The sequence below is a fragment of the Thunnus thynnus genome, chromosome 14 (genome assembly GCF_963924715.1).
Source record: "Thunnus thynnus chromosome 14, fThuThy2.1, whole genome shotgun sequence".
Classification (NCBI taxonomy): domain Eukaryota; kingdom Metazoa; phylum Chordata; class Actinopteri; order Scombriformes; family Scombridae; genus Thunnus; species Thunnus thynnus.
The window spans coordinates 22,807,042-22,951,220 of NC_089530.1; the positions used below are offsets into that span (position 1 = coordinate 22,807,042).

Genomic DNA, 144,179 nt, shown 5'->3' on the forward strand with positions numbered 1-144,179 from the left:
AAGAACTTGATTTTCCATTGTTGACTCTGCAGAGAAATACCCACAAATGAGGCTGTGAAAGTGGTTCATAAATTGCACAAATATCGGCGGGTGAACCTGCATCAGGCTGACCAGGAGAAAGTGCTATACCGCCAAGGAGCGAGCAGCCTCGTTTTGGGATAATGAGTCTGGTGGACTCAGTAAACTGAGGCAGTGGTGTTTCTTCTTTCTCAACTCTTGCTTTTTTAAAATAACGCATTCAAAAAAAAGCTTTGTTTAGCCATCGTTGTAGGCTTAACATTACATCGTCCAAAAAGCAAGCTAACTATTTGGCTGAAGGCAGCTCAGAAAGGTCTGTGTGTCAGAAACCATAGCAACCAATTAGGTTACGACTTCCTATGACTTGTTTCAGTTCCATTTTAATCACTAGAAAAATTCAATTCATTCAAGTTTAAACCACTCATATTTCAGATCGGATTCAGACTCAAACATGTACGGATGTTTGAGTTTATAAGTTTATATTTCGAATAAAGAACAGGAAAAAGAAGTGAAAATTGACTACTGCTCTTTTTTTTACGAACCCTCCAGCAGCTGACCAATCAGAACAAAGGGGTCACGGGAGGTAACGGGTCACAGGAGTTAAACGGCCTTTTTTAGACAGAAGCTGAACTGAGTTGCTGCATAAAGGACAACTGTAAATCATGCCAAGATATTCCAGTACAGCCTCAGAATATAAATATAGACCTAGAAAATCATACATCCTCTTTCAAATTGAAGCAGCAGAGGCCGAGATATTCTGACTTTTAGTCCTTAGTATGGGTTAAGCTCCAAAGATGCTACAGTTCCAATACTGCATGTTTTTGTTAGGCCCTCCCTGTCTGGTAAATGCTGGATTACTTTCTAAGACTAGACAAAGCTCCTCCAGAACCACAGAGGACATTATACAACTGTTTTCACAGGCTGAACACTCTTCTGGCATGTAAACTGATCTCAAAGCTAGAAGCTTAGAGGCTAATTGACTGTAGTTGCACACAAACATGCAGTAAGTACTTAAGATGAAGGCTCATTTGATATATTGACATCAGTCTTTCATGCAAATATTCACTTCCTGCATTATCCTGAACACACAGTGGGATATATGTAAACCGCTGGACAATATTCAGCAACATTCAAAGCAGCCAGCTGAGCTCTGTGGTGATAAGGAGGCTCAGCAATAAATGGCTTCTTAGAAAGAACCATGTCACATACTGTTACACAAAGCCCTGACGCGCACACACACAAAACTCAAACTAAACATGTTCATTGATATTCAAACAGACGTGCTCTCTGTCTGCGATGGTCATCGCATAACCATTTGAGGGTTTTTCAGCAGTAAAGTCTTTTTTTTTTTTTTTTGGATCGCAACAAAGGTGCTTTTGTTGATGGATGGAAGTTGGCTCAGTGTTTGTCAGAGGTAAGTTGATAATTAATCAATTTGACATTGCTAAATATTAAGATGGGGTAATATTGGCTTCAGCAGACTGGGATATTAACAACTCTCTATCATGTTGAAGGAAGTCTTAAATTTGAATGAACCTGAATTTTTAACTCAAATGACTATGTGATGTAGCCTTGAACTCACAGATAATTCTTACCAACTCTGTAGCTATACAGAGCCTTTTAGCCTCTTTTAGTTCATAGTTTTGGTTTTATGGCAAATTTACTGTCTGGTACAGCGCCAGTGTTCTCATCAACCTTGTTTCCAGCATCAGCAGGCAACTGTTTTCAGTAAACAAGCTCAGATACATCTACGGTACACTACCTGCCCAGCACCAAACAGCGGACAAAAATAGCTGGTGTTGAAAGTAGAACATCTAGATTAGCTAAGAAAGACAGATATTTTTGTTAGGAGCTGGTGGAGACCAAACCAGAGCTAAAACAAGAGTGGATACTGGACTGAAATTCATCAGGTGCTCACAAATATGGCTTCAAATATGCTGCCTATTGACCTTACAAATTAAAACATTTGTAAGGTTATAATGATGTCAGGGTTTTGTCTGTCTGCTTGCTTTGATATTTCTATTGGCCCCAGTGGCCAAAAGTTAATTGAGCTTTAATGTGCTATATCTACCAAAATCTTTTATTTTTGTTCTCACAGTTTAAAAATAGTTGAACCAAAAACCACTCATGCAGAATAATTCACTTCTCTGCTGCCCATTTATATGCTCAGTATGTTCCACACAGTTTACGGAAATTATGTGTAACCTCCCCAAAGCTCTGCTAGAAGTATTTAGTATTAGTATTTTATAGTTTGAAGATAGCTGTTCTTGGTCAGTGACATTCACAACTAAATTTTTTAAGCAACCATCTACAGTATGCCATTAAACATAAATGTTTAATTTCCTTAGTCAGCCAAGACATTTGTAGGCATCATGTTATTTCTGAGAAAATGTGATGTCATACTAGATTGGACTGAGGCTCAGTGCTCAGTTTGGATAGAGCAGTCATGGGTGACACAGATGACAGAGCACTCTGTTATCTAGCCCGGCCTGTCAACCTTTAAAACAAATATACACTGAATCCTTTGTTTAAATGTTGACATTTGCAATGTTATGTGCTTCTTTTGGTCTTATAAAGGAATGACTTTGCTCTTGCTTTTGACTCAAACTAATCTGATTTTCTTCATTACAACCTGCTGCATCCACAACATCAGCTGAGCGACACCCTCTGAGGATCTCAATGCTTATCTGAACAGCTGAACACATAAATAGCCACTGCATGGCCTTCTATGGCTGACAGCAACACAGTGACAACTGTTCCCGTCCTCAACAACGTCACTGGCAACCTCAATGCCACCTTGCCCACCACTGTTCAGGTGGCCAAGATGATCAACTGGTTGACCTTTGCTATTGGGCTGCCTGCCATCGGACTGGCTATTTACATCCTCAAGAATTTGTCCAAAGGTTTGTCTTCACTCTGCTCTTAGGTCGGAAATTGTCCGATAAGTCATATTCCAATCATAGAGCAGATCACAAAAAAAAAAACACAACAACAAAACAATGAACAAAAATAATAAGAAAGTGAAGAATTTGTAAATTTCCCAATAAGCATTAATCTGGAGATTAGTGGGTCAATGTCTAGACGTTTAGGGTAAAATTCTGCTAATCTTGCTTGAAAAGTAAACCTTTTTTTCATCTTGGTTATATAACCATTGTTGTTTTGCATTTAAATTATGTAGTTTGATGTGAAGCAGTTCCTTAAACTACACATCTATTGAACTCCAAATTGGCAATTAAAAGCCTGCCTACTGGGTTATGTTTTTGCCTTTGAAGACTCTCTGTCATAGTCTCAGTCAATGGCAGTTGGGGTTTGAAGGGCTAGATAATACCCAAAGAAAAGGAGACAAACCATGCTTATGTTTTTTTACATTTAATATTACATTTTGTTTCTTCATGCATACGTTGCTGTTTTGTTGAGTTTGGAGTCTTGTATGGAGTATCAGAGGTATCTGTAGTACCAGTATCACTATCAGTAGTCCTAGTATCAATAGCAACATTGGTATCTGGAGAAACTGTAAGACGACTGTAAGACGACCCAACAAGAACTTAAGCTTGATTTATGGTCGCTCAGAGCCAGTTCTTATGATGTGTTGTCCGATCACGTTGGATATCAAATGTGTTAAAGTTGTTCTGAACAGCCACACTCTTAGCTGACCTTCATAGGGAGGGGGATGGGAGAGACACGATATTGTTTAAATACAGGAATAACGGTTCAATTTTATTATTTTCAATCAGTATCAGTACTGTAGTCAGTACTATTAATATAAAATTAGGCTAGTAGTAGCAGTAGTTGTTGCGCTAATCGACAAAGTAATAGGTTTAGAATCGGTAGCAGTAGTAGCGGTAGTAGTATGAAGTAGGTATCAGCAATAGTGTATTTGCATTAACAGGTTAGTGGTAATATTAGAAAAACCAGTAGCACTAATGGTTATAGTAGCAAAAGTCAGCATAGTATTGGCAGTAGCAGTATTAGCATTAGAATTAGTACTAATAAGAATTGTTGTATGTAGCCTAATACAAGTATCTTATGATCATTTGTAATTTCTGTATCTTTTTCTCTGTTCAGGTGAGAAAAAAATGCCCATGCATGTCGTGTTCCTCCTGATCTCTGACGTCGTCAGTTTCTTCAGTCGTCCCCATACGGGCCAACAAACGGGGAGCGAGGTCGTTACCTCCTCTAACCCCACTGACTTCATCTTCTACTTTGGTGTCATCTCCAATATCTCTCTCATGCTGTTCATAGCCCAGGAGCACCATGTCCTTGTGGCCTACCCACGGTGTGTTGGCTGTTGCGGCAACATCCGGCGGTCTGTGGTGGTCGCCCTAATAGCGTGGGCTGCCCCATTTGCTGTCCTGGCCCTTGCTGTGCTGCAGTACAACCTGTGGTTCGCAGTGGCTATGCTCACCCCTTTCCCTTTCCTCCTCTTCTTTGCCGTGGACTCCTGGAGGGCCTTGATCTGTTCCAGATCAAACCCTTCAACCCCAGAGAGAAGGAGGACAGTGTGGGGACTAGCTGCGATGTGGGCCAATTACACCTTTCTCTATTGCCCCTTCATCCTTAGTGTCCTCCTGGATGCTCTGTCGTTTCAAGAGACAGTGCAATACCTGGGGCTAGTGTCTCACCTGCTGCTCTTCCTCGGCCCTCTGGTGGACCCCTTCCTTTACGTATTAATGACCAAAGGGTTCAGAGAGGTGCTGCATGCGCTGCCCTGCTGTAAAAAGACACCTCAGACACAGGACATGAGGCCGACTGTGGACACGGTGGCCGAGACCGTAGAGACAAGACTTTGAGGAGAATATAGACTTTTAAGAAAGATTTCCAAATACATCCATCAGTCCAGCTTGGGAAAACTCACACTGGCTGGAGTTTGGGGGCAGATGCCAAAACCAATGTTTAGTCGGAGACACACCAAGGAATTGATCGCTTACAGCAAATAGTTATAGAGTTTGATTTGGCACAAAAGGCCCTGCTGTTCGAGAGCGCTCTCAAAGAATCCATGCAGCTATGAAGATTCTGCAGGGAGAACTAATCCCCCTTAATAAACAAATAGTAAAGTCAATAACCAAAGCTCATCACATAAAGAGAGCTGGGATGGTGGAGGGAGCTGTGGCAGCAATTGATGATGGCATGAGCTGATTTAGCACAGTAGTATTGAGAAGTATCAGGTTACACCTGCGTAAATATGATTGAACATTAGCTGATGATGATAATAACACAACAATCCCTCCAGCATATTTTTGTGATCATTGTAACCCAAAATGACTAAATTTGCAGCAGCTTTTCCAACATCTTGTGATAAAGTTTGCAATCATCAAACAAAATATTTGATAAGATCCAATGAAAGTAAATACGATTTTTGCAATTTCTTAGGTTCTCAGAAATACCCTGAAGGTCTATGTGGATATTCCTGCCAGTATAGCCATTAGCCTGGGCGGTTAGCTAGCCAGGAATGTGCAATAAATTGCAGAAAAGATGTGATTGTTAACAAGTCATTGGAAAACATAATATTTAAAAGATCCAGTGAGAGTAAACATGATTTTAGCAATTTCTTAGAATCTCAGAAATACCCTGTATGTGGGTATACTTGCCTGTATAGCCACCAGTGACCAGTTGTCCTGGTTTCAAGCTGGGTGTCCCAAGTCATGACAAACATCTGTAAAACTCTAAAATGTCCCAGTTTTCAACATTCATTACCAAATTGTCCTGGTTTTCACCACAATTAAAATAATAGGAGAACCATGCTAAATCGGTGGAGTTCTATAACTTTTCTCTGCCCTGAATCAGGTCTATAAGGTAACATTTATATTTCCGATAGAGGCGTGTAGGGCTGCCAACAAGATCCTTTAACCAAAGTTATTTTTAGGTTTAGGATTAGAGATGATTCAGGTTTGGCAACTTTAAAAAATGCTAAATTTGAGAGGCTTGTCAGGAGCAACATGTAGCATGCATTTTTATTCCTGAGATTGATAAATAGGCACTCTTTGTTTCATATTTTTATGATGGTATATGCACTTTATTATGTGAACATCTTTCACTCAGGTTTTCAAGCACTCATACACTTTAATGTTTACACCAATACACTTAATTAACTGTTTTCTGTACATTTGAAGTTTTATTGTATTGGTTCTTACTTTGTGCAAAAGGTTACTTTGAATGTGATCTAATCTAAATGACAAATAAACCGCAGGGGTTGGTTAAATCCATGCTAATTCCTATAATCAAAAGCAATAACCAATGACGAGTGTAATTTATTCAGTTTGCACTTTATGAATATTATCCTCAACGTTCAACTGTATTGATGGTTACAAACTACACAAAAAACACACTTTTATTTTTCCAAATTTTATTCATAATTTCTAAAAACAAACCTACATTCCCCACCCACCCACCAAACACAACCCTACCACAAGACCCCAACAAAACCATATAAAACCAAATGAAAGATTTAAAAAAAAATTTAAAAAAATTAAAAAGCAAGCATCTGAGGTACACATACATTTTGACCTGAGTTTTCTTCGACATTGCATTGATGAGATTACCTGTTCTCACTCTCACTGTTTACACTGACAGGAGGCAGTTACAGCTGATTGAGGTACTTCTGCATGATGTGTACGAGCACAGAAACAAAATCCTTGTTTCACAGAACTTATTTCTTCAAAACTGTTTGTTGTGTTCTTTGACTCCAGAGAAACTCATGAAGACTCCAAGGAGTGAGAGGAGACATGATTCCTTCTGTAATGAATCAAAACAGTAAAGTCATGAATTGGATGTTTCTATCATTAATACTCTTTTTTTTTAAATTGATTTATTCATTTATTTTGCATCCATCAGCTATGTAGCCATACTCCTTTTTAAAACTGTTTTAATTTCAAATTTCCCTAAAATTCTCTATATAAAGAAACTCAAATACAGGCATTTTATTTAATCTCATGAATCTAATTTAAGAGTGATTTTTCAAAATATTCGTAATCCTTTTTAAACTTTAAGTTGATAGTGGGCTGACAGTTTTTCATGATTTCATTTTATACAGCATCAGTGTAATTCTGGATAAGACCACAGGATGGCAGCAAAGTAAAACTAACTGAGATTCTATGTATAGTATGGCTTTAATATACTATTTTACAAACCTTGGCTTTTCTATATCATCAATGGTCTCTGGAAGCCTCACATTCAGAGTCTCTGGAAGCAGGAAAGACACCAGACCAGATATGATGGCCACAGTGCAGATGATGACTTGAGGAAGAAGAGTCCATACGTCCTCCAGCAGCAGGATGAGCGGAGCGACTGACACTCCCACACGACTTATGAAGCTGGTGTAACCCAGACCGTTTTGTCTGGTGAGACAGAAGGAATACACAGTACATTGAGAGAATCTGAGTGTGGCCTTACTGTAGGTAGGAAAGGAGCAGTGTTTTTGAGGTATTTCACTGGCTTTATAATCAGCATCATTTTTAGTTTTCTGATGAGTTTTTGTGGAAACTTAACACCAAGGTTGTGCCACTAAGATAAGATAACACTTTATGGATCCCCGGGGGGGAAATTTAGGTGTTATTCAGGTGACTGAATAAATGGTGAAAAGATGGTGGTAGGAGAGAGACAACAATAGCATTAAATGAAGTCCACTGGGTATTACTGTCTGTAAATTACAGTCCAAACTGTCCACCAATTACATCAAAACTGTTGGAAAAAAATATGGAAAGGGTTAGAAGTTAGATTAAATTATATTTATGGCAGCATATATAATAATAAAACAGCTTATCTTTAACACAGCTGGATTTAGTCCAACAAGAAATAACAACAGACAAATGTTAATGATAACTGGCAATAACTGGTGAGTTGGCCTGATGAAGTGATGTATATAAAACACAGGACAATATGCCAACAATTGAATTAAAATCTAAATGATACTATTAAAGGAAAATGCATTATTTTACAACATGGGTCTTATTCTAAAAAGTTGGCCATCTTCACCTAAAATGGAGTCCAGTAGGCCCAGTAACACAAGGACTTGAAGATCAAAATGTCATGACTGAGCAAAGTAATCACCAGAATTATGTATACATATATAAATAAAACCCTTTATATTTAAACTTTTTAATTAAACTGTAGAAACAGTGACTGACCTGACAACTGTGGGATAAAGCTCAGTCGTGTAGAGGAAGATAGTCGTGAAGGAGGCTTCTGATAGGCCTTTTCCAAGAATGGCCACAGTGGCACGCACATGCCACAGATCTACAGAGAACAAGTACATATATGTGTTAATTGTTTTTTTCTAGATGCTCTGACTGTGCATTCGAAGCCTGATATATCATTTTCCTCTTGCCATAGAGCTATTTTTGTCCTAAAACTATTAAAACACATCAATGAGTCACACTGCTGCACTGGGTGACATGTTCCTTCATCACCATGAACACACACACCATCCTGCTGCCAGAAATACTCACTAGAGCATCAAATGTGGATTCATCTGCCACTGAAAATAGTCCCCAACAAATGCACTATGTCATCCTGTTTAAGTAACGTTCGCTAAAAACTACAGTGCCCAGCTAAAGATGAAACTATATATTTGCGACCCATTTTTAAAGATTTACATCTTTAGTAGAGAAGTCAGAAAGAATTAACAGACAGAGTAACACATTGTTGATTTTGGGTCTTTTCATGAGATTTGGTTTGTTGAAAAAGAACAAGTGCAGCCTTACAGAAAAACCTGATAAAAATGGAACTGAAATTAATGGTTGAAAAATGGTGGTTGTAAAACCATGACCTTTTGGAACAAAGATGTTTATGGCAATGCAGGTTCCCGTCAGTAACAGCGTGCCAGCTTGGCACTTCTTCCGACCAATGATGTTGAGCAAGAAATAGACCATCAGCTTGGCAGGAACTTCAATGGCAGCATAGATGAAGTGTGTGAGGTACATGTTTAAACCAAATCCGCTGATATTCAGACTGATTCCATAATACGTCGAGGCAACTCCGTACCTGCAGAGTAGAAATGAAGAAGAGATCGCTGATTCATTTCTGTTAGTCCCCTTCCATGTATCTGCATATTGAAAGAGATTCAACCAAACATTCACGACTTAAACCACAAATATCTTATCAAGACTATGTAATGACTGATTTCACAATGATTTAATACATCTTTTTTTATATCTTTAGGTCATTTTTTGAGGCGACACCCACCACACAATCCCAGTCAGCAGAGTTAACTGTCTCATCTTTGGGGTCTTAAGTAGATCAAGGTAAGAATAGTTTTTGTCCTGATTCTCCAGTATTTGTATGTTGGAGAGTGTCTGTGCAGAGGAAGAGATGTAATGTTAAGTGACATGTACAAGCAGATCTGACATCTTTTAAATTTAAAAAGTTTTAGGTTTTGAAATTTTTTGACCATGTGGTTGTATAAAAAAGCAATTGACCTGTGGACACTGAGATAAATGAGTTAATGCAACACATAGACTGAACCAGTTTATATGATTGTTTCCTCTTTTTACTCACATCAGAATAATCTAAAAGATCACACAATCAAATAGGTTTAAGTGTTAAACAAACCATTCACCTTTAAGCTGTCACTTACTTCTAATTTTAATTTGGATGACAGTTTTTGTCTCTTGTTGAACTTAGCACATCTATCAAGGTAATACTGGGCCTTTTCCATTTTACCATTGGCTAAAAGCCATCGAGCAGATTCAGGAATCAACCTACAATTATATTCAAAATAATAAATAATGAGTGGACACATTAAATAGAACATTATTCAAATCACATGTTAAAACACTTCCAAGAGAAATTGTACTCTAGAACAAGGCTGATTTTTGAGAAATGTTACTGAGTCAAATTAGTCACTGAGTCAAAAACATATTTTTCTCCTTAAGTAGATGTAAAAAGAGGACTCATATCAACAAGGTGTCATCTATATTTTACCATTTTGATCAGGTTTAAACTGTAAAAGCTTTATTTGGAGCCAAAGCACTGAGCTTGAAGGAGCAATAGGAACTTGTTAATATCTTAAATGACAGTTTTTAATAGCCAAACATCCCAGTGCATGAAAATAAAAAAGATATTTCACTTACCACCAGGTCAAAACTGCAAACCCCAGCGGGGCTGTAACAGTCATGATCAGTGTCCGCCAGTCATTCACCAGGAAGGCAAACCCGGCCAGCAGCATGTTACCTGCAGACCAGGCCAGGCTGCCGATCACACCGATAAACGACCTATGACCTACGTCGACCCATTCGATGCCTACAGGGGGAGGCAAGAGACAGAAAAAATATTCTACCATATATTTTACTAAATAGATATTTGGCAATTTCTTTCTGTTTCATTTTGATTACACTGGGATTTTGGTTAAACGCTCGCAATCAGATTAGATATTGAAAATTCCCTGTATCTTGAACACCCAATTTAACTGCTCTCAGCAGTTGCCAGGCAACCAGCAGACACTCCGGGAAGTTACTGCTCCCTGCCAGGAAATAGTCTGACACACAAGCCCCCAGACAAGCATGAAATGCTCATTTTTACACTTTGATTTTTATAATCAAAGTTAATTAGTGAGCTTTAGAGGTGCTGGTGGACGGATTTTGTTACCTTTGGACAGAGTCAGGTTGGCTGTTTCCTCTAGTTTCCAGTCTTTGTACTAAGCTAAGCTGGCTGGTTCCAGTTTCATATTTACCATACAGATGGAGAGTTGCCAAGGTTTATGTATTTGTATTTGACAAGTACATGTACTTTCCAAAATGTGAAACTAATTCTGTCAGTGATTTCCAGAAAGATTCACATGACTGCTACAGAAACAACTCATGAGAGTGTTTTCTGATCTTCCACCTCTATGGTTTGATTTTTCAAGTCAAAACAGCAGTCAGGTGTCCATATGAACAGTGAAAGAGGTTTTCCTCGCTGTAATCATTCACTGTGTTCATACTGACTGTTAAAAGATCCCCTTCAAATGTGCTTTCAATGTGTAAGTGATGGAGGCCAAAATCAAACAGTGTGTCCACACAGTCATTTAAAAGTTGATGTGAAGCTTATATGTGGCTTCAGCAGTCTGAGTTAGTCATATCAAGTGGAACACTTTTACAGTCTTTTTAGCATCAAATTCCCTCTTTGTGTTTCCCTGTTGAGCTATGGTGGAGGTATGATAATAAAAAGAGGGACTTTGGCACTAAAAAGACTGTAACGTTGAAAGATATCTACTTGATTTGACACATTTGGATGACTGAAGCTTCATTAGTTTCCATTTATATGGTTTACTGTATGTGTTGATAATGTAGGCTTGTATGGCAAACCACTCACTCAGAACTATTGAGTTGATGGTGATTCCCGTCAGCCCGAACCCAGTGAGAAATCTCAGCACTGCAAACAGGATGTAGGAGTTCGCAAACGCACTAGAGAAGCCAAACACCATCGCCATGATGTACGAGGCCAAGAGAGTGTTTTTCCTCCCATACCTGGAAAAAGAAGTTAAATGGGATTCTAAATATTCTTAAATATATTAATTAGGAAATAAGTAACAAAAAAGCTGAATATTTGTCCAGAAAAAGAAATCGATTTTCTTACTTTCCACAGGTTTAATGAAAGTTTAGTAATAAAACATAATGCAACAAAAATCTGACAAAATATATGGGTACTGATAAATGTTACTGATATGATGAATGAATGTCTGAATAATCTCGTGTTTAAGTGAGTGAACAATAAGACAATCCACTATTAGAGCTGCCAGATTTTACTCTTCATCATCAGAATGTTACAGGTAGACATACTTGTTACACACATACTTATCGCAGAGAAACCCAAAAGCTATCGCGCCCATCATCACTCCGGAAAAGAAGATTGTGCCTGTGGTTTTGGTCAGGCTTTTTCTATCACAGACAAGGTCCCACTGGAAGAAGAGATCACAGGTAAAGAGAGAGTCATGTTGTTCATTATACAGTAAGTGTATATCGATGAAAAGAGATCTTATTTACAACAGTTTCTGCTAAATGTGCTGGAAAGCGCAAATTAGATACTGTTCAGGAGACAATGTACGTTTAAAGGTTTCTGTCACACTTAAAACTGCACTAGAAAAAGATTTTAATGAATATGTAATTGTCTCGTCAGCCTGAATTGGAGACTGAAGCTGAAACATATTAAAAAAAAAACTTGGTGCAAGTTAAGATCAGTGATACAAGAACTGCAAGATTTCGAAGATTTTATTATTTTTACACATTTGAGAAACCATGTGATGATTTTCTCATTTGTAACTGAATTTTTTCCACATCTCCTTTCCTTGCCTTTCCTTTTACTCATCAAAACTGAACTCATTCATTAAACAATTAATCATAAATTTATGTTATTGATTAACAATATATTGTACGGTGTGAATGCAATAAAACTATTTATTTTCTAACTGAAAAGTTTTAAAATGTGGAAAATTGCAAGGAAGGTGATGACTTACTTTTTTCTTTTTTTTTTTGGAATTTTTGAAAGTGTCATTTTTACAGTTAAAACAGTATGATTATATAATTATAATTATATACTAATAATCTATTAAATGTTACAAATTCCATCTTCCTACATGGTCTAAATACAGTTTAAAAAGTCCCACAATGCCAGAAACATACTGTAATTCTAGTGGAGAAACACCAAATCCCTTTTGTTTTATTGACTTTTTAGCCAAAATCTTTTTAAATTTAGAAAACACATTTGTTTGTAATTTTACTAAGTAAACTCTTTGTCATATCATTAAAACCCATAAACTAAACAGAGCACATGTCCCTGGTGTCCATTGTGGGTCTTTTTATGGCTTTAGGACTTTTGTAGTGTAAATATCTTTTAACTACTTACAATGTTTCCTACTTTGATACAAAAAAATCAGACTGGATGTACCTCTGTTGCCAAGGTGGAGGTGAAGGTGGAGTTGTCATAAACCCATCCACTCTGACACTGAACTGTCTGCAAGTCGTTGCTGTCGGAGCTGTTGGATAAGAGCTGAAACTGAGGCTCTGCAAACATCTCGCAGGATTTTGGATCCCCATTTTCTCGCACAGGAATGCTGACTGTCAGTCTCTGCGCCTGAGTTAAATTTCTGAAGTGTCCTCCATTATCCAGGGTGCTGATGTCACAGTGGTGAGGAGGCACTGCAGCGATGAAGTTATTCAGTAAGAAGTGACAGGGCAGAACTATTCGAGGGGTGCAGAGCAAGACGATGATGGCGATTTGGAAAGGCCCAAAACCGTCAATTTCCTCCAAGATGCTCTCAAACTTCATCTTCACTCTGCTTATGGCTGCAAGAAACAGATTCACACATTTTATGTTAACAGCAGTTAAAAATCTACAGTTTGATGAAAAACATGAAATTGCTCACCTGAATATGAAACTGATGGAAGGTTTTATATCTAATGAGAATCGCTGAAATGCTGCTCTCTGCAGCGTTGTCTGACTTTCTTTGTGAGCAGGACTGAGTTTAGGCTCAGCAGCCTTTTCTATCAAATCAACCTGATCATTAACTTCTATATCACCTTTGGACATTGTTAAGTTAAATATTACAAGACAGAAGTTGTCAAATAGTTTACTCATTGGACAAATTGATGTCCATCAGGTACAACTGCTCAATGAACTTAAATGAACTTTATTTAGATAGTACATTTCATGCACAGAATGCAGCTCAAAGTGCTTTACAATTCAACAGCAAAAACTAAAACACAAGTTTAAAACATGCACAAGGAGGAAAGAGGAAAATGAGTGTTACTATTTATAAATTAGTATTTACAGTTACACAGTTATTAAACAAATTAGAGAAAATCATATAAGATTAAAACAGACAGCTGCTAGTTATAGGCTATATTAAAAATGTGTGTTTTGACTTGTAGTTTAAAACTGTCCACTGAGTCAGCAAGTCAAATATTTAATGGAAGAGTGTTTTTCAGGACGTTGTGGCTAAAAGCAGCATCCCCAAAGGTTTTTGTGGTGACCTTGGGAACAGTTAAAAAAGCAGCTGTGGAAGATCTTAGGGGACATGAAGGATGATAAAACAATAGGGAGTCTGTGATATTTAAAGGGGATGACGTCATTTAGTGCCTTAAAAACTAAGAGAAAGACTTGAAAATAAATTCTAAAATATACAGGGAGCCAGTTTAAGTCGAATGAAACAGGAGTTATATGATCTCTCATTTTAGTTTTTGTTAAAACCCTGGCAGCAGCATTCTGAATAGTTTGCAGTTTTGTGATGGCTGCTCGGTAGGCCAGTATATAGAGCGTTGCAGTAGTCAAGACGAGTAGAAACAAAAGTAAGAACAAGCTTTTCAGCATCTTGCTGGCTCAGTAGAGGTCTCACCTTCTCTATACTGCACAAATGATAAAAGGCAGTTTTGGTCAATGAAAATGGGCTTTAAAATTGAGGTCAGAGTCTAAAATGACACCAAGGTTTCTTACTTGTGGTCATGTCTGCAATGCCAGATGTCCCAGTTTAGCAAGAACATGCTCCCTCTTATTTCCTGGGCCAACTAGGAGGATTTCAGTCTTATCTTCATTTAGCTTTAGGAAGTTCTTGCTCATTCATTCATTAATGGACAGAGTATTTGGGTCATCTGGCCTAATGGACACATAAAGTTGTGTGTCGTCAGCATATAGCTGTGGAAATTTACACCATGCTGATGGATTATGGATCCCAGTGGCAGCATGTAAATTGAGAACAGTAAAGGTCCCGGGACACTGCCTTGAGGCACGCCATAATCAGTGTTTTCTGTTTCCAATATGTGTTCCCCAATTCTGACATGGAATTTCCTTCCAGTGATATATGATTGAAACCAGTTTAGAACCGTACCAGAGAGACCAACCCATTTCTCAAGACAGCTAAGTGAAAGATTTATGTTTTCTCCATTTGTGCTCTTCAACATTCACTTTTCAATTTACAGATAGTACAAGGGATGGGTCTCACCATCAGTCTTTTCTGCTGTTCAGGGAAAAAAAATGTGTTGTTATCCCTTCAACGCTCATGAATATTGTTTGGATTTTTGCACAAAAAAACAAAACAAAAAAAAATCAAAACATTTATTTATATTTCACCATAAAAAACTTGTGATGATTGTATTTTTTTGTATTGGTCCAGTTCAGAAAAACTTGACAAAGCTGCAGATGGATGCTCACTTCATACAAAGATCAAACCCCTCAGATATGGAAGGAAGCAATCTGCAATATTTAGTAATGAGACACTCAAATGACTAAACTGTGGGAACAAAATAGTAGCACAGGAGTTATTAATTACAGAGGACAACCCATGGCAATTTAATATATTATTACATTAAAGAACATTTCCAGGATCCAGTAGCAGTCAGGTGATTAATAAGGAGTCAACATTTATTAACGTTACTTTATTTTACTTTCAGACCATGAACGTTTTTACCTTCACGTCAACAGAAGGAAGAAAAGACTAAACAAAATACCCAAATGCACATTTATGCATGTTTTTCCCCATTTATTGTGAAAGAAAAAGCTGTACAAGAGAAAGGTGTAACACATCCAATGAAAACAGTGATGACATGACACAACATGGTTAAAGTGAAATATTAACCAGGTGTGACTTTGTTCTTCTGATGTGTGGTTGAAATGCAGTAAAACATTAAAAGACTGAAGGTCTCTGCTTCAGGAAAGACGAAAAAGTGTCAGAAAACTCAGAATATTCTTGTGTTTTTTCAAAGGAAAGAATTGTAATTGCTAAACCAGACTATACATCTTATTTCATCTTTACAATCCAAGGGCTTGAACTTTCAACCCTCAGCTCTAGTGAACAATACCTTATCCATTAGGCCATCAGGTCACCTACTTTTATTGTTTCACATACATCCACACTCTAATCTAATGCCATTTACCCTCTGACACAAATATCAAAGTTCAGATTACTGGATCACAAATCAGGGTCAAATGTTAAACTTCAGAAAATCAGAAAAACAAAAAGGAAAGGTAAGCAAATAAAAACTTAATATAGTTTTATGCCTATATTTATAGTCTTTTTTATATTAACAAGACAACTGGTAAAAGCAGACTTCTTTTGAAAAGTCTTTAATTTTGGTAGATTAAGGAGTGTGCGGGAGGGGATTGGAGCAGTCAGCAGTGACGTCACTAATGAGACACACCTGGGAGAGATGTGACAGCGACGGTGGGAATGTTCAGGTGTGTCTTAATCGGTCTATGAAGGACGGATTTGATGATTTGTTTTTTGGAGCTCTGCCATTCTGTGTTGTTTTGATTTTTTTTTTTTTCTTCATCCGTGAAATAAAACCTGGAGCGCCGACATCAAGAAGAGAGAGGACTTTAAATTCAGAAGAGGGAAGACGACCACCAACAGGAAAGTACGGATGATACAGAGTCAGTCCTGCAGCAACATGTGAGTCAAAGCCGCATTTACAAATAGCGCCATTCCCAGATATTCTGCAGCCCAACGTTATATTCTTCTTCTTCTTTGTGTTTATTGTGTTCATACGCCACCTGCTGTCACCTACTGCGTCAGAGTCTAGATTCAGGACGTCGTGAGACTGCAAAAAAAGTTAAACATTACTAATCAGATAATTAAGGTGAATTAATGATGAATCGATTAGTCAGACAGAAAATTGGTGAGTAGCTATTTTAATAATCGAATAATCTTTTTTTTTAAGTACAAATGGATGGTTTTCTTTCTCATACATCATAGTGAATTGAATATCTTTTGGTTTGGGACTAAACAAGAAATTTGAGTCACCTTAAACTGTGGGAAATTGTAATGAGCATTTTTCTCTACTCTTTACATTTTATAGATAAAAATAATTGATTTTAATTGAAAAAATAATTTTCAGTTTATTCAATAATGAAAATAATCTTTAGTTGTAGCCTTAAAATCTTCACATTTGAGAAAATATAACTGGTGAATTTTTGGCATTTTTGCTTGAAAAATGACAAAAACTTTTAATGGATTATCCAAGTAATCGATTAGTCAACTAATCTTTGCAGCTCTGCAGTTAAAACTCTTCTGATCTCCCTTCACTCTTCGCATCTTTTTAAATGCTTCTCACCATCTTGAACATTATCTTTTAATATCTCCCTCTCTGACTTTCATTTATTACAGTGCATCACTACATCTTCAACATCTTCCACAATATTATTGTATTGTATTGACAAAGATCTGGTCTCCTCACAGTTATGGCGTAGAATTAAGACCTGCATGCCGAGTCTAAGACATAAATATATCACCTCCTCTCTCCGAGTCTGACATCCTCTGACAACTGATTCACATGAACAGATTTCTGGATTTTGTAATAATGTCTACTCTTGTTCATTTCCTTTAACACCCACATGTGCAGGGACGCAACAAACTGAACCTCTTAACTGTCTTCAGAGCATGATATGTAGTCATTGGGTCTCTTTATCGCTAACAAATTCTTCTCCGTTTGCATCAATGACAAACTCCTGAGAATGGCAGCTGACTTTGAGCAGAAAAACCAAAAATGATGCAGTTGTTCATGTATTGCAATAACCCAAAGTCACATAAAGCTGGTGTCAAAGCGTTTTTGTTTCTGATGTTGAATGGCAAACATTAAGACATTTTCATCATTACAGGACTCATTCATCAGAGATGACATGCTGGAGGCCACAGAGTGACATCATGCTCGAGCACGGCAAGTGAGCACTACTGCAGTAGGTGTTTTTGTCCACTAGATGGTGATGTAGCCTCACCCGAAAAAGACAAAATGACCCAAAGCATTTAGCAGCAACAGTAGCAAAGAGTTGGGATGCTTTTTTTTCCTACATCCAACATTTTACATAAGTAAAAGTACATTAAAAAAAACAAAAAAAAAAAACATTGCACTTGCATAGGTATCAAAATAAGTTAATCATTCTGAAAAATAGTCTCTTTCAGGGTGTTATTTTATTATTATGTAGCAATAGTGTGTAAGTATAATTTTTATGTTGAAGCTGGTAGAGATAAAATTACTTTACTTTACTTTACTGTTGGGTAATGCAACCTATCACATCTTAAAAACTGATAACAAGTTTTGGATGAAAATGTAAATGTACAAAGTGCAACTAGAATTATTAGATAAAGTGGAGTTTTGGGATTTTTGGAGATACATAGTCAGTGTCTCATGTTATTAACTTAACTTAAGTGAGCATATTTAATATATGGGTAAATTTAATAGAAAAGCCTTGTACTGTAAATAAAAACACATATGCTGCTGCCTGCTCAGAGGTCAACAGTGATGAGCTCTGTTTTACACACACACACACACATACATAGAGAGAGAGAGAGAGAGAGAAGAGGTCTGAGAAACGTTCTCATGAGAAAGCTGATGTTTACCCTCCGGAAGCTATACAGCCTGCTCTGTCTGTGGCTTTCACTTAAACACACACACACACACACACATTGAAGGATGAAACGGCATCTCTGCCATCTGTCTGTGTGTGTTCCTCCACACAGGAAGTGCTCTCAAGGTCGCCGAGAGGTTAGAAAGGCAGACAGACACAAGGTCAAAAGGTTCCTCAGAGATCAGAAAATGTAGCCCGCCTGGTGTGAGGCGAATCTGATGAGGTTAATCTGCTCGAACATTAGTTTGGTACAGAGAGAACATGAGGAGGACACAACAGCAGAATGATTTCAGTTGTCTTTTACTTTCAGTACATCTGAACATAAGGCAGAAAAGTAAGAAAGTCCAGCTTATCCCCATAGAAGCCATCACACTGTTCTTCACTGATTTCTCTTACTTAATCCTACATCAATCTCTGATCATATGCAGATGCAGAGATTAAGATTTGAGAAGCTTTTAGTTGATGGTTGTGAAAAATAAGATGCAATATAGAGGAAAAAAGAATAATAAAGCACATTTAGACGTATCTGACAGACAGACAGACTGACTAAAACAGGAAATATTAAAGGCAAAAGTGAATCTGCAGAGTCAGATAATAACTATTTACTATAATGTTTGAATCAATCATAGGACCTTTCTCAATTATTTGATTGTTGTTTGGTCAATAAAATATCAAAAAAAAGAGTGAAAAATGCTCATTATAGTTTCCCACAACCCAGTGAGATGTATTCAGATGTCTTGTTGTATTCCACCAGCAGCCCAAAACCCAAAGATATTCAGGTTATTATCATAAATGAGAAAGAAAAACATCAAATCCTTATATTTGAGATGCTGGAACCAGCAAATGTTTGGCATTTTTGCTTGAAAAGTGACAATAACAATGAATGAATATTGAAAATAGCTTTAATTTTCTGTCGATCAGTGAAGCTGCAACCATCAAATGTTTGGCATTTTTGCTAAAAAAAAAATGACCAGAATGATTATTCAGTTTTCAAAATAGTTGCAAATGTATATTCTGTCAATCAATTAATCGTTGAATCGTTGCAGCTCTAGTCTTGATGGATGTCAACTCGTCCTATTTTCCAGCATCAATGTGTGTTAAACAGCAGTTTTATCAGATGTGCTCCCCATTCGCTCGCTCATATTCACATATTCGCTTTTTACTTGTTTATCTGCTAAGAACACATTTTTGTGTTTTTAATATTTTGTTTTCTCTACATTTTTATAACGGATTACTAAAGAGTTTGAGTTACGTGTCAAATGTATTTGTTTATCCATAATAAACACCAGCACATGATATGAGAACATACAACATTCAAACTGCCTTATTTGGGATGCATCAGATGTGTAGATTTCGAGATGTCAACTTATCAGAAATGAAATGGGATCAATAAGTCAAAATGTATTCTAATTGCATCTTACTGTACATATAAATAAAAATGTCAACCACAACTCACTGCTAAAGTAGGGAGTAGAGAGTGATGGCAAGAGTCAAATTCAAACATATTTTCAGATAAATCTGAAATAATGAAAACTATAAATTAAAAAAGGAATAAAAATAAACCCTAAAGAGGATTAAACATACTAGAACAATGAAAAAGTTGTATTAGAAGAGGAGGAGTATTATGTTGTTGTTTGTGGGACACAAACGTTATGTAGAACTTCTACAGATTGCAATAGAGAAGTGACGTAAATATGTATTATATTGTACGTATCAGGTCTCGTCTTTATAGTTTGTAAACCACAACTCAGACCATTGCTCTCCCGCGCTTATTCAGCGCTTGCATAACTGAGGAGCAGGAACAGAAAAAATAAACTTTTTGCCTCTGTGTCTGAACATCCTGACCAGTAATTGAATTATTTGGAAATAATTTGTATCGTATTTACTCTCTGTGAAGGATGTCCTATCCGCTCCTTATGTGTCTTTCTATTTATTGATGGTGGAAAAATCGCTGACCTCCTCTCCACCTCGTCCCATCAAAAGGCTTATTTTTGTCTGTTTTCCTGATTAAAGTCAAACTGGGCTCAAAAGGGGTCAAGAAACAGGGAGTAATGATTGCATAAGCTCTTTGTCTTTCTGCTTCCCAGTTCAGAACAATTACTGAAAACACAATTCTGGGGCTGGAGTGGCTCGATTTGGCCAAGCATTGTATTTCTGACTGAATTCCCACCAAAAAACAAAGACCGAAAACATACACAAGACAATCGGTTTGTTAATACTTATGTGATGTAAGATACCATTGTGATGTTCTATAACAGCAGGGCCAGAGTAGCCTGGTTCTGATGTCGCCCACATCTCAGATTTTGTTGACTGACTCATAAACGTTTGGTGATGTTCTTGTGAATTCCTGTTTCCTCGGGTTGGAGAAACAACCAAAGATGGAACATGCATGACTGTGAAATGTGTACAGGTATCCTTTAGGAGACATTCACATGGCGGTTTTATTCTTTATTTCCAGTTCTGTGCTAACACTGTAACGTCTGGAAGAACATTTAGATGGTTGACTGATGAGTTTAACACTTATTCCTACCAAGAGAAAAAGATTGACGACTGAAAGTAACGTTGATGTCACATTCTCATCCATTGGCTTTATAGAGACAGGAGCTAAAACAGTCTATTTCAAACAGAGGCTGAACTGAGTTTTTTGAACTGTAAATCATGCAAAGATATTCCAGTATAGCCACACAATAAAAATATAGATTTGGAAATGTGCATGATATGTCTACTTTAAGCTTAAATGTCAACATGCTAGCCTGCATCTCTTGTAGTTTGTTTGTTTCTTTCTAATTGTCAGAGGGATTGTATCTGAATTAATCAGTTACTTTATTCTTTTAAAGAATGGGGTAAGTTAAGTACCAGCAGAGACGTAACATTACTGAATGCAAGATGAAATTAGTGCAACAGGTCAACCAGCTGAATCAACTTGAGAAAGATATTTTCAGATGTATAATTCCTGCATTAGACAGATTAGGACATCTTATATTGGGGTTGTTTACCGTGTTCAACAAAAGAGTTGATATTAATGATCTGCTGCTGATGTGGTAGGGGCCCCAGATATTAGCCTTATTGAACCCCTGTTGTTGTGCTGCTTGGTTTCCAATCTTTTCTGTCACCTGGAAGAAATGACTGTAACCCCGTAGCAAGTTCTGCCTTCATGAGGGTTATAATGTTCAGCTTTTGTTGAAGCTGTTTTAGAAAGGTGTTAATTCAACTTTATGGTCATTTTGTGTCATACAGAGGCATGTTTTAATATTTAGTCTTTTCTCACTGATATCAACAAGTCCTTCAGATTAAACGACCAAATACATCGTTGACCTTGTGACTCCAGAATGACACATAGACGGCAGTAATTGGCAGGAGAACATCATTTGTTTGTGCTTTCCAAAACCGTTACACATCAGTGTTAAAAATTATGTTTTATAATGTGAAAATGCTGTGGTTAAGGTCTGAGTTTGGGTTAAAATGATCACTTTGTTAAGGTTAGAGACACTTGTGGTGTGGGTTAAAGTTACAACTTAAAATTAGGCAACTTCCGTTGTCATGGCTACAGTAATAACCACAGGGTTAAGGTTAGCAGATGATCATAGTTATGGTTTTTAAAAAACTGTCCCAACTTGTGGTTGGAATTGGGAAATGAACAGCGGTCTCCTGTGGCAAAGTCCACTGTTTGCTGTGAATAAGGAAATTTGCCAACTTATATATAAACATCATCTGAACTGCGCCACTGCTCTGGGTCATAATTACTATGGCTGTTAGATGGAATCTGTCACTCAAACATAACTGTAGGTCATTTTTGGGCGACTGACATTACGACCTCTTTTGTGTCGTTTTTCCTTGGCTGGACAGTCTCTTTACTGGAGAATTTGCATTTTTCTTTTGAATATCCTCTGGGCAGTATAACTGTGCTCAATAAATTTCAATCTATCCACTACATTTTGACATTTCATGTGTGCCAGTGGAAAGTTGGCTTGTTGTAGCGCTACAGGAAAGGTCGGGGGTCACCAAAATCATTAGGATTTTTCTTCTGGGGATCATGTATATCTTCCTGTGGAACACAGTGTTGGACGGGTGGTTGGAAAATAGTTCTTGTCTACTTTTAGCATCTCTGAGAGAAATATTTAATTCTGTGACAAGAAATCTCTGACTGCCATCTTGACCTTACACTCATCATGCCATACGCCCATTATGCCAATCAGCTAAAAAAAACAGCATACTGTATACTAAGAATATACAAAATATCTCTCTTTTTTATCTCATATATTCAAATCCAAACATGAACAGTCTCAGATTCTAACATGGGAAGTTGGATGTTTGTTTACAATGAGATTTGAGCTGCGTCGGGGGAGTCAGTCCCAGTTGGAGCATCTTAGTGTCTTGGGATTGGACCAGAACACAAACAAACTGTCCCTGGATCAGCGTATTGGACAAATGTCGCAAAACATGCAGAGATCCCAAAGGACAGGCAGACATATGAGTGGACTGCAAGGCATAATGTTGGACAGAGAAGTGACTGGTTAGCTCACACTGTGACACTGCAGAGTATTTTTTTTTTTTCTGTTCTTGTCCTCAGCTGGCTGGATGGTATTTCTCAGTAGTCGCACAGCAGGGGTTTTATGGGTCGCATGGTGCAGAAATTAGCTTGCATGGCTTACTGCTTGGTGGCTGAGATATAGTTGCTTCTTGAGGCTTCCACTAACAGCATTTACAGTTGATGGGTAAACTGAGCAGGGTAGGAGTGTAACAGACTGACTAGAAAGACGACATCAAACTCACAACATCCTGGATCAAACTTTAGCCACGTGTGTCACTGCAGCAGTTGAACTAGAGATGCAATTTTCAAGCAATTTCTTTATTGGACGTGTGAACAATCAAAAAAAAAATACACAACATTTTTTGCAATGGCAGAAAGAGTTTTAAGAAGATAGCCTAAACATAAAATGGGTTACACCAATCTCTCCATAAATCACACCAGTCCTACTGGTTTTATTTGATATAATAAGCATAACTTAGCTGCACGATTGGCGCGAGTCGAACACTGCGTGTATACTGTCTACTGTAGTCCAGCTGCTGAAAACACCTACTCAGGTGGGATAGAGTGTGCATAAGAAAGCCGGAGTGGAAATGTAAGAAATTTGAAGAAACTTGAAATATTACAAAAAAGTTTTTAAGCTTGGTTGAGGTAGAAAAGTTGGTTAGCATGAGTTAGCATGTGACTTACAGGTCACTCAAGCTTCCACTGAAGAGATGAAAACATCAGTGATGCATTTTCTTTTGCCAATTTGTTGGAAATTCAGTAAAAATGTAGGGGAGAACGGGGTAGATAGAGCCAGTGGGTAAAATTAGCCACCCCCTTTATCTAGGTAACTATAAGCAAAAGTAATCATGTGATCACAAATTAAGAAAGTACAGTTCACATTACTCAATCCATCTTGGACTCAAGCACATGGAGAGAGTGGTCAGCAAAACAGAGCAAAAAAAAGATTTTTGTCATGCCAAGTGAATTCATCATGTTACTGAAGTTATCAGTCTTGTATCTTAATTAAAAAAGATAAGTTTTGGACATTATTACATGTTAATTTAAGTCAGTGTAAGCTACAAAACAAGGTCATAAACTTAGCATAACTGTGTAGCATAACTGAGCCACTGTGTGAAACAGTTTTGTCTAAATGGAGGTTGTGGGGTAAAATGTGCCAGTGATGTTGGAGCAAGTTTGGTTCAATTTACCACCAAAAATTATTTTCTGATATTCTAGAGACTAGACACACTGTTCATGTTAATGTTTGATCACTGTTACAAGTGTAACAATGTTGATGAATAAATACCTAATTGTTGACTGATGTGTGACTGATGGGTGGCAAATTAAAGGAAAAGCTGACATGAAGTGTCTTAGTAAGGTGTTGGACCACCAGCATCAATACACCTTGGCATTGATTCTACAAGTCTCTGAACTCTTCTGGAGGGATGAACACCATTCTAAAGGTATTCCCTCATTTGGTGTTTTGATGATGGTAGAGAGCGTTGTCTAACATGGGTGTTCAAATAGGTTGAGATCTGGTGACTGTGAAGGCCATAGCATATGATTCAGATCATTTTCATACTCATCAAACCATTCAGTGACCCCTCGTGCCCTGTGAATGGGGGCATTGTCATTGAAATGGAAACACATATACTTATGTTATTGTCTTAAGATTATGTTACACTGCCTTATAGTCAAAAGCTCATTGTAAGACTTTATGATCTCTGCTTCCCGTGTGAAAATGTTCCTAACAGTTACTATCAAAAGTGAGGTGTGGGAGTCGGTCACTGTAACTTAAGGCAGATAAAGGATTTGGCCTTCAATTCTTAATTCTTAGCAGAGACTGAAAGAAACTCCCTAGAGATACGGTGAATTAATTAAAAATAACTGTTAGGGTGATGAATATGCAAGTACCAACACTGAACTTCATTCAATATCTCTTCAGCTTAGCAAACTGGGAGATCTGGACTTGCAAATATGTATTCTGGATATTGCAATAAAACTCTGAAAGACAACTTGCTCTCTGTGAATTCATCTTAAATTTCCACTACAGTCGTCCTGGAAGAAACAACTCCCATCAAGGTAGAAATGTTTGATCACAGGATAAAGGTGATGACCCAGAACAACTTTGTATTGATTTGCAGTGACCCTTCCCTCGAAGGGGACAAGTGGACCCCACAGCATAACAGAGCCCTCAGATCCCCTCACTGTAGGGGTCAAGCATTCAGACCTGGACCAGTTTTCCCTTTAATTTGTCACCTTTTTTAAATTGATGGCATTAAGTTCAAAATTATCTCAGATTTGTTTGATTTTGTGTAATTTTTATATCGGTATTTAATGGTAGCACTATCTACCCCATCCCCATGCTCATTTTACCCCTACCTTGGGGTAAGTTGTGCCATTGGACCAACTTTTTTTGATGGCTCATTTTTCCAAAACCATAATAATTGGATAACTTGTTTTAATTTCCATGGGTACACAACAACCTGAGGTATATATAGTTACTATTATTTGAAACAAATACACTTTCATTTTGCAGTAAAATCATAAAATGTAAAAAAGTGGCTCATGTTACCCCTTTCTCCCCTATATGCTACATTTGGATGGAAAACTGACATGTGCAGACTGGTTACTTAGTCAGGGGAGTTAACTAGCTTGAGCCAGCTAACTAGCTAATATATCCTTGATTAACAGATTATCAAAACTGATTAAAAGATCATTGATATCCCTAACCTGACCCATTACTGTTAGTGTAAATACTTGCATTAAGAAATACAAAAATACATTAGATTTTCTCCATTTAGGACAACTTCTAAAAAAAAAAAAAAAAAGCCCCTGCAACTGTTGTAACTGTGTTAGGACAAGCACAGTATAATGAGGTGCACTAATTAGACTAATTATGTAGAGTCTATGAGACAATGTGTCTTTGAATAGTGATTCTCATTAGTCAAATGTTGCTGCCAGTTTTACACAATGTTCCTGCATGCAGCCGAAACTGAAGTTTGTGTGTGTGTGTTTGTGGATGAAGAAGTTGTTGCCATTATGTTGGATGATTAATCATAGACTGATAATGTCCATATTATAAATTATGAGATTAAATTATAAGATGATGTCTTTAATTAAACCAACTGTACAAAGGATCAAGAGGTGCAATCTTGTGTAACACATTTTATCTACTGAGGAGTATGATGTTGCCTCATGATGTTTGCAATTCAGAGGTCGGCACACTAGACGCCTTGAAAACCTGAAACGAGAGGAAACCGGTCGGCCTGAGTCGCCGGTTCCTCCCATTTTACCTCCACCTCGTTTTCCTGACTCCCCACCTGAAGGAGACAAAAGGCTCTCAATCAGCTGGAACAAAGGGGCCTCTGGATGTGAGACGTGTGTGTGTGCGTGCTTGTTGTTGCTGTTTACCTGTTTCTATCAGAACTTCCCACGTGCATGTTTTTTTTTTTCTGCTCAATAAGTTTGGGTTCCTGTCTTCCTGCAGAGGAAGGAAAAACGCACGCACACATAAACACACACACACACACACAGTATTGTGTGTTTCTTGTTATGTATTTCTGTAATTTGGCTGACAAACAGCTTAGTCAGGGTTAATCACACACAGTGGCCCCACTGTGTAAACCTGTTGACCTAAGGAGCCTCTGGTTCCTGAAAGGAGGTGAGGTTCAGGTGTACAATCCTCTCCTGACCAGCAGCACCACACTGAACATTTGTGTTTGATAGTTGTTCAAACGTGTCGAGAAAGTGTTGAAAGGACACAGCTCTTATGCTCATTGTGTTACCACTTCCACAAGATTCTACATAAACATAAAAGTTTCCAAATAATTTTCCAGCTTAGTGCTTTTATATTATAACTGTCCATAAATATCACAATCTCAAATGGAGCAGTCTGTATGCTGGCATTGATATATATACATGTTGTTACTTTGGTATAGCAGTACATCAGAGCCTTGAAACACCGGTCCCGCCATCATCCGTCTTTGTAACCATCATCCTTAGTTCTTAAGTGGTTTTTCCTCTCCTACTTACGCATGCAAAAAACCACAGGCTGACACAAAGCAAAACAAACCCAGAGTTTACAGTATCATATTCTCCATTCTCACTCTTCAACATACTTAACACGACTGACGACTTGTTTCCCCTCCTCAGGTTCAGATTATATTTTCATGCAGGCAGTCAGCCGCCCCTCAGCTGTAGTTTCAGCTACTTTTAACTGAAGTTACTTGTGCTGTTTTAGGGGTTTTTTTTATGTGCGTATGTGTTAGAGTGCTCAGTAGTGGCCTCCTGTAATGATGATGATTATCTACACCAACCTGAGATTTGGAAAAAAAACCTAATAAAACACAAATGTCTCTGTTTTTGTTTACTTCTGTAGATCATCTTCATATGAGGCCCAAAACCACCAATACCTGAGTGAGCAGACATGAGGTAAGGAGACACTAAGTCTATCTGTCTTTCTGTGCCAGTTTCGGTTTATTTGTGCCTATCTGTTGGTCTGTCTGTCCAAGTCAAGCAGTGGATGTGCGTCACAATCTGAAACAAAAGCATCAAGTGCAACAACAAAGGTGGAGTTAAAGCTTTGAAACATGTTTTCCATGCAGAAGGGGAAACAGACCAGACTCCCATCAAAAAGGGTTTTAATAACTGGAAGTTTTAGAGTGAAGGAAAATGAACGTCTTGTTGACTTGAGACCTGCTTTACCTTTTTAGTTTTCATGATTATGAAGTAGATGGACACCATCTTCTTTAAAGATCATTAATAGTGCCACAGAATAAGTTTCAGATCTTTCTAAATGATCAGTCAATACATTTATTTTGAAATCCATAAACATGTATCGGATGAAGTTGATGAAAAAGAATAAACCTACTGAAAGAGATTTTGTGCCCTGGTATATAGAAGAAATGTGCCGGTATCAGATGTTCATGCTATGATTCATGCATGAAATTTTTGGTATCTTAAAAAATATGATGGTAAATTGTACTATCATGATAATCATCAAACTTTCCTGAAGGTTTTCCAGGAGTTATACATTATTTAATACATTTATTTTGAAAAATTTGTGCCCTGGTATATAGAAGAAATGTGCTGGTATCAGATGTTCATGCTATGATTCACGCATGAAAATTTGGTATCTTTAAAAAATATCATGATAATCATCAAAAGTGACTGAAGGTTTTCCAGGAAAGCCACTAATTGATTTATTTCCTTCATCAAAACTCATTAAACATTGCTAAAAATTTAAATCAGAACATAAAACATCATGCAAACTGCATACAGTGACAATAAACCACACATGGAGCCAGTGAGGGAGGGTAAGATCAGTATGCTTTAATAATAAGATATCAGTGCAGAAACACAAACTTCTTATCGGGTTAAATTCCCCATATAGTAATAACAATGATAACAATATGATAATAATAAGATCATTATGAATTTTTAGCATATAAAATGCGGAATCAGCTAATATAACTGTACGTTATGACATTGACAAAAAAAAAAAAACAGAGTACAAGTAGCTGAACATGGATCCCATAAGGAAAAAAAACATAAACCCTGTCAAGACACGAGACAAAAAGCTGATACTCTCTTTAAGAGGAAGTGCAATGAATGAGTGGATTAATTCCTGAAACTTTTTTTTTCTTTTTTTTGTCGCTTTCGTTTTTGGGGGGGAAACCCTTCAAGCAGCACAGTATGTTAAGCTCTAGGACTGGTGATCAGCCTTCTAGGGTTCAAATGGAGAGTTGAAGCCCTGCCGGGGGGGGGGGAGAGATAAGCATCTGTTCCACTAGCTTCGCGTAGATGTTTTTTCTCAGAAATTGTTGTCTTTTATTCTGTCTTTCTAAGTAACTGACAACTGATCTTGTGGTTTTCTGTCCATAACACAGGATAGAAAACATTCTTTTCTTATTTTCTTAATTTTAGCAAAGATAAAACAATGTTGGTATTCAAAAAACAATTAGATTATCTGAGCTGTAGTTCTTGAACGCTAACAAACTTATTGGGTTTTTTTTACCAACACCAGTGACAGTGTTAAAATCTTATTTTAAACTATTGTACAGCCGAGGCTAGTGGAACATTTGCTAGCTTAAAGACAAGCGGCAGGGCTCCTCCTCCTAGATTTTTATTTTTTAAATCGACTTCCATCCAGCCAACTCTTTCCACGTACATTAACACAATTTACAATAGCTCAAATCTAAAAAGTCCATCTGAAATCCTTTTCTTCTTCTTCCATGTGCATGTTTCAGGACATTTAATGTAATTTTTAAAAGCCTTTTTTTTTGTCTCTGAAAATAAGTTTAGTTCTAGATTTTTCAGGGATTTTTTTCTATTTTACATCATAAATATGTCATGAAAATAATTTACATTCTGTAAAGTGCTTCTCTGGAAACCCAATGTAAACAATTTTTGGTTTCTGTGAGATCAGAGTACAGGATAAATAAGGTTTTTTCTTACTACACTTAATCTAACACAGATAACTCCATCTGAAGGCTTTTTTTCTTTTGAACAATGAGGAACTTCCTATCTGAGTAAGTGATTGCTGACATATCGGGAGAGAATGGAAAAAATACCCGGGTTTTCAATCTTCGTAAAGGAAAGTGAAGGAAGAGGGAGGGGGGAGTGAGAGGAGGAACAGACGAGTGATCTGTGGAGGAGGAGGAGGAGTAGAGAGATATGCATCAGTGGGCAGGCTGAGCAGGATGTATCTCTCTTCACGTGTCACTCAACTCGACATCACTTTTCTCTTTTCAAATCAAATCGGACTGTTTCTCCGCTCTCAGCCCCTCTCAGGATAACGTTCATCTCCAATCCTATTAAGCACCATGAGGCATAATTATATTGCGAAATTTGTTCAAAATTGTTTTTTTTACAACCCGGATTTCTTCTTCATAGATTTTATCTGTGTGTTCAGACAATTTAGTGAAACAACAGAATTGTTTAAAACCTTTTCTAAGCATCTAAATAATCGTGTTAGTTGCTCTAATCGACTACATAGTAAAGCTGTGACGTTCCTGTACTTCAGCAATTATGCTAGTGTTTAAAGTGTAATTAATTTTTTAGAATGGATTTTCACTCTGGGTTTCAACAAATTGAATAGTTTTCAGTGGTCAAATTAAACAATTAAAGGAAGTTATCTGCGCTTTGTTTAAATTAATCTGTGTAGCCGTCGACGCAATGTTACTCACAACAGGCAAATTCTGTTTCACTTGCAGAGTGACGGTAAATGCCTTGTGTCGGACACTACTGTTCACTCTGACACGTGAATTCCCTCCCCAGGAGCACTTCTTCAGTCCAGTCAAATCTTTTTTTTTTTCAACTAAACGTAAAAACCCACAAACCAAGCAGCTTCATCAACAAACAAACTGTCAGGTTGTTGGATGAGCTGGAGAATCCGTTTCCTTTTTAAAAGCCTTAAAAAAAAACCTTGCAAAATTTTGACTCGTCATCACCAGGGGGGGGGGGGTTTCTAAAATGGGCTCTAATGGGAATCTACTTGAATCTAACAGGCTTTTTTTACTGCATATTCCTTCACTAAACTGCAGTTCTATTGGGATCTAAATGAATGTATCAGAGGAGGCTATGAAGGAGCTGAGGACTTATGGTAAATATTATCCCAACTGTGACATTGTATTTCTATTTTTTGGGGGGGTATTTTCCAATTACTGCAAAAAAAAAAAAAACTAGAATTGCTACATTGGCAAAGCTTTTGTGTTTTCACATTAATTTCTGTCTCTGTCTGTTTAACTAAAAACATCATTAAGAGACAGTTTTTAAAATGTCACGTTAGGATTTAATTCACTAAAAGCCCCTACAATTGAAGGAAGTCATCTACAGGTTGCGGGGAACAAACTGTGCACTTGAAGGGCGAACTTCGTATGTGTTGAGACACCCATTAAGTCATGATAAGGCACATTATATGGATTAAAATAAACTTTAAAGAAAATTTCAGCATAACATAAAACAGATAACATCAAAATACAGTGTTAGTGGATCCAAGAGATGTAATAAAAGCTCTTAAAATGACAAATACATGGTCTATGAAGCACCATTGCTTTATATATGCAACTGGAAAACAATGTGATTAATTATATGGCAACTTCACCTCCTTTTACAATGTTCAAAATGCTACATATCTGAAAAGTGAAACTTAGAAAACTGATATTCATCTTTCATCTGAACTTTTTTTCTTGTTAATTTTTTAAAATTTTTTTGTTGTTTTTGTTTTTTTCTTCTTAAAGCGAGAACAAAAACAGTACTGGCCAGCCAACAGATTCAATATATTTTAGGATAAAACTCTGCAGAAAAAAAAAAAAAAAAAAGAACAAAAATGCCACAAACACAGAAACAGCACGAGAGGAAACAGCACTGCGAGGGATCTGATCCATCTGCATCTACTGGGGTAGATAAGGACAAAAGTACCAGGACACATAAACACTAAAAACACTATCTTCAACATTAGTTCTGTCTTTAAATACGTAACGTATATGTGTACAAAGCTCTACAGTTCATACTCAAAAGTGGTCACCACACAAAGAACAATTACCTCAAAAAATAGAGTGAGATTAAGAAAAAATACTTTGAGAGTACAGCAAAGGAGAGAACAGAAAAAATAAAAGGTGAGAATGTGATTCCATTTAACCTAAACTACTGACATAATTTGGGTGAAATTTACATTTTCTAGTCTGAAAATTAAAATTCTGACCCTACGACTAATGATATTCTGTATCAAAGCTTTCTGATAGTGGCAGCCACTCTGTATTGTGAATTGTAAGAAAAAACTGGCCTTGTCCTAATCATAAAGAAGTCACTATACAGAATGCTGTACTGCGCTGAAACAAGGCTGCTGCTGCTATGTACATATGTATAGTCTGAATAAGTAAGTCAGTTTCTGCTGTCATCTGACCTTACACAGTCTGGTTTATGCAGTGGTGTGCACAGGAGGTGCCCTTCTTGATCTAAAAAGCTGAAATGGCCTTTTTTTCTTAAGGGGACACTTTAAAGCTTAATTTTTACCCTAATATCACACACCAAAGGGTCACTTGAGATAACTTGAACTGCTCAAATTACCTCTTTTCTTTTTTTTATTTGGCTCTATTGAGCCCAAATACACCTGAATGACACCCTAATTGGCCCAGTTGTCCTGGATGGCTCGAGTGCCCTTCTGATCCCTCCTAGTGCCCTTCTGGTCACCCCTAGTATCCCTGTGATTGGCTTAAAAACACTTCACCCCCTTCTATACTCCAGTTAGCATACCAGTGGCTCTGCGAGTTGTAGCCCCGTTACTACAAATCTCACATACTTTACATTACAACTAACAATTCTGCAAAATGTGTCAGAAATTTGATTGTAATCTACCAAATAGACAGAAATTGGTCAGATCCATTATACTGCAGATGAAGAGTAGAAAAAAAATACATTCAGATTTCTAAAACAAATTGGATGTTTGTTATATATGGAACAGGTCAGCTAAGCCACCCCACTTTTGCATGTATAGCTGCTTTCCGGTGTTACCATTTTATGATGCGTATCTACAGCTGTGCAGAGTGTTTTCAATCATGCAACTTTGATTACACAACTCAAGCAAGTTTAGAGGGTCTGCTAATTAATTTTCAAGGCAGTGGATGCCTGGAATTTCAGGAAAAGTATCTAAAACTGGTCAAAATGCAAAAATGTCAAGTAAACACCATCTGTAGTGAAAGAGCTAAGACATGCAAACACACTGGTATGATCCTTTTAACTTGACCTTAGGGCAACAATGAAACCTAAAAAATTCTAATTGGGTGCACGCCACTGTTTTTTCAGGTTATCTGTATTGCATGAAGTGTGTGTTTAATCACATGAACACATACAGTGTGTGTAGAAGTCAGACTCCTTGTACAAGCTATCAGTTTGGTAAATAAAGCTACTTTCGATGCTTACTATACTAAGCTTAAGCTCAACAAAATAATAGCACAATAAGAAAAAAAAAAAAAACCCTGTAGTCACACGAGCCATTCACTTGACTTGAGAGGCAAGTGTGAGAGAACCACGTATAGATAAAATCAAAGACAGGTTTGATAGAGAAGAAAATCAAAACTTAACAATATCAGGCTTACAGTAGAGTACATGTATTGCAATATATGTTTACTAGTGTGTCCGTGTGAGACACAAAATAGAAGAAACTGGTAGGTAGAGTAAGAACATAAAAAAAAAAATAAATGAGGAAGAAGAAACAAGGTGGTATTGATATGGTTAAGTGTCCCATCGATTTGGATTAAATAACGTGGGGAGATTTGATAAAAGCTAAAATGTCTCCATTCAACAGAAAATAGACTAATTATAATATCAATATAATGCATATGTCATTAAAGTTGACCCAGACCGTTCTAATGCTACTGTGAACCAGTTTCTGCGAAGAAAGAAACTCCTCCTGAATGAACAAAACTGCACTAACAGGTTATTTAAACACAACAGTTATAATGACTCAGGCGGGAGGATCCAGGCAAGAAGAGGCAGATTTATTACTGTCTGTGTCGTTGGGTATCACTCACATTTTACCTATTATAACTCTGCTTATTGATTCCAACTCTTATCATATCCTTGTCCTGTTTCATTTTAAGTGTTTAAGTGAAATTTTAAGGTTTCTAAGATGATTATTTGGGTTTTTTTGCTGTACTCCTGATAATTACTAGATAGATTTATCCCTTGTGGATAGAACCAATGAGCAGGGTTCATTAACACTGCTTCATTTTAAGGAACCACAAGCGAAAAAAGGTTGGGAACCTATATAAGAGGTTATAAAAAGAAAACGTTTGGCCCCACTTCTGAGTGCTTGTTCTAGTATGGCAAAAAAAAAAGCACAGTGACTGACAAGTGATCTTTGGGAATCAATAAGCAGAATCAGAAGGCATGTTTCTTGGTTCTATTTTATGTATAAATGTTCCACATATAGAACCGGTTGTCGATACCCAACTCTAGACTTGAAGCTTGGAGTTTGAACTGGCATTAGAGGAGAGGGCTGGGTCTAATTGCTGGTCAGTTACACTAAGTGAAAGAACAGTGTCTCTGTTAGTGTGTAGGTAGTATAATATCCTCACCTCTGAGCTACATGAGTTAGCTGATAAGAACTGCACTGCATAGAGTCCATATCTGGATAAGAGTTTAAATCCTGTGCCTCTACAGTATGTCGCTCAGCCATAGATTCCCACCAGGCTAAGTCAAAGCAGGAAACAGAGCGGGGTAGGCGGGAGTATGGCTGTAGATGTTTGGGCAGAGCTGAGCTTTAAGGCAGGTTGTGTGTTTGAATCCCATGCCACTAATACCCATTTTATACCAAAGACGTGTTCTGAGCACAGAACTGATAGTGAGGGTAACAGGGTTACTTTAGGGTAACTCTGCAGCTCGGGGGAGAATAAGGGGTACAAGTGGCTTGACCCTGATATCTCGGCTTGTTTAGGTATAGAACTACAAAGGGGTTGGCTAAATAAGGCAGGATGTGGTTATGAATACCATTCCCTATAGGTAGCTTAGCCTCAGGTCTTTCAGAAAGCCCAGAGGTATAAAAGTAAAGATAAAGGCCTAAGTCAAGGCTTGTAGGTGGAGGTTGAGGGCTGGGAGTTAGTCCGGGTCTATGGTGAGGTTGAATCTGGGGCTCTAGGAGGCCTGGTCCAGGGCTCTCAGCAGGTCACAGCCCTGGAGGAGGTGCAGGTTGCCCTGCAGCGGCACGTTGACCTCACAGTCATAACGGGTCAACTCCGGCAGACAGGAGGACTCGAATGAAGGGCCCAGCAAACGACTAGCTATACCTGGAAGACCACACAAAGAGAAATACAATCAGTAAAAAAAAAGTTATTTCTGTCTTTAAGTGAGAACTAAAAAACATTTTTTCTTCAAACAAATACCAGATAAATAAGGAGATTTTGACCCCTTTCCCATTAGAAATCAACTTGTTTCAAGAAATTTCTAGAAATCTAGAAACTGTCATGAAATATCTTACTACACTGGCAGATGTGTTCCCTTCTTTAAAGAAATTAAGACTTAAATGACTTGATAAGGAGATTTTTTTGCAGTTTTTACTAAATAAATCTGAAAACAGTACAGTTCTTGTGCTACAGTTATTTTATCTTAATTTAATCTTAAAGTTAAAGACCGTTAGACAGTTAAACACTCAAATGTAAACATGAAAGTCAGTTCAGCTCACCCCCGGTGTGGTTATAAGGCATCGTGCTATAATCTGTGTAGTTGCAGCTCTTTTGGGGAAAGGTTTTCTCATTTATACCACCTAACCCGTTTCCTGGATACTGAGACTTCCTGTGTTGTTGCAGAGAGCTGAGACACAGAGACATGCTGCCTCCTGGCATCATCCTCCCCATCCCTGACTCTGAGAAAGGAGAGCAAGAATGGTTACAGGTACAGTTGTCTGGTGAGAGAGAGAGAGATGATATTGTTTAAATAATCGTCAAACTGAGGAGCTCATTACCTGTCAGTGATCCTGTGCTGAGGGAGCGATCCATGACGGCACAACTGTCGCCTCTCATCCTCTTCCACATGATTTCTGAGCCTCTCTCACCCTGATAATCACAATGACACGTTTGGTGCTCGTCCACAAGAAACACCCACAATTTCAAGGCTGCTTCATTAAAGTAAATATAAATAAATCGCCTATGTTAATGTGGTTACATGATTAAAGACCAAGACTGGTCTGGGGAAGTTTTAAATCATGTAATCACAATAGTAAAGCCTTGTAATTTTCTGTACTTAAATTATATCTATGTGCTTTAAACTTTCGGGTGATCAGTATTTAGTCTGCTCATGCATCCACAGCTTTACTTCCATCACTGTCAGATCCAAGCAGCAACTTCATCTATGATTTTTCATTAATTAGCTGCTTATTATAAAACAAAATAAATATAAAGACAATTCTAGTCTTGAATCTGTCACTACTGGACTGTTACTCTGGATAATTTGCTCTATTTTTAATACTGTAATGATTCTCAGGAATATTGTAAGTATGAAACTTTCTTTTTTGAAAGGTGAACATGTTGTTCATATTGGTAAATGTAATGTTTGTCAGAGAAACTCACCACAGACATCTGGGTGAAGGAGCGCTTGATGCTGTTGCCCACGGCTGGACTCATGTCTCTGTACGCTTGTACAAAATTGTCAATGGATCTGCACACACACACACAAGCAAACATTAAAAAATTAGTTTGTTCATTGGTAGGATGGATAAACTTTATTTATAACTACTTGTTCAAACTTTATTCTTTTATACTTCCTCTGAAGTTTGCATTGTAATTTTCGTTCATACAGTAGTTATGTACTCATTGCTACATTTATACTGTAAATATCTGAGAAGCTTCCATTTGTTGTAAAGGTATTAAAAACATTGGAAAACCTGTCTCTAGTGCATTATTATTATTGTTTCTGTCTTGGTTTACATCACCTCTGTTTCTGCATGACATGCGGCATGTTCTGTTGGCAGGAGGGACGCTCCTCTCCTGAGAAAGTGTCCATCAGGTAGGTCTTGGTGGCTCTTGGTTGTTGTTGGTAGGTTAACAGAGGGTCTGGAGGCCACTGCAGATTCTGCCTGCCACCCATAGAGGACAGAGGGGTTCTGGCCGGGGCCTGGTATGGGGGATTCTGCATGCGCCCCATCATGAAAGACCCCGCCTTGGTTTCCAGGGCTCCCTGGCTGGAGCCTCTCTTCTCTCCTGCAGCCCAGGATGCAGATGGCTGGGGCTGGTAGTGGCCTTGAGGCTGGGGAGGAGAGGACAGGGGCTGGAAGAGGCTAGCGATGTTACTGAAGCTCTGCTGGTTGGCCTGGTGTGTTTTGTGAAGGCTGCTGTTGCTCCCCATGGATCCTGTTGGACCCAGATCCAGAGGCTCTGACTCTGTGATGATGGGATTCAGCTGGAAGTCCTCTCCGTCCATCGGGATGTAAGGAGCCAAAGTGTCCAGGTCCAAATCACTCAAGTCCCTCTGAGAAAACAACATGGGTTTATTAATAATTACATATATATATTTAACTTTCTTCTCACTTAAGTAGCTGTTACAGGTTGTAACTTCTTAGATTCTTCAGTCCATCTGTAGAAGACATGGTTATTTTAAGGTTAGGCTTCTAGAGAACCTACAGTTAAAAATATATAAAATGTCAAGCTTAGTTTAGAGAAATGTGTATACAATTTTAATTATTGCCATTTTATGTACAGTAATAAAGAGGGAGTGTGCTGTGTTTCATATATAACCAAAGAATACTCCCATTTTAAGTTAGGTTGAGAGGAAACGATAAAAAAAATAAATAAAAATTGAGTTTGGTGGCCATGTGGGATTTGTTTTTATCTGCTCAGTAACACTTGCGAATTTTAAAAAGGAAAACTTTTTTTCCCCAGAAAAAGCTTTGTTGTGTATCTTGTAAGTTATTTATTACTACTAAGTGTTAAAGAGCTGTAGTAATAGTTTTTATAATCCACTGCTTGTGAAGTTGTAGAAATACTAAGAAAATGAAGAGGAAAGCCAAGTTTTTCGATCAAAAGGGGACCTCCTCATGAGTCTAATTAATGAGCTGATCCTGCTGCAAATAGATATAAAGCTTTAAGACATGAGAATATTCATTGGATGAGGAAAAACGCTGGTGGATCATTGCTTTTTTTTGTTTTAAAGTACCATCTGTACACACCTCAGTGTCTGCAGGGCTGTCGTCGCCCTCTGTGTCCAGAGCGAACAGCTTCTCAGTCAGCTCCACCTTCAGGTCACTCTCCACTGAGCTGTAGTAATCACCTGGGCTGCTGGGCTGCAGGGATGGATGGATGGATGGATGGAGAGGAGAGGTGGGAGGGAGGGAGGAAGTGTGAATAATGAATGTGGGGGCGAGACAAGATGACATGGACAGAGAAAAATGGACAACATGTAAGAAAAAGACAACAAAAACAAAGAGCGAGAGATGAGTTTTGACAAAGGCACCATTCACTGCTAAGAGAGCCTGTTCCTGCCAAATATCCACCCTCGCTATTCTCACACACACACATACACACACACACTGCCCACTGTTGGTGACCTTTAACCCCCCAGGCCTCAATGAACACAGCAAGAACAAACTATGACACAACTATAACAGTCACTTGCTCATTAACTAATTACATCTTTCAATTTTAAACAATCGGCCTGTTCTCGTCCTCACCGTGGAGCAGCTGCTCAGGCTCGGAGTGGCGCTACCCGGTGGCGGTTTCTGCTGTACGGTGAACGTGGCGGCCATGTTTGCCATGTCCCCTGGAACTGGAGCCGGGGTTTGGCCTGATGCCGGAGGGGCAGGCTTGTGGCTTTCGCTGGCCCAGGCCGGAGGTCCCGGAGGGGGCATGGTGGCAGCAGAAACTTGGTTGTATGCTGCTGGCTGCTGGGGCTCATCGAAATGAGGGCGACCTGCGGGAAAGATTCACAAATTAGACATGATGATTTACACACAAACTCTTTTTTTTGCTCCTTTGCTAATTTTAAACCTTTGTTTAAGGCGATAATGCACTCCAAAGTGTCCCAGTATTGAAAGGATTCATCAGGACACGTCGACGTACATTATCTCTCACTTAAAGACTCCCAAAAATACACTTAAGATGGCAGAAGCCAGTGCAGACCGAAGTCGAGGGTGATGATTGTGTCTCCGGGTGTCGGAGCCAGCTGGGCGAGGTCCTCCGGTTCCTCTTTGAGTTTGGTGAAGAGGGTCTCTCCCGGGTCTCCGGTCACACCTGCTCCTCCAGCGGTGAAGAAGCTGCTCATGTGGTGCGGCTTGAAGAGGGACTCCGTCTGCTCCAAGGACAAAATCATCGACTTCTCTTCAATGTCGCTGCAGGATTGGAGAAGGAGAGGCAGAGTTTGGGTTTTGTGTGTTTGTTGTTTTGTTTTCATCCATCTTTTCTCCTGCTAATATCTGTAGATGTATTCACTGGGACTGCGGTGCTTACCTGAGGACATAGTTTATGCACACGATGCACTGGGGCTGAGAGTTGCGGCTGTTGTAAATAACAGTTCCCTGGGTTTCTATCCAGACGAAGCCTCCGTTCTTAGCCAGCATGCGATACTGACCGCTCACCGCCTGACCCTTGGTACACACTGCAGAGAGAGACAAACAGAAGGAGGAAAGAGCTGTCAGTGTATGGTGTTACTGTAGGTGACACCGAGGTGACTGAAGTTTAAAATGAGCCTCCTGTCCATGATCACACTCAGGTTATCAGACATCAGAGACATTTGCTTTTATGGTTTACACATGATCCACTGTAAAAGTTGTCAGGTAGCAGCAGGAATTCTCTCATGATGCTTCTAGAGCTGCAACGATTAGTCGATTAATCAATGAGTCTATCAACAGAAAACCAGCAACTAGTTTGATAATTGAACAATTGTTTCAGTCATTTTTTTTTTTTTGCTGTTTCAGGTCTCAAATATGAGGATTTTAAGCTTGTGGGTTTGGACTGTTGATCAGATAAAATAAGAAATTAGAACAAGCACTTTTCATTATTTTTGGACATTTTACAGACAAAATGATTAATTGATTAATAGAGAAAATAATCAGCACGTTAATTGACAACGGAAATAATCGTTAGCAGCTATAGATGCATGAGTAAATGTGATTTGAAAATAACAGGATTGGTTGTACAGTTGGGACGTTACTCTTCCGTCTCTCTTTACCGTGTTTTCAAATTGTTGCTGTTGGGTAAAAAATGTCATAATTTCAAGTCAGTTGAACAGGTGGAGATCATTTTACAACCCACTTAGTCTCATGAAACCATCTTCAAAACACCATTGAATCGTATCGTCATTCAGCTGAAACCAAAACTAAAGATCTACAGCTGGCTACAGTGTCCCTTCATCATTCGATTCTATACATAATTTTGCACCACAAATGTATTTTGCATTCATAAACACCTCATCAGTCATTAATAAATGGATGATTAATCCTTAATGAATGTTTCAGAGAGCAGAGAGTGTCATCTTTAGATTTTACATTATTTGTTTATGGAGAAAAAACATGCATGATATATATTATAGTACAATCATACAGGAGAACATGGCAGCCATCATGATTTTTAGGAATTTTATTGAGTGTGAAAATGAAATAATTTTAAAAAAGGTGATTTTTGAATTTCTGAATAAATTTAGATCAAGTTTGAAAACCCCTCATGTATGGAAATGTTTTTTTGGCTCTTAAATTGAGAAAGTTTTTGTTTATTCTGAGTTTTAGGAGAAGTTATAAGAGAAAGATCTTTTGGGTGTTTTTACAGCTTTTACAGTGCAAACATTTGTGAATCAGTGACTAATGGAAGTTGTGTTTATTTAAATGCAAAAAACCAAAATTATTTTTGCTTGATCTTGGGTAAAATTATGAGACACTCACATTTTATTGTCTTTATTCTTCTCAGGAAGAAACTAACCCACACGAGAAACACAAAGTACCATGCAGTAAGTATTTCAGCTCTTCTTTTTCATCCAGTTAATAACAGAGATACTATTTAGCTTTTAATCTTGCAACATATATAAAACAGACACTGCACTCAAAGCTCAGACCAGCTGCATTTCCTGGATTTTGTGTGTGTCTGATTTATACTTTTTTTGTAAAATTGAAGTTATTGGATCGATTAATTACATTTCCACATATTTACTTCAGTGTGAGGCTGTGGAATCCACCAAATATCGGTTAGCAGGAGAAAGTGGGATGTTTGACTTTGAGCTGAGGAGTGGATGTGCTGGCTACGGTCCAAAGTTCAGCACTGGCGTGGGAAAGAAGCAGGGCTGTGGTCAGAGAGTGCACATAAGGCCAGTGACTGTGTGTGTGTGTGTGTGTGTGTGTGTGTGTGTGTGTGTGTGTGTGTGTGTGTGTGTGTGTGTGTGTGTGTGTGTGTGTGGTGTGTGGAGGAACCTCAGGGCAACATTACATGTAGCAGAGAACACTGTTAGCATGTGCTGATCGACAGGCTGGTCACATTGGCCGTGAGAGCGGGTCATCCGTGTGTGTATGTGTGTGTGTGTTTGTGTGTGTGTGTGATACATAGAGAGGCATAGAGAGCTGTTTTTATCTCAGCAGATTTCAGCCAACTAAAGACTGTAGATGCACACGATGAAGACCAGAGGAAAAGAAGCGTATACACACACACACTGAGCACACAATCCACAGGAAACATAGACGCTGAAGATAAGATGATTCTCTTTCATCATAGTTTCTGAATCCTAAGATACAGACACTCAAAATTTCCAAAAACTCCTGGAACAAAATGTTTCATAAAAAAAAAAAAGTCCAAATCTGCAATACATGACTTCTTAAGATGACGAGTTGGTAACAAGCCAGTATCACCTCTTAATCAATACATAATCAATAACTTTTGAATGCTATTCATTCATACATGTTCCAGCCTGAATACGATCCAAAATATGCGAGTGGAGAACACGAACAATCCGTGGAACAACCTCAGCAACGAAAGCTAAGAAACGGACAGACGTTTGTGGGCATGTGCAAAAAATGTGATGTCATCACGAGGAGGAAGTGGAGGTAACTTTAGAAACAGAGCGTTCAGAGGATGGATGTATAATAAGAGCTGGATATTGTGCCGCCGCTCAGCCTCACAGCTAATTTCTCCCAGTGGCCACTCGCGGTATTGCAGCGAAAAAGGCCCAAATAGTGTAAGGACAGAACACCTCGAACTGCAAACAACGTCAATTATGACTCTTTGTGTTATGAACTTTTGATCCACGGAGGTTTTATGTTTGTAAAACTTTCCTCGAGTTGAGAAAAGCGATTTAAAAATCTGTGACGTCATCACAATGTAAAGTCTATGGCGGGGCCAACGGGGGAAACACTACTGCGTGTATTCAGTGGGCCACACGACGCGGAAGCAAACCAGAAGCTAGAAACTTTTTTTGGCGTTTGCACCAGGCAACTGAATGGGCGCCATTTTTAGTCCGGTATCCAGCTCTTTCAATACATCCATGGTTCAGAGCAGACTGAAGCTCTGGAGTTTGACTCGCAGGGGACCATTTTACATACGTTCACCTCAGGTTTTGGAACTTTGACCATGTTTAACATAGACAACCGACATTATAACAGTATACAAATAACAGAAAATCACAAAAAGGATGATATGTCCCCTTTAAAGTGCTGTATAGCTGTTTGATTTTAGATAAAGTGAAAGATACATTCCAGAAAATTTAACTTATTTTGTGAAATGAAAATGTTTTTTTGCAGAAAACTGGTTTTGGTTCTAAAAGTCAGAAGTTATATTGACCTCAATATTTTAAATTTAAAATAGTACTTAATGTTGATGTTTTTACAGTGTGCACACACACACACACACACACACACACACAGCCAATATGTTGCGGGGGGGGGGGGGCTTTAAAGGAACTAAATTACCACTTTCTGTGCTGTCACTGTTGTTCAGAGCTTCTAATGATATAGTACTGTCAGCGGAGAGAAAAGCCATGACACTTCAGAGCCTGGTTAACACACACAAACACAGTGTCATTAGAATGTAATAGAGGCCACCTGGTCTCCTGTCCACAGTGTTTGTGTTTGTGGCAGCAGATGTGCAAACCTCATCAGGCCATCAGTGGCTACGCTTAATTTAATAAAAGACATCTTAATACCGTGCCCCTGCTCTGCACACACACACACACACACACACACACACACAGAGGAGAGACACATATGCAACATATACAGAGAGAAACACACACACATATAAACACATATATACTAAGACATGAGCATATTATGCTTTTATAACACGTAGACTTGATTAGTTCAGTGCCCTTTTAACAGGTCTTCCTACCACATCAATTAACAAGTTGCAACTAGGCTTTTAACCCCGAAAAAAGAAGAGAGACCACATCACCAACTTAGAATCGATTTTAAGGTCCTTTTATTGGTTTATAAAGCTATTTAACCAAACTTTAAATCCATATATTCCTGCATGAGCCCTTAGGGCGTACTCATTACAATACTGGAGATGCAACTTTTTCCATTTATGCCCCTAAACTCAGCAGTATCTTTTTAACTTAGTTTTTACTCAATGTGTCTGTTTTTTAAACAGATTTTTAATTGTTTTTTGCCATATAAGTTTTTAGCCTGTCTATTATTATTATTATTAATGGAATCTTTATTATTTTTATTCTGTTTTAGTTTTTTCTCTTGATCCTTATATTTTTTTTATGTGAAGCAATTACTTCCACTGTACGAAATGCGCTATGTACATTGAGATTTTTAATTTTGTAAGATGTGATTTTTTTTTTTGATCGATTGATTGATTGATATTACAATAGGACATATGTTTGTAGACATTAAAAATAAAAAAGGCAAAATGATATTCAGACTTGATGAATATTTTCTAAGGACTAAACTGCATTTTTTACTTTGAGAAAGTAAAAGAAAACAGATGTAGATGTAGAGGTTGCTGACATGTAGCTAGCAGCTAGCAACCATTAGCCATCCTGCATATCCAGGCTTTATTAATTAACTTGTTTCTGTTAATATTTAATGATACAGTTCACAATAATTAGCTTACAGGCATCTCTGAATGCATTTTTTGCCTCTTGATGACAGCATGTAACCACTGTGGATTCATGTTTATTTTATGTCTCTAAGTGTGTATGTGTGTGTGTTCTTACAGTTGTGGTGGCTCTTGGTGACGCTGTCAGAGTCCAAGGCGTGGTAAAAGTCGTAGACCGAACGACCCAGCAGATCCTCCGGAGTGTAACCCATCAACTCCGTTACCCTGCAAAAAACACACAAAGACTCACATTTTAATGATACACAGGATTTTAACGTTTATAATCTTCACTTTTTCTGTGAATCCCTTTTTTGTAAATCCTGCACTCTGTCCCGAAAAAAGTGCACTGCAGGCCTCAGACACGATTTGGAAATGAAACAGAGAGGGTGGACGATCATCCAAAAATAAGAATTGTTCACATTCTCTCTGTGTCCTAACTCACTGTGTTTCTGGGAAAAGCTAATCTCTTTCCGTCACTCTCATCACGAGTTCACTTTGTTAATGAGGATTTTGTTGCTGGCTTTGAGTTACCTTGTTTAAAAAAAAAAAAAAAAAAAAAAATCACATTTTTCTTTTCTTTTATTTCTCTCCAGCTCTCTGCTTTCAGTAGATTCCTCATAAACTGGTTCTGGGGGGTAAATTACAAGATTACAGCAATAAAATCAGGTGCAGTTACATTAACATACACTTTGCTTTAGTTCACACAAAACATTCTCGGTTTGGTTTGTTTGAGCGAGTTAAAAACAATCCAAATGAACTCGGATGTAAGTTAAACTATTACAGCAAGGAGCATGAGTAGACCAGCCTCTTCTCAACAAACTGTGCTGTGAGAACATAATCCAAACCGACTACAGGAAATGACCCCCCGAACACAAGGTTTTATGGGTATAAAGAGACCAGAGAGGGTAAACTGGGACAAAGAATGCTGAAGAGTTCGTCAAGTTTAACCTAAATTAAAGTGACTGGAATGTGGTTTTATTCGGCACAATGACCAAATCTATCCTGAATAAGTTAGCAGTTTGTGAGTTTATGTGACTCTGGAGCTTTGGTTGACTTTTTAACTACATTTGATTTACTGTGAATTTCAACCTGTGATGCTGTTTGTTTTAGAGCTGCAACAATTAGTCGATTCATCTTTTAATCTAATAGTATTTTAGTCTTTTTTTTAAGCAAAAATGCCAAACATTTGCTGGTTGCAGCTTCTCAAATCAAAAGTTTTTATGGTTTTCTTTGTCATCTGTGATAGTAAACTGCTGATCATACAAAACAAGACATTTTTATGACCCCACTTGGGCCATTTTTTATAGACAATTCATTAATCAAGATAATATTTGGCAGATCAATCAATAATGAATACAGTTTGTTTGTACAGTTTGTTTTGTACATCTGAAAAACCTGACCAGGCTGCAGTAAAACAATACTGCCTGTCTGAGCCGTCTGTGTCTTTGGATTTTAAACTGTTGGTCATGCAAAACAAGACATTTTTATGACCCCACTTGGGCCATTTTTTACTATTTCTATTCTATTTTATAGACAAAATGACTAATTGATTAATCAAGAAAATATTTGGCAGTAAAACAATAAGTTTTGCCACACTATGATGTTTGTTTTTTGAACATGATGACGGTGAGATCAAAATTTGCTTCATGTTCAAAAACGTTTACATTATTTTCTAAAGTAACTGTGAAATGCTTGTTGAATTACTGAAAAAACCAACATTCAAACATAAAATCCTGGATTTTATTCCCACATGCCACCGACTTTATTTAAAAAATGGCAGATGCTAATCTTTTGGCCAAATTTTAACTGCGCAATTGTGCATAATGTTAATGTTATTTTCTAACTTGTAAATTGCCAAAAGCTCAATAAACGCATAAAAGTATTATGCAGCATAAAAGAAGTCAGTTTCCACTCAATACTTCTGTATCTTAATTTTTCTACCTTCAATTTTAGATAAACATACAACATTAAATCAAGTTAAGATAAGGATATAACCCCCATACTCACTATCTATGATTGATTACATTTTAAGCTCTCTCAGCTGATCCAAATATGAATGAATCATCTAGAAACAGGGAGCGTTGATTGCACATTCCTCAGACCAGAATTCCCAGAATGTTTTTGTGAAAATGTGAAATGTGAAGATAAACTGTGAATTGTCAAGTCACAGCAGGATGAAGATGGACAATCTGTGAATGATGATGATGATGTTGTGTGGATTTATTGTGAGAGAGCGACTGAAAGAGAGAGAGAGAGAGAGAGATAGCTGTGCAGAGACTCTTGTCCTCCGGATTATGTAACGCTGACAGCTGCAGGCCTCGGACCGGGAGGGAAGGGAAGAGGAGGGCACAGAAAATGAAAAGAGAGGTGAAAAAAAAAAAAGAGGTAATGCAAAAGAGATGCTCGGGGGGGAAAGCAAATTAAGAACACGGAGGGAAGAAGGAGTGGTTGTGAGGAAGGAGGGATAGATAAGATAAGGAAGAAAATGAGGAAAAGAGAAGAAACAAGAGGATGAAATGAGAGGAGAGTCGTAGTGAAAGAACATTTTTTTCTTCAAGAAAAACAGAAATCATATCCAAGAACAAGCTACACAGCTAAAATAGCTTCAAATTATTATAATAATGATGATGATGATTGCTGGCTCAAGACCTTCAATACACACTAACATCTACCATCCATACGTTCGCTCTCTTCGGTGTTCAAACCCTCAGTCTTTTCTTTATTTATCCACTTTCTCTTTTCCTTTCTAGCCTTTCACTCAAACGTGAAGATTTGCTTGCTTTAAAGCCAGGAGTTCAAATCTGATCTACACAATAAAAATATTAGTCACCAAGCCAAGAATAGAAAGAAGGATTGTGCCAGAACATCCCAAATATGCTCAAAATAATATAAGAATGAGGCTGATTATCATAAAGAAAGAATAACATTAATTACTTTTCCCCCTTTTATCATTTCATGCAAATTAAATACTGACAAAAAAAAAAAAAAGTCTATCTTATATGTGCAGACTCTTCCAGCCCGTCTGCTCCCACACAGAGAAATCGAGATGGAATAACCGGCGTGTTTCCTTGTCACATCTGTACGGCGTGCAATAATAATTCTAAGAAAATTAAATAAACACAGTGTTTTCCCCTGTTGAGCTGCGGTGGAAGTATAGTAACACAAGGAGGGAGTTTGGCACTAAAAAGACTGTAACGTTGAAAGATATCGACTTGATTTAACTCTTTTGGACGGCTCGAAGCTTCATATTAGCTTCAGATAAACATTTAAATACATTTTTTTTGCACAGAGGGAGGACTGTGGATTTTGGCCCCCCCGTCATTTATATTGTAAGTGCATGATGAAGGGATCCTCTAATGGTCGGTATGAAGTGACCATTAGAAGGGGTATCTGACTGTTTAAGAGGTTGAACTTTTCTACCAAGTGTGAGGTCTTTCTTTCATCTCTCCCTCCCCTGCTCCACCTCTCGCGTCGCCAGAAATGAGCTAAAGCAACTTTCTGTCCCTACCCTAATGAGTCTAAGTCCCCGCTGAGCCATGAAGGCAACCCACCTACAATAAACTAATTTACGTAATTGGAAGAGAAGATTTGGGCGAGCTATTAAATTGCACCGAAAAAGGCGAGAAAGAAAAAAAATGGGTCGTTGTTTGTGTGCGATGCAATACACAAAAAAGCACGCTCACTTTTCCTCCGAAAGAAACCTTTGTTCTGCATGAGCAGCTTGATAAGATTACAGGGCTGCGTTCATGCGCTTGTGTAACTCGAATCAGTGTGTGTGCTTGCGTGAGAGAGAGAGAGACTGTGTGTGTGTGTGTGTGTGTGTGTGTTCATCATCACCTCCTCGTGCCAGTGCGAGAGAAATATTTGGGTTCAAACGAACCAGTTCTTTGGGTTCAAGATGGCTGATACACAACACACACACACACGCACACACACACACACACACACGCACACACACAGACGGCGGGTAACAGTTTGTGGCAGTGATATGACTGATGCAATGTCAGACAGAAGCTTAAGTGACAACTTTGAAATGCTGGAATGTGTTATTATTATATTATTAGTAGTGCACGCGTGTGTGTGTGTGTGTGTGCGTGCGTGCGTGTGTGTGTGAGTAGGCTTGTCTGTGATCGGGAACACTTGGCACAGTCTAACAATGTCGTGACAGCGTCTTATTAAAGTATTAATGTTTCATCTCTGGCTTACATTTCCCACTGACAACCCTGCCAAGTTAAACTGATTCAGTCAACACGCTGCAATCAGTCAAAAAGTCTCCTGTGTGTGTGTGTGTGTGTGTGTGTGTGTGTGTGTGTGTGTGTGTGTGTGTGTGTGTGTGTGTGTGTTTGTGTGTGTGTGTGTGTTATTCTTTAAGATTTGTGCTTTAACTGGCAGCAACCCACAAAGTGAAGATCTATTTAACTCTGTTGAGGTTCTTCTTTACAGACTCAATGAGTCGTTTTCTTTCCGTAAAGCCGTTTTTCAAGTAAGAAAAATGAAGATTATTTTTTGGTTTTAGCCTCTCGTATTTCGGTTTCTTTGCTTATAATTAATATAAATGACAATGACTGATGTAGTGATGAATATATAGAGAATTATCAGTGACTCTGCAGCTCTCCTCGGCTTTATGGAGCTTTATAGAGAGTTTCAGCTCGTTGTTTAGCTGTCTGGCTGCAATTTTACTGTTTGGTGCTCTCATAGCGTGGATTTCAGCCGCACAAGGCAGCTGTTTTCAGAGAAAAAGCTCTAAAAACCCACTGAACACTAGATGCTCACACACCTGGCGGCATGGACGGGCATTGTGGGTCTGCCCACTGAGTCACCTCTGTGTGTGTATGTGTGTGCATACCTCTCATCGCAGTAGGTGAACTTCATGTCCATGCTGTGTCTGCTCAGGAAGGTCTTGCTGTCCAGCGGCGTGTCGATGTTGGACGGGTGTGGGATGGGTTCGCACATCAGGACAGCGCAGGTGAGCGGGGGCTCTTTGAAGCCGCACAGCACTCGCGGAGGGCAGCTGTTGTACATCTTCAGGTGTCCGGTGCAATGCAGCACCTGGAGGGAGGAAGAGGAGGAGGAGGATAAACGTTACATACACACTGTGGGGTAACGTCTTTGGCTTCGATAGCAGCTGACATTGACTTGATTATATGTTCTTGTGATTTTTGGGAAATTAACTCAAGTAAACATGCACATAATTTGCACTTTGTGAATTCTTGCAAAGCTATATTTATTATAAAATATCTTCTTTTTGTCCAATATATTTTATTCTATGTGTGCAGTGCACTTTCAGTGTAAAAGCTCAGTTTTCACAATAAGATTCAAGTCTGGAAAACCGAAAAATTTCAAACACAAACTTCTTTTTTCAAACTTTGCTTTAATCTTGCTTTATAATTGTGAATTACTGACAGATTTAACTCCTTTCAGCCTCTAAAAATCATTCAAATAAATCAGTCTGAGAAGGATAAATTACTCTTTGGCTTATTGTTCGCAATACCTGTGATGAGGGTCCACAAATTGCTTCATTGTTGCATTTATAGCCAAAAAAAAGTTGGGAATCATCGATCTATTGCAAAGCCACATGGAGGTAATGTGCGTACGGGAATGTACTGCAGGTAGAACCGTACATGCGAGGTGTGGAGATGCAGCAGATGTGTTGGCTCGTGTCGCCGTCTTACCTTCCAGCTGGCCGACTTGAGGTTGACGGTGCGTCCTCTGTTAGTCACCGTGCATTTCATCCTCATGAAGAAATCTCGTTCGGTGCTCAGCTCCTTGCCCTTCTTACCAAAGCCGCTACCTGGAAAAACACATACAGTCCCCCCCCGGGGGTGAAAATCAAATTCAGTGCTGTACAATAACCAGATGTTTTATCTTCTGTTGCCATGAATTTCTCAGCTGAATCTTACTCCTGGCAGCAGTTTTACATTTATCTTCCACTTTGGATTTTTCTCTTCTGTTAAAATAGTTTCCATTAATAAAAATGTGCTAAACATCATCACATAATAGACTAGTCTCATTTAAAATTAAACTATATTAACTATAATCTGAATTATAAACCATCTCTATGGAACTTTCAACTTCTTTTGTCAAAAAACACTGGATCCCAGTTACATAAATAGCTTCTTGTAGCTACAAATGTATTAAAATTTATATTCTACTTTCTTTTTTTAGTTGCAAAATGAACCACAGGAAAAAAAAAAAGTAAGTCCTCCCCCTTATCTGCCTGTCCCATATGTAACTGGGAAAACGGTCAAGGTTTACACACACACACACACACACACACACACACACACACACACAGGGGACGTGAAATTGGGCCAAGCTGTTACATCACAAGGTCAGAGTTCAGCCTCTCCGGCGCTGCAGCCGCAGAGCGGAGTGGCGAAGTGTGTCTTTTTGTCAATCTCCGCGCTCACACAGTGTGTCTTTATCTTAACACTTAAACATAACTTTTTTTTCTCTTCTAATCCTCACAATAGAAAAAAAACTTGTGTTTATTCATATGTGAGTGTGTGCTAAAGGGGGAAAGGGACTATACAGTATTGTTCCACTTGTGTGTTTTGTGGCCACTGCTGATAAGAGTTATCAACCACAGTTTAGTGAGCGCAATTGTGTGTTTGCATGAGAGATTTTTTTTTCTCATATAAACCTCGGTCGGTTACATGCTTTTTTATTTTCCAGTGTTACACAGTTGCTTGTTTGTTTTGAGAGTTAAAACCCTCCAAAAACTTACTCTCCAGTTCTTTGAGTTGTATCTTGTATGTGAATGTCCACTACAGAAACTGTAACATACCATGTTCACTATCTCCACCAGATAATACCCAGTTCCTCCTCGTCCTCCTCGTCCTTGCTCACAGCTCCTATCATCGCCTTTTTTCCTCGCCTCTGCACATGTACACACCAGCTCTCCCACACACACACATACACACACACACTCCTCTACTGTATCTCTCTTTAGGTTCCTCTCTATATGCTCTCTGACCCTCTGTTCTCATGTCTGTTCTGGACACTTGTGCATGAGATAGATAACATTATATAACACCCCAACTCTACATGTATGAGGTTTTGCCTTGTTTTCCTCGGAAAAAGCGGCAGGAAGGACTCAGGGTGCCCAGAGCAAGTAGCAACTACCACCGCTTGAGGCTGAAGCCAACGTGAGAGTAACTAAAAGGTTCCAATGCAAAGAAACCTTACTATCTTTATATAAAGTTTATGGTCCAGAGGTGGGATATGGTCAGCGATTCCAGCTGTGGCTCGGGAGGTAGATCTGGTCGTCCACTAATCAGTGGGTCAGTGGTGTCGTAGTGTCATTGGGCAAGACGCTGAACCCCAAAATTACCCCCCGATTGTTGCTCCAGCACCCTGCGTGGTAGCTCGCTGCCATCGGTGTGTATGAGTGTATGTGTGCGAATGGGTGAGTGAGGAGCAGAAACATTGTAAAGCGCTTTGGATGAAGCACTATACAAGCAGCCGTTTACCATTTATCATATTTACTTTTCCAACGAGCAGGTTTTCAAGTGGCCGAGAATTTCCAGCAGCCCTCTCGAGTTGACTGGAGATGACTATTAAACATAATCTTAGAGATTTTTTTTTTTATTCATTCCTTCCTCTTCTTTTCTTTTTTTGTACATTTGTTTTCCTACATTCTCTCACTTGTAAAACTTTGTTTTACTTTACTTTCTTTCTCACTCACTTGAAAATTTTCCCTGATAAAACCTTTGGCCCAATAATCTAAACATAACCATAAAACTGTAATAATGCTGCTGTTACTACCAGCAGATATTCTATTGCAAGACTGGATACGATGTCACTGAACATTTCACTCATATCAATAGTTCAATATCAACATTTAGTTTTTTTTTCTTTCCAGATACATTAATTAACAATTTTTTCATTATAATGACAGAAAAACTGTTGCAATGAAGCGTATATGAACATATGTGATTTGTAGGAGATTTCTAGGAGGTTTATTGTTGACTTTGCACACAAGCTATCTAATGATCTAATGGGCAGACTTCCACGTGAGCAGCTGAGCACATTTATTCTTTTATGGTTATATTTTAATGACCTCATGACCATTGCTCTAGTTAAAGGACGGATTTACAGTAGGTTTGTTTATGGAAAATCATTGTAATGAGGTTATAAAAAAAAATAAAAAAAAGAATAAAGATATACTGTATGTGAGTGTGTGGGTGAGAGCGGGTGCTTACCAGCTGTTTTCAGGCTGAGGTTTTCTCTGATCTCGTCGTGGTCGCACGGATGAGTGAAGTCGAAGATGCTGTGACCTGTGAGCTCCACCTGGAAGATAAATATATACCGTCATAAAGTATGAAATATAGAAAAGAACAAACGTAACATTTGTCGACGTCCGTCCTGTTACTGCCTGCATCAACACTCCTCCACACTCGTCTGCATCAGGTTCAACATGTTGTGTTTCTCATTTCTGCCAGCAGCAGCACTGGTTTGTTTGGGATAAACAGAAGAGAAACTGGGGAAGGAGTGTGAGCGAGCAAAATAAAACTGCTTCATCACAAAACAAATAAAGACTCATCAAGGCTGCAAATGAAGAAAAGCGACAGATATAAAGAAATAAAAGAATAAAAGACAGAAACCTTGCTCTACAATTTAAAGTTTTTTCTTTCTTCTATGATTTGCTTTTCAAGTCGGTGCCAGTAAGTAGAAACTGCTGAGTGTGTGTGTGTGTAGAGTTGAACCCTCAGTGTCTGGACTGAACACACACTGCTGGCATGAGAGGTATTTCACACAAATACAACAGGCTCGTCTGACTGACAGTTTACATCCACGTCTCTGTGTCTCTGTCCGTGACTGACTGACTGACTGTCTGTCTGGGTTAATGTCTTCCCATCTGCCATCTGCTTTATTCGGGGGGGGGCAGCAGTTTTTTCATTTTTATTCGGCTGGTTATTATACTATCTTATATGAATACTTCACTTTTGTCATTTTAATGACCACTTAGTTACTGTACATGTATGTTATAATGTAACTTGTCATACATCATGCCATTACTGTATTTTCTATTATTCTATCTTTATTATTGTATACCTATTATTATATTATATGATACCAGGCCACTTTGTTACCTTACTAAACAATAAGAGTCTTGCACATATAACTCATTATTGCACATTACTTATGTACTGCGATGCTTATTAGCTTCTAACTTCAATTCGTTGCACGTTGTCATCTATTTACTTTTTGTATCTGTGCATTTTTATATTTTTATTCCTGCTCATTCTATCGTTTTTTTTAGTCTACTATATGTGATCTTGTGCTGCTGTAACACCTAATTCCTCCCCGGGGAACAATTAAGTGTTATTTTATTTGTATAATAAGTGATACCTTTAAATACTAAATCTGCATGTCACATGTTTCATTTAAATCTGTATTGTTGCTGTTATTATTTGATTTGGAGCAACTACAACCACTATAGAAACAGATTATATTAACCTTGAATGTTTTTGCCCAGTGTCATGCTTCAGTTATGTTCATTACACCTTGTTTTGTGTTAAATAATATTTATTTAATCCTTGTTGTTTTATTCCTGTCAAGTAGTTTCAGTTCAGATTTTGTCGTTAAAGATTGAGTATTTTATCAGCAGATTCTGTAATATCATCATGATCACAACATATAGTATAAAGCCTTGTTGTCTGATGATCTTTCATCATGAAGATCAAACCAAAAATAAATGCTTTAATACTATATTTACAAATATATTTCCTCCAGGATATGGTTTTAAAAAAAAAAAAATCATTTTTTTTTTTTTTTTCAGATGAGTTACTTATTAATCATGTTTATCGCTTTTTATTGGAAAGTGTCTGTGCAGCGTTGTTGTCTGTTTCATTCTATTCCTGGTGCTCTTTAATGGTCGTGTACCTGCGTGAGCCCCATGAATTTGTTGATGTTCTCGGACAGGAAGATCATGTCGCCGTCAGACGTTACCACGGTGATGAAGCCCTCCAGTGACTTCAGGTACAGACTGTCCATCTGTTCATCCTCATCGCCGTCACTGCTGTTGCTGCTGCTGCCGCTGCTGCTGCTGCTGCTGCTGCTGCTGCTGCTGCTGCTGCAGCCTGGACGGAGAGACAGAAAACAGAGGAGGGTTTTACTCAACAAATTGCTTCTCTCATTCTACAATATACTGATTATAAAAGGATATCATTGTGTGCATGTATATGTGTGCGTGTGTGTGTGTGTGTGTGTGTTTCTGTATGTGTTGTTTTCCTTCTTGAAGCTTTGGCTCAGGGCCAAAACAAACTAGAGCAGCTTCTTCCTGCATCTGAGGCCACTCCCGGGCCCCGACCCTGACAAATTACACCCCAAACTATACAAGCATTCATAATAGCTGGCCACTTTGAGAGAATAACTTACATATTATGTTCAAATATGTACAGTGCAGTTTCCAAACATTTACACAGAGACTCCAGTGTGTCCACAATGTCTCGCTGAACGGCTAATTGATATAAAAAACACAGCTAGCGCCTAACTGGCCCCAGCTCAAGTGTGTGTGCATGTGTGTGTGTGTGTGTGTGTGTGTGTGTTCGTGTGTGTGTGTGTGTGTGTGTGTGTGTGTGTGTGTGTGTGTGTGTGTGTGTGTGTGTGTGTGTGTGTGTGTGTGGACAGTGGCTTCACGCTGAACAAAGCCCAGTAGTCGATGGGGGTGGAGGGTGGGAAGTTTGCAATTCCTCCAGTGCTTCCCTGAGATAAGAGAGGCCAATTCTCAAAGCTCCCGGCGAGGCCTGGGACTCGAGTTTGGAGCAGGGCCCAGATAGCGTTAACCCCCGGGGGAACCCAGAGCTTTCTCATGGGCCCTAGGGAGCTGGGGAGACTCTCGGGGCCCAGTCCAAAGACCAGCAAGCACCTTTGGCCTAAATACTTAGCAGTGATTACCAGTCATTTGGACCGAGTTGCACTTTTCTTCTCGGTGTTGTTTTTTTTTTGGTTGCGTAACAGCCCTCGTTTCAAAATAATAGGGTGCAGAAACTAATGTTTGATAGAGACGGCTGATTGTGTCCTTTCAATTTTTTGATATTTGTTGAGTCGTACCGGACAGAACGAAGTGACTGGACAGTTTGGGACAGTGTGTCACTTAGGTCAGTGATTCATGGTGGGATTTTTATTCTTTTCTTTATTTTGCGTTTTTTCTCAGTTTGTCATGACATCTTTTCCTGTTTCTCTGTAACTGTTTCAAACAGAAACATAAAGAGACAAAACGTCTTTTCGGTGCCGTCAGAGGAAACCCTGTTAACGTCATCTACTCTCTGATCTCGGGGGCTCAAATTTCATGTTTTCTATTTCATTTTGAATTTCATGATAAAAAGGACAAAAGATAAAATAAAGGAGGATTTCAGTGTCACTAAATAATCTGTGAGCTACTAAATCTAAAGCAGGGAATATGTGTAACATTAAAGGGTAAGTTCACAATTTTTCAAGCGTGTCTTAAAACAACAGTCAGGTGCCCATATCCTGTTCATACTGACTATTAGAAGATCCTTTTCGAAAGCGTTTACAATGTAAGTGATGGGGGACAAAAAAAAAAAAAAAGTTTATCTGACACTTATGAGGGTTCAGATGTTCAGATGAACAAACTGTCTTGACAGTGATCAGCTACACTGGAAGTATAGTAACAAAAAGAGGGACTTTAAAAAACTTTTATTATGAAGGGATCTTCTATTATTTGATTACAGAAGGAAAAAACATGCGTCATCGTCCATTCGTGCACCTGACTGTTGTCATTTTTTTTTTCCAAGTGTGAACCTATCCTTTAAATAGGACATAATCTAAATGTATTGTTTCACTTTTGAGCAAGGCCTCCTTCAATATCAAGTCTTATGCTGAGCAGGGCTAAACATATCACATTCACTTATCTCTTTGGAGACACAAATGATTTTGATCTTATAATCTAACTCTGGACACTAAGACAACAAATAAGCGCATTTCAACGTGGGTCCGACATGCTACTTTATCCTCACTCTAGAATAATTTACTGAGTATGCTGATGTTTCAGAATGTTTTTGTTTATTTGTTTGTTTGTTTTTTTTTTATCCAAGTTGAGTCAAATTGGAATGAATCAGTGAGAAATACAGTTCTTGAGTACCTCCCAATCAGTACATCAGTGTTCTTCTGACCCCGGCTGAGCTTCTTTTACATAACAGAGGTGTTGCACATGTGCTCCCGAGTGCATACAGTATGTTTGTGTATGTGTGCGTGTGTGTGTCTGTGTGTGCGCACATGCCAGCATGTTTGGCGCCAAGGCAGTCGGGTGTTATGGCTAGCAGGAGTGATGCCAGCACCAGCCGGACGATGGGCAGAGCTCCTTGCTTCCTCCCCAATCTCTCCTTCCATCACGGAGCAATCAGACCGGCCTGATAACGCTCAATCTGCTGCTGCATCTCACGGATCTCCCTGTCCTCTCCTCCCCTCTCATCCACTGCTTTCCTACCCTCATTACCTTTACTCCTCCTCCTCCTCCTCCTCCTCCTCCTCATGTTTTCTTCTTTCCACCCCTCTCCCCTCTTTCTTAGACTCAGTGACCTCTTCCCTTCTCCTCCTTCTGAAATCTGTCTTCTCTACCTTCATCCCTCCTCTTTTTTTTTCTCTCCTTCTTTCCCCTCGTAACCTCCTTCGCCTGCGAGTTGTGAATTTCCCAGGAATCTAGACCCTTTTAGTTGTTGAATTTAAAGGTTCAGTTCACCCAAATGACACTCTTCACATTGAGTTTTTACGCACCATTGCACAACGCTCGACACACTCAGATGGCTTGATTCACTGGTACTTATTTATTTTAAATGCATTTGTTGGAACTGTCCTTATGGTTTACAACACTTTTTTTTTGGTTCCTCACACTTGAAATTACTCACTAACACGCTCTGTTGTCCCCTTTGTATCTAAGGAAGTTGGTAAAGATGCTTTTATGTTTCGGGTCTTCTTCTGATTGGAGTAATTTAACTGTAAATCATCATCATCAAGAAAATTTGCATCACTGTTACTACATAGATTGATCATTTTTCTTATGATTGTGTTGAGCCTACAGTTGCAACTCTTCTCTGCTTTGTTTTCATTGTTGTGTTGTCGTGTCATGTATTATTGTGTCCTGTTTTGCGAGTATTTGTTCGGGGCCCCCTTTGAAAACAAGATGATTCATCTCAAAAGGTTTTCTCCTGATGTAAGCATGTGGGACTTTGTTTCAGGAAAGTTGCTCTTGAGTTTTTCATTCTTTTATTCTTCAGCGCTTCAAGGGGCCACAACAAGATTTGATCCACCTCCGACGCGTTGGGGTGGAGGCACATGTTTCAGAGGCAGATATCTACAAATCTAGGAACATGAAACTGAAACTAGATACTACTACTGCACAACTAGATACTACTGTGGGTAAGCAAGAAAATATGTTGCTTTTTTTATGGTAAGTTTTTTTTTGTAATTAGGGGGTATTGACTCTCTGGAGTCTGTCTATTCACCGGTGAATACACTGAGCATGTTTTATTTAAAGCAACATAACTTTATTTGTACATCATGTGGAGACAAGCTGAGACAACCAGCTGAGAGCTGACGCAATAGTATCTCGTTTATGTAAAAAAAACAAAACATTTTTAAACTGAATTATTGATATTTTCAGTGATTTACAGATATCTTCAATGAAAAGGTAAAAATCACTTTGCATTCTATTTCTTTTTTCTGCTTTATTGGCGTGTATAAGTAGTGAAATGATATTTTTTTTTACAATCTTAAGGTTTTCTATAATAATATTTTGATGCTCATCATTAAAGAAGTGTACATTTTTATTGGTGCCTGTGTAATTTTTCTTGTAATTTGGGTTCATGGTAGCTTTATACTTTGTTAAATTGAGAAAATGATAAATTAGACTTATAGCTGAGTTTGTGCTGGAAAAAATGATACCATGTATGTGGAGTAAGGACAGTTTAAAATGTGATAAATAAAGACAAAAACGTAAAAATGAAACATGAACATGAACTCTAGAGTTTTTTAGTGTATGCAACTGAATTGCTAGTTATACAACAATGTGGTTTGTTTCATGATGTGAAATGTAATTTTATTTATTATCACAAAAATATTTAGATATTGATACATATGTAATGTAAATACAAAAGATAGAACTGTCTATCTGAAGATGAGGTGTCATTTTTACTTTTTCTGTTTTGTTTTATATTCTGATTTCCGTTTAAAATTGTTGTTTTAACTCATCATGTTGTCCTCGGTCATTATTTAAGTCCCAATGTAAAACTGTAAACTTTGAGCTGCACTTGCTGCAAGAAAGTTGTTACATAAGTAAATAAAGGGTTGATTGATTCGTTGACTCATTGATTGAACTCGACGAATCAAGAAAGAAGAAATAGGAAGCAGCTGTCACTGTTGTTTAAGGAAACATCGATTGTATGTTTATAACTGTTTCCCCCGCAAACAAAGTAAAGCATTTTTTTAATGCATGAGATACATGAGTGGACTATTGTGTGATGCCATCAACGGTTACATAAGAAAAGACTAATGTCAGATTACAATGGCAGATGAAGGGTAAATATTTACAGATAAAATTAACCTCTCGTTAATCTCTATCAGTAAAAAATGTAATGCGGCTGACACGATGATGTCATAAAAGAGGCTAAAAAGCACATCGAGGTCATTTAAGTGTTTTATTTGATTGCAGGTTTGGCTTTCACTGAACTGTGATGAAGTTAAATATAAAATAAAATCCAGGTATCATGGGTTAAATCATTTCTCCTGCATAACGTATAAACTGTTTCACAGCCCTGTTTAGGAAAAATAGTTTTAAAAGCTATGTTGTGACTTAGTTGACCACCGATGTGGCTGCAGTTGTTTAATTTTGTTGTTCTCTGATCTCACTTCGAGACACAGTGGAGGAATTCCAGAACAATAGGTCTGTTTCTTTGTCGAGCTTCCTCAGTTTCTAAATTTAATAAGACAAGAGGAAGGAGGAGAGGTGCAAAGAAAGGGGGCCAACAAATACCTTCCTACCTCACTGGACAATTAGTCAGACACACACGCGAACACACGGACGCATCTGTCATCATATCACGTCAAAGAAGTCGCTGCTTAGAAACCACGATTTGCATATGTTCCTCTGTGTGAAAAGGTTAAATGCATTTGTATGTGCCGTGCGGGTGGCATTGCCTGTGGTGAGCAGCTTCCGTGTGCGCAGGAAGCTGATAGCCAGCCTCATGATGGAGGCCTTGTCCAGGTGAGAGCTGACACTGTAGGGTAAAGGCAGCTGATGAGCCAGCTCGTAGAAAACCTCCGTCTCTTTGCTGCGCCTGCAGCGAGCTGCATCCCGAGACTTCTCCTTACGACGCTCTGAGCTGCTCCTGCACAGAAAACACAGACAAGGGGGGATGGTTACGCCTCCAGTTTGTTATGACATTTAAAACCAGCTGGTTTGCTGATATATATATGGGGATTATTGCGCTTTATGCTGTAAATGTTTCACATTTCCGATTTTGCTTACAGACAGACCTATTTTTGGTTCAATGGTATGGTGGTTGATGGTACAATTTATCATTTTCTGCACCAATTATTCCTGTGTGAATGCCCTCAGTGTCTGGAGTGTCTCCTAGTTCAACAGTGCACAAACTGCTGTTGGCAAGAGTGTGAAGAACCCAAATATCATAGATCCCCATGTGATTCGACATCCACCGAGTGTGACTGTCCACAGTTTCACAGTTAGTTTCACTGAAGTTCACACACACAATAAGCTTTTCAAAAAAAAAAAACAAAAAAAAAAAGTAAAAACACAGCAAAGTGTTGTTTTTCTCTACAAAGTTTTTCTGGAGCTGCCAAGTCAAACTGGTTAATTAAGCTACACTTTAGAGAAAAAATTTGATGGCGACAATAGACTGTAGAAAAATGCCAAATCAAGAAACTAAAAAATATTCGTCATAACACATTGGCATTTTAACTTTTTTGAGAAGGGGGATGGCGTGCAACGTAGGTATTTTCTCGGTTTCAAATGTGGTTTGCATCTCTGCCCTGTTTAAACGGACGGCCCCCTCCCACGCAAAGATTTCCTGCAAATGGTAAGACACTTAGATAAAGGAGAATTTCTTGACTCAATAACTTAGTCAAGCTGTATAATGAAAATAGCAATAAAAGCAACTGAAATAATGTTTGTCTGTCATTACTTTGTTAACTTAAGCGGCCCTGAGATAGTGATGTGTATTAACACTATCAGTAGGAATTGAAGGTTAACATAACAGGTAGTGTAACTGAACAAACACTAGTGTGATAAGGGAATGACTAAGAAATGAACAAGTACATAAGTGACATCTTGCTCTGATGTCAGTCTCCCTGAGGAGGGGGATCTCCCTGTCTGAGATGCGGGAGGAAGTCAGGTCAGTGGTGGGAAACGGTTTTTGGTTAGGTTGGTTTCAGTTGTACCTCACACCATGTGTTGTACAGAAAAACTCATGAGGAGTAACAGCCAGTAACAGAGGAGACAGACTGATAGTCATCTCTTACCTACATATCCATCAATCTGTCTAACTTTACCCTAATCTAAACCCAACTCGACCCTTAACCCTAAAACCAGCTCTTAACCTTCAAACAGCCCTTTGAGGACGTGAAGATCGAACAAAATATTCTCAGTCTAAACATCTAAAGCTCAAACTGTGTTCATCAAAAAGATAAAAGAACAAGACCACAAACACCAACGCAACATTCAAAAGGTAAATAATTACCTAACTGACAAAGCAACTAGAGCTGCAGCAATATTTTGATAATCAATCAATCCAAAAATACTAATATTTCTCTGGTTCCAGCTTCTTAAATGTAAATATTTGCTGGTTTCTTTAGTCTTCTATGATAATAAACTGGATATCTTTGGGTTGTGGACTGTTGGTCGGGACAAAACTACACATTTGAGGTTTTATAAACCAATATGGATTCCATTTTATAAACCAAACGAATACAAATGAAATGTTATTTGCTAAATGTTGTCTACACATGACCCTTGTATGGTTAAACTTAGAATATATAATTCATAAGACTATGGATTAAACTCAAGACAAAGAATCTGACCAAATGTAAGCGCAGACTGTTTTCTACATATAAAGTACTTTCTAATTTGGTCGGTGCTCAAAAAGTACTGCGGTTCATCCACCTCTATGTTTTAGGAATAAAACATTAACTTACTTTACACTATGATTATTATTCACTGAAACCTGATCCAGAACCCTGTGAAGGCTGGAGGCTATTCTAGCATCCATTGACTCTGGATATTCACTAGTTCCCAGAAAGACTAACTGGTCAACACAGTGGAGTGGATACTGCTGTTACTGCCATTATATGGTGAATTATAACATGTGGACGAGAGAAATGATCATAAATGTAGAAACAGGAAAACACAAAACAGACATCGCTGGAAATAAGGAGCAAATATTACCTAAACGTGGCCTATTTTGTCTCTACAACAATCCATCTGTGCCTTCCTAAACAATGATCATTTTAACATTACTATTAATATAACTACTATTTCCAAATCAGCCAAAATGCTTTAGTGAATGTATCTTCTGTTACAATTTTCTCTGATATATTTTTTTCAACCACATTATCAACAAGAGATAATGGTCAGTGAACTGATCCATGGTACTGAGTCACCATGTGTTTGTTTGTTCAACTTGTTCATTTTGATTTGGATTGAGCAAGCTGCCTGTTGAGCAAAAAAAACAATAAAAAAGAAGTTGAACTTTGCAAACATAGGAGGATGCTACGTGTTTGGAGGCCAGCCACGAAACATGGAGGGTGGCAGACGCTCCATGTGAGGGTAATGGCTTCTAATAGATGCCAATTTGTCTTTAAAAGGAAACCTTGAAGTGGACAATTGTTTAAAGATGAGGAAACAGATGATTATTTTCATTTCCTCAGGTTAAGAGAGCAATAGACATTTTATTCCAGCAAACTGCAAATCCTCAAAAACCTTTTCTCGGACGTCACTCTATAGCTAAATGCTGTTTACATACATTTTTAAATTCATGTCATCGGTTTGTTTTTCCTGGCGTTACGCTCTGAAAATGAAATGAGTCATATTTTGATGTCAAAGCTCAAACAGACAGAAGTACGGTTCCTGATCCAAGAGAGCAGCACAACAAGCCATATTAGGAAATCATACACAGAGTTTGGCTTTATCTGGGTTCTGTCTTATGCTTTAGTCTAGTTTAGTCTTACTGTACATCTTCTCTGTTAAATACCTCTGTGGACTCGTTTGTATGAGACACTGTATGAGACATTGAATCATTACAAAAAAAACACAACAGCAGGAGCATCTGGGTTCATAAATAATAACAGCACCATTACCATAATGTCACACAGTCTCCCTGCTGCGTTTAATAAATCCACTTCGTCATTTCAGACCCGCATCATCACAAGCAGCGAACATAAGCTCCTGCATAAGCTGGAAAATGCCTCGAACCTTTCCATGAATAACCATTTCGTCAGTGATATATAGACATGCAGGGATGGTAAATATTGTAGATCTTGATAAGATAAAAAAATGCAATTACTGTGCAGTTTTTATTGTGTGCTGCAAACATGGAAACATGCTGATACAATAAATGCATATTGATGATGGCTGAAAAAAGGGATTGTTGATGTTTTAATTTAAGAAAACACCCCAATGTGGGCACAACGAGACTGAAACTCCTAAAAGATAAAGTTATAATAATATGAAAATATACATTATTATATATAATATTTTATATAGTTTGGCTGCTCTATCACTTTATTTGCTCTCAGCCTTTGATATGCACAAGACAAAAAAAAACTATTTGGCTCAGCTCTCTATTAAAACCATGATTAACTATCTTTACTGTGATTACACATGAGATGTATCATTAATCATGAATAAATATTTAGTCATTAGAGAATTCTACATTTTTGGAGACATGAGGAAGTCTTTATGTGAAGCACTTTGAATTATTTCCTCTGTACAAATTGTGCCATTGACTGAAGTCCAAAAAACAGAATCAGACCTTCCACGTAAATATAAAGTTGGAAATGGAACAGACTTTTCTTACTTCGTCCTTTTTTTCCTGTTTTCTTCTGGTATTTGTATATTTTTATTCTAGCATTCATCTCCGTTCTGTTATACTGTATTATAGACAAATACGTTTTCATATTGCTACATGCATACAGTCACACCTAGGAAAAGCATGTGTGCATTTTATGTCATCTGTCACCATGTAAATGTCGTTAAAACCTCCAGATCTAAATTTTGCAGGAGCTCTGAAGATAGAATATAGAAGCATGTTATGTTTTAACCCTACAGACGACAGTAAACAATATGTACGAAGCACAACAGTAATAAAATATATTATCAGTCCCAAGACGGAACATTTTAACATCCTTGCTTTTGCCACATTTTATTTCCAAGGACCACAGGAGCAACTGCAAGGTCGTTTTTCTGTCATCAAGACATAAAAACAAGCACGTGTTAACACAATGACAGAGAGTCAGTACAAGCCTCATAAAGACTCCCGTACGAGTCCCATGAGGATGATTTAAAGCGTTTAGCTTTGTAAGTGTTTCAAGTTAAAAAATCTCCCTGAACAAAGAGCTTTTCAACTTCTGATCTGTCTGCAGGCTCTAAGACGATGATAACTTCAAAAACCACAACAGATGATGTGTATGATGTGTAGCTCTCTGCCCTGCTGAACTTTAGATACCCTCCCTCTGTGGTGACATGACGCTGATTATCACTGTGGATCACATCTGCACCAGACCTGCAACATGCAGGACCAGAAAAAAAAAATACAACAGTGCAAAAGGACAACTATTTTGGCAATAAAAAAAACCAAAAAGTAGAGTGATAAAGTAACATGCAAACAGAAACTCATGCAGCCACAGTGCAGAAAAATCAATTCTGTGGCTGAAACTTAATATAAAAAAAAAAGAATTAAATGCCAAAACAAATAAGTAAGGAAACACTGAGCAGCACAAACTTCAAACAAGATGAAACAAATTACAAAGAAAAAGATGAAAAACAGTCAGGAACATCTTTGCCAAATGTGTTTAAAGAGGAATTTCTCTGTGTCCTTGCAGGGATTTTACCTTAAACCTAAAAACACTTTGTGTATCTCACCGTGCTATAAAAGACAACAGCCAGTTAATAGTGTTTACTCTACATTTATATGCAATTTACACATTTTGGTGGAAAAGTTAATAATACCTAGATCATTTACTTTTTGTTCCAGGTGTTTCCAGAGAAGTTTGACACTGGTGAAAGGGGAACTCCACTGATTTTCCAGGTGTTGGGCAGTACTCCAGAGGGAGCTGTGTGAAAACTGATAAGGTGCCTCATATGATGTCACTTGAGTCAGCATCAGTCGGGGCTGAAGACACGTTTGAAAAGTAAGAAGTGAGGTATGCCGCTCCTCGTCTCTGCAGCAAGCTAACAGCTCCAGGACATGTTAGCCACTACTAGCATAACACACCGGAATCTTCAACTTAACTATTGGTGGTTGAGTTGCATTGTGGGTAATGTAGGCGCCAGGTTTTGACAAGGAAGAAGAATGTGCGGAATAAAGAAACTGCATTGATTTTAACACTTTTTTTTTTAAAACTGTCCATCAAGAGTCCAACAATTTTATAAAACTGCAATATACAAATAAATTGACTTGTAATGTTAAATCAGCAAAGTTCTATTTTAGCCAAGCTGTTGAAACAAAACCATAAAAAACCAGTGGACGTACATACTTACCAACAATGGGCATTTGCTTGTGCAAATTGGTTGCGTATTAGCTGATCGACAGGAAATTAATCGCCAAACTATTTTGATAACTGATTAAGTGTTTCGAGCCATTTTTTAAGAAAAAAAAGCTAAATTTCTCTGTTTCCAGCTTCTTAAAGGTGAATATTTTCCGGTTTCTTTAGTCCTCTATGACAGTAAGATTAATATCTTTAGGTTGTGGACTGTTGGTCGGGACAAAACAAGACAGTTATAGTTTGCATCTTGGTATTTAGGACACAGTGATCAACATTTCTCACATTTTATGAACCAACCCACTAATTGAGAAAATAATCCACAGATTAATCGATAATAAAAATAATCGTTGGCAACATCATGGTGAAATTAAGGTCTTAAGTGGTGAGAGTGAAGTTTTTCAAACTTTAACACTCTTTAAGGTGTGTGTGTGTGTGTGTGTGTGTGTGTGTGTGTGTGTGTGTGTGTGTGTGTGTACACTCTGAGCGGCAGCTTGCTGAGTCCAAGTCTAAATTGAATTTGAGCAAGTGTGCCAGCACTTTATTCACTCAATCCAACAATGCACTTCATCACTGCCAACATTAACAAAAATCACACAAACACACACAGTTTGTTTCTGGGATTTTGAAGCCCAGACGGAGGCGGGGAGGCCATGTTCTAAAATAGGCCGACATGTTCTCTCCTTCTCTTTGATGCCCTCTACCCCGCCCGCCCTGCCCCACCTTACAGCTCAGACACGGAAACCAGGACACCTGAAAAAATCTTCCCGAGCCTTTACAGTCTCTATACAAACTGTTATGAAAGAATTAAAATACAGTTTTTGACATTTTGAGTGATTATTAGTGATATTAACAGGCGCTCACATGAACCTCTCTAGAGGTTTAATATTTGGAAGAGATTTTCATTATTAACTCGTGTTGTTATTGGTATCATTTTAACCAAAAAAGTCATTATTAAATAAAATAAGTCATTAAATAAAGTCGCTCATTTAATAATCTGGGAATTTGCCAGTATCAGTATTGTTTTACACCACAAATGTTTTATAGTTTCTCCATTTTTCTTCTTATTCTTTTCATTTTTTCCCCTTTGATTTGTATTAATGGAAGCATTTCTGAGCCGTCTTCACAGAAACCATCCAAACACTCTTCTTCACTTTAAGTCAAGTCATTTCTATATAACCGAGTCCTAAAAACTTTTAGTTTCTCAAATCAAGGGGAAAAAAAATCTGTGCATTCAGAATATTTCAACCATTTCCAAAAGAAACCAACTTGTTTTGCGAATTTTTGCAGAAATTAGCATCTTGAAAAAACAACAATACTTCAATACTTACTTGAAACATATTAGTGTGCATTTGAAACAAGCTGAAATATTCTTAATGCATTCATATTTTGTCACGTTTTAAAAGGAATAACATTACTTTTTGCAATGTAGCTGTGCCTTAATGAGTTAATCTAGGTTCTTGTGCAAAGCTTCTTTATAAGAAAACCATGTTGTCGAAACAGGTGAAAAGAGCGTAAATCGTTGCTAATTTTAGTAGCAGGACAATCACAGCGCGACAGTTTTTTTTTTGAAAATCACAGTTTCCCCCTGCAGCCACAATCTAGACCCCACAGAAACACACAAACCACACAATCAAACATGCAAACACACACATATTAAGGGGAAGATAACATACAATTAACAGGAAAGGCAGAGCACAGAGCACCATTATCTTATCTCATCGAGTGTATGTCCCATCAGTGGGTCTCCCCGCTTGTCTATCTGAGATTTAAACTCATTAACCCCGACTGACAATCTCCCAAAACCCTCATTACTGATGAGCCAGCAGACAGTAGAGCAGACAGCTACCGATCGCTTGCACTCAATCAAGTCAACCGGAGCAGCTAACTTCAACTAGCTCCTGGATGTGTGTGTCTGTGTGTGTGTGTGTGTGTGTGTGTGTGTGGTGCCACTCTTTGATTGTCTGGGGCCATTGTTGCCGCAGATCCCAGCAGACTATTTCAGGATACGAAACAATGGGAGTCACAGCGCTTCACCAGGGCACCGAGCCTTCTGATGTACTCACTGACCCACACCCACACACACACACACACACACACACACAGACACACACACCAGATGTCAGAGGTAACCAAGTGCATTTACTCAGCTACTGTACGGTGTTGAGCAGTGTCGGTGCTACTCAGCTTACTTTTTTGATGTAAGGAGTCATGTAAAGTGTTAGTTTTGCAATGCAAGTGATCGGTTACCTAGTTACACTTTCAAATAAGCATCCGTTACTTTTCATTATTTTTTTCCCTCCTGCAGAGAAATGTGCACACATGCACACAACAACAGGCTCTGCACCGACCCGCATTCTGCAAAGACTCGCCCTACTCTGCCTCTGATTTACTAGTACTAGTTGCCTTCATTGGTTAGGTTGAGGAGTGAAAGAATATCAGGGTCAGAGTAAGGGAGGGGGGGGGCAGGTCTTCGTGCTATGCGGGTGGGAAAAAAATAGCACGACTAGGAAAGCCTTTGACGTGGAAGTATTTGCATCATTTTGAATTTATGGGTGAAAACATCACAGTGAAATGCAAATTGTGCCCAAATAAGTATCTGTCAGCAGCGCAGAACTCAACTTCAAATTTGAAGAAGCACCTGCGAGCCGAGCGCAGTTCAACGCTGGTGGAACGGCCCGTCGAGGAGGAAAAACGATGCCGGCGCTACGGCTCCGAAACAGCCACGACTAGCTTTTAGCTCAGCTAAAACTGTCACTCAGAGCGAGATTAAGGAGCTTGTAGCTGGTTATGTGGTGGAGGAGATGCTACCAATATCAACTATAGAGTCTCCATCTTTCCTTAAAAGCATTAATAAAATCCCTATGATGCTGTATAACATGTTGAACCGTAACTGACAGAAAAATATCTGCTAGCTACCTCAACAACTTTTGAGGGGTTGGAACACAGCTGACTCATGGACAGCACACAATAAGAGTTTTATGGGAATGATAGCGCACTGGGTCCATCCCTCTACTTTGCAGCACATGAAAGCTGAAAGCACGACACGATTGCCAGTGAGATCGAGCAGATACACGCATCATATGGCCTAAGCGGGAAAGTGACCGTCACCAACGATGGTTCCAATTTTGTTGAGGCGTTCCAGGTGAATCAGAAAACTGGTTCCGAGTCTGACTCTGAAGCAGAAGATGAGGAAGGGAGCATATATATGTACCAGGGACATAGAGAAATGGCTGTCGTCAAGCAGTGAAACCAAAGCGATGTGCAGGAGTGCCATCGCCAAATGTTCGGGGCTGTGGACAAAAGCTAGAAGGTCAACTGTAGCATCAGAGAGCGTGGAGAAATTTAGCAGAAAGAAAGCTTCTGGTTCCTATTAAAACAAGGTGGAAGTCCTTATATGATGCCTTATGCAGGATCACTGACATTCCCATCAGAAAGCTTGAATAGCCTTTGCACCCAACTAGGCATCAGTTCTCAGCACGAAGATGCTGCTCACCACTGAGTGCTGAGTTGTGACCCACTGCAAGAACTTCTGCCTCCTGAACTTGTCACCAGAGGAGAATCTGAGGGTGACTTTTTTTTGGATTTAAGACAGAAGACAGAGATAACATCTCAGAGTTGGCGGACACTGCAATCACTGAAAAACACCAAATGAGGGAATATCTTTTTGAAGAGTGGTGTTCATCCCTCCAGAAGAGCTCCAGAGACTTGTAGAATCAACGCCAAGACCAAACTGATATGATATGGTAGTAACATAGCCTTACTGGATAAGTAACTGTAATGTAATTGTGATGTAATGTGATTACTGAAACATATTCAAACTACAACAGGATCCAAGAACCAGGTAATAACATTCTCACATGAACTTTTCTTCACAATGACTAAATTTATTGCTAGAACTTGTTCACTTTGACTCACAGTAAGGTAAAGGTGAGGCCTATAGTTGATCATTCATGCATTCATGGCAAACTATGGCTCACTTATACTGCTGAATGATTAGTCAATCAACAAATAATGATTCTGATAACTGAGTAATCGCTTCTGTCATTTACAGAATCATGCAAGAATAGGCAGGAAATTTGCCTTTTCAAGCTTCTCAAAAGGTGAGAATTTGATTATTTTAGCAGTTTTATATCATTGTGAATATAATGTTTATTGGATTTTTGACCTGCTTATTGGGGAATGAAAAAATACTCATTTACTCTCATGGAATAATCTATAGACTAGTGGTTGGACACCTTTCTTGACATTGAATCTCCATCAAAACAAGAATCCTCTTTAAGATTCCTGTGACCACATTCAGAGCTCTGTATGGGCGGTTGCATACCTACATAAGTGAGATACTACAGTCCCACTGACAGGTCACTGAGTTCTTTATATCAGCCAGCGACAACCCAGTTTGTCACTCCTAAACTTTGGGACTCTCTTATATGGGACTTCAAATCAGTGGATGCCTTTAAACTACAGTACCTGTTTAAACCTGCCCTTTGTTTAGCTTTCCCACTCTCACGTCGTGTCTGTTTTTTTTCTCTTTTTGTGACGCAGTTTGTAACGTCTGATAGAAACCCGCGGTATAAATAAACTTCAATGTTCACCTTTTCCCGCACAGCGCAGACACATATTGGACAAGACACAACAGTCTTGCTGCGGAGGGCATTGAGTTCATGCAATCAAGCCATGTGGAAAATACATGTGAGTTCAACCAATTACTGTTTCGGTCACTCAAACAACTCATCCCAATAAAGGTTGGACATCTTTCAAACATCCAGAAAAACACTTGAAAGGCTTTTGAAGGCCGGATTTATTTTCTTTCTTTTATAAGGATATTTTAAAAGACTTTTTCCCCCCTTTTTTCAGCCAACAACAGAGAGAGTCAGGTGGTGATGTGCTGATGATGTGACATGAAGTGATTATTACCATTATAACCAGCACAAGGTACTTTGATCAGCTTACTGCTGTAACGTCAGAAACTATTTCACTTTTGTGTGTTCAGTATTTAGGTCACTGTAGCACGATGAAAGACGATGGGAAACTGAGAAACTGGAAAACTGTTTAATGAAGTTAATGACTAATTATCACAGAAAGTAATCACCAGCCTGTAAAGTTTATTTATCAAGAGTGGCCACGCTTTTTATATGTGATTATATATTACGGCTGGTGTTGGAATAGAAGAAGACTCAAATTAAGAACATTAGGAGAAAAAAACCCTCAAATTTGTGAAAAATTTAAGGAAAAAAATTATACTTTTCAGCAAGTTTGGGCTGCTGGTTAACTTAAAAATGGATCTACATTAGAGCATACAGTGAGAATGCAGGGCACTTTTTCATAAATCTGGACTTTTATATGTACAAAACTATTAGAAAAGACTCAAACTGTAACAGTACCTGTGTGATTTGACTATTAAGGGATGACCAATGACTGGAAAGAGACTGAAAATCTTGTGCAAACGTGGAAGGATTTCAGTGATGGTGTTTGCAGTCACTGATCCCTTATGTTACTGGTCAGTGAGTAACTCCAATATTAAAACCAACTGCTTTTCACACCAACTATGCCTCATTTTCATTTTTCTACACGTATTAAACACACACAACACAACTTGTAAATACGACGGCTTTGGAGTTACTCCAATCTGTGCTAAGCTAGGGCTTAACATGTCTTATAACTATATCTGTACTGAATGTACAGAGATCCAACTGATACCAGCCTTTTGTGTTAAAACAGCACAACACACACCAGCCCGACAACATGCCAATACTGATAGTTTTCTACGTAAGCGCCCACATCGGCAGCATCTTGTTTCCTTTGCAGTGATTCAGAGGATACGCTGCCGTGTTATATCACAGCACGGACGCACATCATCAGTATAGAAAAGCAGCAGTTTTAGTACTGTGCTCCTCAATCAACACATCTTACTGTACTTTGACTATTTCTTCTGTTTGTCCTGTGTGTGCTAAAGGTCATGTGTCAGTGTGTGTTCAACCCTGTCTCCTAGAAATTATGTTCATATATGCCATTTTCTTGATTTCTTTTGTTGATTTTGTTATGAGTTTTTCAGTTATATATTCTGTGTATCACCATATAGTCACTGATAACTAATCGGTCTGTGGAGGAGGCAGAGATGAGCCGCTGCTCTCCCCGCTGTCTGACACACTAAATGCGACTCGGCCAGACAGCCGCTGGACAGCTTTGACTTTCTGTGTCTGGTGTGATTTGTTGGGGTCATACTTGTAGCGTTGCCAGTCTCCCGAGCAAGACACGTCAAGAATTTATGGCACTATGACCGACTAATCTGACATGGTGGCCATCGTAAAAGAGAGAGATGTAGTCTGATCCTGGTATAACACTACAGACAAACCTAACAGCCATTCATAAATAAAACCGTCTATGTTGAGGTTTTTTCTCTTGCACAAACAAACACACACACACACACACGATCTTCATGACTGACTATTTCAACTGCAGCCAATTAGAGATATGTGGCCAATAAACACCATGCTTGTCACAGCAGTGTCTTGTGATGATTAAAAAGGTCTTACAAAAAGGTCACACACACACACACACATAGACGTTTCAACAGGCGAGGCTGGCCCTCGTGCCCTCTCAGCTGCTACTGGCAGAAATCCCCCTGGAGTCATCCTCTGTCCCTGAGCTGCAAACGAACACATGAAGACAAACAAACAAGCCAGAGGTCGAATGTACCGCAGCCCAAGTTTCTGTCACTTAAGTTCAGTCTGCAACCTGACACACCACCCACTGACCGAACATGCAATCAAAACACAAAGACACACGTACGTACACAGTGAGGTCACAGCTTTAAGGGGCCATGAGGAATGATGAGGGGACAACAAAGAAAATTTTATTTTAAATGCTAACAGAGGCATTGTTACCCAAAATAGAATCCAAAAAAGCTCGAATATTGACCTCCGCAGTTTTGACACTTTATCATGACATGTATCAAACGGGTTGAAAACATCACATGAGTCACAGCTCTCATTTCTGGTCTCTCCAGAAAATGATGTAAAAGCAGAGATAACATTCATTGTTCTGCTCTGATTCATTGGCACTTCTTGAAGCTGCTTTTACACTTTTGAGAATAGCAACCTAGGCCGAGCCGATGCGGGTTGCCAGCTATTTTCATCCTCCTGCACTCACGCAAACATTGCATGCGAAGCCCTAAAAAAGGATACCTGCAGCGTGCAAAGATTGTTTGTGTTGTGTTTGGCCGGATTTTGTTTCAGTCATCGCAAGTTTTCTTAAGAGGCTGCTGTGGACTGAGACTCGAGATATAAACGCTTGCAGTAAATGCAGATAGAAAAATAAATAAATACATGGACACACACACACATACACGCAGGCGGAGTGCAAAGCAGTTAGAAAATGAATACCTGGCATTCTGAAACCTGTGTGACAGAAGTAACGCTGTCACTCTAAACCACAAGAGGGTCACACGGCCAGTTAGCACACATGAGGCAAGATGCCACACACACACACACAGGACAGTAGTTTTCACCTCAGCTTAAAAAGGTTGCCTCGTCCATACATACTCAGCAGGCAAAAAGACAAAATTTAACCGCTACCTGACCCGGACTACTTTTAAAGTGATGCATTGCTATCACATCAGCTCAGCTGTCATCACTCAGACGCCCACTAGTCAGCAGCAGTTGGCAAGGTTGTCGTGGAATGTAGGAGCTCCAGTTGAAATAGTAAAACGCCTTGTTCGAAACTAGCTGATGCAAAAAACAGAAAGGTTTACAGTGAAAAACATGTTTTTTTAAAAGGATGACTGGACCGAGAAATATGCGCTCGTTTTGCCAGAGGGAAGTATGAGACCATTGTGCTTGAAGAATGGGAACACAGAGCGAACCATTTGAAGTCGTGACATTAAGGCCCCAGCACTGTAATTGTAAAATCAAACATTTTCAACAATGAATGCAGTGACTCACTAATGAAAACTTACAGGAGCGTCTCCGCCCGGTCATCACACATCGTTATGTTCGTGTTTAAAGACTTGGTTACATAACGAACGACAGCGAGCGCTAAATAATTCAACAATTTGCAATGAAAAAGAGGCGACAACAGCAGTCAACAAACTGTCAGGGTTACTTTCAACACAAGTCCTTCCATAGGGATGCTCTTATTGATCAGGTGCTAATCGCTATTAGCATATAAATGACTTGATCAGTAGTCTTGAAATTTGTCAGGAAAACCATCAGATTTCAAAATTTCTACTGCACAAGTGTCAATTGTGATTCTTCCACTGATTTTTTTGATTTGTTGTTGACTTGATTCTCCTTAAATTAGAGCTGAAACAGTCGATTCATCGATTTGTCGTTTTCAAGCAGAATAAACATTTATTTGTTTCAGCTTCTCAAATGTGTTGATTTGCTGCTTTTCTTTGTCTTTATATAACTTTGGGGTTATGACTGTTGGTCAGACAAGTTGTGATTTACTTTTTTTGGTATCTTCTGACACCTTAAAGACAAAACAGTTAGTCTATTATTCAAGAAAATGCATTTTCTACTATCCAAAATTTCATTTTACTCCATTCTGTTGCAGCGAATGACTTTATTCTATCTTGTTGCAAGATTCAAACACAGTTCTTGATGCAAATTCATTTCTATGGGTAAAAAGTTGAAATATTGACAGATATCTTAATCTTAATATAATGAAAGGAGATATGAAAGTTGTTATACTGTAAGAAAATACATGTTCCAGAACTCAGAAATAACTTGAGGATGGATATTTTTTGTTGTGTAATTTCACATCTAAATGAACTAATTAAAACTGGATTGTAGGTGGATTAATGCAGTTTTTTTTTTCTTTACCTCAACTGAAGGGAGTGTATCTTATGGGCAAAGTAAAAATGTCTTTCCCTTTTCTGTTTCGGAGTGAGGGAGGTGTGACAGCAACCATCCAGGCCACCCTCATCGCTTGTTCATTCTTCTCTCGCTACACTCCCTCCAGCTTTTTCAATCACTTCTCTTTCTCTCGCTGATTAACATGTCAGTCAAAGCTTCCTAACGGCGGCCCGAGGGGAAACAGGACGACACATGTGCACACACGGTCACATGCAAACACAAGGTTAGAAACCACGTAGGTCTCATGTTCGGCCCCGAATCTTAACAAAACAAACAAATAAAAACAATAAAGAGAGGTCAGAGCCGCCGCTCTCGAACATATTGCGTCTGTTCTTTCCTCCGCCGGCAGTAATGAGACTGTTAATACAGTTTTCCCCTGCAGCGCTGCATAATGCTTCATCTGTTTGCATCTGCATGCAAACATGAGGAGATAAAGTGCGTCTTGTCCAGGGTTATCTTAGACTGTATCAGTGCTCATGTACTAATGTAAGAAAATGACCTTCATGTACATTAATTTATACACAAACCGTAACGTGACACACAAAAGCAATCTGTGTTAAAGAATTACAGTTGAAATTACAGCAGATTTACTTGTGTCGACATGAATTTTTTAATTCATTCTTAAATGCATGCTATTTGATTTTAAAACGTGTTTAAACAACTTTTTTTTTATGTCATTTGGAAAATATGCAACGAAAATGAAGGCTGTCTCATCTCTGCACACATAAAAATAGTGAATTCAGCTTTCTGTTAAATTAAAATGATGCTTCTTTAGCTCCAAGTGCACTAACATGTTAATAATGTGAAGAAGCTGAGAATATTTGCACAAAATTAAGAAAAAAAAGGTACTTTATTCATACATTCATGGAGAAGAAGTATCATCAGACTGCTGAAATTATATAAAAAAATAAAGATAAGGGTTTTCTGCACACCAAAACGAAGCTTAAGCTCTGACCCACCTACTTTCACTTGTACTGCAGGAGCAAATCACGCATTTTTACCTTCCTGATTCATATTTTTCATCAGGCACTGTCAAAGGCCAGCTGTTAGTCAAACCTCAGTGCTCTTTAAGTCCTGACCGAAATGTGTCTGTAGTATCAAATATCAAAAAACCAAGAGAATCAACAAAACTCCTGCTGCTCTATGAGTGTCTAGTCCACACTTGAGCTTCTGGAAATTTCTCCTGTGTGGCGGCACCGCAGGAATGTATAGCTGCATGTGCACTTTACTGGTTTTATAACTCTTGCATCAAAATTACATAAGTCAAATCAACAGGATAGTGAAATATAAGTTAAATACACTCATGTAATTTAAGAAAGCACAAGTGTTACTCTTTAAATCAGCGCTGACGGAGTTCTAGTGAGGTGCAAAAGAACTTTTCTCGTTAGTAAAGTCAGCACGGTGACACCGGAGACTAAAAAAAACTGCAGCGTCATTAAATCACAAGTAGGAGATAAACTCACCTTCCTCTTTCCACTAAGAGCTTTCTCATCTTGCATGCATTCAGCTTTGGACTAAATTGTCAGGTTTGTCCATGCATGGAAATACACAGACACACACACACACAGGCCCCTAACATTAACTGCTGGTGTCCATGTGACTGTTGTGATAACAAGCTCAGAGGTGCTTATAGGAAACAGATCCCGTAACCAGAGCAGGTGTTAGGCTGTGTGTGTGTGTGTGTGTGTGTGTGTGTGTGTGTGTGTGTGTGTCATTTACATCACTCTCACTGAGGGACTGCAAGATTTACAGATTTCATTGAGGCTGACTGATGCCTGGACCTTTACCTCGTCTTAAAGGAGCAGTCCACTTGATTTGAATATTGGCGTCATATTTGTCTCAGAGAGAGTTCCAGGACTTGTTTAGCTGAGCTCAAAGCACAAAGACTGGAAGCAATGGGGGAAACTGCAAGTCTCACTCCATTAAAAGTGTAAAAAATCTTTCAACAACTGCAAAACTGTCTTTTTCATATCATAGCTGGTTGTTGTGCCTTCATTGTGTGGTTGCCAAGTTTGAGGTTTGTCCTTATTCTACTGTCAGAATCACAAAAATGTGTGTAATCACCCACATTTATCTTGTCCAGATGCTGAGATAAATAAGAGTGAGTGTGACTCCTGTCTCCTGAAGGACTTGCAACACTGTCATCTTGCTAACGTTAAAAAAAAAAAAAAAAAAAAAGTCAGAAGAGTACAATGTTTTGAACTCAAATTTGCTTCTTAGAAACAGATAAAAACAACTTTTCACCTGACAAAGAGCCAGTTTGGCCTTGAAACATTACAAATGAAAGTTTTGTGAGTTGTGTGTTGACAAAACCCTGCTGACTCTCCGATGACTTCATAACTGAAAACTAAAATATGAAAAATAGGCCCGGCGGAGTAAGAGCATCTCACTTATGAGAATGTTTCAAGAAGTTTCATTAAAAATCAAGTGTCAGTGAGTTAATCTTCGTACTGGTGCAGCAACTTGCCTTATTTTTTTAATATCAAGTTATTTCAAAACAGAAACCCCCTTAAACATGAAACTACTCTGAGAATAAGTGGAATTAAAAAAAAATAAGTCTCGAACTCAAAACCACGTGATTTTTTTTGGAAGAACACCTTTTTTTTCAAAATGTCAGACTGCTCCTAATTATGACATTCGTTTTTTGTGTATTTCCAGGTTGTTTTCAAGTGAAACATGTTACTTTCCATAATAAAAGGTGGTTTAGGGTCAGAAAAGGCCAAACAGTCTGCCCACACCCAAAACACACACACACACACACACACACACACACCTTTCCTTGCTTACAGTGGGTCTTCCTGTAGTTGTGGCGCCTGGCCGAACACAAACACAGAGCAACAATACAGCGCTGGCTAATCTGTGATCCTGAGGAACATAGAGTTCTGGAAATGCAGCCAAACACACACACACACACACACACACACACACACACACACACACACACAGACAAACAGCTATCCCAGACAGGGGCCCCGACTTCAGCTCAATCAGGGGAAGAACGATGCAGGAGATTGCTGATGATTCTGATAGTCCATGAAAGAGAGGTGGTGCACACACACACACATACACACATACACACACACACACACACACACACACACACACACATTCTGGCACAAATAAACAAATCCACCCACGCCACGCTGATGGTCGGGATAGACTAGCTGATTCAAAGAGGCTCAGAGGGAGAGAGAGAGAGAGAGAGAGAGACAGAGAGAGAGAGAGAGAGACAGAGAGAGAGAGAGAGAGAGAGACCACAGGTGGTGTGAGGGAGGTCAGCTGACCAGACGGGGACCCTCCGTCAGAATACCAAACGAGCAGCACAGATTTAAACAGGACCGTTTTATATTATGGGATATACTGTGGAGGATTCATGCAAGAGCACTTAAAGGGGACATATTCTGCTTTTTGTGATTTTTTGTAATTTTTATACTTTTATGATGTCAGATGTCAAAGGTCCAAAACTCGAGGTGACCGTATGTAAAAATTTTGCCTTCAAGTCAAAAGCCAGAGCGTCAGCCTGCTGTGAACGCTCCGTTTACTAAGTTATCTCTACTTCCTTCTTGTTATGACATCACATCATTCGCGTATGCCCACAAACGGACGTCCACTCCGCACATTATCAGTACATTGCAGATGTCGACCTTATGCTCATCTAATTAAGTCAAATGCTTTTTTTATGTTTTTGTGAAACCATAAAAAAAGCATTTGACTTAATTAATTTCAAGTTCACATGTAGAACAAAGGTGAGAAGAGCTGGAAGCATATAACTATGCTATAGAATGCAATTAGTTAATGTTTTTAAATGCTAATATAGGTAAGTTTTCTGTTTTTCCAGCTCTAATCAAGAGTATTAAAGGGGAACTTAAACCCTGCAGCACTGTACAGAGTCAGAAAATAGAAAAAGGTTTTCTGTCATAATGATGCAGCACTTGTGTTTTAGGAGACAGCTGGCGATATGTGTAACGGAGGTGAAAGAGGAGAGAAGGAGAAAGCAGCCTATCAGTTTTCATGTCATGAAATGCAAACTGAAAACGAGAATGACTAAGTGTAATCTGTAGAAAAGGATTACAGCGACTTTAAGGGAAAGGAATGCAAGTCCCGTACTGTTTTTCACTTTGTCACCGGTCTCACTGAAGCTTCTCACACACCAGTTTACACTCCAGCCAGCCTGTATTTAATTACATTTTTAACCTTAATCCTATTGACTGGGGGTACTTGCAGACCCCAGATGTATACCTTTTGTCATATCTCACAGGTGCTTTATTCCATCATTCCAATTTTTCATGACTTTGGCAATCAATTTGTTTCTAATGACTTCATATCATTGTTTTCTGTTTCAATTAGTGCTTTTTAAAAATACCAATGTATTTGGGTTCTGGGGGACACCAGTCAAACGCATCCAGTTCCACCTATGCAGTTTTAATAGATGGAACTACGGTAACACTTCATTTTACGTGTCTGCAAATTTCATGGTAATTAGGTTGTAATTAGCAAATAACTTCTTTGAAATGTCTTTGAAATTACCCCAAAATTTACCTCAAATTTCATGGTAATTAAATGGTAATTAGCAAGTAACTTCTTTGAAATGTCTTTGAAATTACCCCAAAATTTACCTCAAATTTCATGGTAATTAGCAAGTAACTTCTTTGAAATTACCTCAAAATTTGTCTCAACGTTCATGGCAAGTACATATAATAAGCAAGTAAGTTATTTGAAATTTTGTTGAAATTACCCCAAAAATTACCCCAGAATTTACCTCAAATTTCATGGTAAGTAAGTGAGTTGTTGCAGCTTAATTTACAAGTAGTTTCTGTCTAATTTCTATTGAGCTGACCCCTAAACTGAAGTGCGTTGTTGCAGCATAATTTCCAAGTAACTTCTGCTTAACTTCTGTGGATCATACAACATACTTATTGAGTTCATGTTTGCCATGGGTCCTAATTTAGCAGACACATATTTCCTCATATGCTCTGTTGACAACCTTAAATACTGCTTTTCTCAGGGCCGTACTGGGAAAGAACCCTAACCCTAAAATAGTAATAATCTGTTGTTTTTTTTTCCGGATGACATTAATTACATAACTTATTAGTCAACGTTTTGCTATGATGGTTATTTCTTACAGTAGTTTATTCTTGGGGTCCCCAGAGATCTTGTATGTTATGTTGGTAGGATGAGGGTTAAACATTTACTCATTTTTTTTTTTTTTTTTTACCTTTTTACAATAAAAAAACTTGTGAAACAAGGAATTAAGTGTTGTCTTTACTAAAATAATCTGACTAAGTTCAAGGACATCACAAAATTAACACAGCTGTGAATGATACTTCTGATAAGTTGATAAAATAAATAAGTTTTTATGGTGAAACATAATTTAATTCCTGTCTGCAAATGTTCACTGACATGCAAATGTGTCAAAATTATCTTTTGCAGCAACAAGTGTTTATTCTGATAGATCATCTATAGTAGCTCATGACATTTTTTCAAGTGTTAACAACATTTTAAAACATTTTTCAGGCACCAAAAAGCATAATTTGAAGGTAGAAAACAGCCTCTGATAGAACGTTATATCTAAAAACCTAAAAGTATCCTGTGAAGAGTGTCTGGCTTTCAAGCTTGTTAGTCGTCCACAGAGCCAACAAATTCACTTTGGAGAGTGGAAATGGTTGAAAATGTGGCTGGAAAGAGAAAGGTTGTCTGCTCTTAAGAGACAGGTGGACAAACAGACAGATAGATAGTAATCTTGTAAGACGTCCTTTCAAAAACACACACACACCTACACACACTTAACATGAACGAGATGGTGAAAACGGTGGTGCTGAGACTTTATGTATTCCTGGAAAGAGTCAGTCATTTTGCTTTGCACATATTGAACTACCTCAGGTACATAAACAAATGTCATGTGCATGGCATTTTTAAAACACCTTTAAAAGCTGTGACTCACTTCATATCATTTGTTTGATCTGGAACAGTCACATACCGACATGACTGTATGTAGATGTGTTGATACCATGTACAAAATGTTACAAAAGGAAACTAGGCGTCTTCCTTTTGTAACATTTTGTTAACTCTGCAGAAACTCTTCCTTCTCATAGACTGAATTCAGGTACATTTCAGAGACCTTTTTTTGCTAATGGTTAAATTACATTGTGCATGTCCATGAAGTGGCCACTCGAGCCTCCGTCACAGTCTCTGGATGAATCGTGCTGCTCTCTCCATGTTTCCAAGATAATCCTCCAACCATCTACGGGGCCTTCAGACTGTGCGACACCAACGGTCGCGTGAGTTTATTACATCAGTGCATCTGTGCCAGACGCCTCGGATAAAAGCATGGTTGCAATCTGAGTCAGATTGTACAATATCAATATGAGGCTGTCAGATTGTGGCTGACTGTGTGGTGAATTTTATCACTACAATGTAAATAGTATAGTTAGTATATGAAAGCAGAGACACGTAATCAGCTCGTCATCCATCTGATGTTCTGATAGTTCGAAAATGCAGCAAAGTCACGCAAACTTCTTTCTGTTTCCCTTCTATCTTTTTGTTTTTTCTTTATCAGGGATGTATTAAAGTGTATTCTGAGTCATTTCATGGTCGGATTCTGATTGGTTGGTTTGTAGTCGTGGGTCATAGCAACGGTGGACATTGTGAGAATTAGGTCTTAAATTTATGACTCAGCATTTTGCTTTAGGCTGTGTTTGGTTGCTTAAGCTCCATATCAGTCGCCGGTGGACAAATCTCACAGTGAGATCTAGGAGCACAACCCTTTTGGATTGATGACAAAAAATTTCACCACATTTCGCTCATGATTCTCAACAGACAGCCTAAAGGCATCTTTAATTAATAGATAACAACCAACATTGTTTTAACTTTCTAATCTGGCAGCCACACAATAGAAGAAATCAGATAAAAACATGTAAAATTTCACATGAACTTAGACCAAACATGCTTTCAGAACCATAGCGACATAAGTCAGGATAACTGTCCTCTATGTGGTGGTGACACTCAAAGAAAAATGGCTGCTATGGTAACAGCAAAAGTCAAATATTACATAAAGTAAAAATAGATCTGCTTTTCTACTGAAAAACATCTGGTAGTATACTCTAAATATACAGTTGTTGAATATGTTATAAGTTTGTGACATAATAGTTATAATATTCAAAAAAAAGTATTGCAGTTTAGACAACAAAAAAAATGCAAAATGTCATAAAAGTAATTAAAACACAGCCGTGCCAAAACATTTATGAGCCTACAATTACAGTTTTCTCTGCTTCTGTATTGACTTGGGAGGGCAACAATTTTATGATCAACCCCAGTGTTGAAAGAGGGGAGTCTGGGGGATCTGGAGCTCAGCCAGGTGACACACAGCGGCTCATGGAGCTTGGCCATTTTGGTAGCAGAGGAAGAGGAAGAATGGGAGCTGGCGGACGGGAAATAGGAAATGGCGAGGAGACAGAGTTCTGAATAAGGGGGAGAGAGGGGGAACATATAGTCAAATGATCTCAAACATGGAGGCGAAGAGAGGGGAGGACAACGAAAACAAAGCGAACGGAGGGGAGGCAAACAGCACAGCTGGTAGTCGAGGTTAAATATTTTAAATATGACAGAATGTGAGACGAGCAAAGAGACACAGAAGAAGAAAAAAAACAAAGATGGAAAGCACATGACGCAGAGTGATGTGGCTGAAGAGAGGAGGAGGAGGAGGGTGAGTGAGAATAAATGAGATAAAAATAACAATGGAAAGATGCAGAGAGAGGTTTCCCAGACCACCTCCTCTCCTCCCCTGCTGTTTCCCCTCACTGTGCAGGGGACTGGGGGCCAAAAGTCCCTTGGACTTTCTGTACAGCTGACCAGGGTCCTCAGACCACCAGTTTCACTCTGCTGCTCTAATTTGATGCTGGTGTATGTTTAAGAGATAAAAATCATCAACATCACATCATCATCATTTTTTTACATGTTCTGTCAGAACCTTATAGATCTTGAGTCTTGTATTGTTTTTATTGCTGAAAGCTGTAATGTTGCACTTTGGAAAAAGCTATGTTATTATAGTATGTAATTATGATTCTTGTTGGTTACAAAAGAGGGAAAAAATAACAGTATTTTACCTGTAGAGTTCATTATTTTGTCTGTATTATAATTTATTATAAATTATATTTAAGTATTTTTTAAAATCAAGAAATGTGACTTTAATTTTTAATTGTTGGGAAACATGAAAATGAGATTTTAAAGAAATCAAAAATACAAAAAAAATTCTAAAACTATGATTTGCACAACTTTACAGTTTCACAGTTTGTTTATTAATATTTTTAAAAACTTGCTTGGAAGGACAACTTTTGGAGTCACATTACAGTATTCTGGTAAGAACTGGTTTACACTGGGGCTGCAACTAACAATAGATGTCATTATTGATTCATTTGCCAAATTTTTTCTCCATTACTCACTTCAGAGTGTTTATTTTGTCCAAACAACCCAAAGACATTCAAAAAAACCAACTGAAAAGCAGCCAATTCTCACAATTAAGAAGCTGGAAACAATGAATGCTGGGATATTTTTGCTAAAAAAAAAAAAAGAAGTTTTGAAGCAACATTATCATTCATTTGGATTCGTGTTTCTGTCCACTGATAACACACCACATTACACTCTGTATTACAGCGTTATTATAGAAAAATATCAATTATAGCTACTTTAAAGAAAGACATCAATAACCCTCTATGAAAACCACTTTACTGGCCTTTAAATTCTGTATAAATGCCCTCTTTTCCAGCTCTGACCTCTTTAATTGCTCTCTGCAGTGATGTGTTAAATATCTGTTGGCAGCGGCCTGAAACCTCATTCTGGATCTACTGTAAACATGCCTCTAAAGCATAATGTCCACCACTGTTCACCAGTAGCCACATGCTCAGTTAAAACTCCAAGTTGGTCTTTTACCCTTCAAACGGCCCCTGCTGTTCGTCCTGAACCCTCAGAGAGCTAATCACAATAAACCACAAAACTGCAAGAGTCACACAGCTGGGAAACATACTGTATCTGCATCTTTATCACTTCTCTACTTAATAACTCAGCCTCTCTCTCTCTCTCTCTCTCCGGTCAGTCTTTCACTCTCTTTGTGCCCTTTAATCTGTTTTTTGTTCTATTCAGTCTCTATTGTCTCCTTCTGTTTCTGGCGTCATCTTTCTCAGAATAAGAGCTTTAAACCCCAAACACAAGCCGTGAAGTTTGGTGGTACAAAAGGCCGATTCTTAACCTCAGTGAGTCTCATTGAAAACTGACAAACAGACTGAAGTGGTGTTTGATGTTGCTGCTGATATAAAAGCTTGTTTCATCAGATCTCAGCTGAAAATGAGAACTAAAAAAGACAAAAAAACAAATAACATCACATGTTCTTATACTGAATCTAAGCTAATAATCTTTGTTCTTCAGTGTATGTGCATACTACAGTAGTTTCATTCAGGTCTGGGAATCATTAGGGAAGAGGTGGTTCTTGTAAGTTATCAAACCAAAAGTAAAACATCTGTGTTGTCCAAGGTTCAGTTTCCAGCTCTGTCATGTAGCCGTACAAATGTTTTCCCAAAACAATCCAAGAAAATTATTTGGGGAAATCCAATCCACATCACAGCCTCTAAACAATCAGATTACTGACAATAACGCTCAAACTAAGCAGGAAATAATACTAGACTGACCATTTTATCTAGTGTAAACATTCTTATTGAAGATGTCAGCATTTAATTCATCTGTGATTATACAAGACTCTACGTCAACAAAGGTACTGATATAAAACCAGAGCTGAGTTTAGTTTTACTGCACTTTCGACAGTTCAGGACTTGAGCTTTGAACTCTACAGACTCGACCTCACTGCTGTGTGACACCGTTTGAGATTTGACTCCCTGAAGACTTGACCTGGTAAAACCCTGAAACAATAAAACATCAGGACAAAGAACGGCACATACATATTTAACAGCTTGGATGTTTAATTATCAGGGCTAAGCACTCAAACACTATCCACTCTGAGGAATTCTTATGGACATTTTATTCAAATTTCTAACATTTCATAGACTGATTGTGAAGTGATTGGCCTATTAATTGAAAAAGAAAAGATAAGATTAATCAATAATGAACTAAGTTGCAGCCCTATAATAGATTTGACCTTAAGGACTCGACATTTGAACTGGACTTTCCCTAAAAAGACTTAAAAACTTAAAGAAAGCACCTTAAGAAGGAATAACAAAAACCTAAAAAAAACTTGATTAAAGAAAGCAAAAAAGAGAAAGAAATATTTTATAGTATGTCTTTTTATAATAAAAAGACACTTTTTATAAGAAATGTTGTGGTGGAAAAGTACAAAGTCAGTCAGAATGTAACTGAAGTACCCCAACGTCCAAACTGTACTGAAGCTGAGTACTTGAGTTAATTCACTTAATTGCTTCCCATCTCTGAATACAACAAATCTCTTTTTTTTTTTTTTTCTGTCTACAAGAGGCAGTAAATCCACTCACAGCTCCCTCTCTCCCTCTGTCTGTTCTTGCATTCCTCTGTCTTTCAGAGGGCAGGTTGAGCGGCTGCTGTAAGTGGCGTGATGTTTGGGTAGTGTTGGGAGGCAGGGGTTAGCGCACAAAAGAGGCATGGCGGCGCTGTGCCAAACAGGCCTCGGCTCGCTGCAGAGCGCCGCCGTGATGTGAACCGCTGAGCTGACAGGCCTGAAGAGTCTGGTACCGAGCCAGAGCTGATTTTTCTGCTGTCTTTACATTCTTTATTGATTTATGTTCATCTCGATCACCTCTACGTATAGTTGACTACCTCGCCGTCTTGTTAAACGACTCTCTGTCCTCCCAAGTCTTTCTCTTCTCTCATGAGTTAGCGAGGCACGACGATGCAACGATATCCCATAAAAAGCAGAATTATCAAACAAAATAATAAAAGGAGCAAAACTGGTGAGTGTTTTGTAGACATTTTAAACCAAAAGGTGAATTAAGGGCTAAACTCTTGTGCATCATTTGCACGAGAAACATGTTTGCAGTGTGTCAAGACTCTGGGAAGCCAATCAAACAAAGTTTTTGCACAATTTGCGAGAACATTTTTTGTTTTTTACATCCATCCTCTTTAAAGCCCAGATACTTTATCATACCATAACCTAGAAATCTCATTCAAATTTTAAAACTTATAATCCGCTTTGGATAAAAGCGTCTGCCAAATGACAAAATGTAAATGTTTTTGCTATTTCAAAAGTTACCCCATGCAGTTTTTAACCACTAGTAGTGCTACGGAGCCATGTTTTTTGTGACGGGGGTCTCCATTTTGTTTGCACATGCACACAAGCGTGCCGATGCAATGCACGATTATGGTTTCACACTGTTACACAACCAGATAGGTGATGGTAATGTGCCAAGAAACAGTGATGCAACAGCAAAAGGCAAAGAAGAAGAAAAAAAAAACTGCAAGCTAGCAAACAGGGAGGTAAACAAAAACAAGTGGCTTTGGAAATGTTTTAGGAGGACAGAAACGTACTCGACGTCAAAATGTTCAGCAAACACATCTAACAGACACTTTATGTCTTGAAGAAGATGAAATACCTGATATAACTTTACTGTTAAATACACTTAAAATATTTTAACAAAGTTTTAATGAAAGATGAATGATGACAGTGGAACATTCTTCTTTTTATCCTTCTGTAGTCATAGCATGTATGTATAAAATAACATTTTTGGTGATTTTTTATACATTTTTTATACACATTTTACCCCAAAATGCAAATAATATCTAAAGACTATAAAAATAAAATGTTATATATAAATAGTTATCTTCTAAAACATCTTTTTTGCACATATTTTACATTAGATTTACATGAAACTAAACTGTAAAATGGCCAGACAAGAGAGTTTAGCTATTTTAATTGATATTATGATACATTTTTTTCATATAGTCACACTTTTCTATTAGTAAATATTGCACCAGAATATAGTGTTACACCCCTGCTGTCTATGATAATGGTGAGAGGTCTTATAAAGAGACAGAAAATACACCCAAATGGATCAATCTGTCCATAGTCATGTAATGTATATCAGCCTGGCAGCTGCCCTGGACCCTGACCTTTGAACATTGTTTCCAGTTGGAATCACATGTTGAGAGAAGTGAGTGGGGTTCCTCACAGGCCCTCAACTATTTCTGGTATCAAGAGGCCAGGTTGTAAAAATAAAGATATTTAATGTAGTCGCTGGTGGAAAAGTAACGTGAGAAACACTGCTGAGGTGTTAGTGTGTCTAAAGCTGTGACAGACCACAACAAACACTCCAACAGTGGAGTGTTTACTGAGGTTAGACTGATCAAAGACTGGATGCCAGCCAGCAGTCGGTGGTGGAAACCTCTAATATGACGGACAGGATGCGGTTTATTTGTTTCAAAATAATCTGTAACCGATCACATCAATGAACACATCGCTGCATATAGCTTTCTAGACCGACTGTACTTATTCTAGTCGAGTGATAAAGATGCAGCTGATGATTATAACACAACTTGTATAAGAAACACTGGTGTTGAAGTCAACAGACTCTCACTTTTTAAACCTTTAATACTTCCTGTTTTAGCTCTGCAGGTTCTGGCTCATGATGCATCAGCTATAGATGTATAATTAATATAATCCAATATTTATATATTTTGTAGCTTCAGTTAAAGTCTGAGCTGAAATGATTAGTTGGTGAACATATCATAGAAGATTCTGGGTGCTACAATACTCATTGAATCTCACTGGTGAAACTAACCATAGATCAAACTGACAACAAAAAAAGACAAAAGATTAAATCGCTAAAATTCAATTTTGATAATCAAATAATTGTTATTTCATTTATCAAGTCATTTTTTAAGCAAACATACCAACATTTTGAACGATAGAAAACTGAATATCTTAATATTTTTAATCTATTGGCCAGACAAAAAAAGCAGTTGGATTTTGGGGACATTGTGAGTATTTTTCAAATATACAAGAAAACAATCAGAAAATTAATCAATAATGAAAATTACTGTTAGTTGCAGCTTACAAACAAACATATTACTGCACAAAGATGATGTTTGTGGTGAGTTCCTGTGATGCACTGTGAAGTGTAATCATGTAGAGAATAATGGACTCTGCAGACAAAAGGCCCAAATCACCTCGTTTGCTATTTTTGTATATTTTTAAAAGTTTTATTGTGGTGCTTTTGTGACTTCTGTGTCTCTGTATATTGTATATTATCCACTGCATGACATGTTTTTGATTAGACAGATTCGGGTTGACAGGAATTACGGCCTACACTATGACTATAAATGTTATAAATGTCTTTTTCCTCAACACCATAAATCACATGAATACTGCATCTCAAATAAACACGGCGTGTGTTTGCCAGGCGGCCATCATGAATCATACAACTTATCAGAGCAATTATTACTTCCAGGCAGCAGCAGCAGCAGCAGCGGCAGCGGTGACACAAACACACTGACAAGAGGGAAACACACAACAACACATCAATGAGGAGGATCAAAAAAAACTAGTGAACTCTCACACACTTAGACACACACATACACACAGAGACGCTTTTCATCTGCAGCCTGACAGAGACACACTTGCTTGCAGGTCTCCTGCCCTAAAATGGCCGATGGCTCTCTGGCAGAGGCATCGAGGCGTTGACGAGCCAGAGGAAACGCTCCTGGACTCGTCTCACTTTCTGTCTCTTTAATGTCGTTTTCTCTCACTCTCGCTTTCATCCCTGATGACAGAGAGTCCGGTGTCTCTGCCCACTGTCTTTAATACCTGCTGTGTTCATATTTAGGCCTGATCTGATAGCGTTTGTTAAACAAGAGAAGAGCGTCACAAGGGTGGACTGGACAGACAAGAAGGCATCAGGGAAACCCCACTCTGCCGATTGAAATCTTATTTTTTCCCTCAAAATCTTAACTCATTTCACAGATTATCTCTCAGAATGTCTTCATTAAATGTTGTTGAGCGCACACTCAATTTAAACATCTTTCCACAATCTGATTGGGGGAGAAAAAAAAAAAAGAAGCACCAATTAAATTAGGGATCTTGTGCAGGTAAGATGACAGGTGTGATTAAGTAACTGTTACGGAAAAACAAAGCAGGACCAGTAAAGCATTATTAAGCAAGATTAGGCCCATGACCTCATCACTACTGTTGAACATTAACAACAAAAAACAGGGTGCAGCTCGCAGGAAGACATGCAGTATGAATGTTCTGACGCCACATTAAAGAAGTTGTTTAAAAAAAAAAGGGGGAAAAATACACCTCACATGTGCACAAATACATAAATCAAGTGAGGGGTTTTATTATAAAGAAGCTTACAATGTAAGATCTGTCATTTTCTCACGTGTCTTACAGCTTAATGCCCTCATGTACATCAATGTCTGACAAGCAGGTTTCAGGACAAACATTATCTGATGTGTAAGCAGACAAAAAAGTTCATATCTGACATGAACGCTGCAGTGAAGTCACCAAACACATAGCAGAAGTTTTGGCAGAACTCCCAGCGCTGATTAACCATCTGTAATGTCGTCCACTGGAAAGCAAGACTCCTGCAGGCTACTGCAAGATACCTGCGAATCTACAGAAGTCCCCGAGGAGAAAAGCCTGCCGTCTACTGTAATGACTGATTGGTTGTTACCTCATGACGGACACCTGTCCTCTCTCATAACGAGGTTAGAGGTCAACTTAGATTCTGTCCTGAAAGTGCAGCTGTGAGCTCTTTTTTCTTGATCTGACTTTTTTTTTTGCAGACATTACTGTAAGATATGAGGCTTTTGTGCTACCTAAGTGTTTTAAATGTCTGCTCAGCATCCTCTTTACAGATGTGTCTTCTGTGACTGTGACATTTTGCAGGAATCAGGAGTTTTATGTTGAAAAACCACAGCTCCAACTTATAGAAAAACTGCTAAACTAGGCAATAAATACACTCAAATATACACCAATGATCCATAAAAAGTTAAATAATAAATAAATCATCTATGAGTATTTCAAAGCATATTCTGTCTTGAATAAATAAATACATTTACTTACAATAAATCAGAATGTGACAAATCCTCCAGCTGTTTAGATTTCATATATTTGGACTTTGGAGCCGGTTTGACTGCTTTTTCTTAGATTTTCACTAACAAGCAACTGGATATAAAGTCTCTTTACGGCTGCAACAAATAAATATATAAATAAAAAGTGATTCAACCTAAATGAAGTCTGGTTAAACGCAGTGACAACCTGTTGCAGCACAGAACGTCCTGTCAATTAAAGACCCCCTTTACATCAACCACTTACCTTAACGTGAGTCTAATCAACCACCGCGGTGCCGTTATTGCATTAAAACACATTAACATTGTCACACAGCTTTCCATATGAAGCCATTGGCTGTGACTGTGATTTATCACAACCGCTATCAGAGCACATATCCAGGCCAAGTCACATGCAGTGCTGCAGCAACAGGTCTGTGCCACAGCAGCCAAACTATCAGCCAATTTCTACACTAAATAAAACACAAGCTCTCATTTACAAACTGCGGATTAATAAACTCGTTATATATCCAAAGGGTAATTAAAAAGAGAAAGGCAAAGGAGGGGGGGAATAAATCAAAAGTCTTACCTCTTTTTCTCCTTATCGGCAGTCATGTTTTCAGTTTTGCACAATCACAATGTTGTAATTCCCCGTCAGTCTGAGTTAAGTCCAACTTTCAAAAGAAGTACAAAAAAAAAAAGAAAAAAATGTAGCTATTACATCGAAGTGCGCAGGTCAGGAGTCCTCTGACAGATTATGTCATTAGTCCATAAAACCAGACTGAGTGTGACCGTCCAGGCTGGAGGGGGATCGGGGCCGTACAGTCTCAGAACACTGCCGAGGATTGTACAGCCTCTCACCCGCAGAACCACCGCAAACAGGCTGATCGCTGAGCCGCTGCTGTTGCTGCTGCTGCTGCTGACAGAAGCCGCCTGCAGGTCTGCTTGTCAAAACTTTTTCCTCGCTTGCTGATCTGAAAACTCCCAAAAGCTGCTCGGTCTCTGACCTGAAGCTCAGCTGGCACCGTGACAGGCGCTGTCTCCGTTCCGGCACGACGATTGGTTGGAAACGCCGCCGGGAGCCGCCCCCTTCCCCCCCTTAACCGCCCCGCCCTTCCCCTGTGTGTTCCGCTCTCCTACCTGTTTGTCCCTGATCTGCAACAGGTGTGTGTGAGCTGTAAGGAAATCAGTGCGGGAGGCCCCCCTTTCCCGCCAATAAAATGATTGGATTATTGAAATGAAGAACTATGCAAATGCTCTGACTCATGTTGTGTTTATAGCTCGACTGAAACTCAATCTTTAAAATATTAAAGTCCCCCTCCACTCAAAAAATGTGCTCATTGTTACTTCACTGGAATGTTTGACCTTCACTGTGCAGAGTGATGTACACCCACCGAGCACTTTATTAGGAACACCTGTGCGATCTAAGCTCAGCTCTGCCGTAAATTTATACATTTCCAGCTTTTGTTGACATTGTTCACAAAGTGTTCCTAATATTTTCTCCCGCAAAATAGAATTATCACCTTTCTGACAATGTCAACAAAATACTGCAAAATTAGAATTTATGGCAGAGCTGTCGTATTGGATTGCACAGGTGTTCCTAATAAAGTGCTCGGTGAGTGTGTGTGTGTGTGCGGAGAGTTGGACAGTGGAAAACTGAAAAGTTTCTCACTGAAAATCTCAGTTGATGTGGAAACTCGAAGCCTCCTGTGCACGAACACTGAGAATGGACTTCACTGACTGATGCAGGAGACATCTTGCGTCCAACAGGAAAACTTTTGAGATGAAATATATCGCAGATTCTGAATTTTTAATGACACAGAAGAAGAAGATGTTATTTTAAGAATTTAGAAAAACAAACCAGGTTTTGGAAAAACCACATCAGAAGACGAATTATTATTCAAAGCAGAGTATTTTCATGTGTGTATGGGATATTTTAATACAGTCTTCAACCTCTCTAGTTTAGTAAAAAAGTTCATGGAGGACTGCTGTAATCAGATTAGATTCAAAAGTTTTGTTTCAAAAGTTTATAATTTCCAATAATAAACTGGTTTCATTGCCAAAACTTAAAGGACCAGTGTGTAAGATTTAGTGGCATCTAGTGGTGAAGGCCCCCCCCCCCCCTCCAGTGCCAGAGCCAGTGTTTGGTTTGTCTGTTCTGGGCTACCATAGCAACATGGCAGCCTCCATGGAAAAGGACCCACTCCCTAAGTGGATTAAAGGCTCACTCTAAGGTAACATTAGATTATACACTAATTAAAACATACTTATGAATATTATATTCCATTTCTGCCAAGTCCGTTTCACTAGATGACACTAAATTCTACACACTGCACCTTTAATAGAAAATGTCCAAAAACTCCTCAAACGACTACCAGGGCGTAATCCACTTCTCCACTAAGGATGTGCAGAGATCCCAGTATTTGTATTTGTATCTGTATTTGTTGAGGCAGCAAAATTATTTGTATCTGTATTTGTATTTGAATAAAAGTGGAAAGAGGCTTAAAAACCTTGTTTTTGTTTTCATGTGACTTTTAATATAAGAAAATTAAAGTGTTACAATAAGTGTTCATGAATAAACTACCTTATGAAGGAGGTCCCCACATCTGGTCTTGAACTGGAGTCTCCCAGATCATAGATGACTGTGCTGATCACTGAGCTAAAACTTTACTCATCACCTCATGCAGACAGACCTCTACCTATTTATACACCCATAACACAGAGACAGCACACCATGTAATGTGTAGGGAGGAACTTCAAAGGTGATTATTGCTTTGCATTTTTCATTTATTGTCTATTTTTTACAACCTAACTTCGTTGAAAGGAGAAGTGGAACAACAGGTTATGGAGAGTCCCTTGTAAGCACTTTGCTTTATCTCTGGGGAACACCCCCAACACATAATTTTTTAAACATTTGTATGAAACAAATATTTGTATAAAACCCACTATTTGTGCTTTGCTGAATAATGTATTTGTATTCGGGCACACCCCTATTCTCCACGTCTGTCTTAAGTGTCGGTGTGTTCGAAACTCTTATATTTTTGCCAAAATATGGCAACACAGCCTCTGTTTGCCAGTCAAAATATGAATAATACTATCACCAGTACATTGCAATAATGGTTTATAAGGAAGTCTAAAGCTTGTAGCTGCTCCCTCTTGGAGGATTAATGCATCTGCAATCAGCTTCGATTCACTGCAGTTACTATAGATTCCACTGGTGACCCAGAATCAGCGAAAACCGTCCTCCACAGAACCTTTTCAAACCACCCCTCCCTCCTAATCTACTTCTTCGCTTGCACTCAGTATGTCTCTTGTTTTCCACTGAACTGTGGCTAAATACACAGCTTGTCTTTGTTGGTCATGCGGTCACTTGTTTATAATCGTCATCCATGCAAACAGCATTTTAGCATGTTTACTTTAAAGTACCTAAATGGGAGTTTTCTATTTAGTCGTATTTTTTTTGCATATTTTTTTTTGCATATTTTGTTGTTGGAACATTGCGATTGATGCAGCGGGACTGGTTTGAGAGGATATTTATGTCAGTCTGTTAAACATTTCTTTTTTTTTTTTGAAATTGCTTTACACCCAAGCGGAGTACAGATCATCTCCCGCACAAAAGAGCAGCTCCAAACTTTACACCTTCAAACCTACATAACAGATTTTCCATGGAGTATTCATTTAATATCTCACATGCATCTTTCTGTCATCCATCACATCACTGTCCGTTAAAGCTTTTTACATCACGGTAAAAGCTGACATATGCAAATAGTGTAGCAGACACAAGGAGCAGCTCCAAAGTATTTATCACATTTAAACTACAGTATATTCTACTGATAATTTAATTTAAGATGCAAACTTTGCTGTACTGTTTACTACACCTTCTCTAGAAGTGTGTGAGTGCAAAATGGGACACAAACATTAGGAGTTTGTGGCGTGAGTGTTACAGTGCCTCTACACCACATCTTTGTTTTGCATAAAACCGCACCTACTGTGTAAGACGGTGCAGATATTTAAAATAGACAGAGGTCAATCAAAGTGCACCATTTGCAGTCTTTCATGGTAGTAGTTTACTAGCATCATCCACTGAGTCCATAAACCTGATTTACACATCAATATTTAGGCTGCAACTGACTGTCAGACGTGATATTTAGCAACTGTTTCAATTTGTGGTGTGTAGACAGGTGTATTTACATATTTGGAGTATACAGTACAGGACATTTTTAAGTCTATGATGGGATGAAAACAAAAAGTAGATAAAGCAACACAGCCTGCGTCATAACTTTTGTCACTAAAGCCTCCAAGCATTCAGTTTCCCACCACCGATCTGAGTTTAAGAGCAGGTCTCGCCACATTTTTCACAAACTTTGAGACAGATAACCGCTTCTGGCATTTGACATCGGCCTTCCCCTGTCAACCTCTCAGACTTTTTAGATGAAAAAGATTACTGAATTAATACGCACATAACCTCTGAAGGAATGAACTCCCTGGGTGATTTCTAGCTTAAAGCCACGTCTCATCATTCCCGTCATTCTGCTTTGGGCTTGGTGACGTCATATTATGCTTAAATTGAGCAAAATGTTGTTATATTTAATGGTAAATATGTTTTACACACATATTTTTATTGAATTCATGAAGCAGGAGGATTAAGTAGCAGATTTGGATGAAAACACATTGAATAAAAATAAAACCAGACACGTTTCTTTTTTCTGACATCATGATATTTAATTAGTTTCAAAAATTAAAATACACTTCACATCCTTTTAAAATACAGTACATTTGGCACGCAGCGCAAAAAGGAAAAACAAATATCAACATAAACACAAAATAAAAGGGCATGAAAATAATCCATAAAGGAACAAAAACACACGTCAGGTGACAAAATGTACATACGAAGCTTCACAAACACAGGGACCGCAAAAAAAACATATATATATATATATACTGTATATACGGAAAACATTTACATACAGTAACATTCTGCATAAGACCCGAAGGAGATGAATGTTTGATGCCGTAAGTAAAATCATAATACTGTTTCCATTGTTTGAAATCTGCCTCATGCCCACTCTTAAGGTTCAAAACAATGAAAAGGGACTCTGTACGTTAAGTATATTTTCTTCTGTAGCAAACATTAAACTAAAAGGGATTATGGGAGGAAATTTGGGAAATAGCATTTGGCATTTAGCATGGAGGACTTCCTGGAGAGAACATCATTTTTGAGTCATATATTAGGACAAACAGTTTGACATTTTTAAAATAAACAGTAAAAAAAAAAAAAAAAAAAAAAAGATGCAACAGGAGACACATTAAGAGAGAAGAAGAAAAAGAAAATCAAAATGATGGTGGAAGTCGGTTCAAACAGTTTAGACTCTTAAATCTGCGCTGCTGTCTGTATGTGTGTGTTTGTGTGTGTGTGTTTAGTGATTGAGTGTCTTCCTACAGCTACTGTATCTAAATCATCTGCTGCTACTACAACACACTATTTACTTTGTTTTTTTTATTTTACTGCTACATGTACAGCGCTGCCTGTTTGTGTTATGTTGGTTTTCTGGCAGGTTTCATGATGAACTCATTATGTTAAATACTGACTACAAGACAAGTAAGTTGTTAATAATGTCGTCTGCATGTGTGTATTCGTTGACATCTCTGCCTCTCCTGTAACATGCCGTTACATCTCTTACTAATTACATTCATATGTAACTATTTAGCATTAGTGAAGTACATTTTGCAGGAAGGCTTTTGCTTTCTTTAACATATCAGCTGCAGTATGTTTGTGGTTCTGAACAGGCAGCTAAAACTATCTGGTTATGGTCGTGAAATAATTGCGGTGACGGTCGAATAAGATGCTGACATCTTGTATGAAACGAGAGGTGAATGTCAACCAGGGTCAGATTTACATGCTACATGCAAATGTGAGCTGCACGTTTCCTTAAATGTGAGCATGCGGTTTGCATGTAATAAGCTATCGCAGCAGCTCATCATGCGATCGGAGCTACGGACTGACTTCAAGGCTCATTCTGTCAGCGGCTCAGAGGTGAAAGTTTTCTGAGATCATCAAGCTAAGAGAAGAAATGAAAGACATTTCACTCAGGGCTGGGTGATATGGACAAAATCAAATATCACAATATTTTGGACCAAATACCTCGATATCAATATTGCGACAATATTGTAGAGATGACTATTGGTGCATTTTGATAAATAATCATCAGTAAAGTGGGTAAAGATAAATAATATAATAGCTAGAACAGTCATGAATGACATCACTTTACTGTAATGCAGCCTTTAAAACCAGGAAAAGACAACACTTACGCCGTATCCTGATATTACGATATCCAAAATCTAAGATAAAGATAAGATATAAGATATCTAGTCTCATAGCAAAATATTGGAATAATATTGATCTATCACCCAGCCCTGATTTTATTACGTTATAATAAACAGTAGGCCTGTTGATATCATGTTACAAGGGTGTCCAGACATTTGCATGAAGAACCACTAGTCTCAAAAGCACTTCTTCAGGTAGCTGCTCTTGTGATTGGATGGAATTAAACCTGCAGACTGGTGGCTCTGAGAGGTGGCTCTGCATTCCTGTCCTATTTATATTATTAATGCAACAGAAAAAATATGGAATGAAATAAAAAGATTATTACTACATCATTGATGGAGCTCAGAAGAGCTGAACTGAAGCTCCAACAGAAGCAGGTGGAGGTTGGAGACGGTGATGGTGGTCAGATATTGTATTTATCTAAAATTAATGCTCTGTTTTAGTTTGTGATGATAATTTTTAGTCATCTATTTTTTCAATGATGTCTATTTTTAAGGGCTTCAGGAGAGCTCCATTGACACTTATGTGCTTCATTGCTGTATCAGCAGGTTATCGATCAACCTGCTGATATTGCCAATAAAATGTCAGAAATTAGTGAAAAATTACAGTTATAATTTACCAGAGGTGTCAAGGGCGACGTCTTCAAATGTCTTGTTTTGTCCGACCAACAGTCCAAAACACAAAGATATTCAGTTTAGTATAATGTCGGACAAAGAAGCATCAAATATTTTTTGGGATAATAGCTTAAAAAATGACCAAAACAATTATTCGATTATCAAAGTTGTTGATCAACCAATTGATTAATCAACTAATCATTGCAGCTGTAAAGTAAAGTAACTAAAGAATGAAGGTAGAAATTCTCTGCCTGAACAAAACCACTTTTTTTATTTCTTCTTATACCACCTGCACTGTTTCCACATAAAACTTTGAGATGACTGAACCTGCACTTTCTATCTCTTCCTGTTATTAATGTGATTAGAAACATACGTGATCAGGAGAGACGTGCTCTTCACATGACGCACAGAGTGAACTTCAGACGCGGAGAGAGAGAAAGCTCTAAATGTTCTATTCAATATCATAATTGCCAGAAAAATATTCACTAAGGAAGAACAATTGCTTATGAATGTAATACAGAGGAAACTGACTGAAATGTCAACAAAATGGATTTCAAAGAAACGTCTGTGTGAAGTAATTCTCACTTCTGTGTGTTCTAAAATGAAATGTACTATAGTCGACCTTGTACCTGAACATGTGACTGTGGATGATGCTGAAGGGAAAGAAGGAGGAAGAACAGAATGAAATGAAAAAAAAAAAAAACTCTTACAGAGTATTGCACATGGATGTTTCTCGAAGATGTTTGGATTCTTTTCAGTTCAGCCTTTTTGTTTATTTAAAGCTTATTTTACCTCCAGGTTGTACAGAGAGGAGGAGGAGGAGGAGGAGGAGGAGGAGGGTGTGAAGTACTAGAGTTTCTGACCAGGTGAGTCTTGCTTCGTCACATGAAATCTAAAGATTTCTAACATGTCAGCAAGAATTTAATGATCCAGTAAAAAAAAAAAAAACACGACATAAAAACAAAAAAGACGCTTTAAATAAGAAATAAAACATGAAGAGGGCTCTCCACGTATACACAAACACACACACACATGCATACACACATACACACACACACATATCGCAGAGCAAATACATTCAGTTGAACACACATTCAGTCACATGTGCTGACACATTCACCTCTGTGTACGATCCACCGCTTTCATGTGGAATCTTGGGGGTTTGGTTGGTTTGTCACATTACAGACTGCAGGTCCAGTACAGCAACTGAGCACACAGTTAGTTATTGTACACACACACACACACACACACACACACATATACACAAAGCATTTCAAGGATCAAGTGGTCATGGATAAGGATTTAAGGAGTCGACCTTGCTCCAGAAGGTGCGGTGAGAGTTTCAGTAACAAGCACTTGAACTAAAATAAATCCTCTTTTTTTTTTTTTTTTTTTTTCTGTAAAAGGCTCCCTTGACATTTTTACATTTCAGCTCATTATTTGGCTTCACTGGACAACTTGTGTCAATGTCAAGTATCAAGTTAGATGGAACAGAGCTTGTTAACACTGTAAGCGTGCCTCACTCAAAACAATGGACACTCGCAGTGGTGAGCTACTGTAGGTTTGTTAGCTAAGGAGGCTAATGGTACCATTTGGTTTTTAATAGGGCCGCTGCCTCGTAGTCGACCAACTGTCTGCAGGGAAAAAACTCCAACAATGTATACAGGAAGTGGCGACATGTGGCGACACCCCGCCCTGGCGACCAATGAGGTTACGCCATTGGTCGGCCTTCGGTGGCCTATGGCGTAACCTCGTTGCTCAGTCAGTGACCCGGTCCTCTGTGAAATATCTGTTAGCTTCAGCGCTTTTCTGTCAGGATTTAACGGAACTAACTGACCCACGGGACTGAAAAAAAAAACCTCATTCTGCTTGCTGATTGGTCAGACACATTCGGAATCATTAACTTTTAGCGCTGTTAGCATTGTCGCTAACAGACGGCTCGCTTCGTGCGTACGCTTGTATATTTTAAAGGCTCATTATTACGGTTTTGTATTTCTCTGTAATGTAGCACAGTGTTAACAATGTTACTAATAACATTCTTTCACAGCCCTGGAACTCAAAGCATTTTCTTTTTAAATAATCAAATTAATATCGTAAACGTGCAACGGCTAGTCGGTTAATGGCTTGAACTAGTCGACTAGGGAAATCTTTGGTCGGGGGCAGCCCTACTTTTTTAATGGAGAACGGGAACATGGGAGCGCTAATGCTAACAAGCTAAAAAAAAATGGAGAGAGAAGGAAAAACTGCGCGACCTTCTCTCCACAACAAGGCAAGAACCGCTGAGAATAAAGCTCAACTAAAATTCAAAATGTCAACGTCAAAGTGTCGCCTCTGCAGTGCGTCTTCTTCAGTTGACATTTGTCAGTTTTGACTCTTGACTTTGAAATAAAAACACTGACAAAACCTCTAATTTCATCATGATTTCATCAGAAAAAAAAAAAAAAAAATCTTTGATTTCTTGCATCTCTTTGACATCACTTTTCATGAATTAAGTACTTTTCAAGACCTTTTTTTTTCCTTTAAATACAATCATTGGTTCAATGATTTTTTTCCATTCACATACATTTTTAGGGAAGAAAAACATTCTTTAAACACAGATATAGACACAGGATACAGCACATGATGTACAGAAATGACAGTCTTACTCTTTCTAGAGGTATGCAACTATGCATGCATGCACTCTTGTACACACATTCTCTTTCTCTCTCTCTTTCACACACACTAACAGCCTATGAACTTTGTCAACATAACTACTTCAAAACACACCTCTGACAACACAGAGTTTGGTTTTGTCAGCCCGCTGCTTGCATCAGAAATAAATCCAGACCAAACGAGGGAGCATCAGGTCATTTTTCTTACAGTATTTGACCTGTACTTAACATGCTGCTTGAGCATACAGTTTGATGGGATATGCACAAATGGACAAACAACACGAGCACAGAAACCATAAAGAGAGATACAGATGGTCTAGTATAATTCCTGGAGTGGTCAGAATCAGGAAGTGTTCAGGAGGTCTCATTCCAGAGGCTCGTAGAGGAGATCACTGTTTCTTTAAATACTGTGTCTTTGCTTGAAGGTGTGGTGTAGTGGTGGTGTATGGAGTGTTAATTGTACGTGTGTGTGTGTGTGTGTGTGTGTGTGTGAATGTGTGTGTGTGAGTATGTACGTCTAGGCCACAGTCTCATCTCCAAAGTAGGAAAATCCTTTGAACTCATCTTGGTTGATCTGCTTGATGATGCTGTCCTCCACCGGCGTCAGGACAGGTTCTTCACGTGTAAAGTCCTGGTCAAAGTTATTCACATCCCTTTTGGTTTTCTGGAAGAAAGAGAACAAGAGAGATGGTTTAAGAGTTTGGATGTCATCTGTTTCACCAGCGTCAGTAGAAAAAGGAAGCACATTCAACAATCTCAGACGAATAAGATCAAATGTTTTAAAAAGAGCATTTTGCGACAATAAAAACATCCGACTGTTAATTATGAGAATATTGTCTCATCAGTTCCTGCTAGAGGAGACTTCTACCATGATCTGGTGAGAAAATACAACAACAGTAAATGCTTCTAATGTTCACATTTTAGCCTCTTCCCCCTGCAAATACTATTTTTCACAGTCTCGTGGTTATTTGTCGTGTGCGTGAACTCACGATGCGTGGTTTGAACGGTGGTCTGATCTTCCGCTGCTCCAGCAGCGTCCAGTCGATCTCTCTGAAGAACGAATGGAGCTTAATGGCCTCCTCCAGACCCTGAGCCACCACACAGCCCAGACGCTTGTTAGGACTCTTAGTCATGAACTGAGAAGTGACAGAAGAATAGAGAGATGGAGACAGAGAGAAAGCGAAAGAAAATATTTTTAGTTCTTTAAAATTGGAAAGGAAGACAGGATTGTTATGATGTAAATATCAGTTTGTTCGACTTGCTGGTTGTGATTCATGTAAGAAGCACTCAAGTGTCACTATTACTTTCAGCTAAAAATGTATTTTTTATCAGAGGTGGAAAGTAATTAAGTACATTTACTCAAGTGCTGTACTTAAGTAAAAATACTTGTAATTTGCTGCTACTTTATACTTCTACTCCACTACATTCATTTTACAGCTTTAGTTACTTTTCAGATTCAAATTTTAAATGAAATAAAATAAGCTTCTAAATTTCGCTGCATTATTAAATCAGCACATAAAATCAGTGTGTAGCTGTGTCTCCTTGTCATGTTTCAGATGTCTGTGAGTTGTTAGTTCCTCTTAACTTAAAAAAAAATTAATTAAATTTCACAAAAACGCAAAGATGAGAGTAAAGTTCTGCAAAATATACGTATGAGAACTTGCCTACACAAATTAGGCTTAAGTACTTTATTATGTACTTAAGCAGGATTTTAAATTTGAGAAATTTTACATGTAATGGATTGTTTTTAAAATTGTGGTATTTCTACTTTTACTTAAGTAAAGAATCTGAGTACTTCTTGTTTTTTATATGCGTCATCTGTGGACGACGCCAAGACTCTGGGTCTGTTTATTTTACCCGTTTGTGGCAGAGAACAGTTCACACACCGAGGCTCAAGAAAATTTCACACAATCACCCAAAGAGACCAAAAATAGTTCATCTGACGAGCATCAACAGGCTGTTTAGGAAGGAACTTTTGTTGCATCAAAAGAAAAAATAAACTGAAAAAAAAAAAAAAAATCAACTTTCAGGTTCAGAGGAGTAGAAGGACCAAAACACACAAGTATGACGTGAATCAAAACACACATATCCGTTGTTTCCAACGTGAGCCAACACACTTTTACAACGCGTTTTTTTCGAACGCGTCGACTCGTCAGGAAACACTTCTTTCCTGTGTCCCCGTGTCAGCGCACGTCAGCTCTCCACAACAGCAGCTGTTTTATCAGATTTGATTGACATAAACAGACTATCTACTGTATGGCACGTCTGGCATGAAGCTTTTGCTTTAACTGGCACGTGTCAAATGGTTGCAGAGACACTGTTGAGAGAGTACTAACTAGACAACACCCAACAGTTACTTTGGACATCAGTGTAAACTCCTCAGAGCTGATATAAGCCACCGCGAGTGACTATTCTCATTTAAATTAAAGCAACAGTCAGCTGCAAGTAAGAATGAGAGGCCTCTTGTGTGATTGTTCGTACGTGATCTTGGCTAGTGGAGAGCTATCCTAGAAGAGTCTACATGAAAGATATTAAAAGTGTTTGGATGTTCAATGCAACTCAAACATGATGCGCATGTTTACCAGAAATACAAAGGACATTCTGCACAATAAACATGACTTTTTCCCCTGTAATGTTAATTTAACCACAAGTACTTAACATGATGAAGAAAGATGTCATTTGAATCTTGTTAGTCTGAGTCACAGAAAGATACACTAATTCTGTCATCATGTTTTTCCGTATTTTATCTATTGCATATCTTTCCATCCTGGAAGAGGGAGCTCACCTCTGTTGCTCTTCCTGAGCTTTCTTCCATTTTTTCCACATTAAAGGGTTTTTTGGGGGGAGTTTTTCTATTTCCTTGTATTGTTATACAGATTGTAAAACCCCTAAAAATTGACTTGACTTCATTTATGAACTGGTTGCAAACCGTCTCTCCGTATGGAAACAGTGAACACAAATAAAATAGCTCGTTCACTTTGGCTTTTTCTACATAAATGTTTGAAAAGTGGATGAGTGGTGAACAAGCTGCTCGGCCATGTGACCTGAAGTCCTTCAGTCGGACGAAATATCCAATCAGAGCCCAGAGTCCCGGTCAAGTGACTGGTCAGAGTCCAAGACATTGTCCAACATAAACACACACACTTTCCCACAAGGCTTTGCAGGCAAACTGCACCAACAGCCAAGGTAAACGCAAGGCTTGTGATGGAAAAACTGGATGGACAAATAAATGGACAGACAAGTGGCATTACACACACACACACACACACACACACACACAAACACACACAGGGAATCAAAGACAGTGGGAATTATCCAATGTTCTTGTAGGAACAGGAAACACGGATCAACATATGACACTAAGAAAAAAGCTGCATTCACTCACATTTGACAGTAAGAAACACTAAACTGCAGTGACACACGGAGCAGATGGAGCCAAAAAAACAACAAAAAAACCAAGAGACAGACACAGAAACACAAAAAGACTGACACAGAAACGTAGACATCAACAGGTAACAGTCCTTTATGAATCCCATAAGTCCATTACAGCTGGATATCATTTAAATTCTTCATTATGTGCGATAAGGCTGTGACTTTTTATTGGAAATTCAAACTTTTGTTCAAACGTAGGGTAAAAACAGACCATTTAAAGTAGTTTGCCTTGTGATCCCGCCAAAGGTGTAAACTAAACTATTAAATAAAAATGGAGAAGGACAGTAGCGAGCAAAGCCGCGCTGAACGGATACTGAGAACACCGAAGTGTCTGAGAAGCAGTGTGTGGAAGTATTTTGGGGGCTACACCGGAGATGACAAAATTTCCAACAAAGATAAGGCTGTTTGCCAACTTTGTAAAAAGCAGCTGCCTTATTCTACAACAACAAGGACTCACCAGATAGATTCACACACGAGTGAGGCAGTGGAGGCATCCAATGAGCGGAACAACGTCAGTTCTACGACCTCATCTGACACGGTGCAATCTCAAGACACATAGTGCAGCTGTATGACACCACACAGGAAAATAAAAAGACTAGACTGAACGGTAAGACATTATATCTTACTGCTGACGGATGGATGTCGCTGGCCATATATGCTTATGACAGTCACAGGAAATTGCCTTTACAGTACATTACGGTATGTGGGTTGACTTTTTGAAAAAGTGACTTCCCCAATGTGCGATAACTAAGCTTTAGTGCTCATATACTGCTTTTTAAAAAAAACCAAGGAGAAATGCAAAGAAAACCAACACAACTAAAACTAAAAATAACTTAGAGTCTTCTGCAAAAGTTAGAGCTAGAACTAGAACTAGTTCATAGTCTCTTCATACATCAGAGAGGTATTCAGTCTATTCCTTCGTGCAGAAATGTCACCAATGATGTTATCATCACACATGTTTGATTTTTATCTTATGGGAGTATGAATTTTGTTCTAACTACATACAAACTGTAGAGTAGAGATTTCTGGCTCAACAAAATCTAAAATGGTCAAAACTACTGTGAATAAAGTTATTATAAATAAAACTGTTCTTTAAACTAAAAGTGTTGCTTGAGTTTTTACCTTTGAATACAAAGTACACCTAGTAAGTAACTAACAATTATTTATCTGTCAATGATTTTCTCGATAAATTCTTTGGTCTATAAAATGTCCAAAAGCCCAAGGCGACATCCTAAAATGTTTTCTTTTGTCCCGACCAACAATCCATAAGCCAAAGATATTTAGTTAACTATTAATAGAAGATTACATAAACCAGAAAATATTCACATTAGAGAAGCTGGAATCAAATAACTTGGACCTTTTTTTTCTTAAAAAATGAACCAAAACAGTAAATCAGTTATCAAAACAGTTGGCGACTAATTTTCTGTTGACTGACTAATCGTTGGAGCTCTACTTGACTGTAACCTATCTCAGAATACCTCGTTCAGATGGACTCACTGTCCACAACTGAGTTTGAAAAACACATCTATACAATATTACTAAATTTTGAGCTAATGCCGGGGTCACCCTTGATTCATAATGGTGGGGGTTTCTCTACTGTACAAACCTTAAAGCATCACTGAACACCCCCCCCCTCCCCTCCTTTCACACCTCCCACTAACTGACCGCTTTGAGAATGGACACGGCCTCCTTGCTGAGCCAGACGGGATAGAGAACGTCGTCATGGAGGATGGACTCAAACAGGTCATCTTCGTTGTCGGCTTCAAAGGGCGGCTGGCCTGCCATCATCTCATACATCAGCACCCCCAGAGCCCACCAGTCCACTGATGGGCCATAATCAAGCTCTTGGAGGATCTAAACACACACAAAGACGAAGACACTCATAAACAGGGCCGGAGAATGTATGATATGATTGCACAAGGGTAAGATCAAAGTCAAAAATCCCACCTAAATTCAGATTACACTTAATTTCATGCTAGTGAGATTGAGTATAGCGAGCCAATATCATTTTGAGAGACAAATTTAAGTATTTTGAGTTTTGATTCATAAACACAATTCTGTGATCAAGCACACTGAGCACTTCCAATAAACATACTAAAATCTGAGACCAGCTGCTGCTTTCTTTGTTGATCTTTGAAAGGTTTTTGATAGTGTCGACCACTGCATAATTCAACAAACTACACTGTGGTTTGGATATTTTTGCACAGAACTTGTTTCATTCACTGGCAATCTGTACTGATGGTCTCACAACTGTCTCAAAACAACCTTCCTTAGGATAAATAAGGGGGTACCACAAGGGCCTGTGCTAGGTCCTTTTCTATTTACGCTACGTGATAATAACAATATTATCACTCTAACACTAACTTATAGTATCCATTTCTATGCAGATGACACAGTTTTATATGTATTTGGCTCCTCTTCAACTCAAGCCATATCTAAATTCCAATCTGCCTTTAATGCTCTTCAGACATCTCTGCATAAACTCAAGCTTGTACTGAATGCTGTCAAGCAAGAGAAAATGTCTCAAGAACCCATAATTCCAGTGCGCATCATAACCGATCCATACAGCTAATGGCGCCGGCATTGAAATCGTCCAATCTTATAAATACCTCAGGACTGTTTAACTCTAGTTAACCCTCAGGTAAATACCAGACTTGAGAAGACTTATAAATAGACTTATAAGTGGAATGAATTACATATTTTAAAACTTGAATGTCCTATCACACGATCCGATTTTAGACGTTAAACCTCAGGGCTGTGATTAGTGATGTCTTTGATTGTTTCTGATGCTGTATGTGCTTTTGTTATGCCTGGCTATGTTTGTTTTCTTTCCCTCTGCTGTACTCAGGTCTCTCTTGCAAAAGAGATCCTGATCTCAGTGAGACAATCTGATTACATAAAGGATACATATTTTCATGACAAGCAGTGAAACATACAGCAGAGTATCATCTGCAAATAGTTGAACATTGACATTGGATGTTTGGATGAACATCGGATGCTGTTTGTGTGTTTGTGTGGTTGAGGTCACCTCGGGTGCGATGTAGTCCGGTGTACCACAGAAGGTGGTGGTGGTAACGCCGTTGAGGATTCCCTCCTTGCACATACCAAAGTCTGCCAGCTTACAGTGACCCTCCGCATCCAACAATATGTTGTCCAGCTTCAAGTCTCTGCAGAGCAGCAGTAGATAGTATGAGTGAAAGGAAGGATTGGCAAGGAAGATTCACAATGTACTTACATACATCTTTCTTTACCAATAAGTTATTAGAGATTGTGAAACTTTACACAAATAAAACACACAGAGAAGCTTTATGGTAATTTGGGACAGTTCATATTTTGACAAAGATCTGTAAAGCTAGTATTCAATTTAAATGTTTCAGTTGATTTTAAAGACATCTCATGTGTTTTTGTGTGATGAATGCTTCTCATAAAAGCAACACATATTTAAGAAAATTAATTTACAACAATAATGATCCACAAGGTTTTCATATCCCCGCAGGGATTTTTAGTTTTTGGAAACGTAATGTGCCTCATGTTTTTCTCAGAAAAGGAGAAGCATACAGCAGGAGGACAGGAAGGGAACAGACCTGGTAGAAGAGAGAAAGTTTCGGGCTGAATGGGAGAAAAAGATGGAGGAGGGAGAGAGAGAGAGAGAGTGAGAGAGGGAGAGAGAGAGAGAGAGAGAGAGCAGTCTCAGAGATAAGAGCAGCAGTGTTGAGAGATGACAGGGTTGGTCATGAATGCAGCCGCTCTGGGCTTGATGGTTGATCGCTACAAAAATGTCAACATCTCCTTTTTGCAGCTACTGCAGCCATTCAGCCCGAGGTGTTTTCAAAAATACAGCCGCCCTGACAAGCCAGGGAGGAGACGGAGTGCGTGAGTGCTTCTGAAGTCAAGAGCTTATGCAACTGTTCTGTTTTTGCAAGACCCAAAAATAAAAAGATGAACAATCCTGTGTGAGAGCTGCTGTGTCTTGCTGGTGAAAGGTTTGTTCTTTTCTGTCCCATCATTACTCCTCTGATAGGACCTGAGTTATTGATGGCATTATTTAAAGCTGTGAGAAAAATGGTAAGACATACAAAAGAGCTGCTGATTATGCACTGCCAAGGAAAACAAATGTTTTATATTTGTGGGAGGTTTTTTTGCACCATAAACCAAGGAAATTTCCCTTTTCAGACAAGTTCGAGTTTCGGTAAACGTAAAACTTTTCGAGTCACCTGAACTTGAGCTAAAACTTTTAAAATCCGAATTTTACCAGATTTGTTTCCATTACTTGTTCCTGTTTTAGAAGATAAATGAATATACACCAATAATTCCCTGTTTCTTGTTAGATTTATTTTATAAAAACTGAAAAAAAGTAAATAATTTGGTTTCAGCTTGTTTGAGAGACCATGGGTTCTCACATGTCATCAATGGAGACTGGTGGAGTTTTCAGTTTTCAGTAATGGTTCCCAGAATTTAGAAAAACTTGACCAACCCCTATTTCTACATTAAACAGATTTCTTTTAAACATACTTCTACTTGATTCCTCTTTATACAATTTTATAATTGTTCAACCACATATAATTATTGCAGTATATCATTAACTGTACATTCAGTATTAGATTGAAAATGTGCAGTTTGCGGCTATTACTGCAGATATCTGGATCTCGTGCAAAGTTAAAACCACAAATGGTATGCTAATGTGCCTCGAGTCTAATGGAAAAATAACATGACACGTCAGATGCAGTGAAGCTTGACAGTTGGCGTCAAGCCAAGTTTTTACTTAATGGTTCAAGTTTGGGTCAGTCTCTGGTGACAAAGAATACTGAACGTTATGAACAATCCTGAGTTTGAGTCAGTTTTGAAATCATGAAAAAGGCCAAACCTTCTCTCTAAAAGGCTGTAGAGTATCTCACTCTATTTTTCACACAAGACATGTGCAATGGAGTGTATGAGAGGTTGATGATTAATGCTTAAGAATAGCTGACAGCTTGCAGTTAAGTGTTTTCATATTGATTCATTGATTGAAGCTTGTTGTCCTTCCAAGAAATCCATTTTGAATGTTTTCTACCTTGGCTATGTCTGCTAAAGCATGTTTGGTTTTATTTATCTGAACTCCATATACAATCTCAAACTTTCATCACTCTTACCTGCCCAAAAAAACCACAGTCTTGTACTGCTGAGCAGCTGAGGACTGTGCCTTACTAAAAGATACATTGATGGCCTCATGCTGAGGAAGGAAAGAGCAGCACTTGTTCTATATTTCCCCGGACGAAAAATTAAACCGGTGACCCTCTGGCTGCCTGTTTGCATATCTCACCTCCAGGCGACTCCCAGCACATTAAATCTGAATTGCACGCCTGCAGCAAAGCAGAAAAATAGCATATGTATTTAATACATTTGTGATTGAATTTAAAGGGCTGCTGACATTAATCTTTGTATTACATATCACCTCGCTGCAGGAAAATTCAATATTAAGTGGCTGCAGGTGTTCAGCAGCACTAATGGAATGATATTTATCTAAGTGTAGATGTTTTGTTGTGGTTTTACAGGATGAGAAGCCTGTCAGCTAGGGCCAGGGTTGCATACCAGGAAATGGGCATTATTTATATAATCCTTCATTTATTGCGTAATATCCTTAATTTACTTATTGCAAAATAATTTAATCAGTTTTCTTCATGATGCTTTGATTCTCTGCACAAGTATTTATTGCTATTGTTTTATGTGTTTTAGTCTTTGTAGTATTTATTGACACTTAGTTGTTAAAGTGTTATGAATGTTAATGATTAAATGTCATACTTAAACTGGAATTAAAAAGGTTTATGTGCCGTGAACCAACATCTGTTTTGTCTGGTTTATTAAGATGAATGACCAGTAAGGTCTATGGTAATATGATTTTCTCATATTTCAGATATTTCCTATGTCATAAATTCAAAGTATGTCTTGCTCATTTTATTCTGATGATGCTTTGCCGATGATGTCCGTCTTTAAAACCATAAGAATCGAATCCATTAATTCATGTCATAAAAATTTAAGATTAAAAGCTGAGATATGTGAGTTCAGATGAGTTTCACGTCATTACAGTTGTGTAAGAATTTATTTTGGAATATGGGCAGAAAACCCTCAAAACGTTTTATCATTTAATTTTAGTTTTTCAGAATGAATAATGCAAGAAACCCCTCTATAAAGATGCTGGCTCCTCTCTGCACTCAGTTATAAAAGGAATGTGAGCCTGATCATTAAAATATCTACTTTTAAACCTACAGTCATTAAAAGGCTGTAATACAGAGGTGATAGCCAAGTGTTCTAATTCAAGAAGTTGTTTTAAAGCCATTCGGTGGATGGTTTCATTTAAGAGTTGGACGTTTTAAGTCCTGTGATAGACTGGCAACCGGTCCAAGAGATGGATTAAAAAGCCTCTGAAAGGCTAAAAAAAATGGTTTAACCTTATAAACCCAGATGAGTGGAGATGGAACAAGCTGACACAGAATATTGAGTATATGGTACTGCCAGACAATGAAGAGTAAAAAAACAAATTAACAACTTTAAGAACGAATTAAGAAATACAAGTGGAAAACTTTATACCAGTTGGTTGGAAAAGTGGTTTGTTAGCTCCAATAGCAACACATCTCATAAACTCAGATGAGTTAGTGACCAGCTGGGCTACAGAACTACATACAGGACCAATCAAATGCCAACGTAAATGTCAGGGTATTATCACATCAGTGGTTAAGGAGTTCATGAACATCATGCTTCAGTTGAAGTATCAGCTAATATGCCAAGCTGTTGCTGTGTTTTTCCTGGAAAATACAGATTGTCCATTTGTGTTTGCATAAAACATACTAACCCCCCCTTTACATCATCTTTATATGTGTAAAAAAGAAGAAAAAATTAGTTTTGTTACTTGACAAAGGGAATTGTTTGATATCAGCTGACATTCAACATCAGTGTCATCGGTGTTCCTTCAGTCAGGGAAATCACCTTCACATGATTTTTTTTTGGTTTTTTTGGAAAAGGTTCAATATCGTCCTGTCAATAAACATCAGCGGCTCTGTCAGCGCCGTCAGGAGTTCTGTTTGGACACACACACACGCATACATACATACATACACACACACACACACACGGCAATCAGGCTCAATTGAGAGCATTTCCTGTGTTTCATGTTAATCTTGAGTGATTTTTCCATTACGTCCTCAGCGGCAACCCTTGTGCACTGTGACAGCTAACCTCTCTCTCTCTCTCTCTCTCTCTCTCTCTCTCTCTCTCTCTCTCTGTCTCTCTCTCTCTCTCTCTCTCAACTCATCCCATCCTTCCATCCCCTCTTCTGTGTGACTCCATCTTCCAAACACACATCTGGTTAAATATACAAACACACACAAACTGTTGCCACTTGTATATTTATCTGTGTGGAATTGCGGCATGAGAGACGGATCAGGATGGGAGGATATTAATAAACTAGATAATAAAACTACAATTTAACAGAAACCACTTTGGGAACGAGCTTACTTTTTGTTAATGTTGGTGTGTGCAGATTTCCCAAGATGCTTCCGCCAACAACTACAGCTTCATTTAAAACAAATGTAATTTAATGAGCGTTGGTGCGATAATACTTAAAACAAAACAAACAAAAAAAAAATCTGTTTTAAAAGGTCTTATTTGAATAGTTTTCTCCATCATTTTTATCATATAACTTGGTGACACTTGGAGATAAAACAACACCACAAGAATCACACACACCATAAAAATGTGATCAATGGTTACTTCAGAAGATTACGGCAATAAAGTGACACATTATATTATTGAGTAGATTTAAAGTAAGGAAACTTTGATTGAAATATATTGGATAAATGACTCAAATGTACACAAATTAATGTGATAATATGATATATAATAAACCCAAATACGTTTTATAAGGAAATTTGATTCATGTTAACTTAATTCCTGGCAAAAACAATGATTTAGATGAACTTATATTGTTACTATATTATATTACTACTCAACATCATGCTCCTAGTTGCCTTGATATCTTTAAATTATGTATACAAGTCATAAATAAAATAGTGCAAATTAACATTAAACATTTTTTCCAGAACAACTTTCAACTATGCAAAATGAGAAAATTATATTAAACTTCATAAAATCAATAAAGAAAAGAAAGCAAAGCAGGACAAAGATAAAATGGATGGCAAGAAAAAAACAAAACAGGTCTGTAGACAAAATAGGACTCATCGCTCAGCAGATCATATAACAGACTTGTTGTCAGCGAGGACTGACTGTAGGTGGAAAATAATACTTTTTTGCCTTCAAGCAAGTGGTCTAACCTCAAATTTACACCAGAGACAAAACATTTATTTATTTTGCTTTTGTTAAGATATGACTGAGATATGAAATTATGTCTCAACATCAGCTGTTTGAGAAAATAAAATGCAGACGAAAAAGTTTGAAACAGACACATTTCAGTCGCTTCTCAAAAGGTCATGAGGTTCGATACCCAACCCTTGACAGGCTGCGCGATGATGTTCTAGTAAAGTCTTGTAGATTCTGTGTGTGTGTGTGTGTGTGTGTGTGTGTGTGTGTGTGTGTGTGTGTGTGTGTGTGTTTACTCAGACATGTATCTGCCCTCGACCAGTCTGAACCTGCTCTGCCAACAGCATCACATCGAAACATTAACTTCTATTTGCTCTTTAAGACTTCAGTGAAGCGGAAAAAAAGCAAAGGAAAAAAAAAAAAATTGCTACTGTCTAAAACATATTTTTCTTTTTTGGGAGGGGGTGAAAGGGTGGGTCGTAGTGATGCGAGCGTCGACGAGAGGGGCTGATAGGAGAAAAAAAGGAGCATTGGAGGGATGATGGGAAGAGAGAGGGAGGAGGAGAGGATGGAGGGGCGGTGAAGAGAGGAGAGGAGAGGAGGGAGGGGAGAGGAAGAGGCGAGTGGGGTGGGGGGGGAGAGAGAGTCGGGACATAATGTTCCCAAAACACTTGTTGTTCGTCTTCTTCTGGTCAACAAAGTGGGTCAGGAACGAGGGAGAGTGAGAGAGAGAGAGAGAAAGAGAGAGAGAGAGAGGGAGGGAGGGAGGGAGGGTGCGGATCAGGTAGCTCAGTCAATTCAGCAATCATGAATTAACACGCAGTGGGTGCGTGTGTGTCTGCCAACGTCTGACAGAGCAATATTCACTCTATCAAAACAGCATGACTGAAAAAACAATGATGAAAGACTGAACCATTAATCTTAGTGTTTGTGAAAGCTAACTGGAGTCTGTGCTTTAAAGGGGACGTATCATGCACATTTCCAGGTCTATATTTCTATTCTGGGGCTCTGCTGGAATATATTTGTATGATTTACAGGTTGAAAAACTCTTTATTTATCTTATACTGTCCCTTTATGCAGCCCCTCAGTTCAGCCTCTGTCTGAAACAGGCCGTTTTAGCTCCTGCTTCTTAAAGACACCCCTCCCGATGAGTCCACTCTGTGCAAACAAACAATAGTAGCAGGATTTCACTTCTTTTTCTTGTTCTTTATTTGAAATGCAAACTTCTCAAATACATACGTAAATGTTCAAGCCAAGCGGCAACCTCCGGAGCTGTAAAATGAAGCCAATGCGGAAGTGCCAAAAACTGCAGTTCCCCGTATGGCCACTTGAGGCTCCAAAAGCGAGTCAATCCCCATAGACCCCCATGTTAAAATGCCCAACTTTACAACAGAAATAAACATGTTTACAGCCTGGTACAAAAAATGGTTTTGGTCTCTATAGCTAATTTCCCCTTTCATGACAACTGTACGAGGGGTGAATTTTTTTTATAACTCACTCGTTTAAATTTTATTAAGTCGTAAAGTTATGCATAATGCTTTGAGTGACAGGTCTGCCAGCCGCTAGGTGGCTTGTTTCAGCCATTCGGCCTGCCTCTTTGCCCATTTTTAATTGGCTGGGAGTTAGGCAGCGTCACGCACTGCCAAGATGGCATTACAAGGAGGAAGTAGAGGTAGCTTTGCAAACAGAGCTTTCAGACCAGGTAACTTTCAGGGAGCATTTTACATACATTCAAATCTTGGATGTTTGACCATGTTTAACATCCAACATCATAACAATGTAAAAAAAATAACAGAAAATCACAAAATACCAAGATATGTCCACTTTAAAAACCTTTTTATGGTTTCTGGAGATGAACAGGAACGAGCCAACTATGTCACAAGACCTTTGAAGAAAAACTCCAGCATGGTGCATTCCAGTGATATAATCTGATCAGCAAATGACAATTTAGAGCAAAAAAAAAAACAAAAAACAAAAAAAACAAACAAACAAAAGAGCTTGTTGAAAAGCATCTAAAGCAGATTTTTTTTTTCAAAGAATGTCATACTCATACATTGGGGTTGGGTATCATTTACATGACCAACATTTCTTTCAGGTCTTATATTTTTGCTTTGTATCTACATACAAATCAGAGTAAAAACCATCTGAACTAAAAAATAATCCTGCTAAATAAAGACCAACTAACAATGAAGTTAATCAGAATGTTTTTAATGGTAAAGATTGTAAACCTGAGGTGATATTATCATTATTATTTTTTTTTATTATCATTATTATTATTATTATCATTAGTATACTGTACAGTGAAAATTTTAGTCCTGTTGTCCCATTGTGTTTATATAAAGCACTGCTGATGTGTTGGAACCTGAATAAGCTCGATTGCTCTTAAATCATTCAGAAATAAAATAAATGATGTGCAGTGAGATTATATAAAATTTAATTTTATACAGTAGTGACGTTTCCAGAAGTCGATGGAAATGTCAGTTGTACAGGAGTTAATAAAGTCTTATAAAACTCTCCTGAAATATAATATTCTCTTCGACTATCCATTTGTGTGATTAATTATGTTCAAAATATGTGGATTCTTAAATTATATTTATTCTAAAATACAGCTAAATATGCCAATTTCAGCAGAATTTCAGGGCATCTGTTATAGCAACAGCAAGGATTAAGCTTTAATTTGGCAAAATCATGGTAATTTTAATGATACTGCACAAACAGGTAGACAGTGTTTTCACCATCAGAATATATTTATTTTAATAATTTAATTTAATAATCTAAACAGACATCACATCTCTTCCCTTCTGGTAACAGATGTACTGTATGTCTAGTAATAAGCCACTTCTTGCTTGTTCACGCTATAGGAGGTCAGTGTTTGTTTCTCAAGACAGGTTTTGGGTGGAGTATTACTTTAAAACTTCCTTATGTAGCCAAAAGCAATCACAGACAAACACATAACAATAAACGTCCGAGCTTTTGGCTTCAACCTTGATGATTGATATAGATTAAACTGTGTTATAAAACCTAAAGAAGCACATACACACCGTTCACATGTTGTGATTATAAACTCACGTCTTCATTAATAAAAGCATTGTAACAGAGACTGTGTGAAACAATGAGTCCTGGTCCAGCAGGCACCAGCAGGGTGGGACATCATGTAGCCAAAACAACTACAGAGTGGTAGATTCATATTTCACATCCTCTGATTATTAACTATGGAAGTAAGTTCCAGTATGTTAAGCCTTGTTTATGTCATGCTTCAGTTTTATATGACATTGTGTTTCAAGCTATTTATAGTGTGTTAGAGATGTTTTTATTCCATTTTATTTGTTCAAAACTGTGGTTTAAAACCAAATACATGCAAATCTAATGACATTCACATCAGTCTCAGCTGAACTTTGTGTTTTGTGCTAAACAGTGGAGAAAGTTACAAAGTACACTTACTCAAGTACAGTTTTGAGGCACTTGTATTGTACTTGAGTATTTCCATGTGATGCTACTTTATACTTCCACTCCACTACATTTAAGAGGGAAATATTGTACTTTCTACTCCACTACATTTACTTGACAGCTTTAGTTACTTTTCAGATGAAGATTTGACACAATGGATAATATAACAAGCTTTTAAAATACAATTTTTTGGCTTTTGACGTCTTATAAAAAGCAGTGTGTAGTCGGGGTCACATTTCACATGTCTATGAGTTGTTAACAGCTCCACCAAATAGTGATTTTTCCCTCTAAACTTCTCACATGCTTTCATTTCAAAAAATGTTCAAATGATCCAATATTTCAGCAAAAATCAAAGATTAGAGAAAAAGTCCAAAAACTGAAAACAGATTTCTGTATCAGAACTTTGTTTTTTCTTCTTTCCTCTCCCATTAATCATCTCACGACCCCTCAGATTTATCTGCTGACCCTTTGGAGGGGCGCGACCCCTAGATTGGGAACCACTGGACTAAACTAGCTAACTGTATATAAAGTAGTTCAAACTAGCTCCACCTCCAGCAGCTACAACAGTAACATGCTGCTCTAACACTGATGCTTCACTATGAATAATCTAACGATGTCATATATAATAATATATCAGTCAGAGGGACCAAACCACTACTTTTACTGCAATACTTTAACTACATCAAGCTCATAATACTTCTACCACTGGTGCTAAACACAGCTAAGCTAACACTCAGTGAGATTTCTCTGTTTTCTTTTTTTTAATCTGAAATATATGATTTATCTTTAATCGCTTTTAGTGCCACATCATTGTCCTCTATTTGGGGTTTCTCCTTTTTTATATGCAACCACTCCATTAATAAAAATATAAAACATTAATCACTAAAGCACCAATATGTGCCAGCAAGTCAAGTATTTTTTATCATTGAGCTTTTGGCAACAATTTCAGTCTTGAGTGACATGTTGTACGTTAAATACCCTAAAAAACATACAGCTTACGTTACGAATGAAAAACACTTAGCATTTGAAGTACTTTTATAAGTCAAAAGAATATTGCCCAACACGGGAGTTTGGCACCTTTAGAAGTAAAAAAAAAAAATTCTTGAGAAGAAATAAGACTCAGTTTAACAATCTTTGATTAATGTCGGGCAAGTTGTTTCAGTCAGTTGATGTCAGTCGTATTTCAAAGAAGCATACCTGGCTATATTTGGATCAGAAAAAAACAAGATGAGACTTTATTAAACCCTTCAGGGAAAGTTGGTTGTTGCAACAAGCATTTTTTAAAGCCAGTTTCAACAGTTGGGTAACTATTACTATTCATTATTTATTCAGCTGAGTTTCTGTGGTAATTACTTGTGCAATTCTTTGGTGAATAAACACTTTGTACGATCACCCTGAATTTCTACGGAAGGGAGTAAATCGGAGAACCCAGAGGAACCCGGATGAAGTGAAGCTTATTGGGTTTTAGGAAATAAAAAAAACAAACAATAACAGGACAAAAGATAGAAATACAAGTAGGTGATTAAAGCAGTGAAATGTGGAAGAGGAATTTACCATCTTCTCTCACGTTCCAATGACCTTTAATTTCCAAACACTTAACAATACACCATTCATGTTTGATCACTTTCCAGCCTGTTTCCTCAATCTGGGAACACTGTGAGTGTTTGTACGTGAGGATTTCATGCCATCATTTTGTATATTCACTACTTTTAAGGGCACGTACACGGATAATGAAAAGCCAATGCGACAAACACACTCAACTAACACTGGCAGCTGATAAATAAATTAATAACATGACAACCTGATCTCAACTGAATGTAGTATTTGTGATCATATTTCTGATATCAAAATGGGTGTGTGTTTCTTTTTGTGTAAAAAAAGTCAGTTTTTAGATATTGTTTTTATTTAAATTAAGTTTTATCCATTAAAAGTCAATGGCAGGAGGTCCTCACATGATAAGAATACCTGTTTATTTGTTAATATGACAATATCTATCATGCAGCATATAAAAGGTTGAAGGTCCGTTTTATTCAATTGTGGGAATTGTGATAAAATTTACCACCTTGCATCGCCAGCCTGCATTTTTGCATTGCTAATTTTGTTCTGCAAGGCTCTGATTGACTTTAGCTTGAAAAACAGAGGTCACTTCACGTCAAGAGATGATTGACAGTTCCTTCCTTTACTGTGACATCAAGAAAAACCTGCTCATGTGCATTAAAACTACTATGAAGTACTTAACAAAGAGGACACACCATCCAAAAACAACAAAAAAGACCCTACAGACATACCGTACATAGACTATGTACACAGTGCATTCATATGTATATATTATAAACACAACATACAGTACACAATGACAACAAAGTGCATATGGGTGTGTCAGCTGTTCAGCAACCTGACTGCGTGTGGAAAGAAGCTGTTAGCGAAACGGGCGATATGACGTATGATGTAACGTGTTTTTGGGTGGAAGGAGTGAGGACAGAACATGAGCGGTATGGCTGGCGTCCTTCATGATATTTTGGGCTTTCCTTTTGCAGCGAGTGGTGTAAATGTTATTAAGTTGTGGTATTTCCGTGCCAGTGATTTTTTTCCTGCTGTTTTTACCGTCATTCGTAGCAGTCTGCAGTCCTGAGCGCTCAGTTTGCCAAATCAAACTGTGATACAGTCTGTCGGGACGGCGCTAAAAGTTTTGGTACGCATACCAAACCTCTTATGACACCTCAGTCTCTGCTGTGCTTTCATGAGGATGCAATTGGGTGTTGAGAGATCATGTGTGAGGGTGCCAGGAAATCTAAAACTATTAACAGGTGACTGATTGACGGAAATAGGAATAGATGATTGTCACATTCCTAATATTGGTCTTTGGCTCTGAGCTCTATGATTTTAAAATATGGCGGCGTGCTGAAAATATCAAGTTTTTCCTCGAACTATCTGTCACAGTGAGTTCAAAAATAGCTGAAAAAGAAAATATTCGCCATTCAATTATAGATTTGTTTACTCTACTGAGGCGATGATGCCTCAGTTTTTGTTTAAGTTGGATCACAATCAAAGGTGTGCTGTTTTCTTCTTTTGTTACTTTTGAGAGGAACAGTCTGAGTTTAAGACCTTGAAAGTGGGAATTTTGTCAGAGGCGTTTCTTTGAAAAGTGAGGGGGCATTTTTAAACAGTGAGGACATTTTTAGAAAGTGAGAACATTTTTGTTAGGAAGTTTTTGAGGAGGGGCTTTTTTTTGAAGATAAAGACATTTTAGGACAGAGAGGACTTATCTGGAAAGTGAGAACATTTTTGTTGGGAAGTTTTTGAAGAGAGTTTTGAAGGCCTTTTTTTTTTTCTTAAAGAAGATAAGGACATTTTAGGACAGAGAGGACTTATCTAGAAAGTGAGAACATTTTTGTTGGGAAGTTTTTGAAGAGAGTTTTGAAGGCCTTTTTTTTTTTCTTAAAGAAGATAAGGACATTTTAGGACAGAGAGGACTTATCTGAAAAGTGAGGACCTGTTGAGAAAGTAAGGCCAGGATTTTTTTAAAAAAATTTTCGGACAATGAAGACATTTTTGGACTCTATAGACATTTTAGTCATGATTTCTTCTTCAAAGGGCTTTTCGAGGGTTAAGACTTGGTTTTTTGGTCAAATTAAGGTTTAGGTTTAGGAGTTGACTGGTAGTTGTGATGGTTGAGGTTTTATGTAGTACAAACGCGCGCGCGCGTGTGTGTGCTAAATACCATTGAAATTAGAGGATAAAACAGATGTCAGTGAGCAGGAGACATAACGTCACACACAGCCTCAACAGAACTCACTGTCCTTACTGAGTAAAGATGGCACGGCATAAACACACACACACAAACACACACACACACACACACAAACACACACACACACACACAGATTGCATGACGAGAAACTCTAAACACCAAATCAAACCTCAGATTCACAAAGAGAAAACACCGGAAAGAAGAACTCACTTTTCTTCTATCACAGTTATTTCTGGTAGCAAACTGCCTGAACCTTTACTGCGACCGTGTCCATCACAATAGTGTTATGATTCGAGCTGCGTGTTGCTTTGTGGGACCAGCTGTGTGTTTGCTATTGGTTGACAATGATATTATGACTGAGTGGTCCACACAGACAGATAATAGTGCCCAAAGTAGAAGAACAGTGAGGTAACTTTGTCCCATACACAAACAGTGTACTGACAGAGTCAACGTGTTTGAATTTCATCACTACAGAAACTATTTAATGTGACAATAATATTTAGCAGCTGTTTTTCTCCATGAACGCCTGACAACTTCTACTGCATTGTAAAGATTAATGACAATGACGTTACATTGAATTTGTACCTTAAAGAGGACCTATTATGCTTTTCTTTATTCTCAGTCACATATATATAATATTACAATGTGCCAACATGTCAAAGGTAAATGTATGTAGAAGTAAAACCTGTGAGCAAAAAGCCTCAGACTGCTCTGAATGCTCGGTTTCCAGTGGTTTTACCTACTTTCAGGCCGAGCTGATGTCGGCTGGCGATGGATTTCTTTATATGGTCATCTGCTCCATGCACAGTGTGCGAGTTCACTGCTCTGCTCTGCTAACATTATGGCATTTTTCCATTGTTCCCATTACACAGCGCTGCAAAGTAAAATAAGTTGTTTACTTTTTGGAGGTGTGCTGGTCGCCTGCAGCTCTTCATCAAACATCATCGTCATTGTGGCTGTTTCTGCTTTTACTATTCCTTCATGCATTATTTCTAACTGATCTGCTGAAGAAATAGCTCCCAACATGTCAATTTCTTGTTATTTTTAGTGTCGCTAATGAAGCTCTGCTAATTCAGTGAGGAACATGTTTCACTCCCTGTAAATTCTTCACAACAGTCACCTGTCATTTAAAAACTTTTAATGTGAAGCAGTAAAGCAGGAAATGTTGGGTTTGCATCGGCGGTAACTTAACGGTAACTTAACACGACTCTGATACGTGCTACCCCTAGAAGTTGGCCAATCAGAACAGAGTGGGCTCATCAGGAGGGGGGGCTTAAAGAGACAGGAGCTAAAACTGCCTTTTAATAGACAGAGGCTGAACTGAGGGACTGCATAAACGGCCCAAATAGGATAAATAAGGAGTTTTTTGGACTGTGAATCATACAAAGCTACTCTAGTGGAGCCCTGCAATAAAAATGAAAGCATAATAGGTCCCCTTTATAATGACGCTTAGAAACAATGTTGACAAAAACTTTGGTGCAAATGTTGCAAGCTTCACAGAGTTAGCATTTATGTTGAACTGTATTGCAATTAATTGAGAGATGCACCCAATAAACCTGCAACTAGCCATTCCAAGTTCCTTGTCGGTAGCTCAGGTCTCTCTAGTTCATGACACTGAGCAATGAGTTTGTTCAGGTAGAGCACTGAAGTCACCCTTGCATCAGCTGATCAGCCTCATGTTCAGTCAGTGTCACTGGCTCCTACTGTAGGCCCCGTCTACACCAGGTAACATATGATTTGTATCTGGATACATCATCTGGATAATGACCGATCTGAACCATTAGTCTTTGCATTTACACCTGGTTTACACCTGCACTGTGATCAGATCTTAATATCTGAGTCAATATGAAAATTGGTTAGGCAGGGCTGGCAGACTTTTCAACAGACATGGGAAGCAATGCCAAGGATAGGCATCATCCATTTTTAAATCACTTTTTGTGATGGAAGACTTGTTTGGTTAGGTGACCTTTCAACTTTCAACTTGCTGGGATTTTCTTCTTATGAACAGTCACACTGTACCGATTGCATTTACACCTGGCACATCCAACCACTATGAATATGATTATCTCTTAAAGCTAAGTCACCTATGTCGTAGAAATGCGCGATTATTTTTGAAATTCGGTGCCCTATGACTAGAGAAAACTGAGATAAAGGCTGTAGATTCTCCATACCACCCTTAAGGGGGAATCCTACAACAACCAGAATGCATTGCACATGTCCCGTCCAATCAGACTGACTGACTCTACTGATGTTGTGTTTACATCCAGCGGTCATTTATCAAAGACTGAACAGCGTTATATCTCTTCAGTGAAGCTTATTTTCAATTACAAAACATTCTTCCTCATCAAGTCTGGATATATCATACTGGTGTGCAAGGATCGTAAAATACGTCAGTTATGTCGATCATTGCAAACTTACTGAGAGCTACACAGCTATACAGAAGCCAGAGCTGCTGATGGATGGTCAAAACACCTCAGAGTCTACCATCTCCATTTAAGCTTGTTTTGGGAAACAATTGTGGATGAAGAGGTGAAAAACTGCAACCTTTCTTTGACCTATTTTTGACGCCAAGGAGCCGGACCCCGGATTGTACTCAAGCTGGACGCAGCCGCAAAAGTAGGTAACTTAACACAGTCGCTATTCACTGTTCTGTATTCAGAATTCAAGTCCAATATAATATTCCATCAGAAAACAAAGCACCGCAAAGTTTGTTGAAGCGCAGGGTATTCAGTCTGTCTCCATTCTCTCTGATGATCCTCACCGGTTACTGGTCGATGCTGCAAAGCTACCCTGGCTGCAGTGCCTCTCTCTTGGCCTGGCATTGTAACGTACCTCCAGTGGTGGTAGCTTCCTTCTCCACACTGTTGTTTGATTTCACAAGGCAATATTCAGCCTTGTATCATGAAACTGCTTTTCTTCCAAATATGCTGATACGTTAAAGTATTTAAAAGTATGATAGTCCTTGAAGGTACCACTACAGAAAATGAGGAAGAGAAGTTGTAGTCTAAGGCAGATCTCCAAAGTCACCAAACTTTTGCAAATGAGCTGGGAGCGCTGGGTGCAGGTTACATGGAGGGAAAGTAAACATTGTTCATTTGCATATACTACCCACACTGTAAAAAAAAAGTTTCCCTTTAAAGCCAGGTGTAAATGGGGTCCTGGTTGCATGTGCTGGGGGGAGGGTAGCAGTGTGCATAGCTTACTGCCACAGTGTCATACCAGATACTACCACCGCCGGGTGCCAGAATACTAAAATCCTACACAGTGTCTTTAAAGCAGCTATAATTGATATTTTCAAAATAAAATATCGATTGACAATGAGTAATGTGAGAGGCGTTGCTTGCAACGAACCTAAAGAGAATTAGCATGTTTAGCGAGTTTTAGCTCATTGCTAATCTGTCTGGCTGCAATTTTGTTTTTGTTCTTTCTCGTTTTCGGTCACAAACGCAGGCAGCTGTTTTCAAAGAAAAAAGCTCTAAAAAGCCACTGTACACTACCTGCTCAGCACCAAACAGCAAACAGACACAATTAGCTGTAGATTAGCTGGTGAACATAGTGGAGCATTTAGCAGCTAAAGAGCAGGTGTTTCCCTCAGGAGTTGGTAAAGAGCAAAAACAGAACTAACAGAGAGTAAATACTGAGCTAACATTTGCCAGGTCACCGGCATCACGATTCCAAATGAATGATAATTCTCTGTACAATGGAGCTAGAGCCAGGAGGTGATTAGCTTGGCTTAGCAAAAAGACTGGAGGCAGGGGGAAAACAGCGAGCCAGACTCTGTCCAAAGTTCAAAAATATGCGTCCCAAAACCTCCGAAGCTCTCTCATTAACATGCTGGACTGTGTTTGATTAATCCATACACAAACAGAAATGTAAAAATTTTATATGCTGCTGTGTACAAATCTGTAGTGTAAAGATTCGGATACTGCAGGCTTCCATATTTGTCCACCTCGGTAGCTAGAGAGCACAGAGGTCTGTATGATACTTGCTCAATTTTTACCTCACTTTTGACCTTGTGAGAGTTTATAAAATGATGATTCAACAACCAACCGACACAACAAGGACTGCCAAATCAACTGAAAAGCTGTCAGACAAGTTTAAGGGTTGAGCATTTCAAGAACTGGATGAACCAGGACACGCATGTTAGCATATGCATGAAAGGACACGTTTGGACCAAATTAAGCCTTGTTGCTGGTGGTCAAAACTACCATTTATATTGTGGAAGACGTGTCTTGCTGGAGGATCTACTGTATGTCAAATAAGCAGAACATTCAGGCTCCACAGTGTCACAAAGGATCACAAGATGAGCCGAAGCACCGTGTAGATTTCTGAACAGTGCACTTCCGTTATGCAGGTTTACAACATCATCTTCATTTACGGTGGGAGTTCCAGTTAATGTTTATTTTCATCTTTTCCCTGGAATTCTCCTACATTTGCTGTAATGGAGACGCATGTCTCAGTTGGAGGCACTAATTCAAATAAGCAGGACATTCATGTTTCACATTAAATCAAACGATAAAAGGAATAGAGTTTGTGTTGAAACTTCTGCTTTGACTTAAGTGTGCAAAGTCCTGGAAAGTGCAAGGGAATAATGTTACATCCAGTTTAATGTGGTGGGTATTACAGTATGAAGAAGGAAAAAAAAACATAACATCAAACAAATAGAGGATAAAAAAGGGGAAAAACGACACAGAATCTATAGAGGCCTCAGTGCATACTTATGGTATGTGTTGAAGGTTAGGGATTAGGGTAACGCTGGTAGCATGGTTACCTGTATATGACTCCATGCCGGTGTAGAAACATCAGAGCAGACGTGACCTCAGCGGCATAAAAACGGGATCGCGCCTCATCGAACTTCCTGGATCGTTGAATCTGAAACATCAGGTCGCCTCCGTTAACATACTCCATCACAAAGAACAACCGGTCCTGAAAAGAGAGAGAGAGGGAGGGAGAGAGGAAGTGACTCACTTTGTATTTAAAGGGTGTACACAGTGGCATTTGATATGAATGACCTCTTCTTGATACAGATTTGTTCAAGAGTGAAGATTATTATTTTAAAAGAAAAATCCATGTTATCACCTCACAGAAGTCAGTCCTTTGCTTTTTGACAAGTAAAGCCAGACTAATGTTGAAACTTGAGAGTTCATGAAACAGGTAGATATAAATTTAAACCTGCATTGGACTTTTTGGGCCACTTGTTTTCAGCAGACAAGAAGTGAACACAACTCACATATCAGCTTTTAAGTTAATATGTTGAACTTGTTAGCAAACAATTGCTTATTTCCACATCCAGCAGTTACGGAACAACATTATCATTCATTTGGAGTCGTGTTTCTGTCCACCTGGTGAATGTAAGTCCAGTATTCACTCTCTTTTAGCTCTGTTTTTGCTCTCTACCAACTCCTGAGGGAAATATCTGGCTCCTCAGCTGCTAAATGCTCCACTATGTTCACCAGCTAGTCTACAGCTAACTGTGTCTGTTTGCTGTTTGGTCCTGAGCAGGTAGTGTACAGTGGCTTTTTAAAGCTTATTCTCTGTAAACAGCTGCCTGTTGCAGCTGAAAATGACGCCTTAAGAGCTGAATCAGTACAGTTACAGCCGGACAGCTAAACAATGAGCTGAAACTCACTATAAAGCTCTGTAAAGTCGAGAGGAGCTGCAGAGTCTCTGGTAAACTCTGTAGGTTGTAGGTTCGTCACCATGAATGACACCTTCGACATTCGCACTGTCATTTCATACATTGTTATTTTGAAAAATGTAGATTAAAGTCACTTTGAGTGACACTGAGGTGTAAAATCCAGACTACTCTATATCTTATAAAGTCCCACACAGAGACCACAAACCACAAAACTGCTGTATGTGGTCGACACTGATTGTCTCCGCTCCCATAGGATCCCTTCCTGTGACACACATACACTCAAAAAACACACTCTATACCGCGCCCTCCGAGCTCTATTCTCTTGGTACTGAAAATGGTCTCCGGGGGAAAATGGCCCCCTTCCTGAATTCCAGCTCGCTTTCTTCATATAGGAAATAAGACAGAGAGAGAGAGAAAGACAGAGAGAGAGAGAGAGAGAGAGAGAGAGAGAGAGAGAGAGTGTGTGTGTGTGTGTGTGTTGGTGGGGGTTGAGATATAAACAGCACTGTATATAAGGAGCCAGGAGGAGTCCCTCTGAGCCATTGTGTGAGTTCTCAGGATTCACAGTGTGAGCAGGAAAGGTGACACACACACTGTATGTAGATACTGTTCACCTATCTAAAGCCTCGGTGTGTGTGTGAGAACACCACATTTAAGGAAGTTTTCTTGATGTGATGTATATATAGAGTTTGTAGACCTGATCCTCAGACACAGGAAGTGTGGAAAATGTTCAGTGGTACATTTACTAAAGTCTCAGCGAGGGATGCACTAATCTGATATGATCCGTATGGACACTGAGACTGACCTCAGTCAGGCATCAGCCATGATGTGACTGATCCACACTAAATACACTTTGTCTGTGTTGTTATAAAATTAAGTGTTTCCACTGTCAGTTACATTCATTACATCACAGTGAGCTGCCAACTCAGTTTTTAGTGTCGCTGCATTCCTATTACCTTACACAGAAATGATCCCAAAGAGTTCCATACAGTGTTTTCTTGTTTGTTTGTTTTTAATTTGGGGAAAAAGTGAAAGCGTTGGTATCGGATTGGCATTCTGTGTCGTCAGATATCCGAAAAAAAAAAATGATATCAGGAAAGAGAAAGCTGGACTGGTGCATCCCTAGCCTCAATAGATGTTTGAGTATTCTTTTACTTTACTGTACTGGTAACTTACTGTTGTGCTTCCATTGTTAAAGTCTTAATAACTGAATGTGCTTTTTTCTCTTCATATTTATCTGACAGCTGTACTGCCGACTTTGCAGATCGATTTCATGCAGAGAAGATCACAAACCACTGCTGTTGCCGGGCAGAATAACCTTTTTTTTTTCAGCTCAGTTTTTTTTTCTGACTTTATCTGTGGAGTTTTAGAGAAAAGGGTAAAAGCCTTAGGCCTATATCTCAGATTTTGGTGAATGTTAATCATCATTAGTTCGAAATTCGATCTCAGTCGCACTATCTTTTGAAGCTTTGTGATTTTGACTTTAAAATTATTTTACTTTACAATTCAAGAGAATTTTACTCAGTCGTCATCAAAAATAACACAGAACAGCACAGACAGTGAGGTCAGGGCTTTCCCAGACAGACTTACTCAACTTTCTGAGTAAGGTTCAATAACCCTGTTTCTTAACATTGTCATTTAAGGGGAGATGTTCCTGTAAAACTTAATTTTTCTTCCTACTTCCTGCATAACAATTCAACCGGAGGTGACTAATATACAGTAACCACAGGATCCGCTAAGTCATTCCCCTCATTTCCATTTGCATGTTAAAACAAAGCTATGGTCTATTTAACCAGAAGGTGAATAAAATCAAATTAATGCATTTCTGGACAGCTGCTGTGTGTTGACACCGGTAAGTCGGGTGGCAAGTTATATGCTGCCAGCGTGTTGAAGCCTGAACCGGCATATGTGTCTGGGAAACAACTTTTATTAGAATGAATGAGAAAGTTCTCTTAATACATGTGTGTGAGAATATCTTAATTTAGGTGTTTTCAAACCTGTGCTCCGGTCCTAATCACTGATGTTTTTCCCCCTGGATTCAGTTTCCTTTCATGCACAAATGAACCAAAATGCATCACTAAAAGCCACGTGAGTCTATAACAGAGCAGATTAGTGTGTTATCCAGCTATCTTTGGGCTTAACTCCGGTTTTCCAGTATCACAAAACATGGTAACTTATGGTAAACGGCTAACGTGCTCTGCAGCAGGTTAACTTCAGAGGATCAGACCACAACCTATCAACACTCTGACCACTAACCAATCAGATCACTGGAAAAGAAGAGACATTATTCCTACAGGATCCCGACATGGACATAAGTCCTGAGTTTACAATAAAATGACAAGTAAAAAAAAAGCAATATAGCTTACTATGAGTCAGTAGAATCATTTTATTGTTCCAGGCTTCCACTCTGGTTTTAAAAACCAGCTTCTAACAAACAGAAAACAGAGATAGTTTACGACACTGACGGTGTGGATGGTTTTACACTCGGATTCCATCACTGTTGCTCAGAGTAACATGAGACTGTGTGGTGATAATTGACTTTATGACTTTAAATACAACATTTGGGTCAGATAGACCTTATCAGTCATTCACTATTTTTCCACTCTTCACTTCAGTAGTAGAAACAGTTTATTTATCCAACTAAGCAGCAGAAATACTCACATATAATCATTCACACACTCATTTTACGCCTTAGTCTACTTTTAATATCTGGGAATTATTTCTAATGTTTCTATATCTTCTTATTCTGTTGTAGGATTATATTGTTTACATTTCACTTGAATGTTTCATCTCATATATTCAAGTATTTCATTCATGGTTCTGATTATGTCGCTTGTAATTAACAACGCTGCATCTTTCACATGAACACACTGAGCTGGTTGATAGCCAGTTTCATGATATCCAGGACGGCCAGTGTTAGCCTCAGTGATACAGGCCTCAGGTAAGCTAGCTGCTAGCGAGTATTTTACCCATCCATCCACATCCCAGTACACCCGGCTACTGGAGCTGTTTAGCTCAAACTTGCAGCCTTGTAGTCAGGTCAGATGGAGATCAGATCACGTTCCCAAAACGAACAAACCGATACCACTTCCTCTACAGGGTTTTTGGTGCGGTTGTTTTGGTCCGCACCAGAGTACGATTGCTTTGCTCTGCCCAAACTAATTGTAGAGTCCATGACTAAAAGGTTTGAAAACACCCTCAGGGTAGCAATCTGATACCATGATACCATTTTTTCCCAGTTTTAAGATATTCATACCTTATTGCTTGGAATTCATGTATTCTGTGTGAGGTAACAGAGATTGTGCTAAAAACAGAGTTGGCCACCTGCCATGACTGAGTGAAATTACACGTATAGCTGATACCGAGTAAAGTAAAGATCATCCATTTCTAAGAGGAACGATTCAAGTGTCAAAGATTCAGATTTTTGGTTTGTTTTTTTGGTGATTTTGGTTTCTTGCTGTCATCCTACTTTCATATACTGCAGCTTTGTTTTTAACTGTTCAATTTGACCTTAATTCATCCAAGTAAATTCCGTCGTTCCTCCAGACCAACAGTAGGTCTTTGTGCCTGATCCGACGACATTCCCGCTCAGTATTTTTAAAGCTGACCTCGGGGCTCTTTTCTCCTCTTTGGTATCAGTTTAAATTGCCGTCAGGATCGGGTCTTACATAAGTGGCCGGTGGTCCACCTCAGTTTTTTCTCTCTCTCTCTCTCTCTCTCTCTCTCTCTGCTCCTCCTGAAAGCGACTTTAAACAGGATGTCGAAATAGTTTGTTTAAATGTACCCAGAGTCCCGGCTGGTCCCACCCAATCAAACATGAATAAACATTTCCTGAGTGTAATTACAAATGTACAGATACTGGCTTCCTACCACCGACACACACACTCTCTCTCAAACACACACACACACACACACGCACATGCACACACATACATTAATTCCATGTTCTATAGGTACACACCCAGATGATCCCCAACCCAACGCATACAATACCGTCTCGATGGTTATCAGACTAGCGCGTGTGTGTGTGTGTGTGTGTGTGAGATAAAGTATGTGCCCTTTCTATGCCTCTCTGCTGTAATGTATGTAGAACAAGCCTTAACTTGAATCTTATGTAGCGCTGAACCCATTAACCCACACTTTCTCCCTCCTCGCTCCCTATAAGTAAACACGGTCATGTTTACATCACTTCAGAGGACATTACGTGGACTTCCACTTGTTTTCTGGAGAATTAGCTGAACTATAACCTTTACCTTAACCGTAAACTAAGTCTTCTCCCTAAGATTTAATGATCTGCATTATGGGGACTTGACTTTTTTTTTACCCTAAAAGGGAGGGAGAGTCCACATAATGTCAGTGTGTAAACAGTTTTATGTCCCCACATCAACTACTAAACACACACACACAAAAATGTCAGAAACACACATTTGTTTCCTCCATCAGGGAACAAAATCTATGGTTGAAAAAAAACTCAAATTCTTCACTTAGTTGAATTTAATTATCAATACCATGATGGAAAAATATTAATCATATATGGTGAAGAAGAATTAAATTTAGTTTTGCTGTCAGTTGCAGTTTTAAAAACACTCAGAAGAACGAAATAAATGAAATAAGGGAGGAAAGGAAAGAATGAAGGTAGGAAAAAAGTATTAAGAATAAAAAGGCAAAGACTCAGGGAAGAGAGTGTAACCAAGAGAGAAAGAAAAAAAGAAAAGAAAGGAGGACAGAGAGAGAGAAGGAAGAGAGGAAATAAACAATGGAAGAAGGAAGTGGAAAAGGACAGCATAAATGTAAGAAAAAAGTATTAATAAAACAAGGAACAGGACAGAAGCAAGAGAGGAAGAAAGAGAAAGGAAGACGGAGTAAGGAAACAAAAAGGGTCAGAGAGAAGAAGAAACAAAGGAAGGACAGTCAGGAGGGCAGAACAAAAGTATTGAGGAGGAAGTACAGTAGGTTCAAGTGGGAAACAGTATTAGTAATATGTTATTATCTTGTCCCGTAACTACAGATTCCAGATGACGTAAAGCACTTCTCAGTAAATATACGCGCTTTACAGTATCCAGTAAACATTTTACAGTTGTAAACCATTATATAACATTAGATTGACTGTATGAGCTCTGATCATGAAGCTACAATAAATATGCTCATCAAAATCAGTCAAAAACTGGGAAGAAAATTTAAAAAAAAAAACAACAAAAAACAAAAAACAAGTGGTATTTGAACTTTTGTCCGTGTACAGAAACAAAAAAAAAAAAAAAAAAGAAAAAGTGAATTGCTGCCCTATTTTCCTCGGAACATTATGAGCCATTACCGTTTGGCTGTTAGTCATTACCACACAGAGCCGTCCCAGTAAAGATGCCCTCAGTGATTTCAGTCAACTCGCTGGCTTTTCTTTCTGTGGCCTCGATTCACATCTCCACACTGTCTAATCACTGTTTTGCTAATGTTGTATGGAAGCTTATCACACTGCTTTCCTTGTAAACGTTACAAACACTGTCCAAAAAAAACCTTTAAGACAAAAGTTTTTGTTTTTTTTTCTTCAACAGATGATGGCTGCAGGAAATGATTGTAATTGGAGGACAGAGCGTATTGTGTGTGTGTGTGTGTGTGTGTGTGTGTGTGTGTGGCCCCCTGGAATCACATCCAGAATATTTTGTCCTGTAGCGCCGAGCAGACGGACGCTGACGGACAGAATGTGATCTGAACTGGGATCAAATCTAAAGAGCAGGAAGTTCAACTATCTTCCCGATTCTTCTTATGAGTGAAGTTTGGAGCTATCGCATGTGTGATACCAGCAAACCACACCAAAAATAACTTCATGCATGGAGGTAGTCACAAGATTACAACATCGTTTGTGTCACCTTTATGTGAAATACAATATTTTTTACATAAATAAAAGCTGTCACTCTACACAGAAGCTACAGTAACTACTTAAAGGGGAACTTCACCAGTTTTACATATGTGTAAAAAGCACTATAAAGGCTTTAGTGTGTCCAGAGGGAGGTGTGTGAAATCTGATAAACTGTCTCAGGGATGAAGCTTGAGTCAGCATCAGTTGGGGCTGAAGACAAGTTTGAAAAGTAAAAAAGAAGTGAGGTTATCAGCTCACTGCTCATCTCTGCCGGAGGCTCCAGAATACATTAGCCACCACTAGCATACGCACCCGCATCTGTTTAGTTAAGTGAATCGATTCCACTTGCACTGTGGGTAATGTAGGCGCCGGGGTTTTGGCAGGGAAGAAGAACGTGTGGAATAAAAACAATGATTTTTTAATCTTTTTTTTAGCTGTCTATTGTGAGCGCGTCGACGTTAGATGAGTGCAGTGTTAAACTGGTGGAGTGCTCTTTTAACACTGCAGGCCCCTTCGCTCATTCCAGTGACACCAGTCTGGCGCTGCAGCCTGGATACCGACGCAGCAAAAAAAAAAAAAAAAGATGAACCTGGCTCAGCTTCTGCAGCAATGCAACAATCATATCCAACGAGACGCTCCGTCGGGCAACCGCATACACGCGAGCGCACATTCCTGTCAGATTACTTTGCAACGGTGACAACTTTCCAGAGTAGTAAAAATCCTGTCTCTAAGTATTATAAACTGCTGCGCAGTGTCTGATAAGGTTTCAAATTCCTGGATCTGTTCAAACTTCCTGGATTGTATTTCATGTGTCGCCGGTGCCTGAAGTGACACACCCACACTAAAGCGGGGCAACATGCAGGGCTGTTTTTGGTGTGTGTGAACGCCCGCTACGAGACATATCGGTCCCAGTCCTTACAGAGATATGACTGGGTCACTTCTTTTTCAACCCAGGAAACAGTCATGTGTGTGTGTGTGTGTGTGTGTGTGTGTGTGCACAAATATATACATCTACATACACGTCCAGAAGAAGACAGACAGACAGATAGTGAGTGTTTTCTGATCTGCCCCCTCTGGTTCGGCATCTTCATGTCTTGGTTAAGGTTAAGGTTTGGGAATGCATTACATCAGTGAGTCTTCACAAGTATAGGATTACAGATGTGTGTGTGTGTGTGTGTGTGTGTGTGTGTGCTTGAACTGCATCCCAAGAACAGCAAACATCTCTCCACTAATGACTGCAGTCCTGAAACGAACAACTCTGTTGCTCAGGAATGACACATATTTGGCCGAGCAGACCGCATGTGCCTACAGCGTGCGTGTGTGTGTGTGTGTGTGTGTGTGTGTGTGTGTTTTCATTGTTCTTGCATGCTAAATTTGCTCTCACTGTTGTTCTTCACAATGACTGACAGGAGTTCAATGCACGCTGTGGGCTGCTGGTTCCCCCACTGAATATCTTCTTACTCCTCGTTCCCGTAAAAACAAACGAGCAGAACGCTGCGTTTTCATTGGTCCAAAAAAAAAAAGGCCTATTTGTAAGTGAGGAGTTTGTCTTGATTAGTTTCATGAGAAACAGACTTCTAGGAACGTCAGGTCCTTATAAAGCCATTGATCAAGTGCGTGGGAGTGCAGCGTGTGTGTGTGTGTGTGTGTTTGTGGGATTTTAAGAAGCAGAGAAGGAGGTGGATGATTGCTTTTGTCCTGTGCAGGATGTGTCTTGAGGGTTTTCACATCTCTTAGCAACAGAAAAAAAAAAAATGCTCTGATGAAACCGAGTTATATGTGTGTGTGTATGTGTGTGTGTATGTGTGTGTGCGTGTTTGTGCGTGAGTGTTTACTGTCTGTACGTCTGACAGTGCAGACAGGCTGAGAACATGTGTCAGCAGGCAGCACACCAGGAGGGATGGAGAGAGACAGATGAAGCCGTTTATCAGATGTTGTTGATCTTTAATTGAGCTTATTTACAGTATTGTGTCTTTATTGAGAAAAGTTGGATTTGAGAACAATTTTTTCGCACATTTTACTTTTATTTTTTATACCTTTACAAAGGTTTTTACCTTGTACACCAACTGAAAAATTTCAGATACTTTAAACCTGCGTTAACTGATTTTACGTCCACATATCATCACCTTTTAAGCTGATATGGTGAAAATCTGGCAAACAGTTCCTCATTTCCACATCCAGCAGTTACGGAGCAACATTGTCATTCATTTGAAGTCGTGTTTCTGTCCAACTGGTTAATTTAAGTCCATTATTCACTCTCTTGTGGTGATACGTTTGACATTAAGCATTGTCATTTGAGACAATGTTGTAATGAAAAACATCAATTATAGCAGCTTTAAGTAGTTTTATCATACTCATACTGTACTTTTACTTGGGACTGTCCTCAACAGAACAAGACCAGGTCAAATCCCAGTATATGACTGGACTGTGTTTGGTCCATGTGTGAAATGTGGCCAGTAACATTTGTTGTTAAAGTTTACTGAAGTAGCATCACATGACATGGTTAAGCTACATTTGAGTCAAAAATAAGATTATAAAGTTATAGAGTTGCAAGAACAATACTTTCCATTCATATCATGGGATGTTTGATTTGAAAGAGAGAGTTTTTGATTATTTTAATTTGAATTATAACTATTCTAATTATCTGTTTTTTGGGTTTTTTTTTTTTAAATGAGAACAAGCAACATATGACTGACAGCAGGGAAAAGTACACTCAAACAAACCGATACAAAAAGAGAGAGAGAGAAAAAAAAAGGCAGCAACAATAACAAGAACAACGAAAAAGCAAACAAACCAACAAGCAAATAAACAAAAAAGGCTAAATGTTTGGCTTGGATTTCCTGAGTGTTGCATGTATGTGTGTATTTTTTTGTGGGTAGATTCTAATTATCTGTTAAGTCTCTCTGCTCTTTCATCTGTTTCACTGCAGTGAGTGTTTCTGATGGTTATTCGAGGTGTTTTAACTCTGCTCTCTCTCTCACGCATCTATGCGCCTTTTTTTCTGCCTTTTCCACGTCAACGCTCATGGAAGCTGCGGTGGAAATTGTAAATGAATGTTTTGACAGCATTTTGGGTGCAAATTCAGGAGGCTTATCTCTACCTGGTTACCGCAGTTACAGTCAAATCACCTGCAGAGCAGCCGCCCCACATTAACCTGATATAACAGCTGCATGAGCCTCGTGTTTGACCTGCAGGACTCGTGTTGTTCGTTGTTAGTGATGTGAAAACGAACCACAGATTGTCTCTCCTGCCGGCTGCTGACAGCGCTGCCGGTCGGAGAGTCGATCACGCTGGACGGCAGGGGAGGAGACGAAGAGACAAGAGTTTAACTGACTTCACTGCATTTAACACCAGAGCTGAGAGCATCTGAGATCAGAGCAGGAAACACAGTCATCCTGCGTCACGCTGCTGTCCTCCACTTACATCATCTCATGCTGATTCATTTTAAAAGAGTTACAGCTAATGACTCAGTCACTCAGTCACTCACAGACAGCTGCGGTCTGTGGTCAGTCCAGCCTAGTAACAGTTGTCTGTCAGTAGCAAAGGCAGAAGATGAGAGCTTGAAGTAGATAGTTGGGCGAACAGAAGATCTCGATACACATCGTGTCCCCTACAAACGTCCAATGCCGGTTTCTATAAAAGCAATCTGTCTCTAACCGCGACCTGGTTCTGACCTTAACGCTAAAATGCAAAGTCTGAAAACAGAGGTTCGCAGAGGTGAGAACGGGGACAAAATGTTCTAACTTTACAAAATTGTTCTCGCTCTCATGGAAGTACAAGAACACACACATAAATACAGTAATTGTGCTTGTTAAGGAGATAAACTCTGAGCTGGCGTCAGAAGAGACATGCGCAGCTCTGATTCTAACACAAAACACGAAAATCTAAAAGGCAGATAACGTCTGTCTCTTGGAGAGGTCTGATTCTTATTATTATCATAAATTATGAATATTTATAAGCTTCTCTTCATCACTTTTTGCATCTATGACAGCGCAACAGAACGTGTGAAGTAGCCTGGATGAGCCTATAAAGAGACGGAGAGCAAACATTGGAGCGCTGACGCTGGAAGGGAAGTGTTATTAACTTCTTAATTTTCTGCAGATGTTTTTTGGTACTTTAACGTGATTCTGTTTCAAAAGGGGTCAACCTTCTCACCCTGCATGTGTGTTAATAAGCAGTCTGGTGATATTTTAGCAGAAGTGACTGAGCTCTGATCTAAATCAAACAGCCATTCTCCGAGAAGAATTTGCATTTGAGAGAAATTAATGAGGCAGCGGAGAGGCAGTTCATGAGCTAAAGGGGGAAAAAAGGACATTCTTGAAAAGTGAAATTCCTGCAGAACCAACATGACGTATGTTGTGTGGATTATTGCCGGCTCATAAGCAGAGCTCATTTATTTTCAAAGCACAGACAGATGACTATAGAAAATGATTTTTTTGGGAAAAGCCAAGACGTGAACTGGCAACACGTACAGAGAGAATTTCCCCTAAATCAGTTTATGGACTTTGTAATAAAGATCTTCTATAAATCTTATTATTCATATTTGTAATTCAAAGTAGCTCAGATATAAACCATACATGTCTCATATCATGAGACAGAACATTTTGCATTTTGTATTTAGTGACTCCCAATAAAGTTGAACTCTGCACTTAATCCTTGTCAAAAGTCATTTTTATTTCAAATTTGAAATATTGTGACTAATGTAGTTGCTTCATCAAATCAGACACTTCTGATGCATTTGAACAAGACATCTGATGACTGATGACTGGCTGAATGTGTTGTTCTGAATGTGGTTTGAACTTTAGCCCAGTTTACATCTAATGGGACATGTGAGGTTAAAAGTTAAGGACTCTGTTTTCAGCTTAACATTTGTATTTTTGCATATTTTACATTTTGGGAAACATGTTTAATCATTATTATTATTATTTTCTTACTTTTCTCTTTGGCTCTATTGTGTTTTTTGTCTTCTTTCTTTGTGCTGTAAAGCAGTTTGGATCAACTGTGGTGTGTGTAAAGTGTATATATATATAGTATCTATATAAGTAAAGATGAGTTGAGAGTCACATGACTGAACCATCTCATAGGAAGTTACAGCCAACAGCCGGTTAGCTTAGCTTAGCAGAAAGACAGTTAGCAGGGAGAAACAGCTACCTTGGTTATATATGTCCACAGGTAAACAAAAAAATCTGCCAACCAGCACCTCTTAAGATTACTGATTAACACTTCATAGCATTTGTTTAATGCAGACAAACAGTCAGGTGTCTATATGAACATTAAAACATCTTTTTCTTGCCGTAATCGTTCCTCTTGTTCATTCTGACCACGGTCTGAATGAAAATGTATTAAAACAGTTTATCTGAAGCTAACATGAAGCTTCAATCGTCCAAATCAAGTAGATATAAATGTCAAACTATTTCTTTATAAAGATTAAACTGCTGCTTTTTTGGATCCAACAGTATATTAACATGTTTTAATAAGTGACTCCTCCTCTTCCTCCTCCTCATATACATCCACACGCTGCTGTGATTCCTAACAGTCAGCTCGACGTCTCTGCTCTCGGTCATGTACGGCCCTCCTGACTCTGAGCATCACCGTCTCTGTCCGTCCTGATCTTTATCTGTCTTTCTGTCGCTCCTTCAGTCCTTCAGAACAAAGGTTCATTAATGTACCTGGCTGCTCTCTGGCTGTCTCTGCTCTCTCTCTGATGTTCGCCAATTACAGCTCGTTAAAAACACTCACTCGTCCGCTGTCATCTGTCTTTCTCCTGACCTCACTCGCTTCTTAACAAACCCTCTCTCTCTCCCCCCTTTCTTCGTTTCTTTTGCCGTCACCTTTCCGACAAGATCGGCCGGTTAATCATCGCAAATATTGTCAATCTGCAGTAAAAAATCTGCTTCTCCTATTTCGTTATTTTATTTCAATCCTTATGTCATCCTCCTGTATCTCTTCTCTCTCTCTCTCTCTCTATTTCCTCCTTCAGTTCTTCGCTGCCTTCACCTCCCTGCTCGGCCTCTCTGTACAGAGCAGAATGAGGCCCAGCGCTACTGTTGTATAATGTTATTTACATTTCTTGGCGGTAATTAGGCCGATAGGGGAACGGCTGCGATCCCACAGTCGATTAAGAAGCACAGGAGGAGGGAGGGAGGGAGGGAGGAAGGCGGGGGGGGGGGGGGGGGGGGGGGGGGAGTAGAGGGTGGAGGGTGGAGGGTGTAGGTAGGACATAGGTCAAACAAAGTGCTACGACTTTTTTATGTAAAGTGATGTCACAGCGCGCCGAACGGCTTCTTGCAGAACAGGCGCGCTTTGAAAAAAAAAAAAAGTTTGAATCTCTCAAAAACAAATAATAATAATATATGTATATTTATAATAAATATGAACAAAACACACACACACACACAACTTTTACATCTTTGTCTTGAACGCCCTGCATGCACTTCTCAGTGCAGCAGGAGAAACCTGTTCTCGCCTTAACAAACAGGGAGCCGCGGATCATTATGAACATTACATAATATGCCGAAACCAAACAAACAAAAAAATAAAACAACAAACATGCACTGAACTTCTCCTGCAAAAAAAACAAACAAAAAAAAAACAAAACCACAACACACATTTTACATCACTTCTACATGACTTCCAGCATTCTGACGGTTCTTTTTAACCACAGAGGACAAAACTGAGACCAGCTGTCCTTTTATTTATTACCATTAAAATCATAAAATAGGATGTACAGAATATAGTTCAGCATCTGTTTTTTCATATAAAAGCTTTGTGCACTTTAATAAGAAAAGTCTTGTTCTGGCCGTTGCATTGTGCAAACATTACGACCTCGTTGTGCAAACATTACGACCTCGTTGTGACAACAGATAACAACTCTTCTCTTAAAGAGCATCCTGTTAAGTTCTGTTCTGGATTATAACTGTTTGGAAAAGTTCAGCTGGGAAAATCGTCCACATTAATCCATCCGGTCTTCAGAAAAAGCAAAAGATAATCTACTAACCGGAAAGGCGGATCTTTTTTTTTTTATTTTGAGATGCTGCGGTGTTACATGCTGGTAGGTGACGGTTGGTGTCTAATCTGCTAGCAGAAGTTATAATGATGTATGTTTTGTGCCTCATTGTGTGTTTGCTGTTGTGAGATTAGCTTTTCTTCATCTGTGAGAAAGACTTGAGGTAATCCTGGTCTCAGTTTTAGGACCGTGTCAGACTCTAGTAGAGCAAATGATTTCCAAGTTCTTCCTTTAGAGGAACCAGATAAATTAAATTTAAAAGTTCTCTCTGGTTGTGAGAATGAAAACCGTCACCTCCAGAGTCACATAAACATTCTTTCCACCCATGTTTGAACTTAACGTCACTCTTTATTACTTCCAACAGCAAAACTGTACATGATGTGAATGAGCCTACAACACCGCCGTTGAATTCAGTCTCACACTGCACCGTCATGGTCAAACGAGCTAATTCATTAGCACACTGAGTGGATGTGGATCAGCCCGGGGACAGGCCGAGCGGAGCTGGCGTTATGTAAGTGTGACACCGCTGATTATATACTGTATACAGTATGCATATGTGGGGTTTTTACTGTAATCACAACAAGTCCGGAGCTGTGTGTGTGTTCCAAGAAGAGTCGGGTGGGAGGTAAGGTGAGGCGGTGGTGGTGAGGTGGGGGGGGGCGCAGGCGGATGATGAGGGCGGGGTAACACAGCATATGGAATACACATCATGTCCCTGATAAGGATCAAAGCGGTTATATAAGAGCCACAATCCCTTTGTTTTGTTCAAGAACACACTCCCAACCACCCCTGACGGCCAGTGTGTGTGTGTGTGTGTGTGTGTGTGTGTGTGTGTGTGTGTGTGTGTGTGTGTGTGTGTGTGTTCCCATGAGACAAGCAGACAGAGAAAATTAAGAAAAAAAAAGAAAAGACAGAAAAAAATAATGAAGTAAAACAGAGGAAAAATGTAAAAATGTCATCTGAGAACACTGCCTCTTTGTCTGTTATTCTCTCTCTCCCTCTCTCTCTCTGTCTCTCTCTCTCTCCATCCTTCCATCCACCCGGCGCATGTTTGTGTTTGCTTTAGAGGAAAATAACAGGAATAAATAAATTGAACAGGAGACGCCATCGTTAAGACTCAAGCTTTCCAGAACATTCTCAGAAAATAAACAAAAGATGCAGCTCGCAAAACTTCCTGTGCTCGACTCCTCCTCGGACATTTCTGACCCCTACTGATCCCACGCATTAAAACACGAGAGAAAACATTTATCTTTACACTTTTTGTCTTATATTTACCAGTAAACACTCTTGTTCCCAGAATAATTTCTCAATTCTCGTGTAAAAGTCTAAAAAAAGACTAGTTGTTTCTTGAGAAGAACTAGATGATTCACTGGAAAACGGCAATGCACCAATTTGTTCAAGAGAATGAATTCTGCTGACTTTTCCTCTGATGCCAACATGAACTACGCTACAACTGGGTGAACTGTCATAACATTTGGTCCAGATAGTCATCCCTCCCTCAAGATACACTGTAATAACTTTGCTGATCCTCTGACTTTTCATCTAGTTCTATCATTATGACTTATGACTTATGACTAAATACCTGCTGTAAACATTACACCATATCAGCATTTTAGCATCGTCACTGTGAGCGTGTTAGCATGCTGACATTAGCATTTAGCTCAAAGCAACACTGTGCACAAGTACAGTTAGACTCTTAGATTTGACTGTTATTGAAAAGGTTTTGCAAACGTCAAAGAACCCACGAGATTTTCAGAAGGTTTCCTTTAGATAATCTTAAAATTATTATTCTCTAGATTTCAGTCCTGGTTAGCGCAACTCTGCTAACAACCAGTGTTTTGTTATAATCCGCCGCTGAGGACAGCAAATATGACACTCAGCTGCAGAAACCTAACAAAATCTGGGCTGAGAAAGAATGAAAGAAAGAAGAAGAAGGAAGTAGCAGAAGACACTGAACGTTTCATTTCCTGTGAATTCCTCGTACACAGGTAGAACATTTTAATCCTGCAGGACTGTTATTACGAATAAGTGTTTTTCTTCTTGGATGTATTTTTAATTATTAATATTACAACTGATATAAAGTCCATCTTAATGTAATCAATGCCTTCAGCTGATGTACTGATGAGCATCCGTTCATTCTTAAAAGGAGTGATATAAACTTCAAAGATGTCTGCAGTTCATTTCTTTAATGTTCAGGCTTGTGCAGCTCGTGTTTTGTTGACTGATAAAAGTTAACACCTGTGCAGCCTTCTCACCACCGTCAGGCTCAGGTTGCACTGAAAGGACTTGGCACATCAGCGCAACATGTGGCCTGTTCCTTCAGCAAGTCATCTGACTAGATAAAGTACACACCTGGGAGTCAAACAAACACACACACACACACATACTGTACCAACACACACACACACGCATGCATACAGTACATGTGCAGAGCCTCTATACGCCCCCCCCCCCAGACAGGAATACTTACGCAACATAAGATAGACAAAACATACAGTAGCCCGGAGGAGTTGTCGGTGTTAGCGGCGTCCCACCCACGGGTGCCCTTTGTGCGTGCGTCCATCATCGCCCACTTACTGTGTGGATGGACAAATTAGCTGAGAAGTGAAGATGATGAGAGGAGAGCGGAGTGTGAAAGGGAGAGCAGGAAGACTGAAGCGAAAGGGGGGAAAATGGAGCTCTCTCTCTCTATCTCTCTCTCTCTCTCTCTCTCTCAGCTGACGGCAGATGTTTCACTGATGACTTCAGTGTTCAAGTTGTAAAATGCTTTCTGGAAATTGTTTCCAGGTTCAAAACATCAAAACTGAGGTTGAATTTCCAGCCACGGCAGAAATATCTGCTTAACTGATTTACAGCATTTAATCACCAGGTGTAGAATAAGATGATGATGATGCACAGCTGAGAAGTGAATGCAAAGCTGTTCTTTTATTATAGTTTTCTTAATCTAAAAAGCCTGTTTTAGATGTTTATAAATGTCCCGGTTGAACTATTGTATTAAAATGTCACACTTACGGCCTACAACGTGACCTCACAAGTCTAGTTTTGTGTTTTTGTTCCTGTTTTTTTTAAAGGTTTTGATTTTGTTGTATGTGCTTTATGATCAAAAAGTTTATTTATCTGATTTATCTGGTTCCCAACATTTTTTTTATTTTGACCTTTCAAAATAAAACAACCACAGACTGTTTCATTTGGAGGATTTTTTGGAGGCCAGAGGAGGTGAAAGCGTTTCGTATTTCACAAGAAAAAAACTCAAATCTGGGAAAAGTAGAAAAAAGTTTGTAAAGTTTTTCTTTCTTATCCCTTTAATCAGCATCAAAACTCTCTAGCTAGGCTCTAGCACAGTTTTTAATTACAGTTACAGCCAAAGTCAACTTTTTTTAGCAGTTCAATAGGTTCATACTTCACTACATCTTCTTTCTTGCTTAAAATACAAATTTACTTGTGTAATTTCAAAAGGATTCAAATGCAACATAGATAGAAGGACTGCTACTTCATGGCTTTAAAATGAATCCATGTGAAGCTTTTTAAAAAAAGACAAGAAAAGAAAAGGAAGAGCTAGAAAACAATCTGCAGTTTTATTTCTGTTATTATATTAATTACATGACAATTTTGAAATTAGGGTTATGGTTTTTTTGGCCTTTTTCTACCAAACATCATTTTGTAAAAGTTTATTTAAAGAGAGAGAGAGTTTATTTTTCTAAATCTTTCTCCCAGATTGTGGGTTTTTTCTTTGGCAAGACCTGACAGGAAGCAACACCTTCAAATGTGGTTCGATGCTGCACCCTGGAGGTGTTAAATATGTTTGCATGTGTGTATGTGTGTGTGTGTGTGTGTGTGTGTGTGTGTGTTCCTACTTTAGTCTGGAAGCAGCAGAAGAGCTGTGTCAGGTAGGGGTGTTTTCTAGCCAGAGCCAGGATGCGTTTCTCGGTCAGGGTGCAGTCCACGTCGTCGTCCTGCAGGATCACGTCTTTCTTCAGCACCTTGACGGCGTAAACCTCATCGCTGCCTTTCTGCTCCGCCAGCATCACCTGAGCACATCACACATGAAGGTCAGAACCAAGGTGAAAAAACACGAAACATGACCCTAAAAACTTTCAGGGTCTTCCTTCTGTCGCTCGCTGTCACTTGTTCAACTGATTTGTTTGACTTTACAGGTTGTAGAAGGAAAAACAGACACAAGCTGATGGTAAACAGAGCTGAAAATGAGAGAAGCCAACAAAGGTCAAAGGTCACATGCTCACCTTTCCGAAGCTTCCTTTTCCCAGAACTTTGATGAACACAAAGTCGTGCAGGTTCATCCTCTTCACCTCCGGAGCGGTGTAACTTTTGACCTCTCCGTTCTCCCGGCTTCCTTTACCCTCCACCCTGACGCCGCCTCCGTCACTTCCTCCTCCGTTACTGTCCCCTGTTACCGTAGCAACAGAGGAGGCTGAAGATAGGGGGTGTTTTTTGTGCTCCTCTCCGCGGTGGTCAAACGACAGAGCCTTCCGGATGTTCTCCAGCTCCTTCACATCTGGACAGAAATAAAAAAAATGAGATGAGCTGTGGTTTAAAGTAGTTTAAAGTTTATGTATGATGGTCAAAACTACGACTACCCTGGTCACACGGGGAGGTGGGGGCGGACTTTGAGCGATCGTCTTCTGTCTGAGGCGTCCCTGATAAAGACTGCTGGGGGTCCTGACCCTGAGGAAGCTGATCAAAGACAACGTATCACTGTCATCATCATCATCATCACTGATTTTACCATCATTAACATCATCAATACTCAAGATAATATAAAGTAGCAAATCAAATATCTGTGAGGTGTTTTCTGTTTTAAAAAGCTTATAATTATTAAAAAAGAATCTGAAGAAAAGTAGTGATGTCTTCTAGTTTCAGCTGTTTTGGAAAGGCCAGTCTATCATTCTGACTAAAAGCTTGGGACGGGTTTAAATGTGGATTTAAAAATTTATAAAGGAATTTCAAAAAATTATTTTCTTTATTTGAAAGTTAAAAATCCACCATGAAACTTTATTTCTCCTGTTTTATTTTCTGGAGGAAAAACTGCCAAATCTGCTTATTCATTTCATAATTTCTGCTTTTCTGGAGTTACGAAGAAAATGTTGAAACAAAGTAGACTTTGCTGAAGTCAATTTAAATGTTTTCATATATACATACATACATACATATATAGAAAATGTAATTATGTAATGCGTCTAAGTAAAACCCAAGAGAGATTTTTCTCAAACCTGTGGTCGAGTCACCTTTTTCCGTCTATGGGCGCTGTTAGAGATCTTGTCCGGTGTGACTCCGAGGTCAGAGAGGACTTTAGCGATTCCCCTGGCGTCCACGCCGCAGTTAGGGGCCACATTACTCTCACAACGCCTGTGTACATTCACTTTACACACTGACACACACACACACACACAGAATAAGAAGCACAGTTAGAGACTTTTCAGTTCAAGTTCAAATCTATATATTTGTCTGTTCGTCAAAGAACCAATCACTTGTTACCAAATCCTTTATTTCCCATAACAATATGACCTGAAATATATATATTTTTCTGGATCAAGTAAAAGTGAAAGAGAAAGGATGTGTTTGTGTTGTTATTACCTTTATTAAACGAAGCGTTATATGGATGAACACTGTATCTGTACATACAGTACCTTTACACTGTAGTCCCTGTCGCAGCAGACCCCAGAGCAGAGAGCCACAGTGGTCGCAGAAGGTGAGAACTTTAAAGTTGTGGATGCTGAACATGTGCGGCACATTGACACTGAACCTCTGAGACCCGACCGGCTGCGAGAGACAGAAAAAAGGACAGTTTGAGCGACAAATCTGCAGGAGAATGGACGTCAGTGGGAATCTGAAAAGTACTCATATATTCACAGAACTCATAATTAAGTAGGTATGTAGGTAAGTAAAGATTTATCTATATCGCACAAAATAAAATTGTTACAAAAAAGAAAAGCATCTATTTAAAAAAGCAAAAGAATTTAAAGGACCAGTGTGTAAGATTTAGGGGGATCCATTGGCAGAAATGGAATATAATATTCATAAGTATGATTTAATTAGTGTTTAATCCCATGAAAATAAGAATCATTGTGTTTTCGTTACATTAGAATGAGCCCTTTATATCTACATAGGGAGCAGGTTCCCTTCAATGGAGCCCGCCATGTTGCACCGCCATGTTTCTACAGTAGCCCAGAATGGACAAACCAAACACTGGCTCTAGAGATGGCCTTTCATGTTTTACACAAGTTTCACAGCCACCGTAGGTTCTCCTAAACGCCTGGAAGGAGAGTGGTAGTTGGTTGCAATCTGCAATCTCACCACTAGATGCCACTAAATCCTACACACTGGTCCTTTAAGTGCGTTTTAAAAAGTCTTTTTTTAAATCTCAGTTGAGCTGAATAACCTGACAGTAAGAGGTAAACTGTTCCAAAGTTAAGGGGTAAAGACAGAAAAGCTCTGATAACATCAGATTGCTCAAATTCCCTTAAGCAAAGCTTTTTACTGCCAACTGTACCAGTAATTCCCATTAGGTGAAGACTTGTGGTTGTACTGGAAAGTGAGTGTTCACGTCACAGTACTTCCCAGTAAGATTAATCACGCCAAATGGAAACTAATGATTGTAATTAGAAACGACATGATTTGCAGTCTGGACTGAACTACAGGTGTAAAAGCAGCCAAACTAAAGATGAAAAGATATGTTTTTTTCATAACATTTAGTCTTTAAAGCTGCTCTGTGAACATATTTGGTGCGTTACACATGGCAATAACACTTCTGTTAGCTTCCTGCGGAGCATGTAAACAGCACATTTTATTTTCTAGAAAAGGTCAGAATCAACAATCAGTCCACACCGTGTTGTATCTAATAAAAAACTGCCGGCTGTTGTTGATTCATACCTCCCCGACTGTGTCCTCCTGCTTCTTCATCCCTGCACACTTGGTAATGATCAGCTCATGGCAACGCTTATGGACCACACAGGTGCACACTGGAGGAGGAACGCACACATACACACACACACACACACACACACACACACACACACACACACATCGGACATATGAAACACATTTACAGGGTAATTTTGTGTGTTTTAAGTGCCTCCAGTTGATAATACTGCCAAACATAAATTAAGGTGAAGACACAGGGAATGTAAAGACTTCAAGAGGCTGCAAAAAAAAAAAAAAAAACCCGACAATCCTACCTTGGCACTGGTAGCCCTGCTTTCCTAAAACGCCCCTGAAAGCCAGAGAGAGAGACAGAGAAAGTGTGAGAAAACAAACTTAACTCAGCTGGAATCAAATAAGAATGTGTGTTGTACTCATAATCAAGACGTGATCACACCTGCAACCATTAGTCGATTAATCAAATAGCCGATTGCCAGAAATTAACTGGCAACTATTTTCATTTTAAGTAATTTTTTAAGCAAAAATGCCAAACATTCCTTTGCTTTTCTCTGTTTTCTATCATTGCAAACTGAATATATTTTGGTTTTGGACTGTTCAGACAGACAAAACAATACATTTGATGTCATCTCCTAGGAAATAGTGAAAATGTGCACTGTTGTCACCAGCGCAGGACGATAAGGTGCTGCCCATGGCTAGAAGCAGGTGAAATATTTATATGTTGCTCCGGCTTTGTTGTTATCAGTTGTGTTTAGAGATTTATTCTCTAAACAGAATGAAGCTTTGCTAGAAAAGCCTTTTGGCCTTCATCCACAAATGTATTAGTTGATTAAATTTTTTTTTTTTTTGCCAATTACTGTGGCAGCTTGGAAGCGTACACATAAAAATAAAAAAAATGACTCAATAATCAGTTTCTTCTGAAGGCTGAAAGAAATATCTCTTTGCACAAGTCTTAATCTAAAGGTTTAGTGGAAATAAAATTAAGATTATTTACCAGAACAGGAGCAGGGAGGCTCACTATTAGCTAAAGGCAGCTGCTTCCATCACTAACACCAGCATGGCATTAGTGTTAAGAACAACTGCAACAACTGCTGGATTAATGGATCAGTCGATCAACAGAAAATGAATCACCGACTACTTTGATAATCATTTGTTTTGAGTCATTTTTTAAGACAAAAATGCCAAAATCCTCTGGTTTCAGCTTCTCAAATGTGAATATTCTCTGTCTTTAGTTTTCTATGATAGTAAATTGAATATATTCGGGTTGTGGACTGTTGGTCAGAACAGAACAAGACATTTTTTGGTTGTATTTGGACTTTGGGAAACAGTGATCAACATGTTTCAATATTTTCTGGCATTTATAGACAAAATGATATATTGATTAACTGCAAAAAATAATTAGAAGATTAGTCAATAATGAAAATAATTAGTAGTTGCTTCCCTAGATATGATTTAGTGAGACAGAAGAGAATATAAAAGACAGTTAGTTATAAACCAGTTCTTGGCCGATCCAAAATGAGATGAGGATCAATCATTTGATTTTCTTGTTAGCTTATTCTGATGTACAACTGTTGAACAACTTCAAAGTTTTACATTAAAATCTAGTTTATTTTTCTCTGACACACCAGTTGCCCTACATAAAAAAATTAAACCGATACTACAAACACTTTGCTCCCCTGTGAGGTGAAGTATTTGTGTTCATTCACCGCAGAAAACCCGGAACACTGGAGGACTCTATCAAACACAGTTTCCTTGTGATTCTGATTACAGATCAAAGGTTCTTTCAGCTGAGAGCGAGCAGAGCACCGGGGCCACATGGTTTCCATGTGAGTGATGCTAACACAGTTATTGGGATGGAAACAAACACAGCTGGCTTTGTTTATTACTCCACACTTCACATCATCCACTGTGTTTAAATGTAAACAAGACACCAGGTTAGTGGCAGTAATCAGAGAGCACATTAACTTACATGCAGCCTTTTCTCAAACCGCTTCACCATTTATCATTTTAAACCACACCTGGAGTTTTTAAAGTGTATTATTGATATGCGACGCTGCAGCCTGAAGAGTATTTTTCTTCGGAAATGTTGGATTGTCCGAGATCAGGCTCTCTAGAAGGATATCACATAGTTTTTCTTACTTTTCTTACTTAGATTTAGTTTTATCAGATGTTGAAATTGTTCTTTTGGTATTCAAGGATGCACCACTGTAACATGTGCTGTTGTTAAAACCCTGTTAGGGATCTTACTAAGAATTTAAATGGCAAAGAAATGAGGATTTGTCAGCAGAAATCCAGTTGTGTTAACAGGTCAACCTGATT

The 144,179-nt window shown here is 38.7% G+C and overlaps 4 protein-coding genes and 1 long non-coding RNA gene across 9 annotated transcripts in view; 2 read left to right on the forward strand and 3 right to left on the reverse strand.

Annotated features, from left to right (window-relative positions):
• Positions 1-2,673: 2,673 nt before the first annotated feature.
• On the forward strand, positions 2,674-6,351 carry LOC137197300 (adrenocorticotropic hormone receptor-like). The gene is made up of 2 exons (XM_067610629.1): positions 2,674-2,921; positions 4,084-6,351. Exons 1-2 carry the CDS (start codon positions 2,747-2,749, stop codon positions 4,806-4,808), a joined length of 900 nt encoding a protein of 299 aa, XP_067466730.1. The 5' UTR covers positions 2,674-2,746; the 3' UTR covers positions 4,809-6,351.
• A 64-nt stretch (positions 6,352-6,415) lies between these two features.
• Positions 6,416-13,470, reverse strand: LOC137197299 (solute carrier family 22 member 7-like). Its single transcript, XM_067610628.1, has 11 exons — positions 13,355-13,470; positions 12,877-13,274; positions 11,787-11,890; positions 11,305-11,459; positions 10,086-10,254; positions 9,590-9,713; positions 9,199-9,308; positions 8,783-8,997; positions 8,142-8,250; positions 7,146-7,352; positions 6,416-6,750 (listed from the first exon to the last, which is right to left on the reverse strand). Exons 2-11 carry the CDS (start codon positions 13,255-13,257, stop codon positions 6,711-6,713), a joined length of 1,614 nt encoding a protein of 537 aa, XP_067466729.1. The 5' UTR covers positions 13,258-13,274; positions 13,355-13,470; the 3' UTR covers positions 6,416-6,710.
• A 2,621-nt stretch (positions 13,471-16,091) lies between these two features.
• Positions 16,092-43,586, forward strand: LOC137197302 (uncharacterized). 4 transcript variants are annotated; one of them, XR_010931392.1, is made up of 5 exons: positions 16,092-16,372; positions 17,578-17,655; positions 27,222-27,274; positions 35,149-35,246; positions 43,471-43,558. It is a non-coding gene; the product is annotated as an uncharacterized lncRNA (long non-coding RNA). The 4 variants fall into 4 exon arrangements; XR_010931389.1 differs by having other exon boundaries at positions 16,097-16,372; positions 35,149-35,233; positions 43,471-43,586; XR_010931390.1 differs by having other exon boundaries at positions 16,097-16,372; positions 17,578-17,640; positions 35,149-35,233; positions 43,471-43,586.
• Positions 28,155-89,008, reverse strand: epas1b (endothelial PAS domain protein 1b). The gene is made up of 16 exons (XM_067610630.1): positions 88,552-89,008; positions 58,510-58,700; positions 53,239-53,435; positions 51,555-51,642; positions 49,023-49,141; positions 48,197-48,399; positions 43,469-43,575; positions 38,779-38,926; positions 38,452-38,660; positions 38,004-38,242; positions 37,503-37,616; positions 36,270-36,805; positions 35,908-35,995; positions 35,304-35,394; positions 35,025-35,204; positions 28,155-34,629 (listed from the first exon to the last, which is right to left on the reverse strand). The coding sequence occupies exons 1-16, from the start codon at positions 88,575-88,577 to the stop codon at positions 34,478-34,480; spliced, it is 2,688 nt and encodes an 895-aa protein (XP_067466731.1). The 5' UTR covers positions 88,578-89,008; the 3' UTR covers positions 28,155-34,477.
• A 7,300-nt stretch (positions 89,009-96,308) lies between these two features.
• The window catches only part of LOC137197304 (protein kinase C epsilon type-like), a 97,746-nt gene continuing 49,875 nt past the window's right edge, over positions 96,309-144,179 (reverse strand). Inside the window, exons 4-15 of one of the 2 annotated variants that reach the window (XM_067610636.1) lie at positions 142,160-142,194; positions 141,855-141,943; positions 140,612-140,744; positions 140,210-140,352; positions 139,562-139,658; positions 139,208-139,479; positions 138,821-138,994; positions 121,243-121,397; positions 104,013-104,151; positions 102,650-102,838; positions 98,542-98,688; positions 96,309-98,216 (exon numbers count right to left, since the gene is read on the reverse strand). In XM_067610636.1, coding sequence (XP_067466737.1) covers positions 98,070-98,216; positions 98,542-98,688; positions 102,650-102,838; positions 104,013-104,151; positions 121,243-121,397; positions 138,821-138,994; positions 139,208-139,479; positions 139,562-139,658; positions 140,210-140,352; positions 140,612-140,744; positions 141,855-141,943; positions 142,160-142,194 — 1,720 coding nt within the window. In that variant the 3' untranslated portion in view covers positions 96,309-98,069. Of the gene's footprint in view, positions 98,217-98,541; positions 98,689-102,649; positions 102,839-104,012; positions 104,152-121,242; positions 121,398-138,820; positions 138,995-139,207; positions 139,480-139,561; positions 139,659-140,194; positions 140,353-140,611; positions 140,745-141,854; positions 141,944-142,159; positions 142,195-144,179 lie in introns of both variants that reach the window. The other variant, XM_067610635.1, reaches the window with a different exon arrangement.

Coding starts and splice junctions, on each gene's coding strand:
- epas1b (XM_067610630.1), bottom strand. CDS start 88,577: ATGACTGCCGATAAGGAGAAAAAGAG. Junction 43,576..48,196: donor TTCACCTACTGCGATGAGAG/GTATGCACACAC, acceptor TGTTTTTTGCAG/GGTAACGGAGTTGATGGGTT. Junction 38,661..38,778: donor TGCATAAACTATGTCCTCAG/GTAAGCACCGCA, acceptor CCAATCCTGCAG/CGACATTGAAGAGAAGTCGA.
- LOC137197299 (XM_067610628.1), bottom strand. CDS start 13,257: ATGAAGTTTGAGAGCATCTTGGAGGAAATTGACGGTTTTGGGCCTTTC. Junction 11,891..12,876: donor CCTCCACCTTGGCAACAGAG/GTACATCCAGTC, acceptor CTCTTCTTCCAG/TGGGACCTTGTCTGTGATAG. Junction 10,255..11,304: donor CATCAACTCAATAGTTCTGA/GTGAGTGGTTTG, acceptor CTCCCCCTGTAG/GCATCGAATGGGTCGACGTA.
- LOC137197300 (XM_067610629.1), top strand. CDS start 2,747: ATGGCTGACAGCAACACAGTGACAACTGTTCCCGTCCTCAACAACGTC. Junction 2,922..4,083: donor CCTCAAGAATTTGTCCAAAG/GTTTGTCTTCAC, acceptor TTCTCTGTTCAG/GTGAGAAAAAAATGCCCATG.